The sequence below is a fragment of the Sphaerodactylus townsendi genome, linkage group LG13 (genome assembly GCF_021028975.2).
Source record: "Sphaerodactylus townsendi isolate TG3544 linkage group LG13, MPM_Stown_v2.3, whole genome shotgun sequence".
NCBI lineage: Eukaryota > Metazoa > Chordata > Lepidosauria > Squamata > Sphaerodactylidae > Sphaerodactylus > Sphaerodactylus townsendi.
Window position 1 is genome coordinate 30,636,730 of NC_059437.1, and position 122,778 is coordinate 30,759,507.

General features: G+C 43.7%; 1 protein-coding gene across 2 annotated transcripts; it reads right to left on the reverse strand.

Moving 5' to 3' along the window:
• Positions 1-3,689: 3,689 nt before the first annotated feature.
• Positions 3,690-119,652, reverse strand: DOCK11 (dedicator of cytokinesis 11). Of its 2 annotated transcripts, XM_048514039.1 has the most exons (54): positions 119,441-119,652; positions 97,646-97,762; positions 94,725-94,814; positions 93,250-93,332; positions 91,175-91,244; positions 83,683-83,778; positions 82,906-83,040; positions 82,159-82,336; positions 80,791-80,870; positions 78,067-78,150; positions 77,315-77,446; positions 76,518-76,718; positions 76,055-76,177; positions 74,715-74,797; positions 72,572-72,694; positions 71,641-71,717; positions 70,509-70,699; positions 69,914-69,979; positions 68,826-68,918; positions 67,036-67,159; positions 64,872-64,993; positions 63,347-63,433; positions 62,033-62,122; positions 61,146-61,264; positions 58,519-58,588; positions 58,308-58,433; positions 56,936-57,007; positions 55,585-55,731; positions 53,845-53,928; positions 53,612-53,717; positions 50,359-50,537; positions 47,055-47,171; positions 43,867-43,942; positions 42,979-43,091; positions 42,274-42,385; positions 41,467-41,533; positions 39,808-39,855; positions 38,169-38,311; positions 37,480-37,595; positions 33,068-33,205; positions 32,123-32,305; positions 30,040-30,153; positions 28,047-28,262; positions 27,896-27,953; positions 26,998-27,104; positions 26,572-26,694; positions 23,116-23,229; positions 21,033-21,179; positions 19,796-20,006; positions 18,404-18,594; positions 16,062-16,162; positions 14,185-14,323; positions 4,250-4,267; positions 3,690-4,152 (listed from the first exon to the last, which is right to left on the reverse strand). In XM_048514039.1, exons 1-53 carry the CDS (start codon positions 119,540-119,542, stop codon positions 4,262-4,264), a joined length of 6,090 nt encoding a protein of 2,029 aa, XP_048369996.1. In that variant the 5' UTR covers positions 119,543-119,652; the 3' UTR covers positions 3,690-4,152; positions 4,250-4,261. The 2 variants fall into 2 exon arrangements, with proteins under 2 accessions (XP_048369996.1, XP_048369995.1); XM_048514038.1 differs by lacking the exon at positions 4,250-4,267.
• Positions 119,653-122,778: the final 3,126 nt, after the last annotated feature.

Here is a 122,778-nt window from a genome sequence, read left to right on the forward strand (position 1 = left end):
TCCTTGTGTCTTGAGTGTAAATATTATCTGTTTCATCTACATTCCCTTGGTATGACCATACTTACTCCACTTACCACAGTGTCTGTGTTCCCTGACATTGATCGTAGGTGTCCCAGTTGTTATCTGTGCTGCAAATATGAACAGTTTAATCTGTCCTTACTTTTTGTCTTGGAGGTTCATGGTTAAAATCATTCACAAACCAGTGAGGTGTTAGTGGTTATGACTGTATCTAGATAACCTACAGATTTTGACGTGGCTATCTAAACACGTTGGGTTAGTGTGGTATTTTATCTCTCAGTGGGTTTTTTTTTTTAGAACGAGAACAAAGATTCCATAGCAGCAAGTAAAAGTACTGGCAGTTCATAAAACCACAGAAATTGACAATCCAGTCATTTCTGGTATGTTTCTTTGTGCTGTGTTGGAAAGCAAGAGGTGATGTAGAAAGAAACTGATTCATTTCTACCAGGAAATCATAGTTCTGCTCTACTGTTATTTGAATAATCTGGCTTGGAGCAAAACAACAATAACAGCCAGCCACAGCTAACATTTTTACTACCTTCACAGTTCTGTATATTTGTTTATATATTTTAATTTATAGTTCGCCTTTTCCACTGTGACGCGAGATGGATTACAAGTATAATTGAATTATCTAGTCAATAAATAAGCCAAATACAAAATGTGATAACATTTGAATGATGACAATATCTGAATCTAACATCAAAGATTCCTATAAAACAATATAATACAGTGTGGCTGAGGATGAGGGATGGAAGAATTTTTTTAATAAAATAATAGAAGCGTGGGGGACTTCCACCATTCCATGATGTGGGAACCATCTCAGAGAACGCACTTGAACAAGCAGTTACTGATTTGTGCCTTTGGCATTCATAACAACATATACGCCCAATTAGTTGTTCATAGCAAGTCAGGGTACAGACCTAGTGATCTGGCCACAGATATAGGTGTCTGTTGGCAATAATCATACTTGGATGGCAACAATTCAGACAGCAAGAATTCACTTCAGCACTGCAAACCCACAAAGGCAGGGGTGATTCCATCTCAATTAGTTAGAATGCCAGAAGCAAACTGTCAACTTATATGAACTACTTTTTCAGACTAGAAAAGCTTGGCAGCCCTTCTGAGGGAGCAAAATAGGGCAGCATTCTCTCTCCTCTCCCCCACTTACCTTAGTTCAGCCAGCAGCCCAGCCAGGCTGCTCTTTGAAGCCAGCTGAACTAAAGTAAGGGGAGTGCAGGGGGCCACAGGGGGCGGGGCCTGGGGGGCCAATTCGCCCCAGCTGCCATTTCCTCCTCCTACGCCACTGGCTGGGAGCTCTGTTCCCAGAACTCAGTGTTCCATGTAGCTGGATTGTTTTGCTGGATAACTTTGGGCCAATTAGCCTAACCTACTTTTGAAGAAAAAAAATAGATCTATGCATACCAACTGGCACTCCTTGGAGGAAGTGTGGGATTAAAATATGACAGGTATTGGGTTGGATCCACCCAGCTTTCTCAGCTCGTCCTCCTTCTTGTGTAGATCTGGTCCCATGTGGCTTTTGTCCATGTAGACCCCATGATCTCCACCTTGGCCTTTTTGGTGATCAAAGGGAACTAACTTCAGGATCCAACCCATTCTCTGCTTGCTACACTTGCTGTCGCTTGTATGTTTTAGATTTGTTATATTTAAATCATTTTTGGTTGAGAAGTAGAAAAGTTTTCAGTAAGTAAACGGTGAGACTGCTGGGCTGGGGAAAAGAAGAGATCTTTGGGGGATGAGTGGGAATAAGTGACTGGGAACAATCTCTGGGAGGTGCATAATTGGTTTGAGTGGGGAAGCATGTGTGGAGAGGTCACCAAGGATGTGGCAAAATGGTGTATTTCACTAGGAGATTTTTAAAAAGGCAATCAACTTTTGGCACTTAAATCTTTCATTTACAAAGCTGTTACTAAGATACAAACACATCAACATGGTGTTTTGCTATTGTGTCCTGGAGAAGAGACAGAGCTCATGCTTTCTGTACACAACAACCCCCACTCCTTTTTGAGGCTGTGGGTACCATTGGAATTCTGACACAGGGTGGTAGACATAACTATAAAATGGCTGCCACAGTAGGTGGAGCCAACCATAAAATGTCAGGGAGTAAGGTTATACATAACTCTAGCAGTAATTCTTCATTTCAGGTAAAAACACTGCTTAACAGGATGGCTTCAAAAATGAACTTACTGTTTGTTTCAAAATATTTTTCTGCATACACATGGCTTACCTTCAGTCCTGCAATGAAATCCTTGTGCTGTGGTGGCCAGAGGCGTATCTAGGCAAACTGGAGCCCAGGGACAAAACCCGAGTTTGGTCCCCCCCCCCCGTATGGGCGGCCACTCTCCCCCATCACGACTAAACAATGATTTTTTGTACCAGCTCACAAATTACCTCCCACCCCCAGCAAAACATACATGGCTCTCTCCCCACCAACACTCTTTCCTAATTTTGTCTGCACACCAACCCTATGAGGTAGGTTGTTAGCCTGAGAAACAGCTCAAAGCCAGTGAAAGTGGGTATTAAGCATGTAAATCTCTCACAAATCACCCCCAGCAAAACATTTACCAAACAAATGTCAGCATCATCTCTCACAAAACACCTCCAGTGGAATCCACCCCCAAACAGTGTCACTTTCAATGGTGTTTAAACTAGGGAGCCCAGATTCTCCTTTTAAATCCACCTTAAAAGGAGAATCTGGGGTCCTCAGTTAAAACAACATTGAAAGTGATGCTGTTTTGGGGTGGATTCTCCCCCACCCTGAAACAGCATCACTTTCAATGTTTAAACTGGGGACCTCACATTCTCCCTTTAAGTCCATGCCGAAGGGGGTGGATTTAAAAGGAGAATCTGGGGAAATTTGGAGGGTGCCTGCTGTCAGGGATGCAATTGTTAAGCTAGCAGCACCAAAATTTCAGGGTATCTTTAGGAGACTCTTCAGGTTTGGTGAAGTTGGGTTCAGGGGGTCCAAAGTTATGGATCCTCAAATGTGTAGCCCCCATCTCCTATTAGCTCCCATTGGAAACAATAGGGGATGGGGGCACCCCTTTTGGATAGGACTGCCCATGTAATTTTTGGTTTGTTTGTTTTGTTTCTCTTTCTGTATGTTTTAAATAAAAAATAAAGCAGTAAAAATTTTCTGGCGTCACTTTTTAATTTTGTTTTTTTGGGGGGAGATACGACACCATTCCACAATTCCATGCATTCAAAAGAAAACCCCAATGACAAACTGTCCACCCTTATACGAGAAAGAATGCAGCCTCCCCCTTCATGTGTACGGGTTTGGCACAGTTTCTAAAATATCCTTAACAGTTTTTATCCAAAAAGTCTTTTCAGATTAAGAGAAAACCATCAAAGCCTCTTCAAGGATTGCAAATTTGATTCCTGAGGCTTCTGTTTCTTGGTTTGGGGACAGGAGAACCAAAGGGAAACTGATGGATGTAACTGATGGTGCCTAACAGGGTCTCCATGTATCATCCAGTGAGATCATAGAATCCTTCTCCCATGGTCAGCAGAATCTATTGTAGGCAGAATGAGTGAATGCAAACTTACTCAGAAAAAAGTTTGGCTTTCTGGAGGCAGAAATGGGATATCTCTCTTTTTTGGCACAGGGAAATAGCCTATATTGAATTTTACATACTACAACCAATCACTTATTTATAAAACAGTTTTACATTTTATTATATTCCACTGCATAACTTTACATGGTACCATTTTAAAGTTCATTCTTCAATATCTCATCATCTGACAAGTGCCTTCTGGCATCTTGCATTGGTATAACACCACAAAAGTTACAAAAGAAAGCCTGGAGGCATTTCCATGGTTGCTTTTTTAAAAATAATCAGCAAGTACCCTGTTTGAAAGTCTGTTGACTCTGCTTCGAGAAAAAATACTGAATATATATACTGGTCACGTATTTGAATGATGACAACCTTCGGGCCAAGACACAAGTGTTCCTGAGAAAGAACTGCAAAGTATCAGGTTACTCCTAGGTCTTTTTTACAGGTCTGGAGTAGATCTGGGTGAGCCGTAGCCATCCCCTGATGTCCCACTTATGGCGCAGAACACATGTAGGGTGTTGTGCATCCACGAAGAATGGATTGTGTCTTCTTGGTACATCTAGAACAGAAAGCCGAGAAGACAAATTAAGCAAAATGCTCTCAATCTGTGCAGTAACAAAGGTATTTTGACAAGAAGGAAATGAGCATAATGTTACCCAAACTTGTCTTCAAAGCTGTTATTGCAAAGGCAGCATTAAAAACAAACAAAAAACAGGAAAAGAGACATTAGTTAGCAGTGATGGTAGATTCAAATGTTTACTAAGCCGCTTTCAAGAAAGAAAACATTAGTTGACAAAAAATAGTGCCATGTGAGATGTAGCAGATTATCTTATCTCCAACTTTTTGAGCCCATGGTCACCTTTGAAATTTTGAGGAAGGGTGGCAGCTACCACTACAATATGACTGCTGCAGTAACTATACCAAGGCCAAGCACACAGACACCAAAGGAGGAGGAGGATAGTGAACATAAACATGCATACAGACATAACAGGCCATGCGGGGTGGGGGATGACACACAGAAGATGAAGGGGAGACTGGGGTGGGTGGGATAAAACACAGAGAAAACACAAAAAGGTTGATAACACACACACATGACCAAAGTATTAACGCATTAATACTAATGGGATAATACTAATACCAAAACTACCAGTGAGGGATAAAACACATTCAAAGACTAGCAGGGCACGGGGAAGAAAATAAAATATACAAAGATGAAGGTGGTTTCTGCAGGGGAATGGGCTTTTGTGTGGTTTCTCTACTGCCACTATCAGAGTCTTGGTAGACACACCCATTGTTATTATTAGTATGCAACTGTGGTTTAGGCGCTGTCAGGTGGATGAATTCTTCCACAGCCAGATTATATTTCATCCCAGTGTCAGCATCAGGATTTGCCTTGCTTGGAGATGGCAGTAAATTGAAGGAGATGTTTTGTTGGGAGAAAAGCAACGAGCTGGAGGGACCATTTGAACCATATTTCTTTCAATTGCTGCCTCATAGCCTGTGGAGCCATTCGATATCTCATTTTCAAGAAGCTGTGCAGGTTGGTCCTGTGGGATTGTCTCCAACTGACTGGAGTCTTGCTAGGACCCTTTTTTGAGCAGGTGTGGATAGTCCAAAAAAGTTGTACATAATAAAATTCACTGCATCTGCAGGGATCTCTGGCTTCTTATTTGAGAAGTTCTGGGGTAAGCTTTGTTCCTCACTCGTGACACCGGTTGCAGTTTGGGAGAAGGAGCATTCCCTTCCTTGTTAAAAAAGGGTCCAACAATCAAATTCCTAAAAATTCGGATGGGGAACACCCCAGAGGTTTGTAAATACCATTTTCCCTTCATTAGAAGATTTGTCATAGAGGCTTGGGGGAAGCTCGGTAAAACCCTGGTATGTTGAGTAGAAATTGTGAGAACTTCAACTGAGGGGACTGAGAACATCTTTTATTTTTAAAAAATCCATCTCAAATTGTAATTGGCTTTTTGGATGGAATTCCAGCGAGGCAACCGACCATTATATGGAAATACATCGAGGACTATTTGTGATGGGAACAAGAGTAAGCTCAAAGTCTTTTTTGGCTAGAGTCAACGCCTGCTTCCTTATAAGAGTTTGTTTCTACTACACAAGAGGGGACTTTTTCATTTACTATTTTCTAAGGCCTGAGAGGCTTCATATTTTCTTTAATGACTTTTGACAGAAGTTTGTTTATTTGGCTGATCACTTGGTCCATCCTTTCTCCAGTGTGATGAAGTGTCTTTGCTGTTAGAGGCATGGCTCTGCGAACTCTACAAGCAGCTTTGTGATTAAATTTTCCTCCAGTATGCCTCCTTCCAAAATGTTTCCCCATGACTTACAATAAGAGCCTGTTGCTTCAGCTGCATTGTCCAGCTGCTCTGAGTCAGTTACGGAATCAGTTTCCCCTCCTCCCACCAGGGGAGTGAATCTAAAACTGGAAAAACACTTGGGGAAATGCCAGAAGGTACAAAATAGCACCATATTGCTGTGGGGAAGTGGTGTGTGTATGTGTATAACCCAGGGGTAGGGAACCTGCGGCTCTCCAGATGTTCAGGAACTACAATTCCCATCAGCCTCTGTCAGCATGGCCAATTGGCCATGCTGGTAGGGGCTGATGGGAATTGTAGTTCCTGAACATCTGGAGAGCCGCAGGTTCCCTACCCCTGGTATAACCCTTCCCAATACCATTGAATCCAGGGAAGATAACCCTTGTGGAAATGTCTGAATAATGGAGAGGGAGGACAGAGCACACAAAACTGTTTGGCTTTTGAAATGACCCTGTGTATTTTCTTGAAGCATAAAGCAGGTGTCTCGGGAGAATGCTCACAGGTGTGTACCATGTTAGAGAACCTTGACCTAGTCAAACTGTTCGCATTGAAATATTACTATATCTTTATATCTAGTGAAGGTTAAAAATGCCAGAGCTGGTCATGGCAATTTCCCCCTTTTCTGATTTTGCTGCTAGGAAGAGTATCCTAGTGTTTAACTCAGGGTTGCTGCTGAAGTTTGCCTCATATTTGGGGCTGGGCAGATCCCTGACATGCACACTGAGCCATAAATTGTCAACCGTCAGTGTTGCGGCTGCTGTAACGAACCCAAGGACTTTCTTATCAATCAATTCATCTGCACATGAACGCACAGCTCTCCTTTGTGTCAACAGGATTGTGCAAGGGAACTTCCTGGTTGATTGCGCCCTATGCATCTTTTCATTTAAATGTCTCTCTCACCTCTCCTCAAAGATTCCAGGTAGGCTACGCATCCCTAGGGGGTGAGGGCCATTTTGGAGCTACCTCTTGAGGCTTAAGCACACTGGGTTCCTATTCAAAAGCTTATGGACTTGCAGGGAGAAAAAACTGCAAAACATGCTATACACAATGCCAGTGCTCAATTCTAATGAATAGCATCCTGAACATACCTTCTACAAACCATGCAATCCATGGACACAGACAGACAAACAAGTGAACAGGGAAGAGAAGGAAATGTCCTTTCCTTAATTTGAAGTCAAGTTAATTTGCTTCAGACCCCAAAGTCTAGTCCAGTCCTGCAGCTTCTCTCCCATTACAGTCGACCACATGCACAAATCTCTCTTCTGAGTATTATTCTTCATTGTTGCATTGTTTCCTAGTTGCACATCTGATTTCACATAGCAGCCAGCTAGTTGTGCCCCTTGGTTTGCCAGGAGCCGATTAGCGCAAGGCCTGATGTCTCAAACCGCCTTCCATTTCCCCCCCAACACTTGGAGCTAGAAGAGAGATGCCCTTTTTGAGTTGGTAAAAGAACGATACGTGAACCAGGAAAGTCAGAAGGAGCTTTCTAATTTTAAAAACCTGATGAATAGAGACTACACATTACGATTAACAATATCTTGGTGGAACGTACAGCAGCCCTATTGCAGTTAGAAATCAGTAGATCCATCATTATTCCTTGGTTTAATTCTGATGAGGGTCATGCTCTGGCTATCTTTATGCAAGGAAACAGAATTTCAGGATGCTGATAATAGATCTGGAGCAAGGAAAAGGATTATTCCCTTGAGGTGTTTTTTTTGGGGGGGGGCATTTTGAAGGGATTTATTTTATTTTGACTTCTGGGAATCCAACTCTGGAAGAACCTTGGATTCTGACAACGAAGTTCCACTCTGGTAAATGCTTTTTGTGATTCTGAACTCTTCAAATGAGGAGAGCAACTCAGTACAGGAAGATTCCAGAAACATCCTTAGCAGAAGCCAAAAAGAAGAATAAAACATGCTCTTAATTTCCAGTGTGTTAATCATGTGTGCCAGTGAGACACAAAACATTCTCTTGGAAGACTTCCCAGATACATTCTTCAATGCTCAAGCTCTGGTAAGAGTTCAGAAAAAAAAACAGTGTAAAGTTTGTTTGGAACACACTGAGATATTACTTAAAAGGCAATGCAGATACTTCATTTATCAGTGGGGTCATTGGAGAAAGAGACAGAGAGAGCTGCAAGAAGCTAGGCACCTCAAGTACTGGGTGACAGGAGCCATCTCCTACTGCTGAGTACACCCTGCCAACATTTCTTCGTATTGATGTGAGCAGTATTAGGAATCAGGTGTGGCTGCAAAGTTGGTTACATACAATTGTACACTTGCAGGAATCATACAATGAGTGATTGCCTGAGCTTCTGAGCAATCCTTTGCACTCCCTGCCCCAGCCTTCTACCAAGACCTACATGCAGGATCTCAGCTCTCTGACATACCTTTACATTTATCCTTGTTTGCATGCACTTTTATATATTGACTTGTGCATTTCTGTATTGTCTGTGCTTTTTTGGCAAGTATTTTCATGATTTTCTTAATTCTGCTATTGCATGTATTTTACACTTTTTTATAGCATCTCGCTGTGATTTTTCTCATGTAACAACTACAATTGCAGTGCAATGTTACTTATAAAATATATGGTAATAATTAAGGTTCCACAAATCCCCATGTGCTGGCTCATATGATAGATAGAAATTTAATTGTGGAAGTTTTTTTTTTTAAAAAAGGTAATTAAAATGCAAAACCTTGAAGACTGAAAAGCAAACCTGACTCCTAGAACCAAAGAAAATTTGTTAAGGTCTGGTAACAGTTGGAAATTAAGACTTTCTGGTGAGGAGTTAGGAGTTCAGTATCGTTGTAATTGTAGCAATGCCTTTGTGATACCCAGAGAGACCCAGACACAGGCCTGAAGTAATTTCAAGTGTCAAACCCAGCCACCAGCCCAGCGCCAGCAGTTAGTATGGACAGCAGGAGCACTCTCAGTTATGCTTCACACAGTAATTTCCAAGTTGAGGCAGGGTGTGGCCTCAATCTTCAGCTTGCCATCTGCTAGATCCCCAGGCAAACACAGGCCTTGACTGTCAAAGCTCAGGCACCTATCCAAATGAACACATCTTCACGCCTGAGTTATGATACAAGAATGATTTCCCCAGCGCCTTGTGTTTTTGATTTAAGGCAATAGTGCATTAAGTTCATGCAGTGTTGAGCAACGTCAAGAAAACAATGTGGCAGAGTTTGCAGCTAAAAGCTGGCTTTTTCCTATGCATGGAAAGCCCCACTGCACTTTTTACAAAGGTGTTTTTGGGCTTCAGACTCTCTAGTTCCTGTTTCCAGTTCCTGTTTTGCAAACATTGTTAAAGGTGGAACTTTGCACAAGTATTCTAAATTAATGCATGTACCAAACCTGAGCTTTGCAGAATATGGAGATTTTTTTAAAAAAAGGATGAATTCAGAGAAGGGGAATAATGATACATGGTTTGCCCGTGAAGTAAGGTGGAAGATCTGGAGGCTACAGAGGTGAAAGGGTCAGGTTGGCGCACTGACATAAGAAACTTAACCCACTGATCACTAGAAATGGCTCATTCAGTTCCTTCTGGTTACGAAATTCGAAACACCCAAGTATCACCAACTCTTCTCATCCTTGAAGACCAAAAACCTCCTTTTAATGTTCTAAAAAAACTTAACCTGGAGATGTTTGAGACCTTACACAGAATTTGCGTATGACAGAGTGCTCGCTCTTCAGCATATAGAAGCCTCCTGTGTTTTAAGATCCCTGACTGAAAAATAAATTGCAACAAACATTTTAAATTCTTTCAGAATTCCCCTCCCCAACATGTTTGTCAGTATTAGAATGATTCCAGAAGCTCTTTATGATTATCCAGCATTCTTTTGAAAAAAGGACGTAATGTCATTTGTATTTCTTCCACCCATCAACAACCATGGGGAAAGGAAAATAAAAGACCCACAAGACAGCTTGTTTGAATAATGATCTGACTGGAGTCTATGAACAAAGACAGCCTGTTCCAAAGGACTCTTAAGAGTCCCATTACATAGTCTGCAGTCATGGAGAACTGTTTGCACATTTGAAAATTAACAGAATGTAGAAGCAATCATGCAAATCAGCTGTTGGTATGCAAATCAAACAGCAGAAAATGACCACTGGTTCTTACCTGTGGAAGGTTCCTCTCCTTTGAGTGTCTGAGAGCATCTTTCTGGGTAATTCCCTCCATTCACCAGGGAGGCAGAAACAAGATGTTTGTGTTTCCTGTATTCTGTGGTAATTATTCAGAACACCTCAGTTTTGGGACTCCCAACAGCTGATTGTGCATCCAACTACGAAAACCTCCTAGAGGACATAACCATGACAAAAAAAAATAGCCTTCATTCCTCACAGGTTCAAATGGAGATCTTGTCACAGCATTTAGGATGGTGTTCAGTTTATACGTTGTGAATCAGTGCATCTGTGGTGCCTCCTGTATCAGCACCCCCTTGGAGACACGAAGTTCAGGAGGGAGTCTGGTCACTGGGAAATCCTCCATGGTAGTTACAACAGATGCTAATGCCATGATATGTCTCTGCAGGATGAAGGCCAGGTCAGGAGACATGTGGCTAACTCCTTTCCATCAACATCAGCACATGAAGACTTTTTAGGTATAATTGTAAATCCAGGTAGTTCCTGGAGGCCAGCAACAGTTCAGTGACTTGGGAACTGAACCCTAAAACTGAGAGAAGGCACTGTTCAGCTTCCAGATGGCTAACTGTAGTATGTCTGCGTCTGGACGAAGAAGAAGCCTTCTACTAAAAGGTTCCTTCTGGACAGGATCCTGAAGGGAGGTGTTGTTAGCAATAGTTGCAGTGCTGAGAATCATGGCCACTTTGGTCAGAAGGGGTGCTACTAGCACCTCCCTCCATTGCCCCCCTACCTTTCTGAGAAACATAGAGAAGACTGGAATCAGGGGAAAGTATAAGGTAGACCACAAGGTCAATTCTATGTTAGGTCATTCACCGCTTGATGGTGCTGGAACCACATAAAAAATCTTGGCAGCTGATTGTTTTGGGGTGAGGTGAAGAGATCCAATTCAGCAATCCCCGTCCAATGTATTATATCCAGAATGCTTCTCTTGTAGCGCTCATTCTCCTTCTGATAAGCGCTGTCAGCTGAGCCAGTCTGTTTCCCGATTTGGTTCTCCTCTAATGAATTTGGCCTTCAGAGACAGTGGATGCATCTCTGCCCAGTTCATTATCCTGGCTGCTTCCCAGTGTAAGCCGTCAGACCTTGAACCTCCCTGTTTGTGGAGGTATGATGTGGTGGCCATATTGTCTGTACAGAGTAGAATATGGCTGCCCACTATCTGCTCCTCAAAGGCTTTAAATGATAGGTTAATTATCCTCCACTCCAGACAATTTATGTTGAGCTTGGTCTCCTGTGGACTCCATTTGCCCTGCTTGGGACACTTTCCATTACAGCACCCCAACCAGTTAGGCTTGTGTCTGTTTGTATTTGGGTAGGTAGAACTACTTGAAGTGTTTCAACTTGAGCCACCAGGACACTTTGCTCTTGGCTGGAACCATCAGTGGCACGTCCATCTTGTGAGAAATTTAATATTGGTATGATCAAAGGAACTGCTGCAAGAGTCAGGAGTGGGACTGACCCCATTGAAGTACAGCTACATTGGATATGAGGAGATCATAAGGCTCGTCAAGAATGGTAGAGATGAAGTTCTGCTGGTAGTTGGGCCTGATCTTTTGGGCCTTCTGGTTCATCACAAACAGACACCCTTTGCGGTGTCAATAATGACTCCTAGGTGTTCCTTGGATTGAACCAAATGTAATGAGCATGTGGAGTAATCCACCAAAAATCTGTGCTGCTCTATATATTGTAAGGTCATTTGGGTGTTGACTATTGCTTGTAGAAAAAAGTGAGACCGGACCAGAAGGTCAAAGATAAGGATCTCTTGTCCTTGAAGGAGGACCACTAGGTTGACCAACAGCTTCAAAAACACCTGAGGAGCTATGCAGAGGCCAAATGGCATGGCCTTGCACTGAACATGGTCACTGTTCACTCAAAGACCTTAGCAGCTGAAGACAACTTGGCAAAATTTGAATATGCAGGTACACTTCCGTGAGGTCAATTCCCTTGGTTGCAGGGAATTGGCAATAGAACAAAGAGTCTTCATTCTAAAATGGCGCAGTTTCAGGAACTGATACAGAAACGTCAAGACCTGGATTGCGTGCCAGTCCCTGATCTATTTTTTCTGTAGTGCAGACAACTAGCTACTGCTCTCCCCAGAGGCAGGAAAAGAATCAGGGTTTTCTGGGTAATTACCACAAGCTACAGGAAACACAAATATTTTGTTCCTGCCTCCCTGGTGAATGCTGGGAATAACCCAGAAAGATGTCCTCCAGCTCAGAGGGAAAACCAAGAGGAAGTTGGAAACCAAGGGCGAATTGCCATGAAATGATCCTGGAGTCCATTTTTAAAAACACAATATTTATATACTTGCATTTCTCCTAACCAACTCGGGACCCCAGGCGGTAAATGGAGGCCCGAGGCACCTTTAAGTCTTCCAGTGTGTTCACTGCATGGTTGCCCACCCTGGTTGCCCTTAATTCTATCCTCCTTGTTGCCCTTAATTCTATCCTCCTTGTAACCCCTTCTGCTGCCTTCCAAAATGCAGCAAAGTTGTAAACAAGACAGAATGGGAAGAAGCATGACCTCCCCAGTCTCATGCCAATTGCTCTCTCCTTGCTAACAGGAACAGCTGAGATCCAGAGATGAGAACTGAGATCCAGAGTTGAAAACCAAGTAATTTACAGTGTATCTTGCCACCAAATTCTATGTGGGGGTTTTTTTTGCATTCCACATGTTTTTCCTTGTTTGGATCTGGAAGTGTTTTGCCTTCATTTCTCCCCTGTTGATTTTCTAATAATTTTAACTGGTGTTTTTTTTAACCATTCCTGAGCCGGAGCTCCTTGAGAATGCAATCATGTTGAAATGTTCTTTATTTCTCTGCCCCATTGATCATCTGGACCTTATCCGTGTCACTGCATGGTTGCCCACCCTCCCCTTTAGCCATTTTCTCTTCCCCCTCCTCCTTTTTCAAAAGAATTTTAAGTACTTTTTTCCTCGTTGTCATAACAAACTAGCAATGTATTGTTCAGGTGGATAGAAGGAAGCAGGGATGATCGAACTGGCTTTGTCAATGTCACATAGAACTTGCAATGTTAATGTTTGGGCAGAGATATAAAGAAGCAAGGACGACTATATCAGCAGTGACACTTGAGTGATTGAAAAACATACTAGGAGCAATTGCTGCATGTAACTGAGGACTACTGTAGTGGCAATTGTGCATTAGTGCAGATCAAATCTGGCCAAAATATGCAGTTCTTTGTGAGGGTGTGGGGTGGGCTAACTATTTCTGTTCCTTCAGGTAATAGCACCTGCTCTAGGAGTTGTTCTAGCTTCCATTTTGGGTTGGTAGTTCTCAATAGCAGAAATGGAGGCTGGGGCATTTTTGAATTGCTGCTTTAAAATGTTACTGCACAGTAATGTTAGAGCGCCTGTGCAAAATATTTGCATCTCACCACCATCAGGAATAACACATTTTCAGAAGTAGCAAGTGGAATAAATACAACTGAAGAGACAAGGAGGGAAAACTCAAAATGACCGGGGTGTGTGTGTGTGTGTGTGTGCGGAATTATTTCCGCACAGAAAACGTTTCCAAGGAAAGGCCGAGAATAGGAACCCTGGGACAAACAGGATCTTGCATAATCAAAAGAGAGTCAACCTCCAGCCCTCCCTTTCCCTCATGCTGCCCTCTTGCCAGTTCCCCCACCTCTTCATAGAATGAGGGTACCAATCTTTATCTGAAGGACTGTAAGTTTTCAAACATGGGAACTGAGCCTGGTACATGATTTAAATGGGCAGCCATATGCAGGGGGCAGATTGCAATAAAAACTATTTTGTTTAATTACATCGCTAATTCTGACAATGGGACCTGGATTCCCTTATTGCAGAGCTTGGATTTTTTGTTGCTGCCAGGCACCTATAGCCATGATCCCATGAAGGTGCCTGGTCAGTTCTATGGATTATCTACGAGAATCTGGCTGTTAAAACTCCTACACTTCACCCTGCAGTCATTTAGCTTTTGCAGCAATGCTCAACCCCATGCCCACTGCCCGTAACCCTGGCCTGTTTCAACAGTCCATTTCTCAACACTTTTCCACAGTAATGTTTGGAGTAAGTATACTCCAAACTAAGTTTGGAACTAAGTATACATTTGCTTTCAGAGTGGCCCTCCCAATATCTACCTGTTCATGTATGATGTCTGACAGCTCTTTCACCATGTCTCTGAAGTTGGACTTCAGCCCTTCGTGGTATTCTGCTTGGTCTTCTTTGATTAGCCGTTCATTGAGCTCCAGAGCAATTCCACAAGCTTGTATAAACTTCCTATCGGAGGAAAAATGGCCTTTGTGAACACAGGCTGTAGAATCCAACTGGGCAGAAGTGTAAATGATTTTATTGGCAGGGGAAAGGAAGAGATCACTAGGTCAGGAGAGCAGAGGGTACCTTTAGATGGATTGAAGTGGCTACCTTTTATATTGGCTGGCCTAGATTTGGATTAAAAATGATAAACCTACCCAAACATCCATGTGGTTACTCTTTTTTTTAAACAGTAAGAAAAGTTCAGCAGTGGAATTCGCTGCTTAGGAAGGTGGTGAGCTCCCCCTCTCTGGCAGTCTTCAAACAGTGGCTGAACAAACACTTGCCAAGGATGCTCTAGGACAGGTTGATCCTTCATTGAGCAGCGTGTTGAACTAAATGGCCTGTGTGGCCCCTTCCTACTTTATGATCCTATGTAAAGGTCTCGCCTGGCACAAAACTGTCCACTCCACGTGGCAGGGACATGATGGGAACAGAATGATGTTGGTTGGTGATGCAACTCACTGATGATGCATTCTAAAGGATTTGTTTACGCTACAATTCCCAAACGATGTGCTAGCCTGTTAACACAAATATGCCATAAGAGAATTGCTAGAATGGCATGATAAGTAGTTAGATCATTAAAAGCTCTTATGAACCTGTAGCATTCACCAGAGCAGGTTGCCCACCAGGTTTCTGGTTGAGCTGCCACCTTCTTCTTTCTCTGGGAGGGCAATCGTATGGGAGCTCTATATAAATGCTGTGGTTGATACAGAGGAGCAGCCAAATGACATAGCCTCAGTAAAGGATATCTATTGTTCCTCTGCACTAATCACCATTCTGTGTTGGACTTATGCAGCAACAAAGGGTGTGGACTCCTTCCAGAGTTCTAATAGTTAGTTCTAATTCTTATCCACTTTGAACCAAAGTTGTCGGGTGTGAGAGGGAAACATGCCTCCAGTTTTAATTTAGGAAAAACAGCTATTGACATTAGGGGCAGATTCTGAACAAGTTCTATATGCTGGTTAGGTTGTGATCAGTTGTGCTCCGGAATTTATTTCTCAACAATGGTGTGCAATCTCATCCTCAGAACCTTAGCTTTCTTTCTTAAAGTCACTACTGTTTACTGAATAAAGATAAGCCTGAATATGTGTATGCTGGAGAACTCTTAAGAAATGCAGCAGGATGGAAAAACTCATCAAGATTTCCAATATGGAAAAAAAGGAAAATGAACTTTGCTTTTCCCTGCGACTAACACAGAGAGAGTAGCTGAGTCCATACACTGCAGCCCTGAGCTTTTTCCAGGGTCATCCATGTGTGGACTTTGCCCTCTGCTCTTCTTTTGTTATTACAAAGCTCAGGTTGTACCAGGGTAGTGGCCAAGCAAAAAATTATGTAGCTGGTTCCACTTGTTTCAAAATGCAATGGGAAGGTCAACTTATTGTTGAAGGCTTTCATGCCAAGAGTCAACTGGTTGTTGTGTGTTTTCTGGGCTGTGTGGTCACGGTCTGGTAGCTTGTGCTCCTTACGTTTCACCCGCAGACACCCAGACTCATACAAATGTGACCCATCACCATGAGAAGTGCATACCCCACCACACAATCACTCCACACTGTGCCACGGAAACACATCACATTGAGACATGCCTCTGAAGATGCCAGCCATAGATGTGAGTGAAACGATAAAAGCCAAAGCTACCAGATCATAGTCACACAGTCCAGAAAACCCACAACAGCCAGAAATGTCAACTACTTGAATAACTAACCTGAACATCTCTTTCAACTCATTCACCTTCTTGGTGGGATATTTACTGGAGTGCCGGTCATCCAGGAAAGCCCTCGCATAGGCCAGTGGACCAGCATTGACCTGCAAAGTGTGAATGGAGATTTGGTTCAGTTTGGGATTTCAACCGAGGAAGAGAAAAATCAAGAGCAAATAAGCTGAGAGGACTTTAGAAGTGTTAGTTGTATGTATTTATTTAATGTGTTTAAATAAATGAAAAGTTGATGACATACATTATCTGCTTATATTATTTAAACAGCAAATACAGGATTTGTTTAAATCAACAGTACAAAGGGACTAAGTCCCAGGGTATGATTGGAAAGCACATGGTCCAAGCAATGTAACGCTGAAACTAGAAAACCAATAAATACTGCAGCAGTAGATGAGAAATTAAAGTCAATATAAAAGAAGCAAGCCTAGAAAGAATCACGTCAAACAACAAAGTCAACCACTGACAATGCAGGAGCAATAAAAGTGTTTTAATCTGGTGCATAAAGCTCAAAAGGCTCAGTATCAGTGAAAACTCCTATAGGGAAGGTGTTTCAAAAATGAGGTGCTACATATAAGGTAGCCATCTACCTTATGCATGAAGGAGGGGATGTGCAGAATAGTTCTATGGATTATCTGCCTGACTTTACTACTGTACATCAATCACGGTTCTGCCTCACCAGACCGCTCTACCCTGTATGCTTGCCCGGTTCACACATGTAGGTAAATCACACAATTACTGTATACTTTTATTGGCTGCTGAATGTGTGGATCTGCTCCACTGAAAAGCAGGGGAGCATGAAGGCTCCGTTTGAGGTGTTAAACCTAAGCTTGCCCATTCACACATACAAGCCATAAATGGACACTGCAGTGACGACATACCTCTGTGAGCCAGCCCTTGACAACTGATGGTTGAATGTGTTAGACAGCACTTTACCTAGGATGAAGATCACGCACATGCAGATCTGACTCAAGAGAGAAGACTTGAGATGCAAGAACACCCAGCTACGCAGAATGAAAGATGGAATGGGGCAGGTAGCCTAACCCTTGATTGTGAGGCACAGCCCATGCCTTTTTGAGCCTCCTCCACAACTCAGCCTAAAAACACCCAAGCCACCATTTCCAGAAGCGGGGAGGATGTGGAGAATAAAGGCAAAATTTATCAATAAGTGGGATGCAAGATCGTTGTCTAACAGCCTGAACCTGTGACTTTGGTACCTTCCCATTTAATGCTTGCTTTGAGTGTGGCTAAAACAATTTTAGCAGAGGAATACAAAAGGAGTTGCATAGGACAGCAGAGGCGTAGCTGGGCCAAACTGCGCCCGGTGTGCAGTCTATATTTTCCGCCCCCCCGCCCCGCCCCGCAGCGCCCTCCCTTCCCCCCTTCCCACACTTACATTAGTTCCTTTCCTTTTCCTAGAACTTCTTCAGGCTGAAAAAAAAAGGCCTATTCACAGTTCAGGCTTAAAAACGGCCTGATGGGATCTATACTTCCCAGGAGATCTTGTGAGCCCCAAGGTCTCCTGGGAACTGTAGTTCCTCAGGCCATTTTTAGCCTGTACTGTGAACAGGCCTTTTTTTTCAGCCGGACAAAGTTCTAGGAAAAAGAAAGGAACTAAGGTAAGTGTGGGAAGGAGGACGGGAGGGGGGTGCTGCATGGGGGCGGGGAAGGGCCTGGGGGAGGGGTCAGGGGGAATTTTGGGCCCCCCACATGACCCAAAACCGTGTGCCCGGTATGTGGCACACCCTCCCAGCCCCTCGTAGCCCCACCTCTGCAGGACAGCATCTCTCACATCTCTACCACACCCACCCTCTCCATTGCTGTAGAGCACAGTCCATCTTAATCAAGTGCAAACTCTTCCTTATGCGCCTCCTCTCTCTATTTCCATGTGTCCAAGCCACTAACCACAGCCAGCATCATGATTTATAAATGAATTTGTAAATTTATTTTGATTCTGCCAATGTAGCTACGAACTTTATTACCGTGAATACTATTACTCTTATACTTTTTAGAGAACAGAGCACTTGGCAGTTTATTGAGTAATTTAAACGAAACAGGTCTCTGCTGTTGCTAAGCTTAGGCTCAAGATCTTGACAAGGAGATAACAAAGACAGAGGACAAATAAATGAAGGATGAACACAAATAGTGCAGTTACACAACCCCCCAACCCAATGATGTAACAATTTGCAGTAAACATCAGGTTTCAAGACCATCTGCTAGACTCTGCAACTAGTAGTTAATGATTTCTAGAAAACAAACCCATATCTAGCCAGCAGGTTTGTTATTTCAAGGGGGCATTGGGGGGGGGGGGCGGTCACACATGCCTGGTACCTTACCTGGACCGAGACAGAGCCCTGGAGCTTCAGCTGGAGCTGGATCATGTCAGGGTCAGCCAAAGTGCATAGCTGCTGCAACTCTGCTGTCTTTGCCTTTATCTCATCTAACGCCACATCAATTGGCTTCAGATTGACTTGATGCTCGTAACTGACAGGAATCCTCTTTTTTACATATGGGAAAGAGTTGGACGCTAGCAGGAAAGAGCAAACAAAATTGGAGGGGTCTGCTGCTAAGGTCACACATCAAACTTCATAAGGCACTGCTCAGAATTGCTCATCATCTATTTGCAAGGGATTAGACAAAATTGTGGAGCCACCAATAGCTACTAAACAAAAAGACCTAAGGCAGAGGTCTTCAAACTATGGCCCTCCAGATGTTCATGGACTACAATTCCCATCAGCCCCTGGCAGCATGGCCAAGTGGTAGGGCTCATGGGTATTGTAGTCTCTAAACATCTGGAGGGCCATAGTTTGAAGACCCCTGACCTAAGGTAACCACTGCACCCAGAGGTAGTAAACCTATGAACATCAGTGGTAGCAGGGAAGACCCTGGCCTCTATGCCCCATTGGTTGGTGCTCCGAGGCAACTGGTTGGGCATTGTAAAATAGGATGCTGGACTAGATGGATCAGTGGTCTGACCCAGCAAAGCTTCTCTTGTGTTTTTTTTCCTCATGAGCCTCTTAGAAGATAGGTATAGAGTTGCTCCATTAGAATGAAGATGTTGTAATCTCTTAGCTAATATTGGGGTACACAGGAGCCAGGAAGGCCTGCAACCAGCATGGCGTAGTGGTTAAGAGCAGGTGACTCTGACCTGGAGAATGGGGTTTGATTCCCCACTCCTTCACATGAGTGAAAGACTCTTATTCTGGTGAATGAGATTTGCTTCCCCACTCTACACTCCTGCTGGGTGACCTTGGGCCAGTCACAGTTTGTTTTGAACTCTCTCAGGGCCACCTACTGCACAAGGTGTCTGTTGTGGAGAGAGGAAGGGAAAGAAGTGTGTAAGTTGCCTTGAGTCTCCTTATAGGAAAGAAAGGCAGGGTATAAATCCAAACTTTTCTTCTTCTTAACTAAAGCTGGAATTTAGCTAATGAAATCAACAAATTTCAACATAAGTCACCTCACTTTTAATCAGATAATGTAATTAACATTTCAGTCAGCAGAGAGAGTGAATTCTGTTCTCTATTTGTAGAATTATATTCTAGCCACAAATTATACCGACAATTAGTGTTGGGCCTCTCTGGATTCCACTTTTTAAAATGTTCTCCTTGACCTCTGATCTGACTGCTTCCTGTCTCTTGTGGACACCGGCCAATCTCTGACCATCACAGAAGGCTTTGTACCAGAAGGGCCCTGTCCCCCTTCTCCACCATTCAGGAGGTGGAACTCACTTGTAAGGACGGTCCTTCTTTTACACTGCTCCTCCACGCTCCCGTGTTTTTTCCCAGACAAGGTATAAGGCGTTTCAAACACAAATCTGCTGATGTTGTGGTTTCTTTCAAAATCTGTCTTCCTTTCTGAAAGTTCTTTCTCATCAAAGAAGGGCTTTAAGTAAGTCACTTGAATGTGGGCAAACTTCGAATCGAGATCTTTGACATTAACCTAAGAGAAGAAAGGGATTGCTTATTAAAAAGGAAAGCGTCTTTACCCAGATCTTCTTGTGCTTCACAGATATCTAACCAGAAACCTAAAAGCTGCACGATGAATGTCATGAGCTCAGTGGTCTTTTAAACAAGAGAGATGATCTAGCAATTCAAGAGCGTTTCAAAAGGTTTAAAAGCATGGGGTCATTTCATTAAAAATATGTAAACAATTTCACTGAATTTGATTCAAGACTTTTAGTGGACCTTTAAAAGCTCTTTGGGTCTTAAAGCAGCTTAAGCCACCAATATAATCTCAATTACAAGCCATAATAAAAACATAAAACATGAACAGCAGAATAGAAGTTCATGAACTGAGGAACAAAACCACAGCAAACGTATTTTTAAAATCTAACATCAACCCCCATTAACCCAAATACCAATTAACTAACTCAAAAGCATGTCAGAAAATAAACATTTTGATTGCCCTTATGGAATTCAAAAGGGAAGATGCCAAATTTGCTTTGCGAGGAAGAGTTCTACAGTCTTGATGCCAGTATTGAAAAGGCTGCTGGTGCAAAATAATGCCATCAAGCCTCCAACAGTAGTGGTATGTGGAAGTATACCTCCCTCAATGACCTCAGAGAATGGCTACAGGCTCCTTCAAAGATGGCCCCACAGGAGTCAAGTAAAAGCCATATTCTTTGGATTTAGAGGAAGATGCCTCAACTGCTTAGTAGCTTGGAAGGCTGTGAAACCCGGAAGACCTTCCCTCCTTCTCGGGTATTGCAGGACACTGTTGGATGTGATTAGTTCGGAGGTTCTCTAACCTCTTCCAGGACAGGAATTGACTGCCTCCAGAGATTGGTATTCCTGCCTCAGCCTGTTTCCTTCAACCATTTCCTGATCCTCCCTCTGACACCACAGTTCATAGTTTGTGATCTCCCTTGAGAGTTAGAAATACCATTGCTAGAACAAAACTCTCTGTGCTTTCTGAGAATGTTCCTACTTTTGCTAGGATTGGCACACTGTCTAATGCAAACCCCACCTTATTTGAATCCTGGATGATTTTGACATTCTCGGTCCCAAATTTCTCTCCATAAAGTTTAAGCAGCCGCAGGGAAATTTCTGAAAGGCCAGTCAACTTGGGCTCTTTGTAGATGTATTCCTTGCCATCTTCTTCCTCAAAGAAAGCCTTTTGTTGAGCAGAGACATGGAAGTACCAAGTTAAACACAGTAACAATAATACAGTTACAAAAACACATTTTAGAATAGTGCAATATTATGTTTATGAGTCTTTTGCTTAAAGCTGCGTACTACACAGTTGCACAGGAAGACATCAGAATTGCAAGATGTAGTACTGGTTGCAAAACTCAGTTTCTCGAGAATATATTTTCACTTTAAAAAATCAGGTTTACAGCTATAAAGGTAAGAGTGGCACACAGGACAGGGGCAGGTTCCTTGCTCTTGATGGCAGCACCAGAATGAATCTGTAGGATTGACCCATTAATTGAATGATTTTCACTGGCTGGGGGTTGGGGGCTGTTAGCATTTCTGTCCTGCTTTGCTTCATACCTCTCTCTTAAGCTTGCAAATCCACAGTAAATGATGCTGATGTAAAATAATAATAATTGTTGACCTGAAAATGCACAGGAGCAGAAATTGTGCAAATCCATCAAATTTGCATAGTTCATTCAGATGGTTGAATTCAGCCAACCTTGGTGCAAAATTAAACTTTGCTGACCACAGAATGTTAATTTGCTGAAGAGAGACTTCACACACAGCCCTGCCTAGGTTTAGAAGCTCCCTCCATGCTGAGCAAGAGGGGAAGGTACACAAAAAAGTAAAAATGAAGAAAATTTGTACCCACAGGCTAACAATGAAAACTTCAAAAAATAGTTCTCCCACTGGAGTAGCTTTTTACTTTTAAGTAACCCAAATAAATTTATATTTTTACAAACAGTGACCAAACGTTTTGGAAAATTGTTATCATTCTCCCATTGGATGGAAATGTCCTACATTTCGAGAGGCATAAGAACAAACCAATTGTAGAGCGTTGTCCTCACTGATTGTAACCATTATTGTATTTGAAAAACCCTGACCTGCCTTTCCGTGAAGTTTAACGAGGCCAGTTGGTTAATTATCTAGAATCTGGCTAGCTGTTATATATTTACCTTAAGATTACTTTGCCGTGCCGTTCTAGCTTTTGTTTATATATATTACTCCAATGGGAGAATGATAACAATTTTCCAAAACGTTTGGTCACTGTTTGTAAAAATATAAATTTATTTGGGTTACTTAAAAGTAAAAAGCTACTCCAGTGGGAGAACTATTTTTTGAAGTTTTCATTGTTAGCCTGTGGGTACAAATTTTCTTCATTTTCACTTAGGTTTAGAAGCTGCCACAATATTAAGTACACTATAACAGATACTATACCTTGGCATACATAAACTCAAAACTTAAATCATAAACAAATGATTTACAATGTGACAATAAATTCATAATGGTGACACTCCCAATCTTCACTTTTTCTAATGATCAATCCAGGAATATTAAAATCCAACAGGTGAAGTAACAAGAGACTTATATAGAGGCTATTTAGAGACCAGAGGTTTTATTTCATATTATTTTGTATTCTTTGTCAAGCCAATTAGATTATGTCAATAGCCTGAAGTAAATTGATATTTCAAATGCAGGCTCTTCTTTAAGACCTAAAGCTGTTCTCTTGTGTTGAAGAATGGAAGTGCCTGTGCACTCTTATTGTATGTTTTTTTATTTGTGTTTCCCAGATTTTTGGCAACAAAGTGTTGTTATTAAGAAAGTACAACCCAAGTACAGATTGCAACACACACTGAACATATAATACAATGCACGTAGCACATGCATCTACAGAAAAAACTTCAGAGACTCCCAGCGGATCACTGGAAGAATGTGGCATGAGCACAGCAAAACTATACAACATGTACAGAACAAATGACATGCACTCAACCCGACCTAAAATATATAAGTGAAAATGCCTGGCAAACATTCCTGGGGAAGGCACCCACAAGTGTGATGCCCCAGCAGAAGAGACTCTGTAGGAAAAAGAAGGATCCTTGTCACTTATTTGATAGGCCAAATGATGCCTTTACCTGCCCATAAAAAGCAACTCGGAAGTAAGTGCCCAACAGCCTCCTTTTTGTCTGCATCACCTCCAGAATTTTAGTGTAAGCTCCATGAAGTGTTCTGTACACCTGGGTCAGTTTCTGTATGGTAAAAAAAGATGAAAGGGCTCTCAAATGCTTCAGAACCACTCAAGGCCTCAAGTTAAAATCCTGCTTTTCCTATCTAGAACCCTTGAAAGTATTTAGGTTACTAGGAAACCAAAGGAAAATATTTACTAGTGAGATGGTCACCAGATGGTGAAAATGTTTATGGAAATAGAGACTAGTTTGCTCTTGTCGAGACAACAGAAGTCAAGATTATGTAGTGTAAGCTACATGCTTACTTTGTACATGCTTTGCTTTAGGAGAGTATCGCAATCAGTGGTGGGATCCAAAAATTTTAGTAACAGGTTCCCATGGTGGTGGGATTCAAACTGGTGTAGCACCAATGGAGCTGGGCGGGGCACGACAGGGGCGGGGCTGGGCATTCCTGGGCGGGGCTGTGGCAAGGACGCAGCTGCTGCGCCGGTCCTTGGGCGGGAAACGAATGCACCAGGTGCAGGCTGCCACGCACGCCGGTGCACCTCCTGCTAGACTGCTTCAAGTTCTGCGCGCTACTGCTGAGAGGAGGGGTGTAACTAAGGCAAAAATCACATGGCAAAATCACCAATTAGTAACCCCTTCTCAGCACCAATTAGTAACCCCTTCTCAGCACACACAAATAATTAGTAACCTACTCTCGGGAACCTGTGAGAACCTGCTGGATTCCACCTTTGATCGCAATTTGATCCCTAGCAACTCCATGTGAAAGGTCGCAGGTAGCAGGTGCTAGGAAAGACTTTTCTGATTTAATATAAAAGCAGTTTGATGTGCTCTTGAGAACATCTGCTACCACAGCTGTAGATAGAAGCCTATCACTTTAGATACAGGGCACAAGCTTTGCATACAGACAGCCTCAATTCTTCCAACTGGAGAAGAATGCATGAAGATGCCTTATCCCTTGGTCTATCAAGGTCAGTATTACCTATGAAGACTGGCAACTGCTCTCCAGGGGTCTCAGGGCAAGTTCTTTCATCTCACCTTCTACCTTTTAGATGGAGATGCCAGGGATGGCACCTGGGCCCTTCCGCATGCCAATCAGATGCTCTACCACTGAGCCATGACTCTTCCCCTAAGGCCAGGGATTTCTAGAGGCAGAGGCTGAGAAAGACTGCTTTTCTACCTGGAGAACATAGGCCTTCCGCACACGCAAAATAATGCATTTTCAAACCACTTTCACAACTGTTTGCAAGTGGATTTTGCTATTCCGCACAGCTTCAAAGAGCACTGAAAGCAGTTTGAAAGTGCATTATTCTGCATATGCAGAATGAGCCTCAGAGAATGTAATAAGTAATTGATGTTAATGTTCTTCGTTATCATTTGTCCAGAAAATGTATTGTCCATCACTGAATTTTTCTGAAGAAGAAATAAATTTCAGAACAGGATGGATACCACAGCTCTATAATAACTACACAAGTTATATGAATTAACACAGTGTTGATAAATCATGTTTATGAGCTTTTCACCACCTCATGAACAATTACACTCACACTTGTTTAAACTTATCACAGCATGTGATGTAATAGCTCCATTACACTATTGTTCCTTTGTGTTTGTTACCAAATATCTTCAGGCTACCTGAGCATATAAGGTACCTGTGTTTCCAAACACAGCTGCTGTACTGATTGGTGCTTCTCTCTAGATGCTTAAATACATTTTTGCCCATTTCTATACTTGGCAGTCACTGACCTTTACTGAACCCTGTGTCTGTACCCCTGGTTTCTTTTCTTTTATTTCCCAGGATGATTGAAATATAATGGCTGGCTGACACTAACATATCTATGTGTGACATGGTGTTGTCTTGTTTAGTGTTGCCTTGTTTCTGGTCTAGTACAATGAATTTCTGGAGCCTGTGAAATGCAGAATGTGGTAATATCTCAAAAAGTATTTCTTCTTCTGGATACTAGCAAAGGACACACAAAGAGTGTTATCTGCAACAGCTGTGAATCCCCTGGAATGTTTAGTTAGCCCCCAACAGTAATCTTTTCTTGTTTCATAAGAACTACTATTCTTTTCTTTCATTGACTGTATATAAAAATGCAAGCAGACACATTGCTCTGTTGGGGATAAAAATTAACGCAATAGAAATTACACTGAAGAAGGCTTGCAGCAATTGCTGTCTATTTTGAGATGAAGTCTTTGTTATAAGTAATAATACAGGTCCAAATCCATAAACAATACAACAGTACCAAAGGCTATCCGAAATACAGGCCCTAATAACACTGATAAAAATCCTGTGGAATACAAAGCAAAGATCCTGTGGAATACAATGGAAGTCCACTAAGCTAAACAAAAACCCAGACGTGTACTGGTCCTGTACAAGCTTCAAGGGTAGTGGAACATAAATTCCATATGTCCGTGCTTCCAAAATATACAATTATTTGTATGAACGGTGGTGATTTGAAACTGTCAAATTGTTCCAGTTAGCTTAGTGGACTTTCATCATATTCATCTTTAACTGACCTTTATTAGGAATATCATAAAAATAAAAGAAAATACAGGACAGAGTGGGTGTTAAAACAGGACATAAAACTGGACAAAGCATGTAATGTTGGTCCAGAAGAGGTGATCAAGTTTTTGACTTGAGCACTTCTAATAAAAATTCAGCGGTTTAACTTTAATCATATTACACAGGATATTTGCTTTGTATTACACAGGATTTTTATCGGCGTTATTAAAGTCTGTATTTCAGATACCCTGTGATACTGTTGTATTGTTTATGGATTTGGATATGTATTATTATTTAGACTTTGTCTAAAAGTAGACAGCAATTGCTGTGGGTCTTTTTCAGTGTAATTTCCATCGTATTGTATTTTGTGCACTGATCCCTGCTTAATTCACATGGGGAATAAAAAGTGAGATGGGATAGAAACTAGATACCTTTAATTATGAGCAATTTAAATCTATACAATAGTGAGCTACCTTTTGAGTTTTGCAGAACTCTTTTTCAGCCTGTTTTATTTTTACAAAAGAGTGAAAAAGGAAGTGTGAGGAAGGAGAAATAAGAAAGCACGGTAAAAGCCCAGACTACAGTTGATTGGAGCAATGGTGATTTTTTCCTTTTCTTCTCCCTTGCTGTTCTAGAGCATAAGAAAATTCTGTGGGACCCAAAAGCTAGCTCACTGTTTTCTGATTTTACTTGGCCCCTATAAATATACTATTACTGTCTCTATTTGTTTCATGTACATAGACATTTATGCTCGTTTAGCTTTCTGAAGTCAGCACAACCAAGTAAGCAGGGAGCTCAAGGCATGTTTGATAAATATACTTTATGGCTACTGAAGATTCCCCATCTTTCTTCTGCAGGTGCTCATCAGGATATCAAGTCAGCTTCAGAACCTCTACCTCAAACTCACGACGTTTTTCATAGATTGGGATTATCAGCTTGGAAACCTCTGAGATGGTTTCGTAACGCTCTGCTTTCCACAGGCCATCAACACACTGTTCCAGCAGCTCCACCAGGACTTCCTGAGGAGGATGCAGAAAAAGGGAAGCTGCTGAGGTCTTAGCTGATGGTTTTTAATAGATAAAGACAAAAATGCAGAACAAGGTCATGTGATTCGGACAGTTTAAAAGCATCACCCTTTGCTAGAGACAGAGGGTGGACGAGGTCAACAAATGTCCTCTAGAGGACACAGAACAAGGCAAAAACACAGATCAGGAAATACTGATGCCTCAATAGCCAAGTCATTAGAGTCAGGCACACCAAATGGAGCTTGGATGCCTCAGCAGGGATATCTGAAGATCCACCCTTTTTAATTGTACAATCACCTCACTATAATGAACATCCATCATCCCAGCATCTTCTTTCATTGCACCCTCTTCGTCAATATTGGGTGTAACTTTCTTGAAGGATGAGCATCCAGTGGGGAATAACTCTACAGACCAAGTGCAAGTGGAGGGGGGGAGAGAGAGAGAGAGAGAGAGAGAGAGAGAGAGAGAGAGAGAGAGAGAGAGAGGAAGTACATATTTGGAGGTCAGTTGCTCAGTCTGTTCCACATTTTATCTGTGCCACTGCCTTGACCTAGACAGCCCCAGGTGAGCCTGATCTCACTAGACTTCAGAAACGAAGAAGAATTGGCCCTGGTTAGCAGAGGCGTAGTTCCAAGAGGGCAGGGGAGATGCGCGACGCACTGGGCGTGTGCCCCTGTGGGGGTATGGCGAGGGTGTTCCGGGGGCTGACGGGGGTGTTCCAGGGCAGGGGGGGCATTCTGGAGAGGGGGCAGAGGATGCACCAGTGCACTGGGCGCTTTCCCCCCTTTCTACGCCTCTGCTGGTTACTATTTGGATGGGAGACCTCCAAGGACTACCAGGATCATGATGTGGAGACAGGCCATGGCAAAATGCCTCTGAACGTCTCTTGCCTTGGAAATCATATTCAGGGTCGTAGTAAGTCAGTCGTGACTTGATGGCCATCATAATTTTTTTAAAAAAATGTCTATTGCACCCAGTGCTATCTGCATAAAACCCATCTGATGTGCTGTCTTGCAAAACATGGCACCTAGTTATGTAGCAAGGAGCACACAAATGCCTAGGTCCTGACTTGTGGAATACAAATAGCACAATTAGTAAACACAAAATCAACCCCCCCCCCCAAATATCCTGAAGCATAAAACAAGCCTTTACGCTTCTTCCTGCTCCAGTTTGCTCCACAACAGAAATTACTTACTCTTTCTATGCAGAAATTCGGCTACAAGCGCTGCAATGTGAACGTAGCACATGGCGGCCTGCAAAACAAAGACCAAGAGAAAACAGTTATGGTCACTAACAAATGCCCGTGCTTTTCCAGCAAGGCACACAGGGACAGCCAAAGTGATTACCTCAGAGAAATCACCATTCTTGATGTGAATCTTGGCCATGCTGTCCAGCCATGTTTTCCTAAGCTCCGGCGTGCTGGCATAGGACTTGGCCAAGCTGTATTGTAAATCAATTAACATTTCAGGATCCTTCTCATGCTCCTTCATTTGAGCTGTAGCCATCAGAACGGTCCGAATCCTCTTGGTCAAGTCTTTGACTTCGGAAGGAAAAGCAGTTGCCTGCCATAAAAGAGGCTCAGTTAGAAGATAAGCTGAGGGGTAGAGCAGGATGGTGAGGGTTAAGTAGCATGGTGTCTCTGAATGAGTGTGTTTTTCCAGGACAATCAGGGGTAAATTTGGCCCTCAAGCCTATGGTTGGAATAGGATGTACCTAGCAGGAGAGGAGAAGGGAGAAAGAGGGAAAGATTCTGCCAAAGAAGTAAATAAGCAAATGTTTTGAAGCAAGTTAATGTTTTGAACCAACCTGCAAAAATTATGAAAATTAAACTTTTGGAAACACTGACTCATTCTGAGCAACAGATTCTGCTCCCGACCTCCATGATAAGGAGAAATAGTTACTCAGGGGAACTTGCACCTGACCAGCAGGATGGCTTGTATAGTTTTTGCAGTACATTATTTGTACATCTGCAAGCTCACATAGTCCCAGGTGGAACAGCCATATCTTTTATGGTTTCTGGCAAGCAGCCCTTCCCACAAACCTTAGAAAGACATTCTGCACCTATAAGCAAATTAGGATGTACCCTAGGCACACCTCGTGTACCCTAGGCACACCTCCTCCCATGACCAGGTACACATCATTTCAGAAAACAGTATTATTTTAGGAAGATACACCAGAGCTGTAGGCAGGAAATGTTTTTTTGCTGAAAAGGAAATGCCAGGCTTTAAAAAAAGAAGCATTGGTCTCTGTTCCTTCCTTAAACACAGAAACGTTGTTTTTTTCCAAGGGAAAAAAAGCCACACAGGGTGACATTATGTTAAAAGGTGGGATCATTTGCCCTGTGGGTCCAGATGAGCGAGCAAGTTACACCTAGCCTAAATTGCCATGATTAAACTTAAAACCACTCCTGACCATGATTCTCTATCTATCTGTTATGTTTTTTACTCCTCCAAGGCGCTTAGGGTTGCACACATGGCTGTCCCGTCTCTGCTGTTTTCTCACAACAATCCTGTGAGGTAGGTCAGTTGAGAGAAAACGACTGGTTCAAGGTCAGCTGGTGAGCTTCATGCCTGTGAACTGGAACGTGGAGATCCCTAGTCCTACTCTAATCACTACGTCATACTAATTTGCTTTGGACCATGTTCTACCCCTTAATTTCTTTGGTGAAAGCTGTATATATGCCTTGCATGGGAAATCACAGTGGTAATTAGTTTAACGTTTTAAACTTTAAATAGCTGTAAACTATTCTCTGCTGGAAGGCCACTTACGCCTACTATAAATAAACAAAACAGTGCATTTTAGTAATCCTAAGGCCAACAAGAACCAGATTGAAGTCTGTACCTCTCTTGGAGGAGAAATAACATTTCAGGCATTTTTTTTGCCTGAATGTCTTGCGTCATTAGAATCTAGTACCCAGCTGGAACAGGCTGGGTGTTGGTGGGAGACTGGTCTCATCTGTACCTTTTGCTTCAAACAAATGCTAGGTGAGGGTTGCTGCACCAAACGTGACTGCTGATTAACCTCATGTCTCATGCTTTGCTGTGTTCCTAGGACTTTCTTGGAAAGCTCTCAGTCATGGAGTGAACTCCAGAGGATCCTCTGTCGAATGTCTTCCAATGAAGAGGAGGTGAATCCTCTCAGATGGCTTCCCAATTACTACTAAAAACAATGTTAGGGCTGCCTCTGCCAATGGACCTTACTGATCTTCTCAAGCAAACAAAATATGATGTTCCTCGTGGCTGTAACTGAGAGATGGTGCATGTTTTGTAGATCCTATTGAAACAGCCTTGTTGCCAGGCTGGCTGAGGCTTTGTTTGTCTTTCATTAAAAGAAACCTACCTTCACTGGCCTGTCACTGTTGGCAAAGTTATTAATGATGGAGAGCGACTCCTGGAATCTTGAGCCTCCACTGAGTGCAACATCTGCTATCAACTGGCTCACAGCAATAATGATCTGTTGGGAAGACAGAGGTGTTGTTTGTTTCACCTGGTGCCAACTGTAAACAGATGCATGTGCTGCCCAACATGTGAGGTTTTTAAATTAGAATGTGGGATATAAATAACATCGGCTGCCATCTGAAAATCCCAGGGAGGTGGCTTAGGGTCACTTCTGTTTCATTTCTACAAGCCTCCTACTTGGCTAACAGATGAGAGTTTGGTTTTAAAATGCTTTAAATAAATTCCAACTGCGTGCCATGAAAGAGCTATTAGCGTGCTGCAGCATAATTTATACAAAGCGTCCTCTGAGCCCACAGTACCCACCCAGCTATACAAGGCTTGCTGGTGTATCTGAGCTTTATTCAATGCATTTGGACTTGGGTCCTACAAATCAGCCTCTATGGGGGACAGGGGGAAAAGAGAGGCAGATGGTCCTGATATACTTCTTATTCCCCCCCCCCCCCCCCCCCGGATGCAGAGATGCAAGATCACCTGCTTCAGAGGAGGATGTTTTCTGTATATCTGTAAGATTCTCTACTGTACATTTACACATTTTAAAATATAGGCTGATTATGCACAGTGCACTTGCTGCATGATGGGGCAAATGTCCGTTACAGCAAGATTTTTTCAACAGACCTGTTTCCTCGAGACCTGCTTTCACTTTTCATTCTCTCTGCAGCACGCAAGACCACTTTTAGCACAACTTTTAATTTGCTTTGCTGCCAGAATGGGACAGATTTACCAGTGAGCACAGCTTTGCCCCACAGATCTTCTCTCTGTCCACAGCCAGCCTTCCCTCTCCCTTGCGCTGCTTTGCACGCCTTCCCCCTCACTCACCCTTCCATGTTGCTGGTTGCTTCAAGTAACAGAAAAGAAGCTCACTCACACAACACTGACCTCTAATTTTCTGATATTTTGAGATAACAATATAAAGAGCAGCAGGAAGTGTTGTGTGGAGGGGAGGGGGAGATAATATTTGCTCTAGGATGGCCCCCTTCTTTAGCAGCCTGTGGTCCAGTGAATCGCTTTGCCTCTTTTATGCTGGGGAGGATTACTTCAGCTACAAATCAGAAATTTGGTCCGCTAGTGGAAGCCCTTTCCTCCAGCCAAAAGGTGCCTTCTTCTGAAGCAACTCATTCTGTAACAGAAGAAGCCTCTTTGCACTGGTGGAAATCACCTCCACTAACAGATTAATTATCAGTACTCAACCCAGAAAGAAAATGATGTGGGACAGAAGGCTGAAACTCATCCCCTCCCCAGTGTTCCCAAGCTTAACTGGGTCTTAGAGAGGTGGGAATGTAAGTTCCCCAACATTATGTGTGATTGTGAGTCAGGTCAGGGAATCCTCAACCTGATTTGTGTCGCACGTATTGTCTACATTGGCCCTCAGAGAATTCAGCTGCACCCACCCTCAAAACCCCGTTCCTCCACCGACAATATGGGAATAACAACCTCCACTCAAAACTACTATTTCCTAAGTATTATTAAATCCCCCAAAATCCCCTCTTCTTACTCTAGTCATGTATTTATAATTATAGTAAAGCTCTGTATCCAGCTCAAAGAACTATTAGTATGTGGTTTCCGAGTCAGCTTACAAAGCAAGTACATGAATACAATCACAACAATTTAAACAGAAGTTAAAGTCACATAAACAGTGGTAAATGGCATGTCCAATAATTGTTTTTGTTTAAAAATAAGGAGCAACTTGGCAAAGGAGGAGAAAGTACTGCTGAGTTGCAATTGACTCATGGAGATCCTTTCCACAGATCTCTAAGGATGGAGGCATGCAGAGAATGGTCTCCGATGAACTTTTTAACTGAGCAAGTAAGTTTCCTGGCCCTATTTAATAATAGATATAACCACACTTGAAGGAAGGAAATTATTAGCACACTTTTCACCAGTCTATCTGCAGAGGAGCTGAGCTCTTCTCTGAGTTCTGCCTCAAGTAAGTTCTGTTTTCTGTTCCCTTCTCCACTTTCACTGACCTGAAGGTGAGTTCGAAGGAAGGTCTTTCGCTTGGTGAACTCAAAGTTGTTCCTCATGAGTAGGTACAGAAGGGCAGAGGCCTCATTTCGTGTCGAACTGAGTTTGGAGGTGCAACACTTAAGGACCTCGTAGCAAAAGGCAGCACACATATTCACCCTTCCTTTGAAAAATGCTGAGGGAAACTGGAGGGCAAGGGTTAAAAACAGAAAAAGCCATTGTATTCTACCTCACATTGTATTATGTCTATGATACTTGAGATAAGGAGTAGGTAATTTTTGTGTTTTCAGAAAACACTTCATTTCCCAGCCCATCATCTGAGACCTAGAAGCAGATTCTGCAGTACAACTCAAATCAATCATGAGTGGTTTTAACAATGATGCCACCTAGCTGGTCAATACATGGACAAGTTGCAATAACACTGTATCAAAACAAAAACTTAGGTTCATTCTGATTGGTGCAAAAAAGCATTTGTGTTTATTATACTTATATTCAGTGGTGTAGCACCAAGGGGATAGGGGTGGGGGTGTGACACACCGGGCGTGCACTGGTCCGGGGGCATAGAGGGGGCGTTCCGGGATGTGGCAGGGGCGCAGGGCAGACGCGTGCCCCTGGAGCAGTTCCCCCTCACTCCAGCCGTGCTTATATTCCTGCTTTTATACAATGAAGCCCTCAACAGGACATACAACATTTTAAAAATGTATTTTGTCCCCCTGTCACCAATATAATAGTTTTCTATTGCTCAGTGAATGCTGAATGCTTCTCCAAGCTTCCCAAGGGGAAAAAATTGGATTTAAAGATTTTAGTTTTAAACAAGAAAGCCAAGATTGTCAGGACTTCACTGTAGCAAACTGGGGATAAGGAGTACATCCTGCAGCTTTGTCTATTATTATTCTCAGGGAGATCTCTCTCTCTCATTCATGCACACACACAAACACCATCCATACCTTGTTGATGAAAGCTCTCAGAGAAGCAAATACATGCTTGAGGGCTGCTTCGGACTGCCCATTTTTAAGAAAGGCAAGATGAATATCAAAAACCTTTTTCATCAGTGGGTTGTGACCATCATTGTTTAAGAGCTGGTTCTGGAGAACAAAGAGAAATGTATTTTATTCAGGAAGTCAGTATGTGATGTTTGCGCATGGAGCTTTCACCTTCTTGCTCCAGTCCTTGCCCCAGTTAACACCTGCAGCCCTACATTACAGATGTGGAGAGGCAGGCTGACAACCCACTTTAGCCTAATGGAGGGATAACCCTTTGGTTTTGTTTTCTTAGATTAAAACTACGGGGCATCATCTCCCTGGTGAGGCCCCGCCCTTCCTCCCAAACTCCGCCCCCAAATCTCTAGGAATTCACACCTGACAATAGCAGCTTCAGAGGGTAGACTCAATGGCATCATCTCCCTTGTGAGGCCCCGCCCTTCCTCCCAAACTCCGCCCCCAAATCTCTAGGAATTCACACCTGACAAACAAAATAAATGGATGGATGGACCGTAGCCTCACACCACTTCTTGCTGCATGACATTGATGGCTAAATACGGACTTTATGACATAAGGTTCGTCTGTAATGGGCAAACTTGCCAATCTCCAGTTGGGATCTGATGTTCTCCAGGAATTACAACTCTAACCTCTGGTGGAAATAGCAGCTTCAGAGGGTAGACTCAATGGCATCATCTCCCTGGTGAGGCCCCTCCCTTCCTCCCAAACTCCGCCCCCAAATCTCTAGGAATTTCCCAAACTACAGTTGGCAGCTCTAGTCATGAGCAGAATTGAAATGTTTTTTAACACATAAATACAGTATTGGGAGCATTGAATTGGGTAGAAAGGTAGCATAGAAACATTAGGACCGAGGCCTGCTGGAACTCTGTCAACTGAGTCCTGGGCCCTGCAGGATTTAGCTCAATTCTGCAAGGCCTGCAAGATGGAGTTTTTCCACCAGACCTAGGATGAGGCAGCAATAGTGACAACATTGCTGGCATTCCTACCCTTTCCTAATCCTCCCTACTCTTTCTAGCTTTTAATTTATTTGTGGGATTTTGTTGGATTGGATTGGTTTTGTTGTTGTGTTAGGTTCCCCCTTCTGAATTGATCAATCAGGAAAGTATGTATTTGTATTGTATTTTGTACTGTAAGCCAGCCTGAGCCAGTCTTTAGATGCAAAATGGCGAGATATAAAACAAATCAATTTTTAAAAATCAAAACAAACACATACAAATGCTTGTTATTCTTGTGTTCACCTTACCCCTCCCACTTTCCCCTTGCACCCAAATGATGTCAACATCATCAGCAACAACAGCTACAGGACAACAGCTACAGTACAACAATAACAACAAAAACAATAAATACAACAATAACAACAACAATAAATATAGCAGGTTAGGGCAACCAGTGGACCAGATTCTCAGTTCAAGCCCATAAACTAAACCAGGGGTTTGGACTCATTTGTTATGAGGGCCAGATATGACATAAATGTGACTTGGTTGGGCCGGATCTGGGGGAGGCCATGTGTGGCTTTCTCAACTGATCCCAGAACGGCACTGAGGGAGGGTACCTGAACTGATAACCCCACAGCAGGGTGGGGAAGCTACCTTGAGAGAACTTATCAGGCCTGCAAGCCAGCTGAGACAATGCCCCTCCCACTCCCGACCTGGCCTGGTGAGCTGGGCCAGATTGAGAGCAAGGAGGGGAGGTTGCCTCAGCTGGCTCACAGGCCTGATAAGCCCTCTCAAGGGACCGGATGAATCCTTGTTTGACACTCCTGATCTAAACTAATCAAAAGAAAACTACTTGGTCAAAATGTAAAGCTATTACAGTAAAACACAGTTCATTGCTTCATAATAACAATCTCATTAACCACATAGGATAAAATGTCATTACTGTGTTAAATAAGTTTAATTTTTTTAAATAAAAAGGAACAACAATATGTAAGACTAATATACCATCAATAATAGGTACTGAATGAAACAGATGCTGAAAGGAAAAAAAATACTTCAGAAATTCTCCACATCCTTAATTCATCAGTGATATCCTGAAGCTTACAAGAACAAAACCAGCATTTATTTCCTGGAGATACGGTAATCATTGCTAGAAAAGACAACAATGTTATGAGGTTGTTGTGACCTATAATGTGATCCTTGTTAACGAGTTACGGTAATCAGGATATTTCCTGGCAGAAAAAGCAAAAAAAAAAGCAAAAATAGTATTCTTTGAAAGCAAACTTTTAAAACTTTTCATGGAAAATATTCTCTTCTCCATTATAGGAGGAAAACCCCCTCTTGGGCAGAAATGATCTTGCCCCTAGAGTGCAGGCACTGGTAGAATCCAAACTTGACTACTGCATTGTAGGTCTACTTGTGGCTGCCTTTTAAGAGACTACAGAAGCTATAATTGGTATAGAATACTGTGTTCGGAATGCTGACTAGAGTGGGTTGTAGGGACCATATTCCTCCAATCTTGCACAACTTACAATGGTTCCCAATTTGCTTTTAGACCCAGTTCAAGGTACTCATGTTTAAAGACCTATAGACCTTAAGATCAACATATGCACAGCCTGCTCCCATAAGAACAAACTAGCTGCCACAGCTATTTCAGGGGATATATTTTGGGGGCCATCATCTGAGGCAAGATGGTGGTGGCCAGACTTTGGAACTCCTTCCCTCCAGAATTCACCTGTTCCCCTCTACCACTGTCCTCTGCCAGTGTATGAAGACTTTTCTGCTTTGTTTGGTGCTCCCTTACTAAGCCTGCTTATCAGTGGTGGGATCCAAAATTTTTAGTAACAGGTTCCCATGGTGGTGGGATTCAAATTGTGGCATGGCGCCAATGGGGCTGGGTGGGGCACGACGGGGGCGTGGCCAGGCATTCCAGGGGCGTGGCATTCCTGGGCGGGGATGTGGCAAGGACGCAGCCACTGCGCAGGTCCTTGGGCGGGAAACGAACGCACGCAGGCGCAGGCTGCCACGCACACCAGTGCACCTCCTGCTAGACTGCTTCAAGTTCTGTGCGCTACTGCTGAGAGGAGGGGTGTAACTAAGGCAAAAATCACATGGCAAAATCACCAATTAGTAACCCCCTCTTGGCACACACAAATAATTAGTAACCTACTCTCGGGAAACTGTGAGAACCTGCTGGATCCCACCTCTGCTGTTTATGTGCTTATTGTTATTTTAAACATGTGTTTGTGTGCATGCAACAAAAAGAAGAGGAGTTGGTTTTTAAATCCTGCTTTTCTCTACCACAAGGAGTCTCAAAGCGGCTTACAATCACCTTCCCTTCTCCTCCCCAGAACAGACCACTTGTGAGATAGGTAGGTGGGGCTAAGAGAGTTCAGGAAGAACGGTCACTAGTCCAAGCAGACTTTGTGTGTAGGAGTGGGAAAACAAACCCCGTAAGTGATATGTTGAAAAATGTACACCCATTTATTTTAGGCTTCTGAGGCACTATTCTCTGACATAAGTGACAGTTGAAGGAGGCAGTGCACCAGCCTGGCCGTAGGGAAATCTCATGCTTGAATCTTCTCTTCCATGAAAAGCTCCCTGCATTTAGAAAACTAGCACATAAAGATTAAGCTAGAATACACCTCTTTGATATGTCAGATATTTCACAGCCTGGTATGATGTGGGAAGGAAAGATACACAAGACTTTGAAATCTTCTTCACTGGCCCTGTGTCACTATTCCTGACCCACAGAAAACTGGTATGTTTAGGGGAACATGTTCTAGTGCAGCCTTCTTCCCAGTGTGCTATTCTTCTATTTGCAAGGAGTTTTTAATGCAACTGAAGATTCAGACAGGAGATTCCTGAAAAATTTGGGTGTCAATTATGGCACAGAACATAGCCCCCATACAAAATCAATCAAATAAATGGTGTGATAAAAATAGTTTGGAAAGTCAAATTTAGATCACAAATGTCTTTAATTGTTCAGGTACACTTGGTACATATAGGCTAACAGCTGGAGAACTTGTTAGGTAGACCCAACCAGGACCACACACAATCAACTGCATGATGTCAAAGAACTGGTCACATGAACACATGAAGCTGCCTTGTACTGAATCACAGTCTTTTGTCTACTCAGCTCAGCAGCGGCCCTTCAGTATCTCAGGTGGCATCTTCCGCATCACCTACTGCCTGGTCCTTGGGGATGCTGGAGACTGAACTTTTTGCACGCCAAGCTGATGCTCTCCAACCAAGCAATAGTCCCCTCCCTATAAGTCTGTAGGCCAGACAGTATAGTGTGTTTGACTGGCTTGTAAAGAGCCAGAAAATCTAACATTACCAAGAAAGTCGTCTCGGCCATACCCAGCAGCAAAAATGGGCACGGGCTAGCCAAAAGTAATGCTCTGTGGAGAATCCATCACATACCTTGAAACACTGGGTAAAGAACGAAATGGTGTCCAGGACAGTCAAAGTCACTTCTGTGACTGTGTTGCCCTCTAGCAGAGCCTGGTGCATGATGTCTGCTTCTGAGGTACCAGCATCTGGGGAAGAAAAGCAGGCTAAAGACAAATTTTGGAAGCACTGCTGCTCAGTATTTAATGAAAATATTAAAGGCAAAGTTCCTTAGAGATGGTAGCTGGAAAGGGCCAAATGTTTGTCCAGTGGCTACAATGTGCAGGACCAGGGCTTGGGTGCAATCTCAGTTCTGCCTAGCTAGACCTGGAGTCTCATCTTTAAAATTGGAATAAATGGCAATTGGTCAAGAATGCTAAGTGCATTTTCAGACACATGATTTTACTGCAAAAATACAGCTGACCAGAGGTAGCAATGCAAATATATCTCTTCTCTGTAAAGTGTGACACAGCGACAAGAGGGGTGACGCAACAGAGAAACGTATTTATTCAGAAAATCTACACACCATCTTTTTAGAAACTTGCTTAAGGCACTTACAAACAACATGGTAAAAATCATTTGAAAAGCAGCCCAAGTTTCACAAGCCATTAAAAACAACTGCCTGGAACTTTCCAGCGAGAGAAGCAGACCAAGCTCAGCAGCCAAGTCTCAAACTGGGTGTGGAAGCCAGCTGTGAGTCTTGACCACTTGCGCATACGTACTGTGATTGAGTGTGAATGAGCTGTCTAAGCTGCTCAGGTGCTGGAGGCGGGCTTGCATAGCACCAGCGCGGCTTCGAAGGGCAGGCATCGTCTGAGACTTCCTGTCCACACCCATGTGTTTTGACATCCAAGCATCATGAACCCTGAGGTAGAGAGGGGGCAATGAGTTTTGTTCATAAGCAATCTGGAGAGACAGCTGCTTTCTGCAGAATTAAATAAGGCCGCTGAAGAAGTATTTGACAAGTTTGAGATTACTTTCAGAGGCCTGTGAGAGCTTTGAGGAGATGCTGGCACAGGAAACAGCAAGAGCCAGGGTTCCACCTGGGAGCCCTCAAAAGTAAACAGAAACCAAGGAGTGGTCTTCCAGCAGAAAAGCTTGACCATCCCTGGAAGCTTCTGCATGCAAAGCATGTGTTTTACCATTAATAGAAGCTACAGGAAGAAGAGAATCTCTGCTGCACCTGCATGCAATTCATTTGGGGCTCTAGGCCTACAATGTCCTCCTAGGCTCCAGAGTGATTCCAGACAACCTGGCAGCCTACTGGGTTCCCCTGACCAGGAAGAGCTATACAGACTTCCAGGTTAGATGTAGCTTTTGTTTGGTTGCAAGACCTAATTCTTATACCAATGAGGGCTTATTCCATTTTCTGCCCTCCCTGCCAGCCACATTCCCTCCAGGCTGACTTCTCAGGGATTTGTGCTTCCTGCTTCCCATTCTCCTAGTAGTCTGGACTTGCCAAAGCGAGAGCCAGTGCGGTGTAGTGGTTAAGAGCAGTAGACTCTAATGTGGAGAACCAGGTTTGTTTCTCCCCACCCAGTGACTTTGGGCTAGTCACAGTTCTCTCAGAACTCTCCCAGCCCCACCTACCTCAAAGGGGGTTGGTTGCAGAGTGGGGAAGGTGATTGTAAATCACTTTGAGACTCCTTATGATGGAGAAAAGCAGCGTACAAAAAACAACTCTTTTTCTTTACTGTAGGCTCCTCCCACAAGAGATATGCCCCTCCCTTGCTACACATGAATTTGCCTGGTAACTGAACCAGGGACTTCTCACATCTAAAGCAATGATCATGTTCTAGACTAGTGACAAGAACGGCTTCATTGGGGGCAGTGGCGTAGCACCAATGGGAAAGGGGTGCTGGTGCGGGGGCATCACTGGTGTGTTCCAGGGCAGGGGCGGGCGCTGCCGCCGCAGGGGTGCAGGGTCCACATGTGCCTCGGGCACAGTTCCCCCTTGCTCTGCCCCTGATTGAGGGTCCAGATCCCATCTGAATAACAATAAGGGGTGCCCAAAAGCTTCATGCTTGCTTGTGAGACCTCTAGACGTTTCTGTTTGGCCTCTACAGGAAACTGCACGCTGGACAAGATGGACCTTGTGGGGTACTTATGATTTGCTCGGCTTTTAGCCCCTTGGCAATATCCAGTTCCTGCTTGCTTTTGCCTTCCTCAAGGCACTGGCAAAGTGTGAAAACCTGTAGAGAGTGGCTCTCCTTGTCTCTGCTAAAAACCATGGAAGTTCAGGACAATGGGCAACAGTGCCCTCTGCTGTAACACAATTCCACCCAAGCCCCACCAACCAGCTTTCTCCATCACAGGAAAGGCAGATAGTATTAATAGTGATCACTGAAATAAAAATAATACCTGGCAATGTTTCTTTTCCCGACATATCTAAAGTGATACAGGCACACTCTAAGGGGAACAAAACAAGGGAAAAAACCAGATAAATTTAATAAGATTGATGTAATCTTGTGAATGGCTCCAAAATCAGACTAACTGCCTTGGCTCTGTACCTCCACTGAATACTAGGAACTGGGGTGCTATAAGGCAGAGGGATTGGTTGGTAGATCTCAATATCATTTCCAGGCATGTGAATAATGTTTAGTGCTTTTAAGGTTCAAAGTATTTCACATATCATCCTATTGTAACTCTAACAGCATCCATGTAAGGTAGGCCAGTATTAATATCTTCAACATGGCAGATAGGGGGATGGGGTTGAGAGAAAAAGAGAGAGAGAGAGTCTTGTCTGCGGCCACTGAACAAGTTTGTGACAAAGGTGAGATTCGAACCTGTAGCCTCCCAAACCTTAGCCGTTATTGAGGAATTTCCCTGAATAAGCTGAGAATTCCTCCATCTAGAATGGGGTGCTTATTTATTAAACCCCTTTTTTGCCACTTTGCTTTTGGCCAAATCAACCCCAACGTGGTTTGTAACAGTAAAAAAACACAACTGGTCAAACCCCCCAATAATATAGAAGATGGCAAATTAAAATGATAAAATAATGCAACTAAGGGACCAACAATTTAACTCATGGGCTGCATGAACAGCCCCTCCATGGGCAAATAGCACCCTTTCAGAGCCTTTTCAGTCAGGAAAAGGGTGTAAATATGAGGGGTAGGCTAAAGCCCCTTCCTCCCCGCACCCCCCGCCTTAATGCCATGGTCCTCAATCTTAAGTGAGGCTCCAGGCACATAGGCAGAGGTGGGATCCAGCAGGTTCTCACAGGTTCCCGAGAGTAGGTTACTAATTATTTGTGTGTGCTAAGAGGGGGTTACTAATTGGTGATTTTGCCACATGATTTTTGCCTTAGTTACGCCCCTCCTCTGAGCAGTAGCGAGCAGAACTAGTCTAGCAGGAGGTGCACCGGCGTGCGTGGCAGCCTGCGCCTGCGTGCATTCGTTTCCCGCCCAAGGACCAGAGCAGTGGCTGTGTCCTTGCCATAGCCCCACCCAGGAATGCCCTGCCCCCGGAATGCCTGGCCATGCCCCCATAAGCCCCGCCCAGCCCCATTGGTGCTACGCCACAGTTTGAATCCCACCACCATGGCAACCTGTTACTAAAATTTTTGGATCCCACCACTGCACATAGGAAATAAATTATTTTGTACTACACTCTGAGGCACAGTCAGGTTGGGTATAATTTGCCCAGATGCCCCCCTCACTCCCAGATGCCCCCCTCATGGACCCTTTCACAATAAGCAGTAAACTAATTAATATAATGAAAGAATAAATGCTATACAGTTATACATACATTTGTTACAAGGGAGATCATTTTTTTCTTCTAGTTTACATAGCAAAATATTCTGTTTTTGTTTGTTTTAAAGCTAAAAGCCAAACTAGGTAAGACATAGGGGGTGTGTGAATCATTTCTCAATTTTATTTTAACAAAAATTCACTGTAACAGGCCACCATTTCAGTGGACAAACATGCAAACGTGCAATCTGATGGAATTCCACGCCTGGGAGCATCTGCTTTCTTCCTTTTTAAAATGCAGAGATGTAATGATTAAAAAACAAGAACTTACTCTAGCAGGACAAGGATGTTCAACAGCTCCTGGGGCGATATTTTGTTCCAGTAGGTCAGCAAGGTATCTGGAAGCAAGAGCAAACCGCTCAATGGGTATGGTGCCCTCCCTTAGTCCAGAACACATCTCTGAGACCCACCAAGAGGTGATTCTCACAAATGAAAAAGTTACCACAATGGTAGGATAATGGCAACGCAAATCAATTGGCCATCTTTGCCTCGATATGCCACATAAGCAATTGTGCAAGGAAGGCAGAACATAAGCAATTGTGCAAGGAAGGCAGAGGGCTTGATTGTATGAAGGTACTTTTCTTGGCAATAAATAAATAAAAAACAAAAAGGTTGAGGATTCTGTAACACTCGAACAGGAAGGCCCAGGTTTTTTCCACACTGTTAAGAAGGCAGTGTCAAGCCACCTCTCTTCCCTTGGAAAACTTTGGGGTTGCCATAAGGTAGCTGCAACTTCACAGAACCCCCGCCCCCTGCCTGGACATCTGTTGGTGGTGTAGAGCTCATGTCTCATGGCTTTGAAGTTACAAAACTTTGGGTTGCTTCCTCCGTCCTTGTTTACATGTCTTAATACTGCCAAGCAGTTCAAAGTAATTATCATGGGAGAAACCCATTTGTATCAACAGAGTGCAAACTACTGGCCAGTTCAAAACTTCCACACAGCCTCCAAATCTAACAGCTCACACAGTCAAATAAGTCAGAGACTTCTATTCTATAGTGACTGCTCTTTATATAAATTTGGGTCATGCTGCATCTGCACAGGTAAAGCGCAAGTGTGCCTTTGCGGCAAAGTACTAACCTTCAGATATCATTTTAATTACATAAAGGAAACACACGAGGAGGCTCCGGATTTCATACTGGTCCAGTCGCCCATACTGGGAGATGCTGCTGCGTGTTGAGCTCCTCCGCATCTATTTTAACCAAAAACAAAGATTCATGGACAGGTCACGGATTCCAGCAGATTAACTGTGCTGGTTTGATGATGTTGCAGTATTCTAGGGTTTGATCCTTGACTTGTAAGTGTTCCTCAGACTGTGCATGCTCAGGCCTCATAGACCTTCAGAAAGGATACTGAACTCTCATTATGCTATAACAACTGGACTGGCTTGTCCACATCGGATAATTTAGCTGCAAACACTACAGGTTCTAGTAGGAGAGGAAGCGAAGAAGATTCTGTTATCTAGCAACAGCTGGGTAACATCTCACAGGCTCTGCAGATGGGTATTAAAGGCCTGGGACTGCCTTTAAGCAAAAGAGTTCTTAACCTTTGGCTCTTAGCCTGAAGAGCAGAACCTCTTTCAGACAAATGTGAAATTGTGTCTCTAACTTCTGTTGGGGAAAGAGCCACTTCAGTTGGAGGAAGATTTCAAACTCTCTTTGGTCAAGTGGTAGGATGGTGTCTGCTCTTCCTGCTCAATACCTCACAAGGCATAGATAAGTGTGACACATTTGATGTTTCAGGGTTTTTCTGTCATTGAAATTGAAGTTGAAATAGTGACATTACGTTTTCATTGGTGCCACACTGCTCAGGAGATCCCGCCCCTCCTTCCGAACTGAGAGATCCTCTCGAGTCCTGCCTCTTAATCATGAGTCCATTCTGGAGAGTCATACCATAAACTAAAAAGTAGATAAGAAAATGTGTCCAATGGCTTCATGTCTGCTGACATTTGTTTTTGTTTTTCAGTTCAAATTATTTTATGGACATATTGCTGTCTGCTGAGCTGACTGAGGGGTAGCACATGCATAATTTAAACAAACAAACAAAACGCTAGAAATTAGCTTTCAGGGCAACAGTACAGTGAGACTAGCCACCCCAAACTAAATCCCCAAACAGCTGGAATTCTTTTCCAACATCCAAGTTAAGCAACCTTTGCCAGCACAGGTAAATGCAAACCAGCCCAACAACAACAGAAGGTATCCACTAGATTCAGAGGTAGCAAACCTCTAGATACTCCTGAAAGGAGGCAACATCAGAGGAGGGCTCCCCAAGGCAACTGGTCTGCCACTGTGTGAGACAGGATGCTGGACTTGATGGACAGCTGGTTAAATCCAGCAGGTCCCTCCTAACATTGGGATACTCAGCATGCCTTATCATTCTTAAACATAATCTACCATGCATGGCCTTAAAACACTGCTGAAAAACAGCCACTGTAATTCCTATTTTACAGATCAGAGAAGTGAAGTAGAGAGAGATTAAGCAACGGACCACTATCCGGTGAGGTCACTGAGGAGACAGATGGGGTGGAATTGGAGCTCCGAATCTACCGTCATTCCATCCCGACACTCTGGTCCCCCCTCCCAATCTGAGAAACATTCTATTGGAGGAGGGAGCAAAAATTATATCTAAAACACCCAGGAAAGAGCGGTTCAACCCTAATGTTGGTCTGCTTACGTGTTTCTTTATCAACAATGAGACTTGACCTATTGGAGGGTGGTGTAAAATTACACATAAAGTCATCTCTGGATGTCTGCAGGGAAGGGAAAAGACAGACGGTTTCAGAAAGCAGATAATTTGGCTTGTGCTCAGATGAAAAAGCAAAAGATAAAACAGAAGTCTAACTTAGAAGCTAATTCGAAATGATCCATTATCCATGACAGCTAAACGGAACCTCCAAGTTCAACGGCAATTACCCTCTGAAAATCAGCAGTGGGGATAAGTAAGCAGTGTGAGGGAAGGCTGATGTCCTGCATGGGGGTTTCTGGAAGCATCTCGGAAACGGACAGCTGGATTAGTTGAGCCACTGGTTCTTAAACCATCCTCCCCAACTTTCAGCATGAATAATTTTCCCATGATCAAAAATAGCAAAACTGTTCAACTCAAGAGCTTTAGTGAGTTCTCTTGACCTTTATATGTAAACAAGAAAGACTTCCAAGAGGAGATAGGAAGAGACTGCTAGAAGGAAAATTAAGAAGATGGGGATTACTTGCACAATGGGAGACCAAAAAGGGTGAAGAGTAAGAATGTCTTCTGCACAGAGATGAGCTGTCTGTGGAGAACTGGTTATAACTCTGTGGGTTGGTTCACGCATGCAGTTTATCTCTTGATTACGCCATAATAAAGCGGTTGTTTGCAAGCATGAAAGAGCCACTGCAGATCAAACCCCTCCAAGTTGTACTGTCTCTCCTCAAATGCAATATATTTCAAAGCATCTTTAGCTTCCCGCAATCATGAACTGAAGCAATGGCTAAATCAAGCATACAGGTATACCTCCCACTGCTCTGGATAGTATGCATTTAGCATTTCCCCACCCCTTTCCTCTATAAAAAGTGTAGCTGTTAACACCAAGAGCCCCATGAATTAATAACAGTTCCTGGATCCAAATCAGACAATAGTCTAGTTAGTGCAGTGGTCCTTTAAAGTTCTTTTTTGCATTGAATCAATTTCAGTGTTGACTTCTGTGATGAGGAACCACTGCACATTTGTTGTGGAATGGGGCAATTTTTATTTATTGACGTATTTTTGGATTTACATGACATTTAAGGCCAGGTTAGGGGGCTGATTAATCAGAGATAACCTGTTCATCTGGTTGGTCAAAAATAGGCAAGCATTCTTTAAGGCATTAGTATTATTAGAAGTTTGATACTTATGCTAATTGCAAATTCACTGATAGTATCAAACACTGCCCAAATCCAACTGTGCAGCTTCTCTGATAGCTGCACTTCTGTTTCTGGGATGATTCTCAACTCCCACCCACAGATCCGCACTTTGCCCCCCATGCTGGCCATGAGGACCCACTGACTTCCCAGGAAGAAAATTTCAAGGGTCTTACAGGAATGAGCAAGAGGGTGAACTCTGCAGATAGTTGAAAACAAGCCAATTACCTTAACTTCTTAAAAATGTCATTTACAGTTTACCGAGTGCGCACAAAAAAGTCTTGGTCTGTAAACTTTGGATCTTTGCAACCAATGTTGGCTTGTGCTTGCCGGTTGGAAATAGCTGCAGGAGGCTAATAGGATAAGCTGAGTTTTCCTGCTAGGTCTGTTCCTGAGTTTTTTCAGTGGGACCATCCGCATAACGTCATCCCTTCATTGTCCACTTCCAGTTTTCTCCCATGCTTTGCTGTGGTCCAATCTTTTTTGGAAAGGTCACAGCCAAAGCATATTTATATGTTGTGTGGACAGAAAAGCACACATTTTTGGCAGCCATTGTCCACGTCGGCATCGTTTTCCTTCCTCTGCCCCTCCCTACTGAAATTCCCCCTTACACTGGAGGGCTTGTTTAAAAAGCAGTGATTGACATATATAGCCTTATAATGCTCTAACAATCTACTTCCTCCAAATGCCCTACTTCTGTTTTTTTAGAAAGCAAGTCTTCAGCTTTTTCATTTTTTTAGAAAGCAAGTCTTTTTCATTGTGAAGATATGTCTTCTTAGTGCCACAAAAGAGGCTAGAGATGTAACACTGCTAAAAAATGAAAGCTGGAAATTCATAAAACCTAGCAGGGAGATCACTATAAATTTATAATGGTAAAGTGATGTTTCAATTTATGATTTTTTTTAAAAAAAGACTAAAAATCCCCAATGGTAGCAGAGAGGGAACAAAGGCTGGGATGGGAGAGGATGAGGCAAGGAAAAGGCAGGAGAAACTGCAGTGTGGATGTTGCACGGCAACTGTGAATGCCTCTGCATTTGAAGTGGCAATGAAAGAGAGTCATTCACGGCCTGGGGCCATCGTATCTTCGAGACCGCATCACCCCATATGTCCCTACGCAGCCTCTCCGATTGGCGGAGGCCAATTTACTGGTGGTCCCTGGCCCCTCGGCGATGCGGCTGGCCTCCACACGGGCCAGGACCTTTACGGCCTTGGCCCCAGCCTGGTGGAAAGCTCTTGGGGAGTTCGGCAGGGCCTGTAAGACAGAGCTGTTCCACCGGGCCTTTGGAGGAACCAGCCGCTAATGGTGCCCCTTCCTTGGCCCTTAACATCTGGGCCGCCAATCATCTAATGAGACTCGCCACGCCTCCCTCTACCGTGGGGAGGGAGGGATTTTATATTATTGGAACGCTGGACGCCACCTTATATCTTGAATTTAAATTTAAATTTAAACCTTGAGTTTTATATTTGGTAAACGCACTGGGAAATTTTATCGCTGCTTTTAAATGTTTATTTAATTATATTGTGTTTTAAATGTTGTACACCGCCCAGAGCCCTTTGGGGATGGGGCGGTATAAAAATCTAATAAAATAAATAAATAAATAAATAAAAATAAATCACCATGTAGACACAGCCTCACAGTATCCAACCTGTCAACTGACTGGTAATGCCAGCCTTATTCTATACCCTCTGTTTGCCTAGATTTCATGTCAGCTTATAAGGCCTACCCATTGCCCCATGTGCTTTGAGAGGATATGCTAGACACACCCCACACCATTGATGGGAAATGGTGAGCCAATTATTTTTCAGGGAAGGATCTCCACCATTCCTGATCACTTTTTAAAAAAAGTGATATTTGATCAACCTCCAAGGAAACTCCAAGGCTCTCTGGAACCCAGCTTGAAAATGAGGCAAACTGTTTACAAATCAAGCTAAAAATACACTTCGCCATTTCTAGGAAAGATTATTAGTATCTCCAAGATTGCTCACAGAACTTGACATGCCAGTGCAACAGTACAGAGTGTCCCGGCCAGCCAGGCGTTGGATATTCTCCAAAAGCAGTCCGACCAGAGGCAAATACAGCTGGGCTATTTTGGCCTGTTGGTTCTGGAAGAGAGAATTGGGGTGGAGTGAGCACTTCGAAAGCAAATGATTATGGGCATGAGTCCAGAATGTCCTCTTACATCTGAAATGAAATGGAACAGTACATGACTACTGTCTTGTGTAACTCATGTTTTGTTATCATTGGGTTTGCATGCAGGACCATTTTCAAGAGGATTTTACAACAAAAGTCTGAGCTATATGTAGACCAATTCATTTCTTTTTTTAGGGCTTCAGTGTACAACAAATATCTAGTTGCTATTAGGAATAGTAGTTGTACCATTTTCACCAAACCAATCACCCAAGGAGATTAGGGCAGCATGTTCTCTTCTTCCTGGTTTTTCCTCATAACCTCACTATGAGGTAGGATCCATTTGTAACATTTATATCATTTTGTCATCCTGGAAGAATTTGGGTGGTTCACATGAGGCTGTCCCTTTTAATCCTCACAATAACCTTGCAAAGTAGGACTACGAGACAGCATCGTTTGACCAATGGTCACCTTGTGAGCATAACTTGTGAGCATAACTGACCACAGAACAGACAACATGCAGGGCAGGAACACTCTGAAGAGTTTGGAGACCCATAGATTGGCCCCTTTCAGCTGGGCACCAGAAGTATCTGTAGATCTTTTGTGATTCTGAGACCCCCTTTGGCGAAACTAGCATTTGGCATGTCTGTTACACAAATTGCATATCCGAAGTCATGTATGTGTATTTTTAGAATATTCTGTGCTTTCTCTTTCAATGCTACATATGTCTTCACTCCAAGTTTCTACATGGGGAAAAAACCATACTATTTTGCATAACAGAATTAAGAGGACCTGAACAATCCTAAAGGAGAATTAGGAAAGCCCATATGGCTGGACCCTTTTGCAGGACTTCTAATAAATATATTTAAAATATTTTTCTCCCACTTTTCTCCTTATCAAAGGGATGCAAAGTGCCCAACACGCCCAGGCGCCTCTCAAACTCAGCGAAAGATCTGCCTTGAATAGGGACCAAATTCCTTGCCCCGTTTTCCAAGGCTGTTTAGACTTGCACTGCTGGTTCACTGCAAGCACTGCTGTTCAGAATTCAAAAGCTCTTTCTGCCTGCAGGAATATAGCCACGCAGTTCTCTGGGTATGCTTGTATATATTCAAGAACACCACACTACCACAATCTGCTTTTAAAAGAAAATTAATAGCAAGAAACTGTTCAAAAGGCCCATCCAGATGCCAAATGAAGTCCCTGCAGAAATACAGAAGGCCAGCAGTTCTCACGGAAAGCCTGGACCCAGTGATTAGACTTTGGACTGTTGCCAATTCTGGCAGCAGCATGTTTTTAAACTGTAATCACAAAACACATGGAAAACAAGGGAAACAAAACTAAGGGCTTAAACAGATGAGATGAGACCATGCAAACAAACTGCAGACTTGTGCAGCCCCTCTTTGCCTCAGGCCCCCACGGTGGGGGCAAAAAAGAGATGGAAACTTATCAAAATCAGCTGCTCATTCGGCTACTAGCGTGCTAAAGAAAAACCAAGCCAGGTCCTTCAAAATACAAACTTTAAAACAGTGGGAAGAAACTGACTGAAGGATGAAGGCTTAAACCCCCTCTCCCTTCTGTGCAAGATCCCTGCAATGTCCATCTTACAGACAGGGGGAGCTGAGTGATCTTTATCAAACATATTCCTGCCCTCAGGCCAGCAGCAACTGACCAGCCGCATGACAAGATCTCCTGATCTTGCCTCCCTGATTGACATTTCAGGTTCAAATACCATCTGGAATATTTACACTGTGCACCAAGGATCTGCAATCTACGGCTCTGCAGCCAATTGTGGCTTATTACAGAACCAAATGTAGCCCCCTAAAAATAAAACAAACTCTTTAATTGAAGGTATATCGAAAGGATGAATGAGACACTTGAAAGCCAGAATGTGAAAGGAATGGCATGCAAAACTTTTTATAGTACAGGCTTCTTAAGAGGTGTTTTATTGAATGGGAAATTACAGAGATGGACAGGAATCTAAATGTGGACCATGCACAGATTTATGCCTGTGCCCTCAAATAACTGAGCACAGCGCTCCTGTGCATATTGGCTACTTATTATTAGAAGCCCTGTATGCCATTTCCTAATAAAAGATTCACACCAGCTAGTGTTTGGGCTGCAGTAAATCTATCGTTTGCCCAGTCTTGCTGCAAGAAGTCAGAGATATGCTAGACCAGGGGGCTGCAACCTGCAGCTCTCCAGATGTTCATGGACTACAATTCCCATCAGCCCCTGCCACCATGGCCAATTGGCCATGGTGGCAGGAGCTGATGGGGATTGTAGTGCATGAACATCTGGAGAGCCGCAGGTTGCAGACCCCTGCACTAGACTCATGACTCTCAGGCAGCCCCAAAGCTATTCGATGTGGGGGCTAGCAGGCAGTGAAGTATTCACTGGAGGGAACTGGAAATAGTAAAAAAATGCCAGTCTTTGAAGTTAAGAGGTCATTTCATTAGCTAAATCTGAACAATTTATATCCTTCATAAGCCCCAGATCTTGCAGTGAAGAATCTCAAACTCTGTGACTGTAGACAATTTGGACATTTGAGCAGATTGGCAGCTTTAACCCTAGAATGCAAAGTTTGGCAGGCATTTCTTTTGATATGATGTCCATCACTGACAAGGGTTGGTATGTGTATGGGGGACACTTGTCGGATAATATTTGGGGCACTGATTTCCCTGGAGGCCCATGGAGCTGGGCAAACCACGTGGCTTGTTTTCATACCAGATTTGGGTTGCAGCTAAATGGTTTGGGGCAGTGGTTCTCAACCTTCCTAATGCCATGACCCTTTAATACAGTTCCTCATGTTGTGGTGACCCCCAACCCTAACATTTATCCATTTTACAGATGGAGAACACTGATGCACGGAGTCTTAGGCGACCACTGTAAAAGGGTCGTTTGACCCCCAAAGGGGTCCCAGCCCCCAGGTTGAGAACCACAGGTTTAGGGTGTGGGGGGCAGAGAGAATCTCTGTAAGGGGGTCCATCACATGTTTTTCCAATCCCAAATAAACAACTGAAACAGGGATATATCAGCAGACGACCCACCTTCAACAGCTGACTATTTTTTTCTTCTCTTTTTAACTGCATAGGAAGGTTACACACTAATTTGCTTTTGGAGCAAACAGCTAATTGTATTCAGTGTTACTCAAAATTACTGTACCTTATGCTGGTATCTGTTGTCAAATGCATGCTTTATTAGAAGGCTCTTTAGAATGCTGATCGCCATGTATCTAATATCATAATTGTCCTGCAGGGCAACAGACATCTCTCTCAAGAGCAAGCCCACTAAAAAGTGGTGACTGCAATACTCGTCGGACAGGCTGTACTCAAGGTTTATATCTGCCATGAAAGGGAGAACACAGATAATATTTAACATCTATAACTGTAAAGGATTTGGTAGCACTGGGATGAAGCCACTAGCATTGATTGGTTGAGCTGGTGTTACATCACAGAAGGCAAAGCAGAAGGGGGCTCTGACTTCCACTGGCTGAGTTGCTGGAATTTCAATAAGCAGCAAGTAAGGCAGAAGGGCCAAGAAATGGAGGGTCAGAAAGAAGAAAGGAGCTTATGAGGTAGCAAGTCAAGTGAAGCAAGGGAGACTAGGAAAGAAAAGGGTGAGAGACAGAGACAACTCACAAAAAAGGGTGATACTCAGAAGGAATGAAAACTAGGAGAAAGCAAATGAAGGCAGGAAGGCTGACAAATGTTTGGTGCCCATTCATGATGAGGAAGGTTGCACAAAGGAGACGAGGGTTTTTGTTTTGTCTTATCTGCCTTATAAGAGTGCCAGAACAGTGTTTTTGTTTTGTCTTATCTACCGTAGAAGAGTGCTGGAACTTAAATGGAACTGGAGACATAAAATTAATTGAATGGTAATTATACTGTTTTTCATGGCTTGAGATATGAGCCACCTCACTGTTGCGGCAGTTCATTTCAGCTGTAATTCAACTGATTTCCTCTTCCTATTTCCTATGCTCCAAATTAACAGCACACTCTATCATGCTGCTACCCCCACATCTAATCTACTGTTACGGCTGAAGGATGCCTTTAACAATAAGATACTCCAAAGTACCTCTGAGGAGTGTGAAAGTTTCCAGAAACTTTTTTTAAACAACAAAAAGCTACTGTTGGTCTCTTAAAAGATAAAAGATCCTCCTTGATCTGAGATTGCAAATGCCTTAACAGACCAGGTGATCGGGAGCAACAGCCGCAGAAGGCCACTGCGTTCACATCCTACATGTGAGCTCCCAAAGGCACCTGGTGGGCCACTGCGAGTAGCAGAGAGCTGGACTAGATGGACTTTGGTCTGATCCAGCTGGCTTGTTCTTATGTTCTTATAATACTTTTACCAGTCCTGAGTTTCTACCTTTGTATGAACAATACTACAAGTATCTACAGAAACCTCTTCCAAAGTCTGAAATGCTACCAACTCTGGAATAGCATTAATGGAAAACAAAGATCCGTACACACCCCTCCCTGTTGCTTTAGGCGTTTGAATGCTTTGCGTGAGTGATTTAAAAAAGCAGAAAACAGCTGCTAGTTAGTTGGCTTAAAAAGCAAACCTGATGAACTGTTAGCTGAATGTTCTGCTGGGCAAAAAACACAACTGATTTGAAGCTGGTAAGTTTAGAAAGCATCTCTGCATGAGAGTCACTGGAAATTTACTTTGCATATAAAGCTGATTTCACGTTTCTGCTGATTTGGGGGCTGAAGTGCTCCAGCAACAGTTTTTCCAGACATACCTACAGAAGTGAACCATTCCACAGCCTTGGAAAAGAAATCTAATTAATGTGCAAAAGGAAAAAAAAGGAACAAATAAAAAAGTGTGTGTGCAGATATAGTCAGGTAAGTTAACATGGTACATACCACATGCAACGGTCCTTGGATATAGCATGATATAGAGATGTGCTACTAACTCTCTTAAATGGTATTTTGGGATACAGAATGGGATGAGCATATTTTGGCAGTGGTTCAGTGGAGAGATGTCCCACCAGCTACATTCTCATGCCACTCAGAGATTCATACATAAACATCTGTACTGAAACTACGCACACATCCTCCACAAATGCTACAGAGAATGTCTTTGCCAAGGGTTATCCCTCTTTGGCCCAGAGATTGGTTCAGAGAACACACCTTTATTATTCAAGAGACTATCAGTATGATGGACCAGGAGCATCACTGAACTAACCATGTCAGTAATGGGCTTTGCATGCATACTTTGCTTGAAGATGGTCCCAGGTTCTGTCCCTGATATCTCTGCAGTTAAAGGACGCATCATAGAGGAAACACTTTCCTCCACCTGACACCCTATAAAACTGCTGCCAAAGTCATCAGTAGTTTGACTTGGCATAAGGCAACATCATTGTTATTTCCACCACAACCCAACAGCCCCACAGATACATTACAAGAGCCACTGGCTTGGCTGCTGGACAAAGTTGGCAGGGATCAGCCTGGGATTTTTCTTGTGTGTGTGTGTGGGGGGGAGGGTTCCAAGACATTAGACATAGGTGTCAAACTCACGACTCTCCAGATGTTATGGACTACAGTTCCCATCATCCCCTGCCAGCATGATGATGGGAACAGTAGTGTAAGGAACCAGAAAGGACTAGAAACAAAGTAACTTGAAAAGTTCTTTATTCTTAAACTTCCATGATGCACAATACACGGAATGCGGACTCTGACCCTTTCCCGCCAAACTGCTGCTTTTACGAGCGTTTCTGCCCCCTCCCACAGCCCACAAGACAACCTTCCCCAAACTCCAAGCCCGGTTCTCACACAAACAGAAAGTAAGTCTTCACATGCATATGATAAGCACAGACAGCAAGGTTGCTGATAACAGTCCTCCCGGGCACGTAGCCCAGTCCATGGAATGTTACCAAGGCCGTGGCTGAGGAGCAGAGAACAGAAATTACCCCACAACCTTACAGTAGTCCATAACATCTGGGGGTTTGACACCTGTGCATCAGAATATGACTCCCAAAACTGGTGGGTCTATGGAATATGGAATCTCTGTGGGCTTTTCAGTGACACCTTCTTGCATGGATTAACTCAGCTGTCCTTGAATCATTCCACAAAAACAGAGATGTCATGCTTTGGATTTAAACAAGTGCAGTTATGAAGGTATGCAATGGCAAGTACACATCCATATCTATTTAACAAATTGTTTGTCCCTTCTTTTTAAAATCAGCCAGATTGGAGAAGGGAGATGAGAGACAGGTAACAGGATTTTTAAAAGTTAATATTGAAGTTGGGCTCACTCAATACACTGTACTTTTAATATCAAGTCATGCTCAAACATCTCTTCTTGAGAGCTATTATTGAGGGCTAGGAAATTATTGAGAGTTAGGAAACTGAAATAATACATACACCAAGCAGCAAGATTAAAAAAGTCAATAATAGAGCTGGTCACCTACCTCTCTGAAGTTTTGGTCTGGCAAAGGTCATTGGCAAATTTAACGGTATGTAGTGCTCATGATTACAAATTGTTTGCAGAAATTCAAACTTGTATTCCACCAGAAGCTGAATTTACAGGAGGAAAAACACAAATACATTTAAGAGCATTGCACACATTTACTATAAAGCTCTGACTGGTGACAGGAATATTCACCCTGCCTCCATAATGCTGTCTCTAAGTCAAAATTATTACCTTAGGATCTTTGGGACTGAATCCAGCCATGTAGTCATTAATCAAGTTGAAGATAAATCCTCGGTCCATGAATGTCAAGCATCGCTTCAGAAGGCAGAGATGGAGAAGGATGGAATTAATCATTGCAAAATGAATACACCCCTCCCATACACATTACTCCACAGAAAAACAGTACTCAGTCTAATGGCAACACTCTGGTGCATATCCCAAGCATTTTAGGATTTCTGTTTTCTAAAGCAAAGGCACTGAATCTCTGAGGTGGAGCTACAAGGGGGATGGGGGGTGCATGTTGCACTGGGTGCACGCCTGGGGGGGGGGGCAGCAAAAATTTCCGTTTTTTTATTTTTTAGTGTTTTTCAGTTGTCGTCCTGCAGGGGGCGCAGTTTTTAGGCTAGCAGCACCAAAATTTCAGGGAGTTTTATGGGGACTCTCCTGATGATACCACCCAAGTTAGGTGAGGTTTGGTTCAGGGAGTCCAAAGTTATGGACTCCCAAAGGGGGTGCCCCATCCCCCATTGTTTCCGAGAGCTAATAGGAGATGGGTGCTACCCATTTGAGAGTCCATAACTTTGGATCCCCTGAACCAAACTTCACCAAACCTGGCTGGTATCATCAGGAGGGTCTCCTAAAGATACCCTGAAATGTTTTGAAGCTGCTAGCCTAAAAACAGTGCCCCCTGCAAGCCAAAAACTAAAAAAACACAAAAAACACAAATGAACATGGGGTGGGGGGCAGCAAAACTCAGATTTTGCACCGGGCTCCATTTGCCCTAGCCACGCCTCTGCTGAATCTGGAATAAACAGAGGTCCATTTTGATCAGCAAAAAAAAAAAGATGTCTGTGGGACATCTTAAAAAGAGACGACTGCCTCTTTTCACTCCACACATACACAAAATAAAATGTCGGGGGGGGGGGAAGTATTAAAAAGAAGCAGTTTATGGCATGTTTCAGGTGTCAGAGAGGAAAAGAGGCCATTTCCTGCTCAACTGTTTTGCTTTCTGGTCAGTTTCACCTTCAGCTTGCGCCCTGCATTTTCTGTGCAGCTGAAGGGATTCTCCCTGCTGCCATTTGCTGAAGACTTTTGCTCTGCAGGCTCTGATCCCGGGTGCTTTTTCAGCTCCAAAAGTACATAATTAGCTGGTTCTGCCAATTCTGGCAGTATACAGTTTTCCTATTTTTTTTTAAAAAAGAAAGAAAGCTGCACGGAGTGCCTTCCCAGGATGCCTCTTTTTTTAGTATCGACAGGACATCTTATTTAGGCTGTGTGAAATGGACCTTGGTCTCTTCTACCTGATTCCTGATATAAGGATACCAGTTGTATTTTGGTTTGCTGAAAGAAAAGCATTGGTCACATGCCCAAAAGTTCTCTGTTACATTATTTCACTATTGTTCTACATAGTTAAAAAGTTCTTGTGATCAGTGTATTGTGGCCATGATGGAACTCTTGGATTCCACACCCTTTTCCTGAAGATTGTACTTAACGGCTGATTGAATTACACCCTGACTGTGAATGTGATGTTTCAAAAGAACACTTACAGCCTCCTACCTAGAATGGCCAGGTGAGCCCCAGCCCAGCCTGCACAATCAATGGGTGGAGGCACAATAATTACAAATTAATGAGTATAACAAAAATGAATAGCGTTTAAATGAAAATTTACCAGGGAGAACATTCTGCACATACCCCTACTCTTTAAAAAAATGTACACGGGAAAAAGAGGTAAGAGAAAAGGAAAACACAAACCTTCAGGAAGTTGGCCAAGCTGAAATTAACATTTCGTGATTCCTCTGGGATTTCACTGTAGCGAATGTTCACATGTGGAATTATAGCTAGGAGCAGTGAATGCAACACGTGACTGTAGGATTCAGGAAACCGCTGAGGCCTGGGGAGCTGAAGTAGGTAGATGTGAACTACGGACTAGATCATCAATGCTAAAGATCAGTACAATAAAAACATATACAGAGCAGTACTCCTATGCACTGGAGGTCTTCCAAATTCTGAGCCCGAAGATCTTTATAGAGCTTTAGAAGACACTGTTTTGCTGGATGAAAATTAAGACTGCAAACAGAACTGAAGGAGAAGCAATACAGTTTATTTTTTGTTTATAATATTCAGTCATTCAAAATTTGTTTTTATTTCAGCTTTAGAAGCCATTTTATGCTTATTTAGTGGTTTGTAAGAAATCTATTTACTTGTTGAAATTATTTCTATCCCACCATATGTCCTCAGACTCAAGGTAGTAAAGACACAAATTACAATAATCCTGTTAACAACATTAAAACACAGATGATAAATTACAAAGTTAAAAGCACTCAAGATTTGAAACACACAAACATTAAAAACACAGAAGAGTAAAATGGAGCTAAGATGATGGGGAGATCCCTGGTTCTCCCGCAATTATCTCATCAATTGAAAGAGCTCATGTGGTAGGTACATGAGATAAGGTCTTTTCACTATTAGCACCAAAATTATGGAACAACCTCTCCAAGGAGATGTGGCCAGCGCCTTCACTTTCTACCTTTAGCAAGCAGTTGCAGATGGCTTTATTTAGAACGGTATTTGATTAAGTTACTAGCAGTTCTAAACAGTAATTTTCAATTTTGGGTTTTATGTATTTTAAGGATTCAGTCTATGTTGTAAGAGACCTTGGCTCTGTAAGGAAGAAAGGTGGCTAATAACTGTTTTTTTTATTTATTAGATTCGTACCTTGCCCTTCTTTGGTCAAGGTCAGGCTTGGGATGACTAACAACAATAGTAAAACTCTCACAAATTCAGACACATTAAAACCACAGCAATAAAATATTCATTGGCCTTCTAATCTCATTCATTTCATTGATGACCAACTAAGAAAAGGAGGAACAATCAAAATTTTAAAAAAGAAATACAGCCAAAACTGTTGAAAATGTAAACTACTGTATTGTATTCTATGACCATTTTGGAATTGTACAACAAATATGGGAAGAAAACTGCAAAAAGAACAAATAAATTCTGGCTGATATTAACATTGGGAGGCAGGTTTTTTCAGGGGGAGGATTCGTTGCACTGAATCCTCTGAGCAGCTGGGCCAATCCTGAGCTGACTTCCCCGGCCTTACCTTAATTTTGTTCTCATCCAGAAGGTACAAAGCCATCGACTTCGCCAGAGCTTCAAAGAAAAACCACGAATACTGGAATGAACAAGTGGAAATAGAATTATGTGAACCAGAAAGAGAAAATCTCTACTGTTCCCATTTTATGAATGGGGAACTTGAGCCTGGGAGATCAGTCAAGGTTAGGTGATTAGTTCCAAGATGAGCTGCAAACCCAGGCATCTCAGGTCCAAGTCCAACATCCTGGACCAAACCAGCCTTAGACAAGACTCCAAGGGGAGGGAGTAAAGCTCAAATGACACATTGCAGGGAGCCAAAACCCACTTCTTCCTGGCAATCTGAACCTGAACATGATAGGATAGCATTATGCTTGCACCCCACTCCACTGGGCAGGAAGCAGAAAAATGCTAGTGTGGGGTGACTGTGTACTTTTTCAATGGTACAGTATTGGGGCAATGAGAGTCAGTGCCATTGATGAGCTTCTGAAGAGAATTTACAGCTAAAAGTTATGTTAACAGGAATGATTATTCCACTCTGCATCTTTGTATTTTAAAAGGGAGGAGGACAAGAGTCTTCCTTGGCTCAAGAACCCTTCCAAAATGTTTCTGGCCATGGTGAGTTGGGACAAAGCTGATCCTAGTTTCCCACTGCTCAAGAGGTCCCCACCTCTATTTAATTTTTGCACCCTCCTCCAGAACAACCAATCCAGAGTCTTCAGTATCTGCTGTTTTTTACCAGTTATTGGACGCTGTCCAGTACAAAGACTACATTCATCTGGTCATCAGAACTAGACAATGATCTCTCCTCTTCCCTGCTATTTTGGCACAGTCATCCAGCCATACTGCTAATTAAATAAAGTTAATCTAATTCTGATTGTAAGATTATTGGATAGAATTACACAGAGGGATAGGCAAGGAAAGAACACGCAAAAGAGTTTCTAGGGGGAAACTAATGCTCACAAGCCTTGGTATTTAAAGATCACCCTTGTTCAAAGGAACTGTTTGTCTTCCTTATAAGGAAAATGTAAAAGGCTTCTTACAGGCAAGAAAGAGACGGCATGAAAAAGGGAGGATGAACCCTGTCCATACACTGAATTCTGCCATGGAAATAATTGGGGTGATTCATAATGACTTTCAATCCCACCCTGGTTCCAAAACCAGAAGTGATCCTGATGCCAGTGGAGGGCACACTTGTGGGATGCAGACATGTGCAAGAGGAGAACTGGGGAGATGGAGAACAGTTGAGCACCCATCCCCGTTCCTTCCGGCATTTGTATTTTCAGCAAATGCGAGTTCTCAGGCTCACAGTTGCCCTGCCCTGACACATGCAGAAAGGGGGATTCCATCCCTCCTTATACATCCTTCCTCTCTTGTCTTACCTTTAGCAACTTATTGATAGCCAAGAAGTCTGCTGATTGCTTGAGAATTGTTGCCATTGCAACAGCCAGGATTTCATGCATCACCTTAGCGTGTGCTGTGCCAGGTTTTTCAGGTCGGAAGCAGTACTAGAAAGAACAAGAGAGATATTCTCTGTCACCACTGGCAAATCCCCAGTTACTGGGATGGGATGGAAGAATGTGTGCCTCTCACCTTTATGAAAGATCGTAAGTAGTGATCTAGGCCTTCCTCGTGACATCTGGAGACAATATGGAGGAGAACCCTACAAAATAACCAGAATTTGATCATGGTACAGAGAAGCATGGAAGGGCTTTGGCTCCATACCTTCCTTGCCAAAGAAGTCAGAACCCAAAGGTTTTCATCTTTGACTGCAACCAACCTTGCTTTATTATTTGCTGAAAAACTTTCTATAACTTGTTTCTACATTCAAGGCAGTGAAGGTAATAAGTTTCAAACCAATACAAGAAGCGGATAAAATACCAAATCACCCACAACTGGAAAAACAAGCAACAATCTACAGCCAACAAACCCCTATCTGTTATCACAACCTACAAAAAGGCCCTGATAAAGAAAATGGCAATTTTTACCAGTGTCTAAAATTAGAGATGCTTACAAATTCCTTTCCAATAAGAGGAGCAGCAGTGGCGTAGGAGGTTAAGAGCTCGTGTATCTAATCTGGAGGAACCGGGTTTGATTCCCAGCTCTGCCGCCTGAGCTGTGGAGGCTTATCTGGGGAATTCAGATTAGCCTGTACACTCCCACACACGCCAGCTGGGTGACCTTGGGCTAGTCACAGCTTCTCGGAGCTCTCTCAGCCCCACCCACCTCACAGGGTGTTTGTTGTGAGGGGGGAAGGGCAAGGAGATTGTCAGCCTCTTTGAGTCTCCTGCAGGAGAGAAAGGGGGGATATAAATCCAAACTCTTCTTCTTCAATAAGAGTTCTTCCTAAAACATGCCATTCCAATTTAAATTGTCCCTGTTGAAGAATGGAAGTGCCTGTGCACTCTTATTGTACGTTTTTTTATTTGTGTTTCCCAGATTTTTGGCAACAAAGTGTTGTTTCAATGTATATTTATTATTATTAAGAAAGTACAATCCAAGTACAGATTGCAACACACACTGAACATATAATAAAATGCACGTAGCATATGCATCTACAGAAAAAACTTCAGAGACTCCCAGTGGATCACTGGAAGAATGTGGCATGAGCACAGCAAAACTATACAACGCTATACAGAACTATACAAAACTATACAGAACAAATGACATTCACTCAACCCGACCTAAAATATATAAGTGAAAATGCCTGGCAAACATTCCTGGGGAAGGCACCCACAAGTGTGATGCCCCAGCAGAAGAGACTCTGTCTCTGACATAAACTCACCTAAGAGGCACACAGATCAATGCCTTCTTCTAAGTAATCTACAGTCCATGCCTTTAATTCAACTGATTGCATTCCTTCCATTTCCTATACAGAGGTACTGAAAAAATGTAACTCAGTATCCAGTTTTGACTTATAAACGTCTATCTTCCCATGACAACCAAGAATTGCCTCGACACAAGCAGACAGGAAATCCTGCATAAATGTCTAAACCAGGATGAACTCATTTGTTATTAGGGCCAGATACAACATAAATGTCACAAAGGCTGTTTTCGCATGGGCGGAATACAGTGTCCCAGGGATGCTAAAAACAGCATCCCTGGGGAGGGGATCGCATGGCGGCGGCCTTGCAACCTCTGAGAGGCGCGAAGCTGCTGTTTCTGAACCTTGCTCCCTGAGCGAGGTATTTCGGAAACAGCGGCTTCTAATCGCTGATGTGCGAATGGCAGCAGCTGGAAGGCGCCATTCCCCCCCCTTTCCCGAACGCCTACCTTGCCTTCTGGCTTCCGGCTTGTCGCAGAGGCCAGGGGACACGCCCCCCTGGCCTGCGACCACGGAGCCGTCGCTCCAGGCTGTGGGGGCGTGTCCCCTGGCTTCTGCGACGAGCTGGAAGCCAGGAGACAAGGTAGGCGTTTGGCGACGGCGCAGCCTGTGCAAAGGCTGCGCTGCCGCCTGCTACCCTCCCGGGACCATCCATGCAAACAGTCACCGGGGGGGGGGGGGGGGCGCGTCGGTATTGTTTATGCCGACGCACCCCCGCACCGTTGTGGTACAGAAAGGGCCCAAGTCTGGCTGGGCCCTGTGATGGAGGAGGGTGTGAGGCTGCCTCAGCTGGAAAGCCAACAGCGGGCTCGCAAACCCAGATTGGCATGGAGGTGGAGGGTTGGCTACCTTGGCTGACAAGCCTGCAGTGTGCTGGTCAGCTCAGAATGGCATGGGGGAGGTGGTCAGTGCTGGTGGGGTGGAGTGGTTGCCACAGCTGGTAAACACTAGGAGGGACTGTCTCAGCTGGTGAACCTGCAACAGTCTTGTCAGCCCAGATTGGCATTGGGAGTGGCTTGTGAGGTCAGTTCAGGAGTGTGTGTGTGTGTGGGGGGGGTGCCTCAACTGGCCCACTTGCAGAGGGGTCCACAGGCCAGGTCAGGAACAGGGTGGGGTGGGTGCCTGGACTGGCCAGCCTGAAATGGACTTGGTGGGTCAGATCACGAGGGGGTGGGAGTGCATATTTGATACCCCTGATCTAAATTGTTTAAGTTAATTCTGTTTTCTTCCATTATTAGGCACCCCACATGTTGGAAATTGCTAGCTTATGAATGGACAAGGCAGACTGACTGTGGGCTAGCTGTCTTTTTTAACCTTTTATAAGGTTGAACTAAGCAAGAGGAGTTAATCCAGCCAGAAGGTCTTTGAAGGGTTGTCTTCCACAGTCAAAACTTACATGGTACAGTTGACAGCAATCTCCTCTTCCTGGGTCCTGTTGGTGAGAACTCTAAATAGTTGCAGAAGAATCACAGGCAGAAACTGAATCATTACCTGGATTTCCATGGCGTGCAAACACTGAAACAAACATTTAGAATGCACACACTTTTAGTTTGACAAGACAGAAACAGCTGAAAGGATTTACAATTGGCACAAAGATCACCGCGACAGAAAACCAGCACTCATCAACAGTAGCCAAGGTAGATTCCCCTCTCACCTCACTTTATTCGGTACATTTTGAAAACAGCAGAACAAAACATGAGACACATATTTATTCAATGAGAGATAATTACCTCCTGAATAATGGCTTACTGAAAAGGTAGCTCCATTAAGCACAAGAAGTTTTTATAACAGGGAAAAGTCCCAAGAGATGAGATCAACCCAGCAACAAGAATTCAAAAAACTGATCAGTGATTAACAAATAAATCAAAGAAATATTTGGATGGCTTTGCATATCTTAAGAGCCTAATCCAAGAACTTGATCTGAAACAGGGAAGGTGGTGGAAAGGGGACCAGGTTTCAAATCCCAGCTCATTCATGGACACACTGAACCATTTCCAAAGCCTTGAGCTCATAAACACTCTTGTTTTTCTTTTCCAAACCAAGATGACAGATAGCTTGGGTCTCATGAAGGATCTTCAGCTGAGGTACAAAAAAATCTGTCCATGTGAGCCACAGATTTGTGTGAGCAGAGTAATATTATTTTGGCAATCACAACTGACACATGACTCATTCAGAAAAGTCAGATGTTCTTAGCCATTCGCTCCAATAATCACTGGTGCACCAATAGCTTTGCCAAGCTCCTTACGGGTTGGCTACATAGGTCCTCTGAAGACTGCAGCTCACCTTCAAGTATTTAACAAGTTCTCCTTGGATTTCCTTGCCACCTCCCTGGATTGCCTGGCAATACTGGAAAAAATTATGGAGATGGAGATCCTGAAAGAAAAGAGTAAGTTCATTTTGCTGGCTTTCCCCTTGGTCAATCTATCCCCTTTGTTTTACTGAGGCTATTGATCCCTTTTTGGTTACATACCTGGGTAAATTCACATGGGCAACTTAAAGCAATCTCAGCTCTTCTTCTGCTGTTGACTTGCATGTGTAAAAATTATAAATGATATTCTAAGTGCCACATTTTTTGAACTGAGTGATGCCCATGCAGGCAAAGGCAGTGGCGTAGCGCCAACAGGGCAGGGGGTGTATGCAATGCCCCGGGTGGAACCATGGCAGAGGCATGGCGGGGCCATGGAGGGGATGTGGCGGGGGTGCTGTAGCAGGGGTGCAGGGCGCACACGCGTACCGGACGTAGTTTCCCCTTGCTCTGCCCCTGGGCAAAGGTGATTTAAAAGGCTATCAGGCCCATTCTTGCATTACTTTAGCAACACCAGCATGGCAGCAACTGAGCTCGAAAATCTTTTCACTCCCCTTCAGTAAAGCATGCAAAAAAGGGAGTATGAGGTTTTCACAACATAGCTTATTCTGGCCTGTGTCATCAATTGACCCCTGCCCCTACTGCTAAGGAATGTTCTATGAGGATTGAAAAACTCATCACTGAAAGATGAGTTTGTAATTATACACTCCTTACTTAAAATGAAAGCATTTGAAAAAACCTGTGGGGGAAAGGGATATTCCAACTACGCTGGGATTTTACTAAATTAAAAACTCAAAGGGAGACTTGGGTGTGAAGTTGTTGGGCTGGAAATCAATCTTGCTCTCCACAGAGACTGGGAGCAGCAAGCTCATTTCAGAAAGGAAGTCTCTCTCTCGTGAAGAGTTTTTTTGTTCACAATTCAACTTACTTTGACAGTGCATTGCCAGGTGGGAGTAGTTTTCACACACAGAGTGATGGGACTGTTTCTGACTGAACCGTCTTTTTAAATGTGCTTCGTGTGGCTGACCTTTGACTTGCCTGACCTTTTTGTTTTGTAATATCATCTCCTTGCCCCATCCTTTCTCCCTTTTGTGCCTCTGTATCAACTTAGGATAATACTTCATGACCCTGGTAATGTGGGCTCTGGCTCACGAAAGAGTCCCCACAATAGTTTTAAGTCTTCAAGGTTCCACAACATCCTTTGTTGTTTTGGCTCAGACAGGCCAATCACGCTACCCCACTGGAATCTCTTGCCAGAGTTTTCTGAGTGATAAAAGTGGGGCTCCACTTACTTCGGTGTAAATTGTAGACTCCAAATGAAGTTTGATCTTGAAGAGAGCTTTTGCCCCATCAACCCATTTTATGTCAACACTTGGTTGCTGTCAAGAGAGAGAAACCCACTTTTTGAGAGTCAAAGCCGGAGATTAAACATGTATTATGCAAATTTGACACACAAAACTTCAGGCCTTGACAATTTGTACTCAATTTGCAGAAGAAGCACTCGGGTAATTTAGAGGAAGTGACAATCAAGTCCAGTATCCTGTTTGTCACAATGGCCTTAGAAAGGTCTTCAGGCAAACCAGGATGGCCACAGTTTTCTCCATGGTGTTGAAAATGGAGTCCCACTTATCCAACCTGGCTGATAATTAATTGATGGACGCATGCTCCATGCAACTGTCTAACTGCCTTTACGGCTCTGGCCCCGGCCTGGTGGAACGCTCTCCCTCCAGCTGTCCGGGCCCTGCGGGACCTTAGCGAGTTCCGCAGGGCCTGTAAGACAGAGCTGTTCCGCCGGGCCTTTGGAGAAACCAGCTGCTGACTGTGCCCCCTCTCCTCTGGCCCCGACATCTGGGCCGTTGTCACCCGAGGAGACCTACCATCCCCTCCCCACTTTGGGGGGAAGAGGGAACTTAAAGTTGGATATCGGACGCCACTTATATTATATTATATATATTTTTTTCTATTGTGACTTGTTGTTGTATAACTGTTAGAATTTATTCTATGGTTTTACCGCTGCTTTAACGTTTTTAAGGTTTTAACTGTCTTACAGTGTTTTTATATGTTGTACATCGCCCAGAGCCCTTCGGGGATGGGGCGATACAAAAATCCAAGAAATAAAAATAAAATAAAATAAATAATCTCCTTCTAAAGCCATCTAAGCAAGTAGCCATCATTACTGCCTTATGGAAGTGCTTTCCACAAGTTAATTATGAGTTGTGTGAAGGAAAGCTTCCTCTTCTCTGTCCTCTATCTGCTGCCCATCAACTATACTGGGTGATCCCCAGTTCTATTATCTGAGGAGAGGGAGAAAGAATTCTTTTTTTGCATGTCATGCACAATTCTCTAAGTTTCCACCATTTTCTCTCTTCTTACTGGACTGAAACATTTAGAATTCTCTAGAGGAAGGATTCTAGTATGATCCGGGGAATGGAGTTAACCCAAAGCCTTCATGTCCTGATTTCAATGACTGATTTCATAGGCAGATTATTTGAACTTTTTTTAAAAAAAAACCTCTGCCCTTAGGAAGCCCAAACACTGCAATCAAAACATTCAGGCAAATTAAATGTATTAGTAAGCATTAACATTTTCTTGAAGAATGCATTCTGCTTGTTACAAATCAAAATCTTAAGTAATTTGGAAATCTTGCAAAAATGAGAATAATTAACAGGATGAAAAATGAACACTTATAAGTGTTTAGAAATACTAAAATCTTCAGGGAATGAGTTATACATTATAGATGTTCTGGCCATACCAATGGCCGGGTGGGTTACAAAACACAGCCCATCTGCGCTCTACCCAAATCAATGTACTCCCTACCCTTCGACCCTCTGTGTCGCCAATGTTCAGGTAGCCAGCAGGCAGATTGGCAGAAACACTCAAGTGTTGTTCAGAAGTGATAATCCGACCATCCTTCAATAAAGGCAGCCAGGTAAAGCCAACTGCGGAGATAACAATACACACACCACCATTTAACCAACTTTCTAGAATCTTGACTAAAATCCAGAGAAGTAAATGCTTCATTATAACTTACAAGCTTTGAATTTTCTCCCTGGAAAATTGAGAAGTTTGTCAACTTCTTAAAATCATATGTTGCTGCAACCAGATACACACAAATGTTCCTCTTTTAAAGACAGTTTTAATTGGCATATTAGAAAGAAGTACAAGAAAAAAACTGGGCAGGCATCTGATTTGGGGGCAAGTGGTGACTGAGGCCACTATACCCTTTTCAACAAGAACTAAGTTGAATTGTAACTTCATCCACTACGTGCTGGACTGTCTTTGTTTTAGAATGCTCCACTTGGGTCCCAGTGCTTACCTAGTTCTGTTAGGTAAGCACTAGGGATTCTACTTAGTTCTTTTTGTTGAAAAGGGTATAGCAGGTGCCTGGCATTTCGTTCCCTTTTCCCCAACTTACCCTTCAACTGGAATTCACTTTAACTACGTACTGTTTAAATAAATGGCTGTTGTTCCCAAGTGGCACTGAGAACATCATGGAGGTTATATGAATTGCACTGAGTGTCTCCTGGTAATAAGGCCAAAACCCCTCAATCCTAGGATAGCCTCTTTTGGCTTGCAATTCTTCCATAAAGCTTAATCTAGTTGAAGTTGGGCTAATATTACACCTGTAAGATTACACCTTACTTCACTGGGCAATCAAATGGGCCGACACTGCAGGTGTTATGCTGTCAGCATGAGCAACATCCTTTCTGTTCACAAAATGTAAGGTTACCTAGAAAAAGGACGTCTCCTGCAAGATTTTTTTCCTGCAATCTTTTGGGAGACAGTAGAAGGTGAGTTAGAGAGTTGACTGGGGGCACAGGCTTCAGCCACTAGGTCTCAGTTTTTAGAGATCAGTGAACAGGGGCTTGGTTAAACAGGCAAGGCTAATACTCATTTTGGGGGGGGATTTTTTGAAAGGGAGGGGATTTTTTGAAAGGGAGGCCCATAGAGCTATTTCTGTACTATTTAAGACTACTAGATATGGATGGTCAGGGAGTTGCTGCTGTCACCTGCAACAGCTGTGGTATGCTTGGGGTCTTTTTTGCCAGAGGATGTGGGTAGTTATACTTGCAGCAAGTGCAAACTGGTTGCTTTTTTGGAAGAGAAGGTTCAGCAGCTTGAGGCGCAAGTATCTACTCTTCAGCCTGTTAAGAAGAATGGGGATTTGCTGGACAGGGTGGAGCAGACAGCACTAGGTGGGGAACACACTGAGGATCTCTCTAAGGAGGACAGCAGCTCTCAAACACAGGAGGTGGGCAATTAGAGGAATGTGACACATAGAAGTAGAGAGACCAGGGAGAATTTTGTGAATTTGAAGCTACAGAATAGATTCTCTCCCTTGTCAGTGAGGATAAGAAACAGGCAAAGGAGAAACACCTTGGTGAATGCGCAAGTGACAGAAGGTTCAGTCCATGAAATGGTCCCTGGAAAACACTAGAGGAGTGTGGTGATGGAAGGGGACTCCCTGCTGAGGGGAACAAAAGCAGTGATTTGCAGGTCTGACAGGATGCCTCAAGAGATGTGTTGGCTCCCTGGGGCAAAAATTAATGATGTCATGGAGAGGCTGACAAGATTTATCAAGCCCACTGGCCATTATCTCTTCCTTTTGAGCCACTGGGAACAAATGACACTGCAAGATGTAGCTTTCAGGACATTGCAAGGATTTTGAGGCACTGGGAAGGAACCTGAAGGATTTGAATGCCCAAGTTGTCAATTCACCTCTACTTCTGGTTGAAGAACATGGCCCACAGAGGACCATCTGAATAGTGGAAAGTCAGTAGTTTATCTCCCATTATGTCATGTCACCTTATTTGTGCAGGAAAGGTTAGATGAACAGCATCCACTTCTGGAGTTAGCCAATATGCAACTATTTTTTAGGGACTGGAGAATGAATGAAAATGCATTCCCAACAAAAACCTGGTTTCCTATCACTATCTGCTAACAGAGCAAATGAAGGTATGAGCTCAAGCTGGAAGCATACCTGTTGTCTCGACAGCATCCTGCTTTTTCGCCGTCCCCTTTGTATTAATTTCACAGCTGACATGATAGAAGGTGAAAAGCAAATGATGCTTTTGATGGAGGTGGATTGGAAGCTCAATTTTAATCTAAAATGACATCATGACAGTTGATGCTGCATTTTTATAACTGTAATAATGTAATAAATAGACTAACATTTCACTGCACACTGCCAAACCAAAACAGTTGTAGATATCCCCTCCTTTTTTGCCTCTGTTCAATTGCCATGATCACAGCAATCTAATAAAGTTGACACTGATGGCAACTACCCAAATTTAAATAGACACTAGGTCTACAGCTTACCCAATCACCAATTTGCCACCTCCCCATCCATCAGAACAAATCAAAATTCTGTACAAGTAAACTCAAACTCTGACTCTTCACATATTGTGTCAATTAGCATTATTCCTCTTGTTCTGCATAATTACATATTCACACTTAAATACAAACAATTGTGGGTATGAAAAGGGCAAGAAGCTGAAGACCCCTGAGATGGACCCCCCACCTTTCAATATCACCAAGGCAGGAAAACCTTTCACAGAACAGGTTTGTCCAATTTTCTTGCTTTTTTCACTTCAGGGACTGAGCTGCTTTTAATATGGTGACATTTGGTGACAAGAAGCACTTCCCCTTAGCTCTGTAATTATCCCAGAAGGTGAAGGAAGCCCATTATTTCAAAATGTTTCTTGGCAAACCCCTTTTATAAGACACACCAAAATAATAATACTGAGACAGTAACAAGAGAGGAGATGTGAATGGGAGATGATTAACTTGGAGAAAGGAATAAATAAGGTACAATAAATTTATATTTACAAAAAGAGCTTTGACAGATAAGCAGTATTTGTTTTCAGGCTCAAATAAGTGTGGTCAGTTTCAGTAAGTTTAGGTGGTAAATAAGATGTTCTTAGATAGTACAGTTCCTTATATAAGATGGTGCTCCGGCTAATGGATGATTTCTTACACACACAGGACCCTCACAGATAGAAAACCCTAAAAAAAAACCCGTACTCTCTTTGGAGGAAAATAAAGCAAAACCCAGTACAACAGATTAACTGGTCTTTGGGATTCTTCTCCCTTCCCTATAAGATCTATCCCTCCTTGGTTATTTATATGCCCCTCAGCCTGGGCCCTCAATAACCTACCCACCAGTACACTCCTTGTCTGTGTATATTTGCTTTTTACCATAGCTCACAGGGCTGTCACTACTTTCCTCAGAGTTATTACGTTAAGAGCTCAGGCAAGGCATATAGCTCTTTACTTCAGGAATTTCAAATTCTAAAAGCCTCTCGGATTGTTTTACACAGGGAGATATCCTCCTCAGTGTCATCAGATCTTTTACCCAATCAGAGTGTAGGGTTGTGTCAGTCAAACTGGTGACTTCCCTGTTCATAGGCCGCTACGCTTCCCTTTGATTGTAAACAATAATGGCTCCTGACAGACCTGCACTAATTAAATACACATTTCTCTGTAGTTTGCCACACCCCCTTTTGATAATTACAAGTAACATGTAGCATTACAATCATATTTCTGATCATTCTTGAGCACTGCCTATATACTTTACAATATAGGGACTAGAAGCAAACTTTATCAAGTAAAAAGCAAGAGCTCCAAAGATCCAAGAAAGTGAAAATGTACAGCCAAAACCACATTCCATGGCTTTCCTGTGTGATCATGGCATAAACATACACCTGGCTATGCTCTGATTGGATTAGTTTTAGTACAATGTTTTAGAGTAACCATACAACTTTTTCTTACCTCATCATAAAACTCTGGGTTCTGATTATGATGCAACACACATGCATAAGCATTCCAGGTCAGAAGGGGCCCTCCAGGTTTACCATAGAAACACTGCAAGTAATAATGTGAATATGAAGGATTAAAATGCTCCGCAAGATAGTAGAGTGGGCAAAGGAGATTCTCAACTAGGATTGCCAAATCCCTCCTGGTAACCTGCAGGAAATGTTCAGAAATGGCAATGGGGGCAGTGATAAGCATCTGTGTGTGATAACATCACTTCTGGTGAGATGCAGAAACACCAGCATCACATGAGGGATGCTCTAGCACTTGCCGCCAAACTCTATGGTTTCTATAGAGTTTTGGCAGAAGTGATAGACAGTTCTCCTGTGCGATGCTGGCACTTCCACTGCAAGTGAAATCATCAAGCTGCAAGTGAAGTCATCACGTACAGCCGCTGTTGTGTTTCTGCTTGTCAAACACCTGAGCATCGGTGTGGAGAAACAGCAATCGTTGGGAGATTGCTCGCCATTAGCAGGCACCTGGGAGCCCTCAAGACCATTTCATTGGATAACAAATGGCATCCCATCCACACTTCATAAAATTGCTTTAGAATAAATCTGAATTATCCCTTAGGCTCCACCATCTCCTGACATTTACAGCAAATGTAAATTTTCTTCTGCAGCCACATAGAAAAAAGTCTAGGGCCCCAGAGACACTGGATAATCACCAAGCCATCAGGATGAGATGAGGCCACAGTGGGTGCCCATTTAAAGATACATCACCCAATCAGGATCCAGCTTTTTAGTGACCAGAAGATAAAGAGTCCTTTTCAGGTGTCAGAAGATGGAGAAATAACCTCAGTGTTTTTGGCTTTGAGAACAGGGATCATTGCTAGCTGGCCCTTTGACCAACCTGACTTGCTGCTTTCTAACTGCAGTATGTCTCACTGACTGGATCCTCATTTTTGCCCCAACAACAAACTTGGCTCATACAATATTTTTAACTCACTACCTCCTTCCATTCTCTTTTCTTGGACTTCCAGCTGTTAACCCATATTTATGATCTATTGTGAAGCCCACATCCTGAAGCACTGTTTGAGATCTCACCTTTAAAGGTCTGGCCTCCGCTTCGTCAGAATCTTTGAATTCCACACGGACAGCAATGTTCCTAGCCTGGAATTGCAGTGGGTTGTGGGGGAAAAAATAATAGAAGAACTGTGACTAGCCCAAGGTCACCCAGCAGGAAGGTAGGAGTGGGGAACAAATCAATCACCAAAGTCAGCTGCTCATGTGGAGAAGTGGGGAATCAAACCCGGTTCTCCAGATTAGAGTCCACCTGCTCGTAACCACTACACCATGCTGGCAATGGACATTTGCAGAGCACAGGCCCCTTGGACAGCACTGCCCCAGGGTGTTTTCAATGTGTGAAGGTCAGACATTCAGCCAGTAGTTATCAGAAACTCAGGTGAACTCATGTATCATTCCTGAATATTCATCCTTCCAGAGTCCCCTAATCAGAGAATGCAAAATTGTCTGGCAACACAGTAAGGTATGAAAAAGTGGAACTATACGCCCCCACCCAACCCAAATCCAATCCAAATTTATTTCCAGTTCATTCCATAATGCATCTCAAATTTATTTTTGTGGCACCATTTTGAATCTGCAAGCCCCCTCTTTAAGCCCAAGGGTGCTCAAAACTCACTTTAGCAAATGTTTTCTGGCTGTCGTATTTCAAATGCAAGGGGTAGACATACAGTTGGTTTTTGTAGCTGGTAAAAGGGTAGCAGTACTTGGCAATCTCGGGAACAAACTCTTCCACCTCGACAGCAATACCATCATCCTCGTCCTGCTTCTCAAAAGGCTTTATGGGAATGTAAGAGGAGGTGACACAATCTAAAAGTGAACCACATGCCATTTGTTAACATTCAACCAACATTTTGCGCCACCAACAAAAGGTAACTTCACCTAATAGTCTGTCACAGACATAACACTTAGCCTGAATTAAAGCAACGAACTCTACATAGCATTAACCAAGGTTAAGACCCCACAGATGAATAACACGATGACTTAATTTGCTGAGGTAAACTTATCTCTGAAAGGCGTATATAGAGAAACGCCACTGGGACATTTTTGACATAATGCAAATAGGGAAGGTGGAGAGACAGGGAAAACACCTTAAAACAGTTCACTAGATACAGATGCAATGTTTAACCCTGGTTAATGCAAAGCCATGGCTTGCAAACTCCCTAGCTTCTGAGATCAGAGAGGTGGTGACTAGGGAGAGGGTGTTTTCTGCAGATGCTCCTTATTTATGGAATGCCCTCAAAGGAAGCAAGTAGTACCCTCCTGTTTGCCTGGGCTATTGGCATGTAAGAAACCACACCCTCTTTTATGATCTTTTCCCTCTCCATGGCAACTTGGCTGTCATCCTGGTTTAATTTTTACTTAATTGTAATAGATTTTATTGTCTTGGATCCTATATAAAAGTTCCATGGACTGAAGGGGGGTGATTTTCACAAATTTATTCCTCCTGTAGCAAACCTCTAATTCCTCCCAAGTTATTCCTGGGGTCCCCCATTTCAGGGGGCGTTTTGGGCTGCAGTGGGAATGGAGAGGAGAGAAGTCATCCTCTGCAGATGGAAATCCTTCGGACCACAGATTTTCAGTAGAATCTACTCCAACACTTGCAAGCCAAAGCAAGGCTTTGGGATACAAAGCCTACAAGCTATTAAAAAAATAAATCATAAGATGATTCCATGAATACAGAAAAAAGTACTGTACTAAGAATGAGATACACAGCACTGATGTGTTTTTTAAACTACTCAGCTCCTTACTTGACAAATCCAATGGAACACACTCCAGCGTAACATTTAACTGGCCGGGTATTATTTGCAGCTTTGTCTTTTCTGGTCTGCAGAGGAAAGAACAGAGGAACCAAACTACACACTAAAACAGAATCCAGCTCACTGTCCAGTCAGTTCAAAAAAGCTGCCATTCCCAAGTAAAATCAAGTACAGCAAAAGAATAAAATGACTTTGTGCTCAGCTCAAGAGTGCAGAATAGTATCTTTAAAAAAAATCTAGCATGCTTCCTGGGCTTACATGACATTATTCTGCAGAATGGAAGTAAAAGATCAACTTTAAAGTGAAGTCTTCATTTTGTAAATTATTATTACTATTTGGGAAACTCCATTCTCCAAGTGAGTGGGTTAAAAAATATGACAACCAGGAAGGAACATTTCACATCTACATTAATGAAAATTTAATTCAGATGGTAACGCTGTGCTGGGGCTGCATCGTTCCTGACTGAAGACGTGGCTTGAGTAACTGAATGCTCATTTATAATTGAAAAATCCATCTACATAGAAAACAAACATAGCAGGGTTTTATCTCAACCTCCTCCCCAATATGTTATTTATCTAAGTCCATGGAATTTTTTTGATACAACAAAGCATTTAATCATGTGAGTCCCAGTCCCATCTGCAGCCTGAAGTGTACATCCCAGATGCAGACTCACTATTTAATTGAGAACTAAGCCAGAGTGAGAAGTTTTAATTGTATGCAGTTGATCCTCAGAGTTCTAAGTATCAGCATTTCCCAGCACCATTCTTTAGAATCCTGCCTACCTGACATTCACTGATATTTAAATAATGGTATTACACTTGAAAATTTTTCAAAGGCAGATTTCTATAACACCTTCCAGTCATTTTGAAATGAAATTCTAAACCCTAACCCTGCAGATCAGATATTTCTCCCATCAGCTTACTTCTTAAACTCGGCCAGCAACTTCAGAAGGTCCTCAGTAGACAATTTGCTGCTGTCCTGCTTATAGAAAGGTGAGAACTTCCCTTCAAGATCCAAGGTACCCTGGGAATCCTTGAAGACAGGTCTGAAAAGCAAAGGGTGGCAATCAACAGGTGCAGCCCCCTTGGTCATGTATACTTGGCTAGTCCTATCAAAATTGCTTTTGCTCACCTTGAGATTAGTCACTGATTTTTTTAACCTAAGGAATATCCGCCTTTGAATTTTGCTATACAAGAAATTTTAGTTTTCTGGTTTCTGTGGGGAGGGGTCAGATTCCTCAGTTAGCTACGCTTCATATCAGAAGATGCAAGTTGACATGACAAAGTCCAGCTTTACCAGAAGGAGGGGATTTTGGGGAATTGTTTAAAAAAACAGCAGAGATATTGTTTATTTAAGTTGTGGTTGAATTTCTGCTGTCTGAGGGTAGTACCTTCAAAATTAATGAGGTGGCTCTGGCTATGCCATCGTAACCACACAGGAAGTACAAAATAATAATTCAGAGGTCATATGGGGCAGCAGCTAAAGACTGCTGAATTTTTATGCCATGGCAACTTACAGGTACCCCAGAAATTTAATTTATCCTAGCTTTACTAAAAACTGCAATGTGTTTGCCCTCTGGGCAAATTACACTCTGGAGAGAAATCCACGAAGGGCACAGATTTATGCTTGACACTGGTATATGGAAATTAATGCACCAGAGCAGGCATATGTTCCTGGGTTGTCATTTCAATTTGGAATTTGACCTTCAGGCAACTGTCAATATTTACTGCCCAGGTGTACTTCTTTTTCTTCTTTCATGCCCAAAGATCAAATTACAATTGAATTACAGGATGAGGCAGCATTAGAAATTCAGCATCTTTTACAGTCAGCAACTGCAGTGGAAGCACAACAGAGATCAGATTGGCACAAAGACAGAACAAGGGTATGAAGGGAACAAGTTCGTTTTGATCAGTAATTTAAAAGAATGTTAATCTAAGGGGATAGTATGAGGGGCATTTAGGTTGGGAATCCTGTAGGGCTTATTTAAAAGCAAAACTAGTAAACAAACATTTTTTGTGCCTGTGTCCTAAAACCCAGGGCGGATGCAACCAAACAGGAAGTACACAATTAGTTATATATGGCAGGAGTCTTCCAGGGGTGCCAAGCTAACTAGGAAAATTCTTCCATGGGAACACAATCTCCCACTTAGCTTGGACAGTCTGGATTAAGGTGTGGGGATGACTGTGACCTCCCTTTTCCAAAATCAGTCCTCATTCTATGAAGGTGGACTGACTGACAGTCCCTTTCCTTTGGAAAATGGAATATAACTGGTAAAACACCAGAGGAGAAAATGAAATATGCAGTGTAAGGGAGGAACAAGCAGACAGAGACAACAGCATTAATTACTATTTACAGAAGCAAAACAGTTTACAATTAGCCCAGCCTGGATTTCTCATATCCCATCCCTTTCAGTTAACCCTCCCACTACTCAATAACATAGCTTGGCTCCACCTTGTTAAAATGTATAGAAACCTGACAGTGAATTTCCCATAATCTCATAAATTATTCATGTCAAGGGAGACAGAAGATTTCCAACAAGATATAACATATTATCTCACAACGGCTAAAGAGCTCATAATAAGCTCTCTATCTGAGGCAGGTCCATGACTATAGGATCAAATGATAAACTATGGCTTGTTAATTCTAAAATGTGCAAACAAGATTTGGTCTCAAAAAAATTATATTTTAGAAAACATCCTAAGGTTAACAATGGTTTCTCACCTTTTAAGTTTTCTGAAACTTCATCATGAGTGTATTGTTGAAGGCTTTCCTAACATTTTCCTGGGACATGGACAATATATACCCCACTAAACATTCCCTTCTCAGTAAACAGTGCGTAACAGACTTCTCTCTGTGATACACCTCTGAAGAGGCCAGCCACAGATGCAGGCGAAATGTTAGGAACAAGATCTACCAGACCACGGCCACACATCCTGGAAAACCCACCACAACCAGTTCATAATGAGTGTTCTTATTTTTCCCCCTTTTTCTTTTTTCTTGTTAACAGAGTTTTCAAAAAGGAAACCTGACAGTGAGCAAGCCTAGAGCTTGTGATACACACTTACCTAGCAGCCCATGCAAAAGGCATCCGGTATTGTCCAAGACGGCTGCACACCAGTTTTGCAGTTTTGTGGACCTTCTGTGCAGTCTGTAAGGCAGGAAATGAATCAAAGATATATCAAAGGGGCCTGGATTTTCAAAGCACAATGAAAGAGATCAGTCTGCTCTTAGAAAAAAACAGGGCAGGGCTCCCACAGAATTATACCGTATGTGCAGCCTTGTGGTTTGCTATATCTTTAAGGAAAGATGTACATTACAATGCTATGCATATCTTTTGGGAAGTTAAGTTCTCATTATCCTAACTGGGGCTTACTTAAGAACATAAGAACTAGCCTGCTGGATCAGACCAGAGTCCATCTAGTCCAGCACTCTGCTACTCGCAGTGGCCCACCAGGTGCCTTTGGGAGCTCACATGCAGGAGGTGAAAGCAATGGCCTTCTGCTGCTGCTGCTCCTGAGCACCTGGTCTGCTAAGGCATTTGCAACCTCAGATCAAGGAGGATCAAGATTGGTAGCTATAGATCGACTTCTCCTCCATAAATCTGTCCAAGCTCTACTTCAATGTAAGTGTGCATTATTTTTTATATTTCAATTCTGCCCTTCCTCTGAGGAACTCCAAATGATGCAAATAGTTCTCCCTCCATTTTAACAACACAACAAGGCTGACAGGGTGCAACTGCCTTGAAATCACCCAGGAAGTTCCTTAGCTGATCCTCCCCAGCCACAGTCCATCATTCCAAATATTACAGCACACTGGTCCTCCTCAACCTATCATGAGATATAGAAGTGTGGAGGTACATGATTCCACTTCAGGGTAGTTCCGCATCTAGAACACATGAGACTGCTTGATACTGAGTCAGACCACTGGTCTATCAAGATCAGTAGTGTTGAGTCTGACTGGCCGTGGCTCTCTAGTGCTGAGGTCTTGCACATCACCAACGACCTGATCCTTTCAACTGGAGATGTCGATTGAACTTGGGGTGAAGCAGAAGTTCTGCCATTGTTTTTATACTTCCCCCCATTTCTCTCCTGTAAGCAGACTTAAGGTGGCTTATAAACTCTTCCTCTCCCCACAACAGACACCTTGTGTGGTAAGTGGGGATGAGAGAGTTGTGAAGAACTGTGACTAGCCCAAGGCTACCCAGAAGGAATGTAGGAGTGCGGAAGCAGATAAGACTGCCACTCATGTGGAGAAGTGAGGAATCAAACCCAGTTCTCCAGATTAGAGTCCACCTGCTCGTAATGACTACACCATGCCCCTCGCCCACATTTCTTTTGGGGGTGATACAGTTCAAGGTAAGTACACTTTTGGGGTGGTACAGTTCAAGGTCAGCACACCAACATACCTTCATAGGGTCAGAAGTCTTGATATAGGGCTCCACACAGTGCGTGATGCTTCCTTGTAGCACCTTCTCTACACGGGCAATGAGGAAAATTTCTGGGTGTGGGTTGGTAACAGAGAAAACCCCCTTTGAATATAAGAGCAGAGCATCAGCACTGATAAGCATACACAGTCCACACAGTCTATTAATCTGCTAAAACACATCGGACAACTGGTGACTTTCAATTTAAATCCCAGAAATTCAGTCTGTGTGTGAGACTCTAGGTTTTCCCCCCACTCTCTGCTACTGAAAGCTGGCCCATCTTATCAGGGCTCAATCAAAATGCATCCTCCTGGTGCCTGGAGAAGCCAGCTAGATGGTCATATTGTCCTTTGCCTTTACAGAAGATTGCAATTTCAATTTCACAGCTGGTAAACATTTTTAGATCTGATTCTCCACGTTCAGAGAAGGTCCTTAAGCCTCTTACTTGCTTTATGTAGGACAGGCAAGACTCAGCAACTCCGTGGAGAAAGTGGCTGTTCACAAGATGATTCCCGGAGTCCTGGATGGCACTATCCCTCAACATTTCTCGTACAGGCAAGGGATTTAGATCCACATGGAAATCAGCAGAAATCTTACAACAGCTTTTCAAATCGAACAGCGCGAGGCTGAGAAAAAATGGCTCCACCTGGAAATTCAAAGAAAGCGTTGACATAGGGTTAAATATTTATGAAAGTTAAAATGTCTATGACCAGTGTTGTGTTGTTTTTAAGAGATGGGAGATCTAGGTCTCCATCTCTACTCTGCCATGGAAGCTTGCCAGGTGATCAGTCATACTCACCCTCAGCCTAAACTATCACACAAGGTTATTGTGAGGTTAAAATGGAGGCTGGGAGAATGATTTTGTAAGCTGCTTTAGGTCCCTACTGAGGGGAAAGTGGGATATAAAATGTTTCAGCTAATGCCATTTTAAAGATTTGCTCAGAACAGAAAAACGCTTGCTGGTATTGTTAAGGTTGCCAGGTCTACTGCTATGGCAGGAGATCTTCTGCCAGCAACCCCCCTATCTCTGCCACTGCTCAAAAGGTTAGTAAGGGGGAAATGAAGAAAAAAACACCATTGACACAACTGTGTGATGTCATTTCCAGGCAAACCTGGAAGTGAAACCAATCTGCTCTAAGATTCAGTGGAAATGATATGGTTTTACCCCTCCCCATGTCTCCTGCCTTCCAGTCTTCTGTTGGGTTCCAGCCACTGGCTGGCAACCTCAAATTTCATGCGTACGTTTGTTGGCAGTCCCTCAGTTAGGTGGGCGACGAGGTTGAAAGACAAGTCATGACAGTTCACCAGGAAGCGTCGGTTGCATTTCTCTTCAAAAGGTTTCACATCTGGTTCTATTCCAGAGAAGTCTAGTCTCTGTGAAGGAACATATATCACTTTTCAAAGAAGAAATCCCAAAAAAGAAACTGGGCACAACTATTTTCACACAGCAAGAGATTCATGGGAATCTTTGGGTGGTTTACATCGTTTGTCAGGATGAGTGTCAGAGACTGAATGGATCCTTCAGAAATACCAGTATGTTGGGAAACAGGCACCACTGTGTGAAACTGCCTTATATTGAGTCAGATTACTAGACCATCTTCTCCAATACCGTGTCCTCAGACTGGCAACAACTCTGGGAGAAACATAGCAGTAAAGGGGGTGGGGGAGAAAAGACTCCTCTCCTATATACCGTTCCTCCTCATGCACCTCATTCCACTTTACAGGTGTTCCAATATACAGGTAAGGGTACCTTCATATCTAGATGGAGCCTGTAAATCCTCTGCCATTCCCATCAATTCAACACTTTAAGTCAGTTCAATAAAGGAAATGATATCAACCTTCAGCCTTTGGGGTTGCAGGGTTACCCAGGCCTATGAATTAATTTAAATGTTCTTAAGCTTTTCAAAGGCAACAAAGGGACTAATGAGCATCTTTTAAACAAAGCAAACCACCTTCAACCACCTGCCACACAAGTTAATTATAGAGGAAATTACCTGAACTTCAGGGTCGAAAGAGAAGAGATTTTGTCTTCCATCATTTCTGCTGAGCTTATTTAGCTGCTCGGTTTCTCTTCCATACTGAAAGGGGGGACACACACAACAAGTGCCATGTTTGTCAGAGGGAAGACAGGCTCTGAGAGAAGCAAAATCTTTATCATTGGAAAGCAAATTATAAGTCGGAATGAAGAGAAAACAATCCAGGCGGAGTCACACTTAGGATGGAGAGGATGAAGAAATGGGTCCCCATCACCACCTTCAGGTTTGAAGGGAACATTTTATCTATTTTTTTCCCTCTGGGCAGGAGAATTCCAGCCCCGGCCACTTTAAGAAATGCTACTACTGGTAGAGAGAGACAGTGGGATGGGTTAAGCCCCCGTTCACCTCCAACCAGGTATCACAGATTTGGAGGTCTTAAAAAAGAAAGGAGAGCTTCAGGAAGAGGCGACCTGGAGCCACCAGGAAAAGATTCCTTGACCTAGACTGATCAGAAGGAGGTGGGGACTGGGAACTGATAAAACTCTTGGGAGCAATGCGGAAGCTCTCTTCTGGCTGGACCATTGAAGGAGGCAGAGCTCATGTCTGAAGTCTGGAGGTGGCAGCCGTTTGATCATGTGCGCGCCCAAGAAGCTGAAGGATTTCTTCCAGGTAATGGAGAATCTGTAGGCAGCTGAAATATCCTAAAATTAAGTGTCTTTCCTGTTTCAACAACTAATAGGGGCTCCTTCCAGCAGTAGCACATCCAGAATAGCCTTCATTTCCTAAATGTTGCTCCTCCTTCCCATGGCTCTGGTGCCTTCCCACCCATGCCTCTCTTCCTTCTCCCATGGGCCCCTTCATATTCTCTCCTCCCCAGTTTCCACTCTCTTTGCAGTGCAGTGGTTATCTCTCCTAATGCCACCTATGACCATGTCTACACCAGAGTGTCCATCACATTCTGAAGAAATGAACAGGCCAAGCATATATCTGGTTCTGCACTGAGGAGGCATCAAGTGGGTGAGGTGAAACCCTGGAATTCTCTCCTCTCGTGAACTCACTGACTGGCCATAGACAAGCCAGCTTTCTTTCAGTCCCAGATCCATTTGCAGAATAGGTTCGAAACTACTACTACAATTTACTTTACAGAACTGTGTAAAGAATCCTGAGATAATGTGATCAAAGTCTTCTGAGCACTACAAATGCACAACAGAAATGCTCATCTATTTTACAAGGTGAGGGGTCTGAAGAGTTTCCAAAAGGGGAATACAATCCGCTTAACCTCCAATCTCCCCACCAATTCTACAAGCTCTCAAGGGCTTGAATAGGCTCATTTCCCCATCACCCTTTGTTTTTCTCCTTTTAACTGACACTCGGTTGCTTTCAATAACCCACTATTCCTGGAACATCCTTAATCCTCATTCAGCCAATTTTGGGGCTCTTTGTCTGGGGTTGAGGGGAAATCCTCAAAGTATGCAGAAGCCCTCAGTTCATCTGTGGGTGAATACATTTTCATGATGGGCTCCGTCCCCTGTTCCAGCCACTTTACTTGTAAAGAGAGTGATTACTTGTGTAGAGGAATGACTAACGGGAATGACTAACAGAAAATCAGACAGTCTTTCCCTTTCCATCATTAAAATATGTACCAGGAAGAAATCAATGCATTTTTCAACACTGCATTTTTCAACACTGTTTGTGCATCAGTAAATCAGCATTATACATTATCCCCTCCTATCTCCTCTTTCCCTTCCTTCTCTCTTCTAGTCCTGGCCTCCTGTCCTCTGGAGTAGTTGAGACTGCTGTATACCTGGTTGGCCTGCCTCTTCACCATCTTTAGACCACCACTGCCACATTAGGAGTAGAATTAGGGCACCATTTTATTACATTAATTAGACTAGGACTGTGGTTTTAATTAAGTGATTATATTTATAAAGATTCGTAGTTCATTGTCGCAAGCTGCCCTGAGCCCGGCTTGCTAGGAAAGGGCTGGGCATAAATCAAAAATAAATTAGTACATTACATGAATAAACATACATTGTATATCTGAACTGTAAATAAAAATGAACAAGATACATTCATGGTACAAATTAATCCACAAAACCAAGAGTGAAAACTACAGAATTGAAACCATTGAAGAAAGAAAGAAAGAAAGAAAGAAAGAAAGAAAGAAAGAAAGAAAGAAAGAAAGAAAGAAAGAAAGAAAGAAAGAAAGAAAGAAAGAAAGAAAGAAAGAAAGAAAGAAAGAAAGAAAGAAAGAAAGAAAGAGGAATATTCATAGACAAGGAAACGAATGTCTGCTTCACATAAAACTTTAAATATAATTTGAATGCAATTTTTAATTTAAAAAAATGAACAGCCATCTCCTGACTGCGCTGTGAGAACTAATAAACACTGGCCACAAATGACAGTGTTCTTGACTGTACAATTAGCTCTCTACAAGCACTGAACCCCAACAGAAGAAAAAAGTTCAATGCACACTCAGAGTAGTGTGTATCATAGATGGCCACTGCATATTATGGAATTTAGTATCAGGAACAGAATTTTAGATCCCAGGTACATTTAATTTTATTAAAAACAAACAAACCAAGTTATGTCTATGAGGATAAGTCTGAATATGTGCAGATGGTATCTCAATTAAGAAAGCTGAGAAAGACTTCCAGAGATTAGTGATTGGGGTTCCCAGTCTGCCCCACCTGGCCCTTTGTCCCTCCCCATGCCTTCCAGAAGCTGCACAACCAAGACTACCTTCATCAGCTCCGGGTGCATGCTTCTTTCTAAACTTTCCAATATGTTTTCCGACTTTCCTTGGCTGATCGATTCGTCATCTGTGAAATCACAAAAAGCAAATGTGGCAAATGGCTCCAGTAGTGCCTAATTAGGGTGTGGCTATCCCAAGGCGCTCCATCACTTACACAACATCTGACAGAGATGACTGGAAGCCAGCCAGGGGTTTCCAGCCTGACAGTGGGGGCAGGGCTGCAAGCAACTCTCATACACACATACACAGAGATCACAACATCGACACCCTGATTCTTCCTTTGACACAGTTCCCCCCCCCCTTTTTTTGAATGCAGGGATGACTGCAAGAGCAGCTGTGTGCAGCCAGCCATATTTAAAGGATCCTTAGCTGGAGAACTGCTGCAGGGCTTCCTCTGTAATGATGCTAAAACTCTGGGATGATTTGCCCAGGGATGCTTGGCCAATGAAGGCCATTTCAGTTAGGAATTAAAATATAACCGAGGGACTGTGGTTGGTTCATAGATGACACTTTTAACTGACTGACTGTTGAACATTGTATTTATTTCATGCCTTAAGTTCTGCTAAGATTGAGAACTGCTTGGAAATTGAAGTGGGGGGAAGAAATCTGGGAGATGGGAAGCAACAGCCATTCTGATGAAACAGAAACAAGGCACCCTGTGCAGATTTGGCACCAAAGGTGTTTCCAGGGCATGAGGTAGAAACTCTCTTCTGATGAGGGAGATGGACTTTGTGAATCCCAAAGGAACAAAAATAGAACAGGTAAGGTTGACAAGGCTACTTCAGATGCCAGAACATCTGCTTTGCATGCAAAAGCTCTCTGGTTCACCCTCTGTAGCAGAACATCTGCAGTTTCATAGTGCTTGAAAACTTCCTGTTTCTACCTCCTTCCCAAACAAGGCACAAATAATTTCTCAGCTGCTTAAACTCATGCAGCGTTTTGAAAAACAAAGCTAATAAATTAAAGGCAGGCAGCCCATCCAAAGAGTTCAGAAAAGGGAAAGCAAGTGATTCAGTCAGTGATCTATCTGCTGATCAGTACATTTGTAAAAAGAAGCAGAAAGTATATATACCCTTCAAAGCACACATAGCCCTCTGCCTTCGCAAGCCCTTTTTCTAAGGAAAGTCTGTATGTTTGCTAAGAAAGTAAAATAGCTCCCATGCTAATATGCTGTCATCAAGGACAAACAAAATGCACTGGCCATGATTACAGGAAGACAGCCAGAGGCCCCTGGCACTTGAAGCTTGGCAGAGGTCAAATGAGCATGTCCTCCAAGGGTTATTTAGGAGGACCAGTGAGAAAAACAGGGACATGTACACAGCTGAACTGAGGTCCTAGCCCTGTCACCAACTGACCTGGTAGGGATTCCACGGCCTCCTTCTTCTCTTGCACCAAGCTCTCCGCATTGATCTGAATGATCTTCCTGAGGGTTGCCAGCCACTCCTCCATTTCCTGCTCATTCTCAGCAGACAGATAGTGGCTGTACTTATCCAACATCTTGAGCTCAAATGCATTGCGGCGCATCTTGGGGCACTGTAGGAAGTAATGCAAAGGCATCCCTTTGTTTAGATGAGACACTTCTCTCTCTTTTCAGCGTGACTTTCAGCAAGGCAACAAACCTATGTCTGGACAGTGCGACTTCATGCTGCAGTAGGCGGGGATGGGAGGTGGAAGTTTCACATGACAGAATGATTCTCCACACAAGAAAAACTGTATACACACATAGACAATGAGCATCCTAGGAGGAAGGCAAAGTTAGAACTTTCTGCTATGCTACACAGAAGGAATATTCTGCATGGAGGACTATTCAGTCACGTGACCTCTCCACTGACTGTGTGAAGTAGATGAATTCAGACAGTTTTACCACTTGTGGACCAAAAGAAATGGAGCACCAGAAAAATCCATACATGAACCTCGAAAGCATTTTTTTAACATTGATAAATGGCTGTCACCAGTGGTGGCAGGGGGCAGAAGGCAGTCAGCAAAAGAGAGATCAGAACAACATAGAGGACAGAGGTGGATAATTTTGCCTTTTGGTAAGACAAAGGAAAACAAAACACGACAGCACATATTACTTGAGCAAATCCTTTTCAACACCTCACCTGCACAATGTCAATGCATGAATCCAGGAAAATACAGCCTTTGGATTCTTTGGAAGACTTCTCATCCTTATAGGAATTAAGGATATAGGAACCATCTGGAAGCTGGGTCAAGTAAAAGTATCTCCTTTTGAACACCTGCCAGACAAAGAGAGACAAACCATTACATTATTGTGTCATTGGCTCAGGGTAGAATCTGCGAGTTAATCTATCATGACCATTCATGTTATTTTTTCTGTTTGAGCAACTTATACTGATGCTTATTTATTTTTATTTATTTTATTATACTTATACCCGCCTATTCCAAGTCGAGGCTGGGCTCAGGGCAGCTTACAATAAGGTTAAAACACAGTATCAAAAATATAAATAAATTTAACTCTAAAACTGAACATTTATGATGATGAACTATTCATACAAGAACATAGCCTAAATAAAATTGACCTCGCCCCCGCAACCATAACATGTTTCTGCTAGGCCAGGGGTCTGCAACCTGCGGCTCTCCAGATGTTCATGGACTACAATTCCCATCAGCTCTTGCCACCATGGCCAATTGTTTCACTATAAGGCTCAGGCTTGCCTTAGTGTTACGTTGAGTTCTAGGGCGCAGTCCGAGAATAGGGCTATGGTCAGTTTTAGGTTTCGGGTTTTTGTTACAATTTTGGGAACAACATAATGAAAAATAATTAAGAGGTCAACAGGATATTGTCTGATTGCAGTCCTTTATGTGCAGAAATACAAATCAGCATCTCCTGCAGGAAGCAACTTGATCAATTCTCTCACCTTCATGGTCACTGTGATTGTGCTGTTGACGTTGGCTTTATATAACCAGCCTTGCTTTATCACCCCACCCTTCTGAGAGCACAACGATGAGGAATCCTAGAAGGTTAAACATGGAGTTATTGCAAAAAGAGATAAGAATGTGCCAGACAATAAAACCAGAAATGCTTCTCCACTCCAGTTCAGTTCAAGAGAATGTAAGAGAATATGGTTTGCATGGAGAGATTCTGCCATAAATGGCCGACTCTTATGACTGTTAAGTCTGTTATAAGCAGAAGTTTAACACGGGGTGGGGGGGCGTGGCGTGGCGAGGGCGTTCCGGGGTGGATGGGGGCATGACAGGGGTGTAGTATAGTAAACATCAGTATATGTTTCTGTTGGCATGACTCTGACATAGGCCTGTGGTTCTATCATGGTTGCTGTGAACCACTGAAATCAGCATTTAGCTACACGTCAGAAACACCAGGTGTGAAATCCAAAGGAATTATGGACCGAGGAAGGCTGCCTCACCAGATGCCTCTCTGCTTTGAGGATTTTCAACAAGGATAATGATTTGTTTTTCTGAAGGGTCACTAACTTTTGCTCTGGCAGAAAAATATCTTTTGCATGGGCTTGTTTGATCTCCATGAACAAAACAGGTTATAGAGGTGAAAAATTAGATTAGATGACACAGTTCAGACTGGAAAATAGGGTCCAATAATAGCAATGCAGAGGTTCTATGATGGGAATTCCAGGTGAATAATTTGGAATGAAAGTGTATCCTTGGGGGAGCTCATTCTAAGCAGGGCAGAGAAAAGGTGTGTGTTTTACTTTTCCTCTGCACCACATCCCTGGTCACTAATGTCCCATTCCTGGCTGTTTCAAGCCTCAATTGAATGTGGGAAGAGACATAAGAATAGGGATGCCAATCTCAAGGTGGGACCTGGGGATCTCCTGGAATTACAACTTATCTCCAAACTACAGAGATAAGTTTCCCTAGAGACGCTGGATGCTCTGGAGTCTATGGCACTGTACCCCTCTGAAGACCCTGGGCCTTCCAGGCTCCATCTCCAAATCTCCAGGAGTTACCCCACCTGGATTTGGCAACCCTGCCTTGCCACCCCCCATAAGTGGCCAGGGGCCCTGGAAACCCTATATAAAAAACACCTGCCTTTCCCCTGCTACCGGAGCTCAAAACACCCCAGTGGGACATTTCAGATTGGAAAAACAGCTTGAGACCAAAAAGTTGGAGCCCCCATTCCCCCCTTCAGTGGTTCTGATATGTACCAGCCCCTTTCTGCTTTTTTAATATCATATTACATTTGCAGTTACAACTGCAGTGCCTCTGGTTAGTCACAAATACAGAGAAGACGGACCAAAGACGTTCATCCACAATTATTAGGACAGCTGGACAAACATTGCAATACTATTTTCGAATGCAGCAAGAACAAGTTGCTTTGGTCTCTTTCTCTCACTCATTCTGCAAATTGCTAAATGTACTCAGAACTAGAAGCTAATTCAGGCAAATTCCTGTTCCTAAATTTACATCTGCTGAGATAGTGTTACTGTAGGAAAACACGTGCAAGGAGAATCAGTGGACGGGAAGTGGAATAGTTTAGCCACTCCCATACCTGCCAAATCCCCCTTGCAAATGCTCCCTCCTGGTTTTTATCCGGGCTAACTTTTGTTTCAGGGTTGGTTGGGAAAGAAATAATTTAAAACATCTGGGGGCATTTTCTGGGAAGAATCATTGGGTAGGGAAAGAACTAAGCATCTCCTTCTGCAAAATTCTCCCTTTCCTGCTCTGAGTATCAGAATTTTGAGGGAGAATTTGTGTTTCCCTTATGAACATTTTATTTCTGCCCTGTGTGTGGAGCAGCAGTGGTGTAGGAGGTTAAGAGCTTGTGTATCTAATCTGGAGGAACCTGGTTTGATTCTCGGCTCTGCCGCCTGAGCTGTGGAGGCTTATCTGGGGGATTCAGATTAGCCTGTACACTCCCACACATGCCAGCTGGGTGACCTTGGGCTAGTCACAGCTTCTCGGAGCTCTCTCAGCCCCACCTACCTCACAGGGTGTTTGTTGTGAGGGGGGAAGGGCAAGGAGAATGTAAGCCCCTTTGAGTCTCCTACAGGAGAGAAAGGGGGGGTATAAATCCAAACTCTTCTCTTCTTCTTCTTCTTCTGAATGCAGAGATCCAATTGAGCCCAATTTTTATGTCAAATAGTGAAGTAACTGGCTCCTATGTGTACAATAAAAGTCACACAGCCAGCATTGGCTTAGTAAGCGGGGTACAAGAGGGCTGGAGCCCCAGGTGCCACTTGGGGGGGCCACACTGACATGCCCCACTTGCAACTGTGCCCTGGCCCATTTGGGGCTGGGGTGCAATTAAATGCTGTGGGGCTGGCCCCACTCACGAAATCCCTGTGGAGCTTGAGAGAGGGCCAGCCATGAGGCAGGGGCAGGGAGGGGGGGGGGCAGAGCCAACAGTATAAAACTAGAGCCACTCAGTCTTTGGGGCTCAGTTTGCTGCTGGTCTCAACGAGACTAGGGGCCAGCTTTAAACTGTGGGCTAGAAGAACTACAGTTTAAAGCTGGACCTGTCCAACTGAGGCCAGCAGCAAACAGGCCTCCAAATTCCTCATGGAGATCAGGGCCAAACTCCATATGGGGTTTAAGAGCGAGGCCAGTCATGCTGGCCCCACAGGGGAGAGTCCTGGGCAGTGGTTTAATGAGCTATGCTCCTGATAGCCAGGCCCATCACAGAGACAACAGAAAGCTCCACACACTTGGAAGGCTCCTAAGTTGTGCAGAAAAAGTTGACTCTCTAAAATAACCAAAAGGAAAACCCCTTCCAAAAACAGCCCAAGGTCTCAACATTTCCAAGCAGGAATGGAATGTTGAGAACAAGGGGGAAAAATGAGGAAGAGAAATCAACTTACTCAAGTTCCTGGAAGCCTGGAGAGGGAGATTTTGGAAAGAGAGCTGGGAATTCCAAATCTCCTTCACTGATTCCTTGCAGGGATCCCATTTTGTCTCTCTTTGTTTTAATTTTTTATTTGAAATTTGAAACAGAATCTTGGAAAGGCAGAACAGCTTGCCACACTGTTCACAATGTCCCAATTAGATGCCCCATCAAATGAAAAAATGTCCCATTGCATTTATTAACTTGTAGTATTATACAGTGCTGAAGACGATTTTCTGGAAAGAGAGCTGGTACAAAAACTACCAGACCACGGCTACACAGCCTGGAAAACTGACAACAGCTAGTTGATTTTGGTCATGAAAGCCTTTGACAACACATACAGAGCTTGTCTGTTTTACAAGATGTAAATAGAATCTGAATGCCTGTAGCCCAAATTGCTGACTGGAGTGACAGAAAGTCTGCAAACTTCTGAAGGAGTCATGCATAGACAAATTGGGTGTGGTGCCCTCATTCCTTGGTCGGAATTGCCAAACTTCACATAACACTGAAGTGGCATGATTTGAATCTTGGATGTATTATTTGTCCTTAACAGCAGCTATATAACAGCCCTAAGCAAAAGGAAGGAACTTTCTTTCCTCTTGTCTGATAAAGATCCATTATTCACCAGCTCAACAGCAAAGTGTCTATCAAAGAGATTAAAAATGAAGTCTTGTCAAATACAAGAAAATGGCGGAGCCGTTTAACCACCAATTTTATTTCCTTCCATAACCTATTAATTTTAACACTTAATAACTTTTATATATGCCAATAAAGGTAAAGTTTCTAAACAATGGGGAGGTGGGGGCAACCTAAATTGAAGCCATAGTGTTGTGGAAATGATTTTTTATAGAATCATAGAATCAACAGGCATGGCTATATATTTACCTTTATATTCCTTTGTATGGTGACACCATCTGTCTATTGAACTATTGTTAATTTATAGTAAACTGGTCTCAAATTGGTTTAATTGTATTTATGATGTTTATATGTTCTATTATTACTGTATTGTATGGATTTTTATTGTTATTATAATGCTATGTCTATGTTGCTATATTTATGATATTATGTTTATGATATTATGATCCTATGTTTATTGATGTGTTTATTGATGGTTGTTGTACGATGTTATGTTATGATTTATGATGCTATATTATGATGTATGATATGTTTATTGACCCTATGTTATTGATGCATTTATTGATGGTTGTTCTACGATGTTATATTTATTTATGTTGTTATTATGATGTTGTGCACCGCCCTGAACCTTTCAGGGGAAGGCAATATATAAATTAAATATACCATACCACAGAGTTGGAAGAGACCACAAAGGCCATCAAGTCCAACCCCCTGCCATGCAGGAACACACAATCAAAGCATTCCTGACATATGATAATCCAGCCTTTGTTTAAAAACCTCCAAAGGAGTCTCCACCACTCTCTGAGTGCGCGCAGGGCCAGGGGGGCGTGTCCCCAGGCCTCGGCGACGCGCCGGAGGCCAGGGGACAGGCCGGGTCGGCTTGGCGCCGGCGCTCCGCGGTGCCGGCTGCCCAGCTGCTTCAAGGACCGTCCATGCGGACGGTCCCAGCGTCTTCAGGTCGGCGCGCAATGCGCCGACCTCGCCGTTTCCGCCGCCGTGCGGAAACGGCCTTAGGGAGCTGTGGATGTTTTAAAAACTCTTCTTTCCTCCAACGCCATTTCTCTGAACAGAAATACATACCCCCACTTTGCTTTAAGACTCACAGTCAGGGGCGTACCTAGGCAATCTGGTGCCCAGGGACAAAACCTGAGTTTGCCCCCCCCCCGCCTGGCGTATGGGCGGCCACCCTCCCCCACCATGACCAAACAATGATTTTTTGTACCAGCTCACAAAACACCTCCCACTCCCAGCAAAACATACATGGCTCTCTCCCCACCAACTCTTTTCCTAATTTCCTAATCACAACAACCCTATGAGGTAGGTTGTTAGCCTGAGAAACAACTCCAAGCCAGTGCAAGTGGGTATTAAGCATGTAAATCTCTCACAAATCACCCCCAGCAAAATATTTACCAAACAAATATCAGAATCATCTCTCACAAAACACCTCCAGTGGAATCCACTTTCAATGGTGTTTAAACTAGGGAGCTCAGATTCTTCTTTTCAATCTACCTTAAAGGGAGAATCTGGGGTCCCCGGTTAAAACAAAATTGAAAGTGATGCTGTTTGGGGGTGGATTCTCCCCCACCCTGAAACAGCATCACTTTTGAGGGTTGGAGATTCAGATGAAACAAATAGCAGATTTGGCTGGAATCTGGGCAAATTTGGGCACATTCAGACAAAAATTGTCCGATTATGTCCTGCCCAAAAATGAACAAATGCGAATGCAAGGTATTTGGGGTGTGGGGGGGTAATTTTGGTGTTTTTTCGGCCTGCAGGAAGTGCATTTTTAAAGCTAGCGGCACCATGATTTCAGGGCATCATCCAGCGACTGCCCTGATGATACCACCCGAGTTTGGTGATGTTTGGTTTAGGGGCAGCAAAGTTATGGACCCCCAAATGGGGTGCCCCCATCCCCACTGTTTTCAATGGGAGCTAACCTGAGATGGGGCTACCCATTTAGGGACCATAACTTTGGTCCCCCTGAACATAACTTCACCAAACTTGGGTGGCATCATAGGAATAGTTAACATATGATACCCTGAAATTTTGGTGTCACTAGCTTTAAAAATACATCCCTTCCAGGCACCCCAAGAAATTTGCCCAAGATTCTTTGTTTTGCAGTGACTTTGCTCCATTGTAGCCAATGGGGAATTTCTGAGGCAGGCTGCACATTTTTGAAGATAGAGGCGCCAGACTTTCAAGGTGGCTCCAAGAGGCCTTGAGTAATAGCATCCAATCTTGGTGAGCTTTGCTTTGGGGGTGGGGGGAGTTGAGAGAGTTCTGAGAGAACTCAGCCCACAGGCTTGCATGTGAAGGAGCAGGGAAACAAAATAAGCCTTTGGGGGGCCCATAAAATTGAACCCCCAGAAGCAAAGGTCTCCAAACCTGGTTGCTATTACCAGGAGGCCCTCCTGGAGCCACCCTGAAAGTCTGGTGTCTCTATCTTCAAAAATGTGCAGCCTGCCTACACACTCAGAAATTCCCCATTGGCTACAATGGAGCAAAATCACTGCAAAACAAAGAATCTTGGGCAAATTTCTTGGGGTGCCTGGAAGGGGTTTATTTTTAGAGCTAGTTACACCAAATTTTCAGGGTATCATCTGTTAACTATTCTTATGATGCCACCCAAGTTTGGTGAAGTTATGTTCAGGGGGACCAAAGTTATGGTCCCTCAAATGGGTAGCCCCCATCTCCTGTTAGTTCCCATTGAAAACAATGGGGATGGGGGCACCCCATTTGGGGGTCCATAACTTTGCTGCCCCTAAACCAAACATCACCAAATTTGGGTGGTATCATCAGGCCAGTCTCTGGATGGTACCCTGAAATTTTGGTGCCGCTAGCCTTAAAACTGCGCCCCCTGCAGGCCGGAACGTGAAAAAACACTTAAAAATTTAAAAACACACAAACGAACCTGAAAGGTTCGCGCCCCCCCACGTGACCAAATGGGGGGCGCCCGGGGACATAGGGCACCCCTTGTCCCTAGGCAGGAACGCCACTGCTCACAGTGGAAAAAAAGAGATGGGCATCTGGTTCCTGCCCCTCCCAGATCCAAACAGACTTGAGGAGGACTTTTATTGGGAAACAACACCCTGCCATTGTTCACATCATGGCCAAGATCCAGGTCGATCTTGCCTTCTGTAGTTACTTTCCAGACTGAAATAATACATTCCTATCAATAACTCCAGCACCAAGTACAGTTTTTCCCTTAGATGCACAGTAACTGGCATAGTTAACACAGTAAAAAAAAAAAAACACCCAGTGAGCTGTGAACCATACAATGCCTGTTCATACCTTGCCTTAGCCATCATCCTATGTGGGGGGAGGGCTTAGGTAAGCCACCAATGCTCCCTGAAACAAAAAGGGAGGGGCTGGGGGGCTGTGGCTAAATAGTACAGCACTCCCTTTGCATACAGAAGGTCCCAGGTTCAATCACTGGCATCACCAGTTAAAGGACCAGTTAGCTGGAGATGGGAAACACCACCATCCAAGACCCTGGAAAGACACAGCCAGTCACAATCAACAATTACTGAATTTGAGAGACCAAAGGCCTGCCACAAACAAAGCAGCTTCTTATGCTCAATCCCCATTCTCAAGTTTGCAAAATGGGAAAAATAATCCTGGCCTATTTTCCAGGGTGCAGTACTCTTTGCCCGTTGCTTTGACACCCCAAATTGTCCGCATATACACTAAGCACTAGTATTTTATTTCAGAAAATAATAGTGGTACCTTTTATTAGAGCACTTTACACTGATATGAAATGAGGCAAGCAGTTGGAATTAAACATACCACTCCCTTGGCTAATGGGTGCAGACCAATTGCTCCCAGAATGAAGAATTCATTTTTGTGCACAAGGTTTAGGACAATTGAACTGTCTGACCCCAAGCAGCAATGGGAGCTGTCTAGTTTTCTCTTCTTACCTCATCTTTTTCAAAGTCTTCATCAATTTCAAACAAGTGATTTGGAATCTTGTCTGGTCTGAAAGATTTGCTGAGAACATAACACAATTATTTAAGCATTTTTTTTCTCAAAAAAAGATATGCCAAAGACCTTGACAACATTAACATGATTAAATAACTGAAGGATTCATAGCAAACACATGCAGAAACTGCCCTCTGTGTGAAGCACTCAGACACCAGACATATACTTGTAGTAGATGACAGGTGGGGGTGGGAAGTTATGCCTTGAAAGCTATGATGATGGAAAGAAGTTCAGGAGTCTGCGTGGCTAGGAAGAAAGGAGAAAGGTGCTCTTTGCCAGAACAGGACATCATTTCCAGCTGGGACAGATAACACACCAGCCCTTTGATGTGTGAACACCTTTTGATTGGAGGGTGAAGGCTTGGTGGGCTGGAGACCAAAAGCATAGCACTCCAATTGGCTGAAGACCCCACAGAACAGGTGGGAGTGGGGCCTGAAAAGTAGAAAACAAACCCCTTGTGAGGTTAGCTTTGGGCAATCATGTTAAAGAGAGGGGGGGCTAGATTTTCCCCAGAGTCATGGTGGTGACCAGAAGGGAGGAACGGTGACGAGTCCCGCCCACAACATGACCTAGGCTATGACAATACTTGACTTTTGGAATTCAATACTTAAGGAACAACGTAGTGTTGACAACAGCTAAGATGACTGTTAAAAAAGCAATAGGCAACTTTAGGACTAATTAATGGGTGTTATCCACGAGGACTAATAGAACTTACATGTTCAGATGCAGTTACCACTAAAATACCATTGCTGGGGAAGCAGCATCAGGAAGAAGCTTTAGTTTCTGTGCCCTACTTGTAGGTTCCGGTGGAATGTTTAATAGGAAACTGGATGTGATTTCCACACAGGGACAGGTTTGTATAGTTTCCATTGCTGATGAGGCTGCCGATGTAGTGTATCAGCAGCTGGGCTTCCATATGGCAGGTTTCCATGCAGTTTCCCTGCTCCAGCCCCCTGGCAGTAGCCACTGTCCCTTCCCTGGAACACTGGGGATTTTTTCATTTTTAACCCCTAAAAATTGGCAACTGAAACTTGTCATATCAGTAAATCATTGCAGGGATACATCTAACAAGTTATCTGAATTCACAGCCCAATCCAAACTGGGGGGAGCAATTGGGCTGTGGATGCAGTGCTGAGCTGCACCCATGTGTTTGACCACTCCACAGGCGCAAGGGGCACGCCCACCTGTGGAGAGGGCAAAGGCACTGGCAGCAGGGCACTCCTCAACTCCGTGGAGACAAAATCTGGAAGTGGCCACTGCAGCAGAGGAACGCTGGCATCCAATTGGATGCTGGCAGAGAAAAGGCAGTGGTGGGCCAGGGCATTTCTGGGGGTGGACTAACTGTTAAGTCCCATAGAGGGCTTCCAAGCGGCCGGGTTTTTTCCCCCCCTTTCAGCTGCCTCCCTATGCTGCCTGGAAGCCCTCTAGAGGTGGTTGGTGGTATGGCAGCAGTGACGCCCCCTGGCTACCTCAGGATCTGGACTGGGTTATAAGTCTCTATTCCCTTTCACTGTGGAGACATATGGGGGAAGGCAGTGGTGACGGAGGGGATGGAGTGGCCACCATAGGTACAGTGTCTAGAAATATGTCTGGTTAGGAAATCAGAAGTTTCCCAACTACAAGGCAGCCATCCAGACTTGAATATGATCTTTCTCAAACCTTTGAAGCAAAGGAGATTTTGAAAAGATTGGAGAAAAGATGGAGAACACTGGGCGGTGCATGAATGCACCATGATGCTGCGGTAAAACACTGCGAAACCTGGGGCAAATAACCTGAGTAGAGTTGGTCTATAAAACAGGATGCTGGACCAAATGGACCATTGGTCTCATCCAACATTGCTACTCTTTATGTTAACAACTAATAAAATAAACACCCAATCACAGACTTGCTTATTCCCCATAAAGAAAAGCTAGACAGAATGGACCTAAGAAATCATCACGCTCAAAATGTGTGAAGAGCTGCTACAGAAAGACACATCTGGTAGAGGCTGCTGTTCCTCAAAAAGTCTACTTACCATGGCAGCATTCGAAAATCTCCTGAGTATTCCTCATATTTGAAGTTCACAACATGCCAGTCCGAGCTGTATGTTTTAATGCACTGGGAAGGAAAATTCAAATTTATGGGGCTTGACCACAAGACTTTGGAAATGTTAGAAACAGCTGCAATGTATGCAAAATTACAGAGAACAAGAGAGATCATGTAGAGCCTGTTTACCTGTAAATCTGCCTTGGGTCCATTTGACACTTCTATTCTCACGAGCCTGGGGGCTCTCATGCATAGGAGGATCTTTCCCAGACTTTGTTATCTGAAACCTGCAGGCAAAGCATGTGATCCACCAGCAAGCCCCAGCTCCTCTAGCCAGACCTCTATGACTCGCAGCAGCTTTTGGGGGTCTCAGGCACAAAATGGTGTCTCCCAACCAATAGCTTTTAGCTAGAGATGGTGGGGTTTGAACCTGAGATCTGGCCTCTCAATCAACTGCTCTACAACCGACTCAGATTCTGTTTCCTTCACCACCGTTTCCAACTGTTTAAGCAAACGTATAATCTAATTTCCACTCTTATTCCAGCTTGTTTTGCCATTCCAGTGAGAGCAGTGATTTTATTTCCTCTGAAAGTAAAGCTTGTCACAGGTAATATCATAATCACATTGACAGATGAGAACTCGTTACGCAAGAGGCGTCATTATGCCTTTATAATTAAAAAGAGAAAGCTATCCACACACCTAATTAAAAACATCCATTTCTCCCTTTAGTGAGTCCCACTGGAGATACCAAAGAAGTAATCAGCAGAATAATTTTTTAACAACACAACCTAGTCAAGTTTAGACTCCAGCTGCATCTGGCTTTAACAGTTACATTTTGTAAATGGGTTGACAGGTTGCTTGCATGCCCAGAATTTGTCCTTGTCTCCCACAGTTCCCTAAGGTAAGCAAACATTGTGCCCCTGCAGAAACTCATTCTGGAGATCTGGGAAAATATTACTCCAGCACAGTGCGATGAAGATGGATGCCAGTGATCACTAGCCACCCCTCAGGGATATCTGAAGAAGTGTATATGCACATGAAAGCTTATACGAGGAATAAAACTTTGTTGCGACTGAACTCAAACTTTTTTCTGCTGCTTCAGACCAACATAGCTACCCACCTGAACTTCTCATGGGAACACATTTCCCAGAGTTCCATAGGAAAATGAGAACCCAATTCAAACCTGCATCAACACTATGTCCTGAGACCTGGCTTTTTTTAAAAAAGCCATCACAGTCATCTCAAGGGTCTTTGCCAACCAACCAAGGCAAGAAGAAGGTATTCCCCCCCAAGGTGAGAAAGTGCCCTCCAAGTCCTCCTACACTACCAAAAGGGATTCCGGAGATAACTCAGAGAATGTGCAAAGCACTGGCCATTTTGCAGAAAGTTTTATTATTTATCTGAAAGATCAAAGGACAGGACGGACTGAGGATATGCTAGAACATCACAGCTGGCAGCCCTTACCTCTTGGACAAAGAGACTCTGTGCTTTTTTCAGAGAATCCTCTCGCACCGTAGACTGGACTGTCCTCCGCTGGCGACCTATAACTGCAATCTAGAAGGGGGTAGGGGAGAGAAGCAGTCAAAGATCACAGAAGGGCTATAGCTTTCAAGTCTTTAACCAACAAAATGCCAATCAATTTTGCTTTTGCAAAGCTTAGCAATGAAGGAAACATTCTGGAATTTGGAGCTTTGTGACACCTTAAAGGCTAACACGTTTATGGTGGTATAAACCTGTGTAGGCTAGAGCTCACTTTGTCAGATGTATGATGCATAGTTCAGATGAAATTAAAAGATTAAATGTTCCTTTTCCTGCAGAAGATGAACACCGCAACCCTTTAAGAGCACCTGCTACTTAGCCAATATCAAACCTGCCCAGCTGGGATTCTTGTAATATAGTTTGAGTACCAAGGAAATGGAAATTATTAATGCATGCAAACAACCTTTTCAAATGTGCTCTGTATTCTCAGGAAGAGATAGCAACTATGAATCCCAACTAAGCATGGAAAGGCAGGTCCAAGTAATGGCACTCTCCATTCCTCTGGGAGTAAATTCTGAATATCCTTCAAGACATTAATGCATTGCTTGAGGGAAGACCAGAGGACTCTTACTGCATCCAAAAAGGAATCTAACTTCATTTACTTTATTTGATATCTTGTCAGTATCCAAATGATGAGCTCAAGGTACCTTACAAAAGGGAAGACAATAGAATTCATAAAATGGTAACTGCAGGTTGTGCAGATTTTCCTGCAGGTGTTTAACCTGCACAGGACCAGAGGCATAAACTCTTGGTCCTTGGTTTTTACCTAGGACTCACATCTTGGGACCTGTATGTGGCAGAACTGGAAAAGTCCAGGTTTGTTTATTTTTGTTTGTATGTTAACTTTTGTAATTTGAACCTTTTCCTTCTTATAAGGTGCTCCAGGTCCCACATTAAAAAAACTGAAATAAATAAAACAACAACAATAAAATAGAAGCACAGACACTCATCCACAGAGAACACCACTGGCCAAAAATACAACTCAGAAAACAATCTTAAAAATATGATCTAGAAAACAGAATTAATTGATGCAGTTCCTTAAATATCTGAAAGGGACGTGTTCTCCTTATCTTCCCTGGATCATAAAATACAACAAAGGCCAATTACGCACAAGGCATCTGATGCGTGATCGGGGCAAATGTCTGTCACAGCATTTTCCCTCCAGCCCTACTTTCACTTTCTAGTCTCCCTGCAGCAAGCAAAACCATATTAGCATGAATTTAATTTTGCTTCAATGCCAGAGCAGTGAGCATAGCTCCTCTCCAGACCTCTTCCCTCCGCCCTTGGCCAGCCTCTCTAGTTCCACCTTTTCCACTCTTTGCACTGCTTCTACATGCCTTCCATCTCATCCCCCCTTCCACGTTGCTGGCTCTTTCATTCTTCTCTAGACACTCATATTGATATATAAATGTATCAATATAAAAGAGTTGGCTTTCCCAAGAAACAGCACAAGAACAGTCTGTTTCTGACTCAAGCCCACCTCCCCCACTCTGCTTCTGCCCAGCAACCAAGGCGTTGGAGTCAATAGTACTGTATCATGGATGTTGTCCCAGCAAAGGCTGAAGGTGGCACAGGCCCCTCCTTTCCAGGAGAAGTCTGGAAATGTGCTGTGCCAGCTGTGGAGGTCAGTGGATACTGTGACTGGGCTGAGGTCGTTCAGGGCTTTGAGAGGCTCAAGAGATCAGTGGATGAGAGAGTTCTGGTTCAGCAGCAGGATCTGGGGTGGAGGATTCATGGTCCAAGTCCAAATCAGAAGGAAGAGCTGTCTTTCAGGGTGTGCCAGCTCACTTAGAGCCTGGGGGTTTGCCCTGCTCCTCCAATCTTGAAGGTGTCTCAACTGCCTCCCTTCTGCGGGGGTGTCAAGAGCCTCTCCGCCTCCTCCTTGGCTTCTCACCAAGAATGCTGGACTAGATAAGATCATGATGTTTAAGGTCCTAAAAACAAATGCATCCTCATGATGACTTGGCAAACAGATTAATTACATCTTAATTGTAAACAGATTCTGAGGATGCACTCTTGGGGATTCTCATTTTCTATCTATCTTTATTTGTTACAATCACAGATTCGCCAAGTTTGACACACAGGGTTGAAAGCAGCTTACTTTTTTCTTGCTGTGGTTAACTAACACCATGCCCCACAAATCTGTTTAGCAGAGAGGAAGAGGGAAAAATCACAAATAGTGGTCCATCTCTCTTAAAACTGCTTTCATCTATCTGAAAAAAAAAACTTTGATCTGCCTGCAGCTTAGGCTACATCTGGCTGTGGGCCTGCCCCCTTTTGCCCTGAGCCCTTATGATTTCTTATTAGGCTGAGGAGCACTACCCAACTGCAAGGAGGACTATGTAATGCCTAGAGGCTGGAATTTTGCCCCAGAAAACAAAAAGAATCTTAATGATGAAGAGTTTATCACAGCAGAAGCCTTCAGTGCTATAAAACTTCAGTCATACTCAGCCTATGTATTGTCGAAGGCTTTCACGGCCAGATTCAACTGGTTGTTGTGGGTTTTCCGGGCTGTGTGGCTGTGGTCTGGTAGATCTTGTTCCTAACATTTTGCCTGCATCTGTGGCTGGCATCTTCAGAGGTGTATCACAGAGAGAAGTACTTCTTTCTGTGAGACACCTCTGAAGATGCCAGCCACAGATGCAGGCAAAACGTTAGGAACAAGATTCACCAGACCACGGCCACACAGCCCGGAAAACCCACAACAACCATGCTCAACCTGTTTGTCCTAAATGTACCTCAAGACTTCTCGGTTGTGCTGCATCAGACTTTTAAAAGGAATTTGTCACAGTGAACTCAGCAGAGTAGGAAAGTGGCCAAGACCACCATGCAAACAAAACACTTACAGACATATCCTCCATGGGGAACATAAGCAGGTCCCGGAATGGATCGCTGTAAATCTGGGCTTTTCTCTGGGAGATGACATTTTCGTAGTCCAGGGGTTCAATCACCTTTGTTTTTTCCTGTGGGATAAATGAAAGAAAACCAGGTCAACATGTCTCCCCCTTCAAGCTTTGCAAACTGTCCAGGAGCCTCTACTGGATGCTTCCTCTGGTATTACTGGAAATAAGTGATGCAGTTCCCTTCCACACTACTCAGTCTATGGCGTTCCATGCAATTTTAGTGGCCAAGAAACTGAGCTATAAATCAAGTTCAATTTCGGCTCTCTTCTATGAGCTTGCTAGCTGGCATCAGCAACAATATGGGGATAATAATACTAGTCTACCTTACAAGGCTGCTGTCAGGATTATGGTGAGCTAATTAATATGTAAATATACATATTTATTAAGTGTTATAGCCACAAACCTTAACAACATATCGTAAAACCAAATCAATAAAAGGGATACAGGAGGATAATAATTAATTCCATAGCCAAAAACAGGACTGACAGATCTATTTTTAAAGGTTGGCAAGCATAAACCTTTTTCGTAATTTAATGGATAAATCCATAAAAGGAGCTATGTGTCCGTGGTGGCGAACCTATGGCACTCCAGATGTTCATGGACCACAATTCCCAACAGCCCCTGCCAGCATGAACATCTGGAGTGCCATAGGTTTGCCACCACTGCTATATGTAACGGCTGGGTTTATGTCCACCAAAAGAAAACAGATGCAACCCTCATATAACTCTACAGGATTATAGTTTGCTAATTAATATGAAGCGCTCGCAAGTCAATATGCTATGTCTAACTATGCGGGTCCCTGCGACTTCCCTGCTCCAGGGCATTTATCGACACTGACACCATCTATAGGCCATGATGCAATTTTACTCGCAATTTAGAAGAAATCTGATTTGTGTTACAGGGAGATTATTCTTCTGGACCAGATCAGGCCCAATTAGGAAGCCAGAAAAGAAGTCTGAAAAAAGTATTATGAGGAAGGTCAGAAGTTCAGCTAACAAGCAAGACCGTGTGATGATGTTCCGTCTCCAGCTGCTGCCATGTGATGCGCAAGCCTCTCTCATGACATCGCTCTTGCTCTGTAACTATGAAGCCAGAATACCAACAAAACAAGAACACATAAGCTACGCTCATTGCTCTTTGAAGCTCTGGGCTTGCATAAGAAGTTACTCTGTTTTTTTTAAAAAACAACAACTCCAACCTCAGCTTCAACTGTTACATGCAGAAATCAAAGTTAAATGGGAGGCTGTCATGCTCCCAGAGAAGCTCCTATTATTTTCCTATTAAGCATCAGTTTCTCTATAGCTAGTTTGGGTTCAGTTCCTTGTATAGTGTTCTAAGGGAGGGAATTTTAGTCAGATCCTGTCCCTTTAAGAAATCTCCCTAGAGGCAGTCTTCCTTTTATTAACCAGCAATGCCCCTGTTTAGCTCAGTCAGTCTAAGGTGTCAAGGGAGTTGGAAGGCTGCATATCTGTTACGTCTATGGTGTATAGCAGTGGTGATGAACCTTTGGCACTCCAGATGTTATGGACTACAATTCCCATCAGCCCCTGCCAATTGGCCATGCTGGCAGGGGCTGATGGGAATTGTAGTCCATAACATCTGGGGTGCCAAAGGTTTGCCACCATGGGTCTAAGGTGTATAAAGTCTAGAGAGCACAAAGTTAAGGTGTTAACAGAGAATCCAGATAAAGGACATTGAAGGAACCAAGAGGAAGCACAGACAGAATGGACTTTCTTAGAGGAAGTCAAGAAAGAATAAAAGTTTCAAGCTTCAAGTGATCCAGTCAAGCAAGTACCTTATCTTAGTCAGACCCTGGGAGGAGTTAGGGTCTCAATTCTTCTAAGCAATAAACCTTTTTTCTTTGAACTGTTACACCTTGCTTGTGAGTCTTCCACTCTGTTCTGGTCAAGTACAGGGCACCAAAAGATTGTTTTACTTGGGGAACAGAACAGAGGCTGAATTATTGAAACACCTGCTTTGTATACAAGAATATCCCAGATTCACCCCCAAACCCAGTGACTCCAAATAAAGATGTGGTTAGGAAACACCTTTCTCTGCTGAGATTGCATAGAGACAATGATAAGCCTTGCACTTACCTGCCCAGGGCAGGGAATTACCAATTCCTAGCCCCAATTTCCTCCCCACCCCCAAATTGAAAAGCAGTAGCTCAAAAAAGTGGCCCCATACCTCATAGACATAATTGGGGGGGGGGGGAGGGGATCAAATTCCAGGTGTAACTTCCATGTTCAGACACCTCCACCCTCCCCACTCCAAGAGTGAGGAGCTGGAACATTGCACTCCCCGTTGCTGCCGCCTCTTCCTGCACTCCCTCCACTAGCCTTTGCCTCCCATTTGCCCACCTCTGCTGCTGCCACCGGCTCATTGCTTGGGCTTCTGCCACCTGTAACTGTCTCTCCCCTGGGCTGGTGCCTCAAGGTGAGGGGAGAGGGCACAGCAGCAAGTTCAGTGCTATTCTCCTATGGGGAGGGCTGGAACTGGAATGGAGTCAGCCGCACTGCTGCTGGCCTCTGAGAGACTGCAGAGTGTGCTTCCCGCTGGCCCACCTTGAAACCAGTGCTGCCTGTATCTGACCCCTGCAGCTCTAGTGAGGGTGCTACCTCAACCATCTCCTTCATGCCCTGCCATCCCAAAATTGGCCCACTTCCGCCCTTCCACAAGCGGTACGCCTGGAGGAGCATGTAGGGATGGGTGCCAGGATGAGTCTCTCTCTAGTGCGTGGCTGCTGGAATTGGCGCACAGAGTGGAGGGGGTGGGGGGTGGAGGTGGTGATCTGGAAAAAGCCGAAGAAGAGGCACAGGAGCAGCATTACCACCAAGGCAGAGCAAAAGCTGTCTGTTAACTCCCCTGCTCCCAAGCCTGTGGGACACACTAGTGCTGATTGGGGTACGGGGAGAAATATCCCGATGGTGAGTTCTTAAGGCCCAAACAGTGCATTTTCTAGCCAGTGCAAGATAATAGTGAGAGATGAATATTGCCTGGATTAGGGGATGAGCAAGTTTGTTGAGACTTCACAAGAGATGTGCGGAGTGATGAAAAGGCTGCATTCCTCTGCAATTCAGGGTTACAAAGGCGTAGTTCCAAGGAGGCGTGGCGGGGGTGCGACGCACCGGTCACGTACCCCTCTGGGGGCGTGGCAGGGGCATTCCAGGGCAGGGGTGGAGAAAGCACCAGTGCACCGGGCGCTTTTCTCCCTTGCTACGCCTCTGCAGGGTTAGTTTGGGTAACTAAAGAAGATAAAGTAATATTTGGGAGGGATGATGCTGGACATTGCAAATAAAGATTATTGTATTTGGAGAAACGCATTGGGCTGAACATCACTGCAAAAATTGTGCAAAACTCTCCGTGAGAATTGTGGAGTAAACTGATGAGGGCAATTGGAGCTGTGAATTGTGAATGATTGTGCAGTGAAGCTTGGGATGGTGAGGCAAAGTAGGTCAGCCTATTGTCCTCCTATTGAAGATAATGAAGAGTGTGGGGGAGACTGGGAGAAGCCTAAGACCATGTACTGAACACACAACAGAAATTAAGTCTGGATCATGGTTAGATCTATTTGAAATAAATTGGGTTTAAAAGTGTTCACCATTAACTCGCCCTTCTTGTCACGGCAGCTAAGATAGAGCTACAAGTAAGATACAAACTTTCTTGCTTGTAGCTCCATCTTAGCCAGTGGCGGAGTTACAAGGGGACGGGAGGATGTGCGTTGCACCGGGGGGTGGTGGTGCAAAAATCACCCCCTGCCCCTGCCCCTTCCCCCCTTGCTGTTGAATTGTCCCTTCTATGAGATAGAGAGGAAGAAGCATATAATTCCTTTCTTACAAGGGAATGAAGGTATTACAGTTAACCAGAACGTTATATATCTTTTAAACAGCCACAGCTACGAGTTGTTGGAAGCCGTGGCTAAATTTTTTAATGCCGTTATTTTAACTCGCCCAAAGTTGTAAAGGCTGTTGTTTCCTTGTGCTGTTGATGTTGATGTTGAATTATTTTTATGCCATTAAAGGTATTCGATTCGATTCGAACAACTGCTCGAAGAAGAAGTAGCTGAAGCAGAAGAGGAGGAGGAGGAGTTTGGATTTATATCCCATCTTTCTCTCCTGTAAGGAAACTCAAGGTGGCTTACAAGCTCCTTTCCCTTCCTCTCTCCACAACAGACACCTTATGAGGTAGGTGGGGCTGGGAGAGTTCCAAATAACATGACTTTTCTGTTGGGGCCTCCTTGTGGAATGGTCTCTGTCGCGGTCTGGCTACTGACTAACCAGAACAACAGGTAGTTTTTGGGCTAGAGAGCACAAATGCAGATCAAACAGTCCAAAGTCAAGCATGAAGAGTTAAACAGAATCCAAAAGAGTAGTCCAAGAAACAACCCAAGAGTCAGAGTCCAAGGCAAAGTAACCGAGCAGAGGTTCACGTGCGAGGACAGGTCTGGAGCAGAGAAACAGTGAGACCAACAACAGACTTTGCTTCTGCAGAGAAGCAACTGCAAGCCTTTGTTCCTTTATATCCTGCTGAGGCTGGTGGCTGCAATCTGCTGAACAGCTGGCAGAGATCTTGTGTCTGATTTACAGCTGCCAAGCAGTCAATCTAGCAGACCTCCTTCACTCTGTGAATTCTGAGCACAGATGCCAGTGCTACTACTTCAGCAGAGGAGGACTGCATGCCCCTGGTGCCAGTGGAACCCTCTGAACTGGTACTGGATCCCTGCTGGTCAAGGGAAATGATCCCAGGACATCGGCATTCATGTGTGTACTTCTGGGTACATAGACAGCGTAGGCCTAGAATGCCAGTTCTCGATTGGTGGAGCTGCGAGGCTCACCTCATCCTCGCTGACAGCTGGCGCCTCCTTGTCACTCTCATCTGCCAGTTCCTCATCACTATTGTCAGTCTCGGTGGGGCCAAAGGGCAAACCACAACAGTTTGCCTGGAATGGTCAGGAAGGCTCCCACTCTCTAGTCCAGTGGTTCTCAATCTTCCTAATGCCACAACCCTTTAATACGGCTCCTCATGTTGTGGTGACCCCCAACCCTAACATTTATCCATTTTACAGATGGAGAATACTGATGCAGAGAGTCTTAGGCCACCCCTGTGAAAGGGTCGTTCAACCCCCAAAGGGGTCGTGACCCACAGGTTGAGAACTACTACTCTAGTTTTTCTGTAAACTAGGCAAAACTGAACTATTCAAGAGGGCTTTTCTACACAGATAATATGATAGCAACGAACAAAATGATTAACAAGTTACTTGGATGAATTATTAGTGACTGTGGTCTACACTCCTGTGTATAGTTTGCTGTAAGTTGGATGCTACTATGTAATTCTGCTTCATTTAACATGTCATGCTAACAATTTGCTTTGCTTCAGTTTCACCTTTATCTTTCAGGTTAGTTCTATAACCCATGTCCTATTTCATTCTTTACTCAGTGTCCCATCCAGTTGATTTTATTGACACGCTCTGTGTAATCTGCCTTGACATAGCCCCACATGCTTATTGCTTTCAAATTGAGCTTTAAAGATCAATATCAGCACCTTGAATTGGGCCCAAAAGCAAATTGAAAGCCAGAGTAGATGAGAAAAGTCTGAAGTGAAATGGTTTCTGTGATTCACTCCATTCAAAATTCTGGTCACAGCACTTTGTAACTATTTTACCTTCTTGACCGTCTTCAAGACTAGCCCCATGCACAGCACATTACAGTAATCCACAGCAATCTTCTAATGGCCAATTTTCAAAACAAGCATTAAAAATGCCCCCAGTGGTGAAGAATGGAAGTGCTGGTTGCAGGGCCATAAGCAAGGAAAGTGGATAGAAAACTGGTCTGTGAATGTAAATCCAGTTGCAAATGCATTTATGGCAGCAACAAGAGAGTTACTGTTATGTGAAAGGAGGCTTCATCCCAGTCCCCAGAAGGCCTTAAGATCTGTGACCATCCATAGCTCACAACCCTGATAGTCAGAGCGCAAAAGATACAATCCTGCACACAAATATTTGGAGTCACTCCCTGGTAAAATCAATGTTGGTAGCTTCCACATGCAAAGAGTAAAACAAAAAAAGATCTTTTGGCACGATTGGAAGACAGGCACACAAGGTTGAAACACTGCTACACGGCTGGGTCTCTCCACTCTGGTACAAAATGCACATTCTTGGAATTCTTGGGAAAAACTAATCTGCAGAAAGTAGAGGATTTGCTAGCAAATTAAAGCTCTGCTGTTATTAGAGATTCAATGCCCTTCTGGGTTATTGCAACACCCTTGACCCTGTTTTCAGGACCTCTTTCCTACGGCAAAAGCTGTCATTTGCACACAGTGTAAATGTCCTTGAATGTCCCACTTCCGATTCCCCATAAACTAAACAGGTTTAAATCTGGATTAAGGCACAAAACAATAAACCAAAAAGAGAAAGTGAAAAAGTAATAAACTGAGGAAGTCAGAATAGAATTGTAATCGACTCTGGCGGTTTACACAAGGCAGTGTCTCAAATGTGTTCATTTAAAAATGTACAGCTGTCTTTCAATCTAGAAACAGGTTCCCACAGTGGCTTGCAAGGACTGAAACAAGCATTCACTTATAGTAATCTCTCCACTCCCCACATTCTGTCACCCTTGAGAAGAACCCAGAATCTGGCTCTACGTATTAAGTTCCCTTATACCGAGGAAGATCACTGGTCTCTCTAGATGAGTATTATTTGCTGTGACTGGAGGTAGCTGTCCAAGGTCTCAAGCAGAGGAAAGCTCTTCCAAATACTGCTGCATTCTACCTTGGAGCTGTGGCTCCTCCAGAAAGAGGTATGGTGGTTTTGATTCTCCAGTGGTTGGGGTCAGGACAGACAGGGAAGCAACCATAACCTCCTCGCCAGGGGGTGGGGCTGGGGAGTTGGGAATCCCTTGCACTTTTTGCCATCTAGATGAGGAGGACTTTCCCTGCAGAAGTGAATGGGTAAGTTATGCACTGCAGCTATAGAAACTGATGCACTGCGATTGTTACTCCCAGGGTTATCACAGAATGTTTGCTGCGCACATATTGCAAAACATATTTCAGCTTCACAGGGTTCTTTGTAGTAGATAACCGTACACCCCACCATAGTTACAAGCAATTTGCATGTTTGCATGTAGCTTTGCAGGCTACTTTTCCAAGGCACCCCAGCTAAGAAAATACAGGGTCAAGCAGAGAGAACTATGGAGAGGGAGGGAGGTGTGGAGAGGCCACCCTGACGCAAGGCAGCAGATACTTGGGGTTTTCATTTATTCATATTATTATACTGTGGCTTATCTTCTCCAACTCATCATGGAGGATCTTGTTGGCCAGAATGGAAAGACCAAGACACTCCTGAGTCCTACTACATGCGCAGTGTAAATGTCCTTGAATGTTCCACTCCTGATTCCCCATAAACTAAACAGGTACAGTCAAGTTGCAGTCAATTTATGGCAACCCAGTAGTGCATAGGTGTCAAACTCACACCCCTCCAGATGTTATGGACTACAGTTCCCATCATCCCCTGCCAGCATCATGCTGGTAGAGGATGATGGGAAGTGTAGTCCATAACATCTGGAGGGGTGTGAGTTTGACACCTGTGCAGTAGTGTTTTCAAGGCAAGAGGTATTTCAGAGGTGGTTTGCTACTGCCTGCCTCTGGGTCACAATTCTGCTGCTCTTTGAGGTCTTCTATCCAAATACTTGTCAGGGTTGACACTGCTCAGCTTCTGAGATCTGACAAGACCAGGCCAGCCTGGGCCATCCAGGTCAGGGTAAGTCCTACCATAGAGGTCCCAAATTAATCCTCTGACTAGCAGCAGGGCCTCTTTGTAATGGTCAAGTTGCCAAGGCAGCAAGAGAGTCAGGAAACAAGCATGACCAGAGAGGTATGCATAAAAGCAAAGTTCACAGGCACAGCGGGAGCCAGGATCTCAGGAAAGAAGCCATTTGTGGCACAATGTTATCCCTTCAAAGTGACTACAGCAGCTGGCACCCTTAAAATGTGCAAGAAACAGAAGTTTCCTTGCCACCCATTCTGCACTTCAAAGGCTGTGGAAATCTTTTAAAAAAGAACATGTTTACATTACAAACTTAACCAGTTTACTGGGACAACATCCCTCATGGCCCCCAGGGAGATGAAATACTAGATTTTCACCACAGAATTGAAGCATTCCCAACACAAAATGACAATAAATACTAGATTTTCACCACAGAATTGAAGCATTCCCAACACAACATGACAATAAATACTAGATTTTCACCACAGAATTGAAGCATTCCCAACACAAAATGACAATAAATACTAGATTTTCACCACAGAATTGAAGCATTCCCAACACAAAATGACAATAAATACTAGATTTTCACCACAGAATTGAAGCATTCCCAACACAAAATGACAATTCCCTGGATATGGGGAGGTGTGAAATATGAGGTCCTTGACAGATTTCAAGACTGCTTTGTGCAGAATTCAGTGTGAGGAGGAGTACAGAGGGGATTGGAGATGGTATGGTGGACACATGCTTATACCAAGGTTGGGATTCCTAACTTTCAGGTAGGGCCTGGAGATCTCCCAAAGTTACAGCTGATCTCCATACTACAAGAAATCAATTCCCTTGGAGAAAATGGTTGCTCTGGATGGTGGAGTCTCTGGCATTACATCCCTGAAGAGTTCCTTCCATTCCCCAAACTTTACCCTCCCCGGGTACTGCCCACAGGAATTTTCCAACCTGGAGATGATAACCCTGGCAAAGCTTCAGGTTCTGTTGACACAGGGTTGCCAACTGGCCTGGAGAAAAATATCTCATGTTTTAAATAAAGGTTTAATAGGCTGATAGAGCAAACAATATTATTTACCACCATACAACAAAAAAGCATCAACTGTTCATTTCTACACATCAAGCCACTATGAATGGGATGGGACATTTTTATTCTAGTTAGTGGGCAACCCTTTGCTGGTGACATCTGAGAACACTCCCATGTGCCTTCCACTGGAGCATCTCAATGGAGCACAGTGTGCTTGTCATGGCATAAAAATTATGCTCCAAAAATGAGAACAAAGGAAGCAGAAGATACCATATGGTAGGCACACAAGTATCTGCCTCCACATTAACATAGCAAAGAGGAAGTGATTTAATGCTGAAATATTCCTCCATGTCTTCATGATTAAATTTCATAAACCTTGCATCATATTTGAAGTCACATTTTGTCTAGTTGGGTGTGCGTGTACTTTTAACTTTTCACAAAAAGCTTTCTAGCTCATTACATCCCTTATTAGGACACTAATGATTGCAAAGATAAAATTGCAGAAAAGCACATCGCCATACGCACTTGGGTAAAAACAGGATTCCCCCTCTCCCTTCTTAATCCAAAAGGCAATTTCATCTTGTATTACTGGAAGGCTTGTGTGAAGTCATTACAATGAACATCAATCCTTTCAATTATCTCCTGCAAGCCTCTGGCTATTAGGCAAAAACACCTAATCAAATGTAATATAGGAGAACACAGATAAGCAGGTGCTACTGGCAGATGTTTCATGGTGATTAAGATACATCATCAAAAGCTTGTCATTTGGGAGGTAAACAAGTACAGAATCCCCAGTCGAGATGTGTTTGAAGGGCTGCTTTCTCCCATATGAACCTGCCCAACAGCTGGGAGAATCATTGGAGGGCCTTCTCTGAATGTCTCCACTGTCTTTAGAAGTCAGATGGATGCCTATGGAATAACAGGGCCTTCTCAGTTGTTGCACCACATTGATGGAACTTCATTCCAAGTTATATTCATTTGGTACCATATCCATCTTCTCTAGAATACTAGGCAAAGTCTATCCCACTTACCAAATCAATGGTGAGTTTTGTTTTGAATTTTCTGAGTCACAGTAATTTTTCTTATTTGGTGCCTGAACCAATGCCAAGGTTTTCCCTCTGACAGCTATCCCTGTCCCTGGAGAAATGAGTACAGCCCCTGTAAGACTGTGTCACAAATCCCAGGATCGCCAAAGTGGTGGGTCAAGATGTCATGATCAAACAAGCTGAATATTGCTGTCAGGCCAGGTAGCCACAGCAGTGCTGACCCGCCTTGGTCCAACTGTCTCCAGAGGTCATCTGTGAGAGTGACCAGAGCCATTTCCACTCCATGACCAGTGCAGAAATTGGACTGAAATGGGTCCACAACTGATGTGTCCTCCAAGAAAGCCTGAAGCTGCTCCGCAGTTGCTGAGTCAACTACCTTACCCAGGAAAGAAAGATGGGACACCAGGTGGTAGTTAGAGGGATCTACAGGATCCAAAGATGTTTGTTTAAGAGTGGCCTTACTGCCACCTCTTTCAATCCCTTAGAAAAGATCCCCAAACTCAGGGACAGATTTATACTATTCCCGAAAGGAGTCTGCACCGCATCTCCACTAGCTTTTACCAGTCAAGGTGGGCACAGATCCAAGGGGCATGTGGTAGATTTCACAGCCCTGAGGATTCTGCCAACATTGTCCTGGGAAAGTTGGCTGAATTGGTCCAACATAGGACCTGAAGATGGCTATCAGGCTATAGTTCATTCACACCTCTACTGATACAGTTAAAAATAGATACCTCATCAAACTGCTGACTCAAATTCAATGTATGGTCTACTAAGACACCTGGATCCCTTTCACAAGTACTACTGCCAAGACAAGTCGTCCCCATCCTATAATTATGTATTTGATTTTTTCCTCCCTAAATGCAAAACTTTACATCTCTGTTGAAATTCATTTTGTTTTAGGCCACATTTCCAGCCTGTCAAGATCATCTTGTACCTTGATTCTGTCTTCTACTATATTCTAGCTTCGGCTATCCATTTCCACTAGAAATGGGAATTCACCACAGAGACCCACTGATGGAAGGCACATGACTTTTGCGTGCTTATTTTAGCCCTGCCAGCTTAAATGAATGTGGAAGATTCACATGCCACTCTTTTCTTCAGAAAGGTGTGTGTGCGTGCGCAATGGGGTATTGTGCTTAGTAGAGTGATGGTAGTGGTAGGGAGGTTACCATGCCCACCTAAATCTAGAGCCAACTCTGTTTGGAGTTTTACTGATTTTTAAAAAATCAGCAATGGGATTTTCCACTTAACTAAGTGCTGCTTTTATGTGTTATGAGCCATCTTGAATGCCCCTGCAGCCCCTGCATTTAGAAATATATACATTTCAATTTGATGCAGTCATTACAGGCACAGAGCCTCCCACAGAAAAGAGAGAAAAAAGCTTTCAGCCCCCATAACCCAACTTTAGCAGCTCATCTTTGACCAGGTAGAGGGAACACGCCTGATTTCTGCTCCAAGACGGAGCTGGTTTCTCAATTTAGTGCTTTTAGTTGCTAGCAGAAAAGCAATTTATTCCTGGCTCTCTCCACTCAGACAAAGCTCCAAATGCTCGCTCTCTCTCTTTTAAAAAGATTCAGACCTCCTTATTAAAGCAGCAGCAGACGAGGCCAGAAAATGGGTTTGCTGGAGCAGCTGAAACTCTTCCATCACAGAGGCACCCTGGGAAAGATCTACATCATTTGCGGATGACGCCTGCAAAGAACTCTTTGCAAAGCCTCATCTTATCTGCCAGCAAAAGGACTAAAATCTGGATTGAGGAGCCCCCAAGATTCGCAGTGCAAAATCAGAACCAAAAAAAGCTTGCAGAACAGCAAAGGACTTCGTGCAGGCCCAGTAGCAAACAAGAGGGAGAGTCTAGGAACAATATTTTGGCTTTTAAATAAGAAGGGTCTGGAGGCCCTGGACCTTTAAGATGGATAGACGCAATACATTACAGTTAGTAAAGATTTTGTCTGAATGTATTGTCAGGCTTCCTGCTTAAACAACAACAGCAAAACCCTGTCTGAACACAGCCTGCCCATCTGATGGACTAGATTGCTGTGGAGGACACGGGATTACCTTTCATATGCTCAATAGAAAGACGCTGGCAGAAAGGTGGATAAAAATAAATATACCTACACTTGAGAATATTCAGGCAGAGGGAAATGTGTGTTTATTAGGTATACTAAGCTTTACAATTACAGCTGATTAGTTCCCTTGGAGAAAATGGCTGCTTTTGGAGGGTAGACGCTATGGCGTTATACCTCACTAAAGTCCCTTCCCTCCACAAACTTGCTTTTTCCCATGCTCCAACCCCCAAATCTCCAGGACTTGGCAACCCTAATCAAAAGGCAATTGTGTGTGGCATCCTCACTTTCTCGCATCCCAGTATACTCATTTTTAAGGAAACTGTTTCTGCAGATCTTTAAGAATGAATGACTGGAAGAACCCCTGTACACATCCAGTAGGATCTATAGCAGTTTTTCATGTATCCAGAAAACAAGCTGACAGCCCCATTCAAGGGCAGGGGGCGGGGGGGGGGGGCTGTCAGCTTGGGGATGTGGTGTGGGGCTGGACCGGTGGATTTGCCCTCTCCAAGACACTTACCCCAGTGGAGGGGCAAAGATGCTGGCATCATTGACACAGCTAGGGCATTCCAGAGGAATTCCCGGGATGGAGCTAACATTAGTCAGCTTTCACCTCAGTTAGCAGGGAATTCTGTCACAGCCCAGGGCTCCAACTTACACCACCCTATGAAAGGCTTTCCTGTGGTGGGGAGGTTTTCAAAATGTTCTATCTCCCTGCGCCATCAGAAAGCCTTCTGGAGGTGGTGGGGCAGCACAGCAGCGGCATCATCCCCAGCCGCTTGGGCTGTAGATGGGACTGCCCAAGGGCTAGAAACACTCAAATAACCCTTCCTGCACTGAGAAAGAAGGCTCATAGTTCTCTCCCCCAGGATCAATGCCAGAGAGAAAAAACAGAGGGCAGGTTTATCTACTTATGGCTAAACAATTCTCTAGCAGATCTCAGCTCCGGAGTTCAGAGCATGTCGGGAATACTGATTTCTACCCTCCAGTGCCTCTCTTAATTGCCTTCTGGGTAATGTCTTCTGCTTTGAGAGAATAGTGTCATTTCATGTTGAGAACTTGCCAGATGCTTGCTATGAACCAGGAAAAATGTCCAAGGATTCATTTCCTGTTTGCAGCTTTCTGGCTTAAGAAAATCCAGGCCCAGGAAGTTGCTTTCTGCATCAAAAGCCTCCCACATGCTCTCTGTACATGCCCACAGGTTCTTACCAGCCTGGCACCAGAATGGTCCTTTACAGGGCAACTTAAGGCATTTTAATGCCAAAAGAAGCACACACTTCCTGTTCTGGGGACCCATCCAAGGCAAGCTCAAAGTTTTGGTGCCCTGGGCAAACAATGACCTTGGCACTAATCTGTTCGGCATTTAATTTCCCACAGTGGCTAACCAGAGGCTTTAGAGAAACCCACAAACACTGCACAAAGGGCTTGCTGTTGCCATGTCAGGGATTGCACCTAGTTGACTGAGATGAATTCCTAGCTCAATGTAGTTCCTCCAAAATATATGGGTGGTGATTGTATCTGGGTGATTGAGATGCATTCCTGTCAATATAATTGCTACAAGATATATGTATTCAGACTGCTATATGTTATGATTGGTGTAATGGGACATTCTTTCCTTGATCTCTTTATGGTTTCACACTCTTTGTAGATAACTAGGCTTGCCCCTGACACCTTCTCCTCCCATGGGAAACAGGATGCTCTGTGGGAGTAGGAGTCCAGATGGCTTTATCTCTGTCTGTCATCGACCTTGGGGTGCCTCAGCTCTGAAGTAACTCTTTCTCACATTCTTTGGAAAAACAGGAGGGGGGATTATTTCTGAATAAAGGGCATAACAAAAGCCAGGTTCACCAGAACTGGCTTTTTACAAGCTGGGTGCTTCATTGCCTTCCAATAAATGCTACTGATCAACAACCCAAAGTTCGTTTATTGATTCAAGGTTCGATGCCATGAACCTCAAGTAAGTGGCATTCTGACACACACAGCCTTTGCATATGGAGCCCTTACATTCCTGTCTTTCACCACCCTCTCCTTCTCCATTATGCCTCCAAGATCCTAAGAAACTCACTCTAAAAACCATCAGGACAAGTTTTACTTGATCAAGATGCATATACAGTGAAGGAAAAATACCAATTAATGTATGACATAGAAGATACTGTTTCCAGGGTCCAATTTTGGTTTCCAAAGTATAAAAGACAGCAATGGAAAGGGCAGGGCCAGCCATTGAGAGGCCACTTTCAGAGGCTTTGCAACCTTCTTTTGGGTCCTGACCTGCAAGTTGGATAACACTGGCCTATTGTGACTAACAGCAGATACCCAAGTCTCAGGACAGAGACTTGGGATATCTATCTACTGTTACCCTTTTCTTGCTGGAAAGTCAAAAAGTGAAGATCAAATCTTTTGCATGGCAAGATAATCCATGAAACCATGGATGCTACTAAATGAGGGGATAGCTATTTAAATAAATAAGGTAGGTATGATTACAGAATGTTGTAGATGCTTTCTGCTTCACCATGCCACAAGAGAGGAAGAAGTAAACAAGAAAGCAAACAAGAAAGCAAATCTCCTGGTCATCATTGTCCTGGATAGCTGCCTCGGTGGAGAACAGGACCTGCATGCCTTAACTTCCCCTTGAGAAGCGGAGCGGAGCCTATTAGCCTTTTAGAAGATCAAATTTAACCACATCAATTTTACTTCTACTCAATACTCAGCCAGGTCAAACTCCTGTGAACCCTCAGGTGATGCTAAGGAACTACCTAGAACTGAACTGAAAAAGTGTAGGCCAAGTATCTGTAACAGCCAACATGGTACAGTGGTTAGATTGTAAACTTAGGATCTGGGATATCCAAGTTCAGACCCCTCACTCTACCATGGAAGTTTGCCAGGTGACCTTGGAAAACAACCTGAGATGCTTCAGGTCTTCCACTAGGGAGAAAAGCAGGGTATGGATATTTAAATACATAAGTTTGTAAACATGGTTGTGGCAGAAGCCAAAGGTTGACCTCCAATGCTTTCGAAATCAAGGAAAGCAAAAGCAAGAGCTTTCTCCCAGGACTATATAACTTATCCCTTGAGACAGGCATGCAGACTTCTCAATATCCTGAGAAAGTGATCCAGGCCCATACTTAGTAGTCTATATTAAATGATGTCAACATTTGGCACCTGTGCACCCCTTGGGTACCCGACCCAGCGGGTGGATCTTTCCATTGGCTGGTCGTGCACCTTGTTGCTGGCCCAGGGCAGAGGGAGCCCTTCCCCAAGCTTGGCGTGGGGCAGCCACGGCACAACCAGTGGCTGTGCGGTACCAACGGATGGAAGGTGGAATGAGGGGAGGTGAATAGACAGCATGGCTGCAGCGATCGTGTCATACTGGCCCCTTGTATGCTCTTCCTCTATCTCTGTTGTTGCTTCACAGACAGTGTTATTCACTGAAGGTTCCCTCCCCACTTATCGTTACAAAAACAAACCAACAGAATCAGCCGGCTGCCTTCTAGGAACTTGTTAAGTTGCTGTGAAGACAAACAGGACTGACTGAACTATAGAAACTGACAGACTGAGCAGCTTCACGGTGATACCTGGAGGCCTGGGGGAGGGGAGAGAGGCCTGACAGCCTCTCTCTCCCCCCCCAGATTTTAGCCTCTGCCTTGAAAAGCTTACTTTATATGAGTGTGTGTGTCTAAGAAAATTAACTAATTTGCCACTTGCAGAAAAGAGACTTAAAAAGGTTGCCTAGTCAGCCTGCCTTGCACCTGAGAATCGTAATTGAAAGTCTGCCAAAGTAAAATCCTGAAACAAGATTCAGTAGTCTTAGGCTCTTATGCAGTTCAAAGGACATCAAACTCTTCTCTTAAGGCGTTTAGTTCCTCCGTCTCCTCTCTTTCACCAGATGGCACCCAGAGACTTAATTGAAAGTGGAGAAAGGAACTGAATGAAAGTAATTAAGCCCCTACGGTTCGTCGCCAGACAAAGGGTTCCCTCTACCAGCACCTATTGCCATGGGGAAAGCCACTGAAATGACTGGATCCTGTCTGTCTGTTAAAGAGCGCAGAGCGACATATGTTATCTCCACATCAATCCACAGTGGCTGATTGGAACACATCAACTTCAACTGATCTTTATTAGGCATATCAATAAAACAAAATACAGGACAGAGTGGGTGTTAAAACAGGACATAAAACTGGACAGAGCACGTAAGAGGTGGTCAAGCTTCCATTATGCCTTTGACTTGAGCACTTCTAATAAAAATTCAGTGGTTTTTCCAGTTATCCGCCATTGCTATTATTCGGCAGGTGAATAGTCTTTGTATGCTCCAAACAACTTTTTTTTTATTCGCTAGAGCCGGGACAAGTAGGAAGAGTCTCGGCAACGCATACCTCGGGCCAGAAAACAGAATATGCTCGAGGGTCTCAACAGCATCCTGACAATCTGGACATGTTCTATCTTGAAGTGGAATATTCAACTGTCGGCCCTTAAGAACGGCAGAGGGGGATAGGAACACATAATGTTCCTGTATCTTGAACCAGACTATTGGTCTATGTAACTCACTATTATCCACTGTGGTTAGGCAGGTCCTCCTCAGACTTGAGATCCTTTAAATCAGTGGTTCTCAACCTGTGGGTCAGGACCCCTTTGGGGGTTGAACGACCCTTTCACAGGAGTCGCCTAAGACTCTCTGCATCAGTGTTCTCCATCTGTAAAATAGATAAATGTTAGGGTTGGGGGTCACCACACCATGAGGAACTGTATTAAAGGGTTAGGAAGGTTGAGAACCACTGCTTTAAATCATAGGTGTCAAACTCGTGGCCCTCCAGATGTCATGGACTACAGTTCCCATCATCCCCTGCCAGGATCATGCTGAGAATGTTGGCATGCAGAGTTGAGTGTTGCCATTGAACCATAGCTGAGAGCTACAGAGCACACCCAGGCCAATTGATTATATTTATTTAAATATTTGTACTCTACTTTGTTCCCTGAAGGAACCCACAGCTTACAACAATGAAATATATATATATAATACATAATGCACATTAAAAATCAACCCACAAACAAATTTAGCAATTAACTGTGTCTTGGGCTGGCCCTGGATTCAGTGGCTGGCTCATCCAGAGACGTGAGGATATGCCAAACCAAAAAGTCTTTTGGCTCTTGCTGTTCAGTTTATGGCCCAGGGCTTCTGCTTCTGGCTACACCCAAGCTACATGCCTGAAACAGGAAGGGAAAGTAAATACTCAGCATGATGCTAAAGCTAGCAAAAACATTCCGCCCAATCGTTCTCTTCCTTCCCCAGTTAGTGTCATGCTGTAATAAGGATATGAACCTGATCAAAGTCTTCCTAGCCAAAGCCTAGTGCTCTGGTCCCTACACTACCCTGGCTTTTCACACCCCACAACATTTACATTTATAAAGTGCATAGTGCATTTTCTCCCTCAATTGCACTGGAGTGGAACATGATGGAGAACCAAAATGCAAGGATTTAGGAGCAGTTCTATGATACAGAAGATTATGCTAGAACTGTGCATTGTTGGTAATGAAAGGGGCAATCTAGCCTCCAGGGCTGGAGACACCTAAATTGATAGTTCTGGGGATCTTCAACATTTATGCAGAGGATTCCTTGGAAAGGTTATCCTGGGATTTTATAGTTTCTTAGCCTGCTCTGGGTTGTCCCAAATTGTGATAGGCCCAACACAGGGAAGAGGTCACACTTTGGGTTTTATTTATTTATTTTGCACTGAGCCTTTGATGGAAGATCTGGCATTGGGGTTGGAGATACAGCCTGAACCATGGTCTGACCACTGTTGACACAAAGCAAGGGGAATATGTCACACGAGCGGGGTCCTAGTTAAAATAGTCCACTCATGGAGGCTCCTGGATCTTACTGTATGATTTTATCTTGCTTTCACAGCATTATGCATGTCCATGTGTATTAAAATGGCTTGTATTGTTTAACTCAGGGGTAGGGAACCTGCGGCTCTCCAGATGTTCAGAAACTACAATTCCCATCAGCCCCTACCAGCATGGCCAATTGGCCATGCTGACAGAGGCTGATGGGAATTGTAGTTCCTGAACATCTGGAGAGCCGCAGGTTCCCTATCCCTGGTTTAACTAGTCATGTTTTATACTTATGCCTTGTTTCAGATTCCTGCAATCCCAGCCCTATTATATGGTTTATTAAATGTCTCCTCATCCTACTGATGGCACTGGCTTACACTATGTAATCCACGTTGAGTTGCAGTGAGAAAGGTGTACAACAAATAAACAAACAGAAACCTGCCCCAGATGCCCCAGGAAGAAGTAAAGCTCTCTTTCCGTCTCCAAGTTGGAATCTCAACAGAGACTCTCAACTGCTTATTGCACCAAACGGAAACATCATCAAGAGAAAAGAAACACATTTCATGAGAAACTGGCAACAGATCAGGAACAACCCTGAGACAATAACAGATGCCATTCGGATCATCAGCAGGAGCCAGGGAAAGAGGCAGACAAAAGGGATTGCCTCCTTCCCACCACAGGCTGAAAGAGGCACCTCAGGTCACTGTGTTTGTTCCAACTTTCACATCTACTAAACAACTCTGGCAGGTTTGTGCTATGCTCCGTGAACCAGTTTGACCAGAAACAATGTGGGTCACAAGAAGGGAGAATGTACCACCTTGAAAACTCTGTCCAGCCTTCAGAGTAGGGATAAGCAACTAGGAGCTCAGAGGCAAAATCTGCACTTCGCCCCACAGTTGAAAGACTCTCAATGACACTCTCTACATGAATAACCTTTTCCCAAGTTGAAAACCTGGCAAAAAGCTCATCAACGGTGCGCACAGCAAGTGAATTCTCAGCTCATGCCTCCACACTGTTTGTCGTAGTCCCTCTGCCATCAAGTTGCAGCTGGCCTGACCTATCATCTGCCCCGTATCTTAGCTCACCTACAGAAGTCAGCATCTGAGGCCCAGAACCAAGGGAAGGCTCCACCATAATTCCTCACGGGGGGGGGGGGGAGAAGTTAATGGACCATTTGCCAATTTATCAGCTCACACAGGAGCCAGACCACTGGCCCCGCTCAGAGCCCTTGTTCAATCAAAATATTTTAATAAATAAATTGCTGACCAGGCTGCAGCAGAGAGGAAGCCAGGAAAGGATGAAGTTGTGTCTAACAAAGCAAATCATTATTGTAATAAGAGATCATTCTCTGACATTTCTCAAAACAATGTCACAAAAGCCTGTACAGTGACTGCCAAACGCCAGGCAGGGAACTCATTCTCCACTCAGTCTGCATTATTCCGGCTTTGCGCTTTCCAACCACAAGAATTGCAGAAGCTTCTTGCTTTTTTATCAGGGCCAATTTTGCTGCTGATGTTCCTGCCCCTGTGGTTTGCTTACAATTTCTAGACAGCACGTTCAGTTGAAGAGGAAGCCACAGCTGTTTGGGCTGCTGCTGAATTAGATATAAAGCCCGGGGGGGGGGGAGGGGGGAGTATTTCTTGCAACAAGACTAAAATGAGGATCCCCCCCCCCACCTCAGAGTTTCTGCTTTTTGGAACAAAGGTAAGAAAGAAAAAGAAACGGGGGAGATACAAACAACCCTTTTCTCAATGGAGGTCAACGTCATTCTGGTTTTCATCCAGATCTTCCTTCAGGGAACAGCTGTAGCTCAGTGGCAGAGCACATGCTTCACATGAAAAACAGCCCAGAAGGAGTTGGACGAAGCGCCTTCTTTGTTTAAGATCCTGAGAGCTGCTGCCAGCTTGACAGCCCTGAGGTAAACTGACCAACAGTCGGCCTCAGCATAAGGCACTCAAGCAGCTTAAGGGAGTGGCCATGGCTTGGGGTACAGCACACACTTTGCATACAGACCCCACATAGTCTGATACATACCCAGCCAAAAAACCCCAAAACAAACACAACTGACAGTAGCTCAGAAAAAAAGATTACCCAGTAACATGTTCTAATCTATGTGCTTTATAGTTATGTATGTTTACATTTTGTAAATTGCTTTGGGTATCATGTAATGGAAGGAAATAAACATTTTAAATCAATCAATTAATTAAAATGCATAAACTCCTCAATTTTCTTTGAGGATGAAATTCACGAGTTACACTCAAGGTGTTCTGATCATGAAGAGAGTGGTTTGCTTAGGTGCACTGAATGGGGCTTACTCCCAGAAAAGTGTTTTAAGGATTGCACTTGGCAGTCTTCAGTCTGTCACAAGTTGGGACAATGATTACAACTGAGACAGGCCACTGCCCTGGAGAGAGTAAGTAGAAGACACTCTGCACATGTTCACAGACATTTGCATCGGGGCAGATTTTCTGCAATCAAATTAGTGGCCCCAGAGAAACAGCATGCTGGCCTCTTGCTCATTTCCAGTAAGAAAAGCCCTGGCGGAATCTAAAACTGCCACCACACCCTGACTTTTGGCATCTTTCTAGGAAATAATTTTCTTTCCCCTGCTCCTGGCATTTCTGCTTTTCCACTCTTTGCAGAATGAAACCTGCTGCAGTGGTAGAAGAGCTCAGAAAGCCTGCAGAACGCTTCACACAGGCCTTGACTCATGATAATCAAAGCACCAGCAAGTTTTGGCTTCTTTTGAAAGCTATTGCTCCTGCATAAAGAATAAAAATTATGTAGCACAGAAGGGGAGGTAGTCCTCCCTGCACAAATACAAAATCAATCAAGCATGGCATGGCAGACTTGGCAGAACAAAGACCCTCCTCATTCTGCTGTGAGATCCATCAGTACACACCTTTTATGTGCTTTGTGGTTTAAAAATTCATATGGGTGAAACATTAGGCAGCACTTTACAATTTGCAGTCATTTTTTTTACTGTAATGGCAGTCAAAATAATAGGAGTGCCTGCAAGCAATGCAAAGAAGAACTGGGTGGCTTCTGCACATACTGGGTGCAAAATTTAACATCCTGAGTCGTTTCAGTTGCACTTTCTAAAGTTTTCATTCTTCATGGTAGCAGTGATAGGCAAGGTACCTGTCCACAGCAATTATGTGTAGCAACCTGAACCAAATAGTTCTGGGGACAGGCTGGCTATTTTTAAGACATCCTCAGTGAAAGCAAAGTCCATCACAGGGAACTATCTCCCAGTCACAGAAAAATACAGCTGCACCAAGTCTGATTTCTGAGGCACACTCACAGATGTGCCTGCTGGGCATCGGCGCTGGTATCTCCACAATCCCACTCCCAGGGTACTAGCATGATACTGCTTTTGAGATGCTGCTTGTGTGTGGATGCAGCCTGGCAGCCTGGCACGAGGCGCATCTCCTCAGAAGCAATTCCCCTTGAACCAAGCCCCCTTACTCCCAACCAGGCGTGCACAGGAGGACTACAAGCCCAGGATGCTTAGAAAGCCTCAGAGGAAGATGGACGGAGGCTGGCACGGGGGTGGAAGAAACCCCTCTGAGCCTCCCGGAAGCGGCACAAGCCCTCGAAAGCGCTCCAGCCAAGCCTGAAAAGATGGGCTGAGCTTCGCACTAGGCAGGAAGCAGCTTCTTCCTTCCCGGGGCTCTGGGTGGGGCCTTCCTTCCCCTTCTAGAGACAGCGGCCTGGGGTGGGAGGCCGCCCTGCTCATCCAGAGCCCCCCACCGCCGCAGCGGGCCTGAAGCGCGGCCACGCCCCTCCATCCCCATTCTGGCACGACCCTCGCTCCGCACCCCCGCCCCTTCTCCTCTCCCCGCCGTCCACCTGCTCTCCATCCCGGCCTCCCCCCAAACCCGAGATCCCCTCCCCCTCTCCGATTCCGTCCCACCTGGCGTGCCCCCTCCTTAGCCTCGGAACTTATTGTCCGCGCCAGGGCCACCCCTGGCCATGTGCAGAGCGCTCCCCTCTGCGCGCGCCCAGCCTCACCTGCGCCGCCGAGCCGCGCACTGCCTCCGAGACGCTCTGCCGGAGCTCGGCCGCCGTGCCGGGCTTGCTGAGCCGCTTGGTGAACTTGCGCACCTCGGCCATGGCCGCCTGCGGGGGCTGCTGCTGCTGCTGCTGCTGCTGCTGCTACCGGGGCGCCCCGCCGCCGCGCGCCTCGCTTCCCCTCCCTGCCTTTCGCGGGCGGGACCCCAGCCAGGCCAGGGGAGGAGCGCCGCGAGGGCCGGGCCAAGCCAGGCGGGGCGCGCCGAGCAGGCAAGCAAAGCGATCTCGGGGCGCACGCAGCGGCCAGCCTCCCTGCAGCCCCCGAGGCGCTCCTGGGCATTAGCCGGGAGGCGCCGGAGCGAAGCGGCACCTGCCGGGGCTTCCCGCCTCCCTCCTGCTTCTCCTGAGCTTCCTAACCCTCCAGAAGCTCTGCCAGCCCGGCTGCTGCCGGGATCCTCCAGCTCCCCACCCCCTACCCTGGACAAAGCCAACGGTGGGAGGCCCCCACTCATTCTTGACCGCCATTGCAAGAGGCAGGCAGGACAGATTCCTAGAGAACTGTGTCTCTATGCTTTGGCTCTGTGATGTTTTTACAGGGCTTTTCTCCCTAGTGGGCACCCAAAGGAGACATGGATCTCTTCTCCTCTACTTTATTCGCACAATCACCAGCCTGTGGGGTAGGTTAGGGTGAGAGTGGGACCTTGCCAGCCTTACCCAGCCGACTCCTGTAGCAGAGCAGGGGTTCAAACCGGGGTCTCTCCATCCCAGTCCAACACTCAAGGAAGGAAAATACTTTTTATTCTCGCAGGTTGGTGAAGCTCCAGCGGACCCTGTCTCCTGCTGGGGTTTGGAGAGGCAGGTGCACCTTGGAGGGAGGTGCAAGCTTTTGATCTGACCTATCAAAGGTGGTCTTTTGCATGCCCAAATACCAACGAAGCTGGCCCCTGTGAGCCTGGGTATACAATCTACAGATCTACAGGCTGACTGTGCCAGCTGCACCTACTGTTATTACTGGCTATTGGCAGTCTTGATAGCAAGTTCTGACCATTAGCCTTTCCTGAATCATTGAAGCAGATAGCAATCAAAAGCTAGGTTCTCCTAAACAGCACTTGTCAATTACTCCAGCACAAACCTTTGCCTAAAATGTTTTACCAAGAACATGTAGACCACTAGTTTATCTTAAAGGCTATTCATCAGCTACTATTATTTATTTTATTTTTATCCTCCTGTTTTCTGACCTATGGTTATACTATAACTGCACAGAACTATTGTCCAAACAGTAAACATAGGTTAAGCCTCTTTTATACTGCTCCTGACCTTTCTGGCACCTACTACACCTAAGATCCTTCAACCGTCTGAAGTCAACAGGAATCTGAACCTGGACTTTCAGCATGAAGGCATGTGCTCTCCCCTCTTTGACTTTGTCAAAATTTAAACCCAAAGCTTCTTCCATGCTTTTCACAGAACCTGCTGAACATCTTGTCTGTTTCTAGACAATTGCTAAGACTTTCCTTCTCCCTTCCTTTGCTGTTCATTAAAAACTGAACGTAAATATCATGACATCACTACTGACTAGAATGATCAAACAGTTTTGACAGCTTTGTTTTCTTATAGACACACTGCACCTTTCCTGTATGAAACTGGAGAACAACTACCTAAATCCTTAAACTTAAAACACATCTCGCTAGCAGAATACTCTGTCAGTGTAGTTGCATCATTGTTAGCCTCTCTACCCCTATTTAATATTTATTTGTATATTATTTACCCTTTCAAGCTACCATGCATGGAACCATATGAACAATAGGCCTTTGCCATAAAGATTAAGCTGGTATAGCTGTCAGTTTCTTGGGAACTCTATTTTGCATAAAGAATTTTTGAGATCCCTTTGCAGAATGTGAGGTGGCCAGGTCTCTTGAATGGAAACTTTGACTCTGAGATTGAATAACGTCCATATAATGTATGACAAACTCCTTAAAGAAACAAAATCACTTTGGAAATGAGTAAGAAAAATATTTCCATTGTTGCAGATTCTCACTACACAGAGCCATCTACTGGAAACATATAGTCTAAAACTAGTGCAGGCAGATAAATGTGTTAGTCTTTAGTAGCAGAATAAAAGGAGAGTCCAGTAGCATCTTAAATACTAATGTATTCCAAGTGAAGTTTTCAGGAATCTGAGCTCACTTCATCCAATGCATTGGAGTATAAACCCAGCAGTTTGATTTATGTACGTATCCGAAAAGAGTGGGAGATGCTATGAATTGAGGCCACTTCCAAAAAAAAAAGAGCCAGTCCAGAGAGTAATCAGTTCACTTAAAATGGGTGTGACACTTTCAACTGTTGTTAGATAGGCAAAATGTAAAACCTAGTGCAGGATGAAATGAGGTAAGCAGATACACTAGGAAGTTACAGATATAGCAACAGTAATTAACAACTGAAGTAGGTGGGATATATATTTGCAACAATGGTACACTTATGAAAACGAGTTGACTTTCAAAAGCTTATGGTGGAATACATTTTGTGAGTCCTTAAGGTGCCACTGGACTCAATTCTTAATGAGTTAGGAACCCCAGGCCTTTTCAGTCCTGACAGGTAACAATTTGAATGTGCTAAGGAATTCTAATTCAGCAATTTCATGATGCGTTCTCCCTTTGAAGTTTCTCTAAGAGAATTGTAATTTTTAGATCAACAACAGAATATCTTGCAAGACAAAAACACTTCCCTACTGGTTTCTACATATTGCAGTTTGAAGGACACTGAAACAAATGTTCAATGGCACCTTTGCGAGTGGCATTAATTTCAGTATAAGCTATTCAGTCACAGCTCATATAATCTCACCATAGGTGCAATTAGATTGCATATCCCACCTCTTACACATTAATTACCATCTCAATAACTTCCTACTTGTATCTCATTTCATTCTGCGCTACGTTTTCACATTTTGCATAATAGTTGACAGCATGTCACACTTGTTCTAAGTAAACTGATTACTCTTAGGATCTTTGCTTTGAACCAGCTTCTCTTTTCTGTTGTATATATAAATTCTCCTGAAGGATTTGTAGTCCAATATATCTGAAGAAGGGAGCTCTGACACGTGACAGCTTATTGCGGAATACATTATATTAGTCTTAAAAGTTGACCATTATACTCCTGTTCTGTTCTTGAGAACCAAAGGAAAAATGTATTTTAGCTCTACATCAACTTTGTACAGAGGTATACAAGCCTGTCCATACTGGGGTTTTTTATAGCTATTTTTCATTTTTATAAGTTCCCCTGGGAATTTGCAGGGGAGGGTGTGGTATACAAATGTTTAAACTCTTCCGTACAGCTGCAAAGGT

Bases quoted from the DNA above. Each gene is read 5' to 3' on its own strand.
- DOCK11 (XM_048514038.1), bottom strand. From the start codon at position 119,542: ATGGCCGAGGTGCGCAAGTTCACCAAGCGGCTCAGCAAGCCCGGCACG. The intron at 67,160-68,825 runs GTAAGAAAAAGT...ATGTCATTTTAG, and splicing joins ACCCAGAGTTTTATGATGAG to ATTAAAATTGAGCTTCCAAT. The intron at 58,589-61,145 runs GTAAGTTTTGAC...GTTATTTTGTAG, and splicing joins ATTGCTGTCAACTGTACCAT to GGTTCTCCTCCATATTGTCT.